Below are 136,718 nucleotides of genomic sequence, written 5' to 3' on the forward strand. Positions count from 1 at the left end.
GTCCCCTAAATTATTACCCCATAAGGTCATCAGTAATTGTAGCACTGTATTGACTGAGAATTTATCCACGTTGATACAGCATTTTTAAAAACTCAATATTAGTTGGTCAATGATAGATAAAATACGAAAAACTAATGACAAATCCTAACCCCTTCTAGCTCAGCTGCTGGCCGAGTGTTGTCAGAGAGAATGGTTGATTTGACTAGTGACCAAGGAGACTCATTCCTAACTCATAACGAAGGCTTCTCAAATTTCATGCAAACACGACTTGGTCTTTTAGTAGCAGGAGCGACCCGGTTCCCTCACATGAAAACAAACTGACTAATGGAGTCTTGAATATCGCCTACATTCACTCGGATCTTTTAAGAATTCGGTTCTACAACATTTCCTGCGGTGGCTGACCAACCATGCTTAGCGTCTTGCAAAGTAAGATGGGCCACACCTCACCGTGAATATACTGTGTTAGAAAGTTGACAAACCACACAGCAATAAAGGAAGAAAAATGCCTGAATGAGCAGAGGAGCTTACAAATGTTAACAAAAATAGAGGAGACATTTGCATAAAGAAACCATGAGCAGAATGTCTAGCTGGCTTCACCTGGCGAATCCACATTGTTCAGTGTGTGTGTATTATATAAATAAATAAATAAATATATATAAATATTTATTTATTTATTTATATAACGAGAGAGAGACAGATACAGACAGACAGATAGGAAGATAGAGAAATAAACAGATAGACAGACAGAGACAGGAATAAATTGAGATATAAATAAACAAACAGATACACAGATGTCTGGCGATGAAGAGAGTGCATTTTTGCTGATCACATATAAACCAGCGTCATCCACTGATATCCACTGAGATATGAGTCCCGTGACTGACGACAAAGGCGACTATTATACCTCTCCTGTAGCGGGACTTTGTGGTTGGTGGCCAGTGTGCTTCCGTGTACACCACCGCTACGTGATACACACTGCGTGAGTGACAAGGCTCAGTGCTAGCCTTGTCACTCACGCTACCTATATCACCTGGCCATGGCGTACTCGGAAACATATTTGACCCGCAACCGAGAAGTCCTGAGTTCGATTTGTGAGCTGACCACCAGACCTCTCACCAAGATCTTCATTACCCAACATGTTCGTACCCAGAGCCAGTGCTTTCACCTGACGGAACTGAGCCACTTCACTAGCTTTACTAAGTCTTACTGCTTGAAATTCAATAAGCCTTCTTTATGAAATAAGAATGGACGAGTCTCCTTGGTTACTACAAAATCAACCCTCCAATCCCACTACACCTAGCCACCACCTGGAAAATAGTAAGGGATAATTGTCATGTGGAAACAGACCGACCACTGTGTGTGTGTGTGTGTGTGTGTGTGTGTGTGTGTGTGTGTGTGTGTGTGTGTGTGTGTGTGTGTGTGTCTATCCTGCATCGCTTATTCACTCCCTACTCCCACCGCAACATCCACGCCCACACCAGCATACTGAGCCGTCCCCGCGACACAAAAGATACCACCAGGCGGGTTTCTAGAGCAGCGGTTTTTATGTACTACCCCGTATGCTAGAAAACCCCATCCCGGTCCCAGAATCGAGACAGGACATCCATCTTACCGCGTCCGCTCGCCTGTCAACACCAGCTCAAGGCCCCCACTTCCCTTCACTCTCCGCGGTTGAGTGAGAGAGAGAGAGGGAGAGAGAGAGAGAGAGGATGGGGGGGTGGAGAAAGAAAAACAAAGAGGCAGAAATGTATACAGGAAGAAAGTTGGCTGACACACACACACACACAAGGAACACCTGCAACACAATATCCCTTTCTTGGCCTTCAGTCTGCCCTGACCACACGCCATCACCCCGCCCATTCCCCTGTATAATTTTCTCTTTCTCTCTCTCTCTCTCTCTCTCTGCAATCCGGTACCTATACTCCTTTCACTCTAACCAGGCCTAAAACTGCCATCTTCTCCTCTTGAATGCTGACATGTAACGGCAGACTATAGTTTTTTCAACTTAACTTGGCTCAGAATTTCGTCCTCTGTAGGCTTATCACGTAGCGCAAAGGCAGGAAGAGGCAATGCTATGGTTCTATATCCTTGTCATAGCACTTATTCGTGACTAGCAACGTATTCTAACGTTAATTTCTTGCTAACGCTCAATATTCAAGATGGAGAGATGGTAGTTTTAGGCTAGTTTGATGCAAAAGGTTTAAGCACTAGAACACACCAAGAGTCATGAAAAAGCACACTATGAAATGGATGCCGAGTTGTTGTCTTATCTTAATCTGCCTCTGAGCCACGGAAAATAAACTGCAATACAGTAAGAAAAAATCTGGGCCAGGTTAGGATGAAAAGAGTATAGTGTTTATTTTTTCCCTCCTGCCTTTACAACATTATATTCAGCTTAGGAGAGACTTTTGGAACTGGAATTAAAATCGTCCAGTATTCCTTGTTAATTCTAATCGTGGTGGTGGAGAGGGACGCCTCCACGTGGTGGCACCAATATAACCAGGTCCCATCACGACCCTTCGTTTCCCGAGCCAAGGATAGGGCGAGGTAAGGTCCAGAGAGGAAGAAAAACCTGATTGACGGAGAAGCATGAACGACATGGCCAGTTATATGGGTCACACTCTCATTCACTTACCATTCAAGACACTGGAATCCTGACTCCATTATACTGAAATACCCACTCATATTCATATCCGTCTACAGCCAGACGCCCCAGTCTTATAAGGGGTGGCCATAAACGAATCACCTCCATGTCACCCTGTCCTCTGCCATTACGAACGTAGACTGCTTTTCCTCAAACGTACACCCCTCTCTCTCATACATCTTTCCTCACCATCCCTTCCTCTCATCCTCGGCCTCCTCTCCCCCTCCCCCTCTCCACCTCACACACAAACACTCTTCTAGTCAGTCCCTCATCCTCCATCCTTTCCACACTGCCAAAGCATCTCAGTGTTTTTCCCCACATACACTCTCCTTGTTAGTCTTCCATTCTCCATTCTCTCCACATGGCCAAACCATCTCAAGAGCGTTTCTCGTAACCCTTTCAATCACAACCACAACACACTCACAGGCTCATAAAATCCTTTCAGGTATATACGTAATGGCATGATAGTGTCGTTCAAGCGAGGAAAGTAAGCTGTTGAGTTTATTTATAGTTAGAATTTACACTGGAGGACAGGTAAGTGCCGTAAGGAAAAGTTGGTTGCACACAGTTATTGATACTATACTCTGTTCACCGCAACTTGGCCCAGAAATCCCACAGTTCGGAGTGCTAAGTCACGGATGTGTTGAATTTGAAGAGCCTTAGGTATGAGGTAGAAAATATAGTCTTCTTGGTTAATGTATCTCATTGATTTTAACCTGGTGGAGATTTTCGTCCTTTTGCAGCTTATTTCCCGTACCTCAGTGGCGGAAGAAGACAATACTACGGGTCTGCATCATTTCCATAGCACTTCTTCGTGACTAGCGCCATATTCTAGTGCTAACCTATTGCTACAACTAAGCACTCAAGATGGAGGGATGGAGTATACAATAGAGTCACTGGGATGCATTAACAGTCTCAGTCTCCTATGACTCACTTTCAGCAGAGTAAAATCGTCTGACGTTAGCTAGAAGAGAAAGCCAGAGTTATTCCGATTGTAAGATGGTTAATGGTGACAATATTAACTCCCTCAGGCTCCTATGACTCACTCTCAACTGAATAAAATCGTCTGGCATTTGCTGGCAGAGAATACTACAGTTGCTTCGACCCGGCCATATCGATGCCACCACACGAAGGCTCCAGCACCAGTGAATATGGCACAAGGGATAGATTAATTTTTCTTAAGCAAATGATGCAGTTTGGAACACAAGTTAGCCTATTATTTCGTCTCCTCTACTTCTCGCTTTTCTCTGTTGGATAGTATTCCTAACCTGAGAGGCTTGGTATGTTTTTTCTAGCGATAGCAGATGCTCTTTAATAAAATACGTCAAAAAAGAAGTTGACGGACATGACCTAAAGTGTATAAGTCTCGCTGTCTATTTTAGGAAATCACTTACTATGTGACCTAAAATCAGGGATGTGCTATACTTCAGTGCACAGGTGAAGCATTTGGTTATTCATTTTTCCTGTTTTCTGGCGGTTTCATTCAGCTTAGGGAGACACGTGTGGTTGGGAACGGGTCAGTGGGGATTTTCTAACATCGTCTCTCCAAAATATATCTTTGAAACTGAATGAATGCGTCTGGAGTTAGCAAGGATGAATTGAGGACTAAACTCTCTCTCTCTCTCTCTCTCTCTCTCTCTCTCTCTCTACTTCCTGTCTGTAGCCACTGTAACTTGTTTTTTACCAGCACCCAGCAACAACCTAACGATCCTGACCCAGTTCCTTCAATACTATTCTCGCGCCGCCTAAGGGTGTAAGTAAAACCTGAAGATGCGCCTCGCCACGTACAATTGATGAAAAAGTACGGGTACAGTGATCACGCGAGGCATTCTGATGGCACACTCGATGGCTATTGCAAAGTTCCTGATGACTCGGGTAGCAGTTGCAACCCCAGGATCGTCTGAATGTGAACCGCGTGGACTGCAGGCTAAAACTGTCCTCCTTCTGCAGTCCGCCACCCTCCTTTCAGGGATAGGGAGGGAGTTAAGGGACGTTTGTATAACCGGGCAGGTCCACAACCCAGTGTCATCAGTGTCACCACATGCAGGCGTCCCTCTCCAACACTATAACTAGAGGCAGGAAAGGAGAAGGGCTTTATACTATATTTTTACTCCTTTTGCAGCTTATTTATGAATCCCAACGACAAAAAAAAAAAAAAAAAGTAGGACTACATTCTTTCCAAAGCACTTTTTCGTGGTCAGGAACGTATGGTTTGGCCATGTGGAGAATATGGAGAATGAGAGACTGACTATAAGAGTGTATGTGAATGTAGTACAAAAGGAAGAGAAGAAAAAGACTGAGATGGAAGGATGGAGTGGTGATACATATGAGAGGGGGATGAGTTGAAGGGAGGACAGCCAAATGGCAGAGGACAGGGATAAGTAGAGACGACTTGCTTGTGTACTCTCCTTACGGAATTGACACACCTAGCAAGAGATAGATAGGTAGATAGATAGACGGTACATGTGAAGGAGGTCATTCTATCTCGTAGCGCCAGCCACCACCTCCCTTTCCCTTTCCATTCGCAGGTCCGGTTTTTATACGAGGGAACGCGGCGCCGTAAACACTGTGTACTCCTGATAAAAGCCACGTCCAAGGCTGAGACACACGCCCGTAGTCTTAATCGCCTGGGAGATCCCGTAGCACAGCTTCCTGAAGATTTATTTTGTCATTTACGTCCTCTTTACTCTTCAGCGGATGCTAGAATGGAACGCCTTGGCACCGATATAACCGTCGGTTCACTTCCCGGTTATATAAACTTCCATTACCTGGTTCCCTAGCCCTAGAACTGAATGATGATGGATCGCAAGAGGAAGGCAACTTGTGGCTGCAGTCCACTGGGTCCACATTAAAATCAATCTGGGGTTACCACCACCGCCACCACCACTACTGCCATTACTACTACTATTACTATTTAAATACGACTACCACTACTGGTGCTCCTACTGCTACTGTTACTACTACTTCTACTAACACCACCATCACCATCATTTCAACAACAACAATTACTACTACTACTACTACTTCTACTATTACTGCTACTACTACTACTACTACTACAACTACTATTACTACTACTACTACTAATTCTACGACTATTGACAACATAAGCCTACTCATTAATTCAACATTGCCTTTGTGTATCGTCCTTAATTCAACGCTGTGGCATCACCTTCATCCTGACTAATTACCTCACTCACAATGACACGGCTGAAGCAAGTAAGCGTTGTGATGATGACTGTGTGTGTGTGTGTGTGTGTGTGTGTGTGTGTGTGTGTGTGTGTGTGTGTGTGTGTGTGTGTGTGTGTGTGTGTGTGTGTGTGTGTGTGTGTGTGTGTGTGTGTGTGTGTGTGTGTGTGTGTGTGTGTGTGTGTGTGTGTGTGTGTGTGTGTGTGAGGGAGAGAGAGGTTGGGGAGCAGACAATTTCCTTTCTTATGCTTCCATCTTTAACTCCCTGTCACCTAAAATTTCCATCATAATAATTCATCACACGGCAAAGATTTGGACGACAAGCAAAATACGAATGAAAAAAGAGGGTCGGGGTTGAATATATGCCGAAAATTACGTTGTGGTGGAATGAATGACTAGATCAGAGTATCGTTTTGTCCAAGTTTTTGCCTGAGAGCCATCGTACACACACACACACACACACACACACACACACACACACACACACACACACACACACACACACGATATCTTATTACGCAACATACAGACAAATAACTGACTGACTAAAAGATCGATGTCTAAGGTCCTGTTAACTCCTTGAATCTGATGAATCTCTCTCTCTCTCTCTCTCTCTCTCTCTCTCTCTCTCTCTCTCTCTCTCTCTCTCTCTCTCGTTTATTCTTGATTCTCAGCTTTGACAAAAAATTTCTCAGCACAGTACAGTCGTTATTGATACCTTCACGATAAAAAGACCTTTGTAAAGTGTATAATAATAACAATAATAATAATAATAATAATAATAATAATAATAACAACACCATGTTCACTTTAACTAGGCGAAAAGTTTACCTCTCTCCGCTTCGAATGCTGAGCTATAAAAAAAGATTAACACTAGAATATGGTGCTAGTCACGAAGAAGTGCTTTGGGAAGGATGAAGAGCCGTAGTTTTGTCTTTTTCTGTCACCGAGCTCTTTGAAATAAGATGTAATGGGTGGAAAATCTAGGTCATGTTAAGTTAAAAGGGTACCGGCTTAAATCTGCCCTCTCTCCGCCTTGAATACTGAGCTATAACACTAGAATATGGTGCAAGTCACGAAGAAGTGCTATGTGATGGATACAGAGCGGTACCATTGCCTTCACTGGGCTACGAGATTTAAGCTGCAAAAGGACGAACTCTCCCGCCATCTTAAAATAAAATATACAAGGCAATTTTTTTTTCGTGATAGAAGTGGTACGAGAAAGTGTTAGGTCCATGTTGGCGCGGGCGGGTCGGTGTATAACTTCTTCGTGCAGGAATGTAGCACTTTTTATTTTCTTTACGGTTCAGCGCTAACGACTTGTATGAAAGACTTTTGCAATACCCTGTCTTTCTTCCCGTCTAAGCAGTTTCACACCATCTCAAGCTTGCATCCCTCCTCCACTACGGCGGGCGCATAACATCCATCTATAGTAGCACACTCGCACCTCTTTTCTGCCCAACTTCTTATGCGAGAGTTTCATTTATGTAAACAACAGGTCAACTCTGCAACTTCTTCCTCAGTATGTTTCCTTCGCCTATCACCTCCAGTCTTTTAAGCGCAATGTGTCCAGGCATCTCGAAATGAACGGACCTTGATTTTAGCTCTCTTTCGTTTATTTTTTTCTTGTAAGGGACAACTTTGCAGACTTTAAGCCTCTGGTTCCTTCTTCTCTGCATGAAAACAAAGCTTCTTCCTCCACGGAGTACTTTCACAATATTCTATGTACCCTATATCGTCTTTATCCAATAAGTGGCGACAGACAATTCCCCTCCATGTCACCCTGTCCACTGTCATTTGGCTGCCCTACCTCCAACTCACACTCCCCTCTCGCATAACTCTCTCCACCCTACCCCTATATTTCATCCTCGATCTCCCCCTCTCCCTTCCTCCCTCCGCCTCAGTCCCACACACTCTTCTAGTCACCGTCACATTCTTCACCCTCCACATCTGAGAGTATTTCTCGACATTCATTTAATAATAATTCGGTGCCCACAAATAGCTCTTCGCTGATCATATAAAACCGGCTATAGATAATTGACAAAACTGGTGATGGGACTGCAATCAATAATCGTACAGGACTGGCTGAAACAGTGGATGCATAACCAGGTAATGCTAAACAGGGAAACACAGAAGAAAAACATGAGGAAACGAGTTGCTAAATATACGCGCGTTCTGCTCCTTCAAACAGGGAAAAAGACAAATATGTTCAACTTATCAACCCCGCCATAACACGTGTTGGCATAAAAACACTTACACGTATGTCATGATAAGAAACAGGAGGACCCTGACACATTATGCTCTCTCTCTCTCTCTCTCTCTCTCTCTCTCTCTCTCTCTCTCTCTCACACACACACACACACACACACACACACACACACACACACACACACACACACACACATTCTAGGTAACTCCACCGCCCAGTTATTCAGGCGTCCCTTAATTCCCTCCCTATCCCCCATAAGGAGAATGGTGGATCACAGGAGAGGGGTAACATAAGCCTGTAGTGCACCGGGTTCACGTTTCAAATGAACCCGGGGCCACAACAACAACAACACGTGGGTACTGGGATAGAAGGGATGAGCGTAGTATAGAAACCCGAATGGCTAGTTTTTTCGTTTTTTCTTTTTTGTTTTTCGCTGCGCCAAACTAGAACCAAAAGATCAAAGGTTCAGAGGAAGACACTGAGGGAAAGGGAGTGAAAAACTTGCTGGATTATCGCGTAAGCTGGACACTCATGGGGAAATATCCTTTAGTCTTTTTTGTTTCTAATCTAGGTTTCTTGTCGAGTGTGGGGGACGGCATAATGAAAGTGAGAGGAGGGTGTGAATATGTACGAGAGAGAGAGAGAGAGAGAGAGAGAGAATACATTAAGCAAGACCGTCTTTCTCATCAGATACGCAATTACCTTTTTTGTTGGTCCGCCTTCCTACTGTAATCTTTAATTAAACAATTCCTTTATCCGAATAATAAATGTATGCCTGACACTGTAATTACTGCGGTGCAAATATTATCTCCCAATACACTACAAATCCAACTAATAATAATAACAATAGTAGTAGTAGTAGTAGCAGTAATGATCATCACAATAATAATAATAATAATAATAATAATTGATTCGTAACCCAGAGACCGATTCGTAACTATGGAGACATTTCGTAACTACGGGGATAACTCGTAACAAAGAAGCCAACTCGTGACCAAGGGCATGACTCGTAACTAAGGGGCGATTCGTGACCAAGAGAGCCATTCGTAGCCAAGGAGGTGATTTATCGTTAAAGTACAGCAAATCGTGAGGGTAATTTACTACTGTATTACAAACTGGATTTTTCGCTATTTTGGGTGAGGCATGTCTGCTCAGTGCCTCATTATTCTCATATTTTTATCAATAAATGATTTCAGGTTTAGTTTCAACAAATTACTTTCGTATAGTTTAACTGCCGTAGGAATTTCAATTAACTTGGCCCAGATTTTCGTCCGTTTGCAATTATACCTAGCTCAGCGGCAGAAACAGACCATGCTATGGGTGTACATCCTCTGCATATCACTTCCTCGTGACTAGCATCATAGTCTGGTGTCAATCTTTAGCTACAACTCAGCATTCGAGACGGACAGATGGCAATTTTAGGTCAAGTTAGAGTAAAACAGAGTACATCATTTAAACTGCTTACCGTCCTACCCTTATCTGGCACGAACTGCACAATCACGCCTCGCATATCTCCCGCCTGCCACTGGAATGGTAATTACGAGAACAAAAGAAGGCGACAGAGCGGTGAGGGGAGAGGCGGAGAGAGGATAAACGAGAAGGAAAGGCGCAGCGCAAAAACCCGGCCGATGAACTAGACTGGTTCTTGCCGCGACAGTACTGCCAAGGACGGGCGTGGACCTCTGCCCTTTGGAACGGCGATAGGGAGGGAAAGGCGGGAAGACGCTGTGGAGAGGGAGGAAACGGGAAGGAAGATAGGAGGAAGATGGGAGGAAAACGGATGGAGGGAGGAAGATGCGGTGGAATGAGGAGAAAAATGAAGGGAGAAAGACGCAGGTGAGAGGGAGGAAAATGGAATGTGGGAGGCTGGATGATGAAGGAAGAAAGGGAGGGAGGGAGGAAGAAAGAAGCCGCAAAGACGGAGGAAAAAAAGGGACGAAGGAAGGGGAGAGGAAATGCTGTGGACAGGAAGGAAAAAGTCGTGAGGAGAGGGGAAAAGGGAGGAAGGAGAGAAAGGGAGGAAGATGGAGGGTTGAAGAAGAGAAAGGGATGATGCAGCCACACGATAAAAACACCGTCCAGAGCACACCTGATCGGGAACCTGTACCAAGGGCCAGGTACCTTTTTCAGTACCAATGGACCTTCTTCACCCCAAGGACGTATTTCTGTGTCAATTTTTTCCTATATCCGGGGACTTTTTTTTTCCATTTTCTTATTCTTCCAGATTTATTTTCTTATATTTCATTTTTACTACTTCTATGTGTTATTAATTATTTTCCTGTTCAGATTATTTTTCTTTCATTCGTCCTACCTCCAGACTATTATATTTCGTTTTGAGTACTTCCAGGTGTTCTTATATCATTATTTCCTGTCTGTAGATTCTTTTTTTACTACCCCACTCTTCCTTCCTTCAGCATTTCTTTTTGTTTCCTACTTCTAGGTGTTTATATTTCATTTTTCTACCGCTATACGTTTTTTTCCTTCTTCCTCATTCCAGACTTTTGTATTCCAGTTTTCCTACAAGTAGATGTTTTTTCTCTTTCTCCAGACTTCTGTTTTTGGTTAGTCTTTCAACCTGCAGACAAATTTATCCAGCTCAGAGGAGATATCTTGTAGTGAAAGGCTTAATGGCGGCCGTGTCAAATCCCTTCAGTTCCAAAAGTCACTCCTAAGCTGAATAACCTGGTCTCTTGGTAGGCAGAATAATATTTAAAATGATATTACTCAAGAGGTTAAACTGACAATAATCGCTTGACAATAATACGAACATATTATAACTCATTACACTGAAGGGGTAAACAGTGAATTCAGTACTAGAGGTATTATTTTTTAAAATTAAATCGTCTGGATATAGCAACAGCAAAATCAAATGAAGGACTAAAAGGCTGCAATACCCGCGTCGCGACCTGATCTTTGAGTTGTATTTTTGACTTTGCCGTGTGACCCTGATCTTCTACTGATTGCTCTCAGTGTCGTGTTACTTCATTCTTGGCTAACCCTTAACCCTTCCACCTTCAAATAAGACCTGCTTTGAGTTGATTCCGCCTGGTGACCTTGACCTTTGGCCCTTCTCTGTGACCCTCACCTTTGATTGTTTTGAGCGACGCGTGTGACGTTACCCCTGCTCTCCCTTTGCGCGCGCGGGTGTAAAAAATAAGATACCGTACTGAAAGGGGTAAAGAATACAACAGGAGTGGGAGACAGATAATAATAAGGATCACAGAGGAAGCAGAGCAATGTGAGATACGGGAGGTGGATGGGATGCCGGGTTGAATAAAGCGCTCGTGAAAGAAAGATATAAACAAAGAGATAAATTTATGCACCAAAGGAGAAGGGAAGCGTAACCTGGATAAATGAAGACTAATAAATATGCAAATACCGTACAAATAAATCTCAAGGGAAAGGTTTTATCAGGACACAGGCACAGAGTGAAGCATTCTCGTCAGATCTTAATATGTCATCAGGATAATATTCAACGTGCCGAAAGCAAAGGAAAATTATTTAACAGGGAGATGACAAACTTACACACACACACACACACACACACACACACACACACACACACACACACGTAGGATGGATAGACAGGAGTGAGACGTGCTGGGACATGGGTGATATGGCATGATAAAGGTAGGATACACTGTGAAGATGGGCATTGCAGCTTGTACCATATGGACTTAATGGAGGCCCAAATCAAACATCTTTCCACGAACAAGAACGAAAAAAACAGTAATCTAAGGGAGCATCTATCTATCTATCTATAGCCCGACGCCCTAATCCCGCAAAGGGTGGCCGCAGACAAAACGCCTCCAAGTCGCCCTGTCATCTATCTACGCACATAAAATCTGATGACATCTAAAATGCCACAAGATATGATACGAGAGATGGAAGGAATGTCGTAACCTCCACCCCCCCCCACCAAAAAAAAAAAAGAGACCCCAAGGGAAAAAGTAACCTGTCCACGCGAGATCAAAAAGGAAGAAAAATTGAGAATAAAAACCATTAAACCGCGCGTAAAACGAGATGCGCTGCGAGGTTGTGGATCAAAAGGTACATTTTCGCGCGCAGAATGACGGCAGGTGGGGAGGTCAGTGGGTCGTGTCATTGTCCAGCCGCGTCCAGTGTCACAGGAACACGTAATACAAGCCGGAGAAAGCGCACACACTCAATGTCACCCCGACTGCCTGTCACTTCCCCCTGTTTGACTTTTTCATCACGATCCTCTTCTTCTGGCGGCTTCTGTTGCGTCACTGAATCGCCGTTGTGCTACCTGTGGCCTCATTTCCTCTAATTGTTTATGGGGTTTTTGTGTACTGTTAGAAACCAGTGTCTTTTACCAACCTCTGCCTCTCACTCATTACTGGGTTCGTTGATGCTTAAATGGGATAGTGGACAATGGTGTATATTATCATCCACGGCGTACTGGTGGTAGTAGTAGTAGTAGTAGTAGTAGTACTTGTTGTTGTTGTTGTAGCCCCAGGTTCATCTGAAACGTGCACTCAGTGGACCGCAGAATGAAGCTATCACCCTTCTGCCTTCCACCATCCTCCTTTTGGGTGGCAGGGGGCGGGATGAAGGGACGCTTGCATCACCAGGCAGCTCCACCGCCCAGTCATATCAGTGCCACACATGAAGGCGTCCCTCAAACGGTACCATCACCAACAGAAAAAAAAAATGCACCAGTTCACTACGTCACATTCAACTGTCAATGAAAAGGAGAGGAGACGAGACTGCATTATAACTGTGCTTGTACCTTAAAAAAACGAAAACAGAATACAAGTACTCATTTTCCCCCCAGTGCCTCACGACGCTAGATTATCTGTGTCCTCACAAATCTGGGACGGAATTATTTGCTTTAATTTAGTATAACTCTTACTATAAAAGAAGAACCATAACTATTACCGCATGTTTGGCGTTTGAGGTGCAAATTAAAAGGTGAAAATGTCATTCAGTCAGCGCTAAATCAATAACTGTTTCATTAAGTAATGGTTGCGGCCGCTGAGCTTTTAAATTCCATTTCCTGATTTCCGATACATAAAATTACCGTGACTGAAAATACCCAGAGTTATCTATAAGTCTGTTATCTGCGGTGCAAGAAAGGGTAACACGTACTATTGTGATTTAAAAAAAAAAATTACAGACCTTCCCCTGCTGGCATGGCGTTCTACGAAATGTATTTACGTCATTGTAATACGACGTTCAAAACAAAGAGCGTGAGGAGGAAGGATGTTCTCCGATGTTTGGGTTGGACTGAGAAATATGGATGGCAGGACACAAAGCTGCCACGGGACTGCCAGCAAACGTTGGCTCCCAATAATACACTTGATACACACCACAACGCCGGATCCGAAAGCAGTAAAATGTCTCACTTGTTTACTTCCTCACCCAGAATGTAATGGAAATACCACCGTCAACAGGATGGACATAAAACTGATGTAATCTACCAGAAAATCATAATGTAAACTAAACCAAAAGCCCAGGGGTATTTATCGAACGTCCCACAACGCGCCCTTTTGGTATATTACATTCTGGCTTATAAATGACCCTATATGATTAATAAAACAGCTGAGGCTTATAAGTGACCCTATGTGGTTAATAATAATTCCCGGGCTTGCAGATGACCCTATGTGGTTGGAAAGAATACCCAGACTAAAAAGAAAAAATGCGAATTTGTGGCTTGATACCCAAGAGGATGAAATACCATTTTCAATTTTTTTTAGGCCGACTTATGGGGGTCAAAATAAAGTGTTTCTCAAAAAGGTACTTTTTACATTCCCGGATAAGAATGAAGCCACGAGATTTAATTTACACTAAAATTAAAATGGAGCTAAAACTATGGCCATAAAATACGAAATGACTCGATCACTAAAGCAGGGTAAAGAGTTACAGATTTACTAAAGAGCCAGCACTGAAAAACCTCAAGTGCATATTCTTCAACGCCACCAAGTGCAAAAACTGGATAATTGAGGCGGCTTCACGATTTTAAACACCAGATTCCAGCACACGGAGGCAGGAGAATTTACTTTCCCACCCTCCCAACACTCTCATGTACACGCAATCTTGCACACATTTTCAGTCCCTCACATATGTACACAGACACTCACCTGGCCACTCTTACGCACTCACAGCCCTTACCTCACACACACACACACACACACACACACACACACACACACACACACACACACACACACACACACACACAGTTTTAATATGTCATCTTTAACCTAGATGAACGCACACATGCACAAACACTTAACATATTCACCAACGCATTAATACATTATGACGTATGTTTATGGACACACACACACACACACACACACACACACACACACACACACACACACTAGATTTCCACAGTAGTTACACAAAATCTCCCTCTTTCTGTCTATCTGTCTGTCTGACTGTCTAATATTTATCTATATGTCTGTCTGTCTGTATTTCTCACGATTACAGACTGGAGGAAATAATTAAAAAAGAAAGAGATGAATTTTGATGTAATTAAGACACAAAAAAGGAGTTTCATTTCTCCCTATCACGTGTCCTCTCTCTCTCTCTCTCTCTCTCTCTCTCTCTCTCTCTCTCTCTCACCCAGCTCTGCCCTCCTCTCCTTGTTAATCAAGTTTTTAATGCAATTGACCTAAAAGCAACACAAACACGCAAATGACTACAGTGTTGACAAAAAAGATGATGATCAGGGTTCTGAGTGGAGGAGGATGACTGAGAGGCTGACTGCAATCTTTTGATAACTGGGTCACGGTTAGAACACAACAGAGAGAGAGAGAGAGAGAGAGAGAATGTAACACCAGTGTAGATAGTCAGCAAAGGCTAATGGACGGGGCAGTGTAACTTGATGCAATGATTCTAAAGATACCTGTGTGTGTGTGTGTGTGTGTGTGTGTGTGTGTGTGTCCAGGGCAGTCTCCTCCCCATCTCTCTCTCTCTCTCTCTTTCTATCTCGCCCACTACTTTCCTTTCCTACCTTTGCCTCCCTCCATCTTCCCCCTCCCCTCCCCTCCACTCACGTCCCTTTCCCCTGATGCATCAGCCTAGACTCTACGTCCTTTCTCTCCCTTTCCCCTCCTCCTCCTTCCTTTCCCTCTCCCTCCCCTTCCCCTTCCTCTTCCTCCTTTCCTTCCCTCCACTTCCTCTTCCTCCTTTCCTTTCCCCTTCCCCTTCCGTTTCGTCTTTTCCTTTCCCCTCCCCTCTCCTCTTCTTTTCCTCTCCCTTCCCTCTTCCCCTTTCTCTTCCTCCTTTCCCCATCCCTCACTTCCCGACTTAGTCATACAGATCTCTCTCTCTCTCTCTCTCTCTCTCTCTCCAACTAGCTCTTCTCATTCTCCTTTCCCTTTCTCCATTTCATATCACTTTCCCTTTTTCTTTTTTTGTACACAACTTTCCAGACCTCCCTCTGTTCCTCCCTTCTCCTTCCCCTTCCCTCCTGCCCTTTTCTCACGCTTTCCCTCTTTTAACCCCTCCCTTCCTTGCCCTTTCCATTCCAAACTATCCCTTCCTGTTCTCTCTCTCTCTCCTTCTTCCCCTCCCCATCTTCCCCCACCGTCTCTTTTTTTTCCTTCTCATCCCTCTCGCGTCCTCCTCAAACTCTCTCCTTTCCACCCTACTCCTTCCGCTTTCCCTTCCCACCCTTCCTCCACTTCCTTTCCTCTCCATCCCCACCTCTCTCTCTCCTTTCCCTTCCAACCCTTCTTTCGCACCCCCTCCCTTTCTTTTATTATTTTATACTGGGTGGCACAATGGGTACTTAAAGTTTGTCAACACTGCCAAGGAAATGCAAGAAGGTCTCCACATAGCTGTAGTACACACACATACGTCTGTTCTAATTATTTTGATGACTACTGAGCATATAGAACACGAAATCCCAAAATGTGTGTTTGTGTGGTTTAACCTTTGCCTTCATAAATCCCTTTAAAAATCCCCCCACCCCCAAAAAATGAAAAAGGTGTCTGGGAGAACTGGTTGACGAAAGCACTGTCCTAAGTCTGAAGTGAAGTAGTGAAAAAATAAAGGAACTGCATCAAGTTGAAATGTGTGTGGAAGAAAGAGATAAGCAAGAAGAAACTGAGAGACTATAGTACGTTTCCACACAATGGTATGGAGACCTCTGTAGTGTTGCACTGTGTAGGTTACGTGATATTAGTGGCTACATTATGGGGTTAAGGCTGACGAACTATGGAAAGACTGGAAATTAAAAAAAGAAAGTTGAAAGTTGACAGAGGAACTTAGCAGATTTAAACTCCCCGCCCCTTCCAGCCTGTCTTTCCCCCCTTTCCCCTGCCGTCTTCCCCTTCCCTTTCCCTCCTCACCACCACACCATCATGTGACTTCTCGCCACCCCTGTTCTTTCTGCCCCTGCCTTCACCACAGACCTACGACCCTTCCCTTGCTATTCTCATTTATTTTCCTTCCATTTTAACTTTGCTATTATTCTCTTTCCTTCTTTCATTGTCACTGAGAATATTTATCCTCTTCCCATATTTATATACTTCTCTGTTTCTCCCTTACCCCATACATTCCTTACATTATTCGTCTTTCCCTCAGCCATACATTTTCTGTTGTAATATAGTCCTCGCTCCCGTTTTCTCTCTCCTCTCTCTCTCTTTCTCTCTCTCTCTCTCTCTCTCTCTCTCTCTCTCCTTAAAAAGTGCCTCCCTTCCTCCCCTTCCCTTTCCCTCCCTCCGTCCCCCTCACGTTTTCAAACCTCTGTTCTTCCCCCCCACCATTCCTTCCACCCTTTCAATTACCTTTCTTTCACCCCTCTCTCCACCTCTCCATTTCTTTCCTTTCTACCCTTCCATTTCATCCCATTTTTTTTTCCCCTTTCCCCCCCCTTCCTTTCTCCTTCTCCCTTCCCCTTTCTACCCATCCCTTTCCCTTTCTACCCATCCCTTTCCCTTTCTTCCCTCCCTTTCACTTTCTTCCCTTTCCTTTCTAGTCATCTCTCTCCCTTTCTCCATCCCTTTCGCTTCCTCCCTTTCTTCCCCTCCCTTTCATTTTTCTTCCCCCTCCCTTTACCCACCATACTTCTCCCCTACACTTCCCCCTCCTTTCTCCCCCATCTCTCCTCCCCCTCTCTGTTCATATGATTCCCGTGACTCTTCCCCTCCTCATAAACATTTCTAAAGAGATGTTGCGTGAGAGACAGAGATGCATATTGTGTACGTCAAGACATAGCCGTGTGTGTGTGTGTGTGTGTGTGTGTGTGTGTGTGTGTGTGTGTGTGTGTGTGTGTGTGTGTGTGTGTGTGTGTGTGTGTGTGTGTGTGTGTGTGTGACTGCATATGAGTATGTATATATATGTGTGCGTATTGGTGGGTGTGTGCATATTTGTGTGCTGATAAGTGTGTGCGTATGGGTGTGTGGGTGAGCGTGTGCATATGGTAGTGTAAGTGGTAGTGTGTGCGTAAGGGTGTGTAGGTGAGTGTGTGCGTATGAACCAGCAGGCCTCTCCCTAACGTGACGCTCCCGTCACATTCCTTCAAGCCATTGTGTGTGTGTGTGTGTGTGTGTGTGTGTGTGTGTGTGTGTGTGTGTGTGTGTGTGTGTGTGTGTGTGTGTGTGTATCCGGTGGTGGCATCCTGTGTGTCATGTGTTGGTCTTTACTATCAGTGGTGGGTGTTGTCATATCCACATCCCCTACATCACTCTTTGCGCCATAATATAACTGTCCTAGCAGGCTTCGAGGCACCTCTTCCTAGATGACTTACTTTTTCACAGGCTGCTACTACTACTACTACTACTACTACTAATAATAATAATAATAATAATAATAATAATCCACCGACGAGCATTTTGAATCTGGATCTTTGGTCTTGACGGAGCACTTTGGACTGCCTGCCAGAGAGGAAGTTGTCCCTCCAATTATAATAAGGTTAATATTTAGCTTCCTCGAATGTGATATACTCTACACTGCTTGCGTGACCTGTGTGGGGGAATTAGGGGGAATTAGAGAGGAACTGTTCATGATGTAATGGTGCCGCTGTGCCAACACGGGTGGTGTGTGCAAATGGTCCCAAGCCGTCGTTCCTGCAAACACCAACGCTCACACACACACGCTACTGAACTGAACACTGCATGCCACCTCACACACACACACACACACACACACACACACACACACACACACACTACTGAACTGAACATACTGCATGCCACCGTACAAGCACACACACACACACACACACACACACACACACACACACACACACACACACACACACACATTTTCTCTCTCTCTCTCTCTCTCTCTCTCTCTCTCTCTCTGTCTACCCCACCGACCAGTACTTATGATATAGGAGCCTCATGTCTGCTCTTACACATCACATTATTTCTCCTCAGCTTCCTGGCCCCAAAATCATTAACGAGATTTGAGGAGAAAAAGCGTTTGAGCGAAGGTATGAAGGAATCACGTAATTCCTTCACTTCGTCCTCTTTTCTTCCCCACGGCGCTTATGAACTGGCTAAGAGAGGAGGGTATGGGATGCTGGGAGAAGTAAAATGAGTGTGAAAGATGTATGTGATTAAGACGAGGAGACAATGTGAGAGAGAGAGAGAGAGAGAGAGAGAGAGAGAGAGAGAGAGAGAGAGAGAGAGAGAGAGAGAGAGAGAGAGAGAGAGAGAGAGAGAGAGAGAGAGAGAGATGGGGTTGGGGTAGAGTAATGTAAGGGAGAAAACCCTCTTCCCCTCACACAAGGCGATTCGGTGGCTCGGTCGGTCTGGTACTGGCCACATATATGAGGGACGCTCCTGGCATGAATTCGAGCCCCACTGACTGTCACTGAGTTTGTGGTGTGGACGCTCACAAGTTACCGTCAATACGCAACAATCCAGTCCCCAGTCCCGCACCACTTCACTGCCTATTTTAACTATCTTCTTTGGCCTACCGAGAAGCCTTAACGTGCTGGCGATGTGCACCCTGGGTGGAGCAGCTGTGGGAGCTAAACCTCAAACATCCCTGCACATCACCGTGGGAAGGACCCTGGTTCAATCTTGACGAGACGCAGTCTACCATAAGAGAGCACTGGATCCCTAAATGGTGCATATACTGTACTGTACCTGTAGGACGGACCTACAGAAGCAGTTGCTTACCTGTGGTCGGTGGCTTTGCTCGGACAGACAGACCTGGGTTAATTTAACATAACAACATCAACAACAACCATCTTTCGTGTCACCGTCTATGCCTTGTATCCACCTAACCCTCCTGCTAACCCCCTTGGACTCACAAACAGAGACCAACTGTGCGGCGCAGCGTGAAGCCTAATAAGCAACCCTTCACACAGATCTCTTTCTCCTGTCTGTTACCGCCTAGTCCTTAGTTAGGGTCAGGTTTTCTTTAAGTTTCACCATAACTCAGTAAGAGGACAATGGAACAGTTTGAAAGCGACTATTTATGATTAGTTTTGTAATTTGGAATAAGCGAGAAGGCGACTGCGTGATTGAGAGGGGGAAGGTAGAATGTTACTCAGTGACTGGGATAGTCATCATCATCATCATCATTTTCATCTCAAAATCTCTCTTCAGCTGAATTAAATCGTCAGGTGGTAGCAGGATATATAACAGTAAATACGTCATTGGATTGAAGGGGTTAAGAGTAATTTTACCAACTTTGAACTGACCTGATTAGAGTGGGTGAATGTGAAATGCCTGACCTGACCACTACACAAATTTGTTCCTAATGAGATTAATCAACAAAAATACTGGGCCCATTAAGGTGGATTTCAACAAACATCTTCGCATTCCTCAAACCTCATCCATACCCAGCCATCTGCTTCATCAAATACTTTCATAGCTTTGGCCACTGCTCTTTTCTTCCTTTACACATTAACCTCTCTTTTCAGTCAACGCATTAAGGTATCTAAGGCCTCCACAGATCCAAGTCTCTCCATTCACCAGTACATCCCATTATGAGCTAATTTGGTTATCAACATCCAACACTTAACATTTATCTGCATTTCCATTTAGACGGCATCGTTCACGCACGCTCAAAAAAACTCGGAATCAGGCTTCGTACACACCACTGGCAGCTCCATCCACCCAGCCTCGTCGGTATATTGTCACTAAGCAATGGACTCCACTCCCTCCACAACGTTTTACCATTTTCTTATTATATTGGTATTTCATCAGCACCCGTCGCCATCCCTTCCTTCACTGTTTTCACATCATCATTCACTTCGTTGATAATTAGATTTTCGGGCACTATATACTTTCTTCGTGCACACATCATTTTAATATACAAAATGAAACACACGCTTTGCAAATACTAATTATATAGTAATATTAAGTTTAAAATTCTTCAGTATAAGCAAACCACACCGATCCTGTCATACGCTGTACGTTTTCAGTAAGTCACGTGACAAACACACAAGTACACGAAAAGTTTACACACACACACACACACACACACACACACACACAAACACTTAACGCGAGAAAAACACACACCTATCTCGACTTTCCCTGAGAAACTACTATTTACTGTTCCGTCTCACTGATTGACGTCTGAGTACTCATTGTCCCTATTTTTTCTCTTCGCCTTGATCCCTTCACAAAGATGACGTAATGTGTGTTAGATTCTTGCTACCCTCTGTTGAATTTATTTGCGTTAGGAGAGACCTCGAAATAGAGGAGCTTGATACACGCATTCCCTTTTAAAAATATATCTGATAGTAATGGGGATAAAATGTTAAGTATTTCATCTGAATTTATATATATTTTCACACACACACACACACACACACACACACACACACACACACACACACACACACACACACGATGTTCACCTGGGGTTCGGACAATGCCAAACACTTCGTTACGGGAATGATGGATTGGCTGTGAAAGTGGCCTCTAAAACTAAGCCTCTCTATGAGGTTTTCAATCTTGCACAAACTGTAAACTATGCATCAATTTTTTTCACGTCTACATGAGCCTGAAGCAACAACATCACCACCAACAACAACAACAGTATCACCATCAACAACAACAAGAAGCCTAGAAAATGGAATTGCATAAGTTAGTTTGTGTTATAATGTAGTTCGTATGTTACTACTTAATTTTTCCACGCAAGTTATGTTAGTGTGATTTTTTGTCTGTTCGATGAACAATTGTCCAAACTATTATGGGATTACAATCAATACTATATTATTTCCTCCTTAACTTGGCCTAAAACTGTCATCTGTCTATCAGGAATCATCAGCTGTAACTAGAGATGGACACTGGGATACTGTGCTAGTCATCAGTGGCACAACCAGAGGGATGCTGGACACCCCTGCAATAACTCTGACAACACCAGTGCTCCTCTCAAATTTCCAGGAGGGATATCCATAATCCCCTTTAAAGATTTCTCTTTAGGTCATCCCATAATTAGGCTTGGCCACCCCAGTTTCTAAGATCTTAGCAACACCCCTGCTAGTCATAAAAACTGCTATGGAAAGAATAAGGAGCCTTATTATTATTATCGGACCTTTCCAGGGGCCGATCTAGAAACGCCAGTGCCATTAAGTTACTCAAGCAATTACTGAACGAGCAAGCACTCAGAGAGCGCATACCTCCGCCAATGCCGGATCCGGATCCGGATCCGCTCCCAAATTTAATCAATTCTTTCTTGGCCCATGGCCCATTCCTTCCACAAAATTTCGTTGAAATTCATTGAGAATTTTTGGAAATATCGTGACGGAAAACAAACAAATATACAAACATAGGTGAATACATAACCTCCTCCAACTTCGTTGGCGGGAGTAATAAATAATTTGCACATGGCCCTATACAGTCCCCGTATACCCTCCACAACAGTTACTGGAGTCTTCCCAGGACACCTGCAGGATCCCCAAAGGAATCCTCGTTTAGGGTCTTTTGAGGAAATTTTTAGGCTTTTTTCTGCCTATTTTTTTTTGGGGGGAGGAGGGAAGGGGCAGGGGAGAGAGCGCCAGGAGTCTCGTAAAATGGGAGTAGACTTTATTGAATTTTATTTTACTTGTCTGTGTTTAGCATTTTCAGCTAATACAGGTTTAAGTTAACCCTTTGACGGAGGGCTTGACAGCTAACAAATGTTTTAGTTTTATTTGTCAATGAGTTAAGAGAAATACGGTGCAAAAGGTTGAATATCTTCGCCAAGTTAAGACGGACAAAGTATAACTGTTGTTCCCACTCCAGAGTGTGGTACATGAAGACATCCTTTCAAAAAAATTGTAATACTGCCTTGCTATGAACTTGGTGGTGAGGATGTGATTCAGTAACAGTATAGCACTGTGTGTACGTTATATCAATACGCATTATCTCAATAACATTTCCGGAGGTTACTCTCTCCCCTCTGCCGCAGCCACCGCTATCTTAATCCAATCCTACAGCCTCTCCGTCATCCCATTTGTGGCCCTTCCCTGCCACCGCCATATATTACCTACTCCTGCAAACGACGCACCATCACACCACACCATACCACACCACACCACACCACACCACACCACACCACTCCACACCGCCTTCTTCTACATGCTCATTCCCGCCGCCACATTTACGAATTATGGATGAATTGGACACTCTTTATTCTCCTGGAAAGTCTACAGCAGGTTAGGTTAGTCTATTAAGTTAGAATGATTTAGTCTGTTAGATAAGGTCAGTTTGTTAGGTTAGGTTAGTCTGAGCTTTTGAGTAGGTTAGACCAATATTTCAGGGTAAAGTTAGGATTACAGGTAAGTAAAGTGATCATACTGGGAGAGGAAACAAGGTGCAATGGTACAGTGAGTTGTCGCTGTTGTAGTTATCGTTGACCAAAGCTCATTTGAACGTAAGGCTAATGGGCCGCAACATTAAATCTCCTTTTTTTCCTATTGTCTACCATCTTCCTTCGGGGGTACAGGAAAGGAGTCAAGGGGGAGGGGTTGTATAACTGGATAACAGAGCCACGTGAAAGTGTTCCTATCCAGCACCAATGGATGTCATACAAGACGGGAATATGCCACCACACCACACCACGCCACAACATCGCCACGCCCCTTTCACCTACATAACCACCCTTCACCTGCCTTATTTGTCTTTTGTTTACTTTCTCTGTCACCCTTCTCACTCTTTGCTGTCTCTCCCTTTGGCTTTTAGGGACCTGCCCCGTTAAAAGATGAAAAAAAGAAACATATCCAACACGTTCTGAAAACCTAGTGGCTTTGTGATGTTCCCTCATTTACAGATTTTATTCGACAGTTAATTTATTTTAATTACGCGGGGATTTTCGTCCTTTTGCAGCTGTTTCCCGCAGTCAAGTGACAGAAGAAGATGTTACTACGGCTCAACATTCTATCCACGTAACTTCTTCGTGACTAGTAACATACCTTTTACCGTATTTATCTCTTGTTATGCTTGTAGATCAATGTTTAAAAAGTCCAGATGGCAGTTTAACGCCTATAGTCCTTTCACCTTAATTTGGTTCAAATTTTCTTTCTTTCGCAGCCCTGTCCTCCGCCATTTGGCCGGCTCACCCCCAGTCCAACTCACACCCGCCTCCCTCATATATCTCTGCACTCCATCCCTCCATCTCATCCTTGGTCTATCCCTCCTACTCAGTCCCTCCGCCTCGCTCACATACTGTACATTCTTCTGGTCAGTCTCCCTTTCTCGTAATTCGAACAAAGCCTTACATTTCATCGCTCTCCACTGCACCTACATCAGTTTTTGGCTCCTGATGCATTTTTTAAAAGACAGATCATAACTGCAAAACAGCATGTAACTGTACTTGGTGGCTTCTTGCTCATTAAAAAAAAAAAAACAACAACATCAACCGCAATCACCGCAATACGAGTAACTCAGGCTTCTTCCTCTTCCACCTTCTCACGTTACAACAGCTGTTCTCCTTTCACCTTAACTTGGACAAGAGTTTCATCGCGTTGCGGCTTATTTCACGTGGCCTAATTGCAACACCTGACAATAATACGACTCCACATCCTTTCCAAAGCACTCCTTTGTGACTATACCTTTTTCACTTTAACCTGGCCTAAAATTATCCTCTCTCCATTTTGAACTCTGAATTGTAGGAAGTGAGTAAACTCCAGAATCAGATGCTAGTCACGAGAAAATGCCACGGGAGGGACGCAAAGCTGCAATTTTGTCTTTCCGCCGCTCAGCTACGTGAAATAAGCTTCAAAGGTGAGAAAATCTGAGCCACGTTGAGGTGAAAATGTTGTAGCATCATATTCCAGTGCTTATCTGTTCTCATAATTCAGCATTCATGATGGAGGGATGGCAAAAAGAGCATAACACATTTCTCACCACCATTAATTAATCTCCTTATTGCATCTCTCCTCCTAAGGCATTATCACCAGCCTTGACACTACGCCTTCAGCTGTGTCCACACCACTGGCTTCCTCCTCCTGCCCTCACCTTCGCAATAGGAGGACGTCACTGTGTAGCTTATTTTTACTACTTCCTTATTTCATTCACCTTACGAAACATCTCCCGTACTGATGGGGTTAAGGAAAGCTGCACCAAACAACTTTAGTCTGAGAGAGAGAGAGAGAGAGAGAGAGAGAGAGAGAGAGAGAGAGAGAGAGAGAGAGAGAGAGAGAGAGAGAGAGAGAGAGAGAGAGAGAGAGAGAGAGAGAGAGAGAGAGGATCGTTGCTAAGTGGTAATAATTTAGTGTAGGCCTTCATTCTATCAGTAAATATAATATCATGTTATAACTGCCACCACACACGAACATTAAAGTCTTAGGATTTCCAGGCAGGTTTATGCCATGTTTGTGTAAGATTTCTTCCCCTGTGGCACTCTGTTTGACTCCTGTTTTTCTTTGTCTGTTTAAGGCTTTTTGCTGCCTGCCTAGTAAACGCGTGTATGTCCAAGAACTTTGTATTTCTTACTGCTTTCTGGGATAGATTTATTTTACATTTAGGCAGAGTGGACGTGAGGACAGATTGGCCTACATCATTCCTCTTGCCTACATCATTCCTCTGCAGTGTAGGGACGACAGAAAAGTATTATATTTTAGATGCGTCAGGCGATTTCATTTGACTGAAGGAAACCGTCTTTCACAACGGTTGACTGACTAGTGTAGAAGGGGTTAGTGGAAGCTATATCTAGTCCCTCTAAAAGTCTCTTAGTGGTAGTAGTCAGCAGCAGTTGCAACACTAGACTCATCTAGAAGTGAACATGGTGAACTGCATACCGAGGCTGCCCTTCTTCCGCAGTCCACCATCACCTTCCGCGTGATAGGGGAAGACCTAAGGAACGTTCGTATAACCAGGTAGCTCCACCAGCCGGTCATACTAGTGCCACCAAATGAAGGCGTCCCTTTCCATCACCTTGATAAGTCTTTCTTCAACTGAATGGCGCCAACTTACCCTAACGTACCACAATGTCAAATGGTTTCTTCTCATCCTCTTTCCAAGAATTTTTAGATGTTTCTTCAGTGACCTTTATTCAACATATGTGGGATCGGGTCAAGATGGATGGGATCAGGGCAACATGGGTGGGATTGGGTCAACATGGGTGAGATCAGGGCAACATAGGTCTTATTGTGTCTTTATTTGTCACTAATAGTAATTGAGTTTTTAAAAATCTTTAAATATCCTCTCTCCCTCCCTCCCTCTCTTCCTCTCTCTCTCTCTCTCTCTCTCTCTTTCAAGTGAACAGTATATGCATGTGGTAACAGATAAACAAATACTGCTGGATGTCTTACTGAAGGGTATTTTTCATCATGAGTCAGTATACGTTTGTGTGTGTGTGTGTGTGTGTGTGTGTGTGTGTGTGTGTGTGTGTGTGTGTGTGTGTGTGTGTGTGTGTGTGTGTGTGTGTGTGTGTGTGTGTGTGTCGGAGGGTATATACTGTACACCTTAACTGTGTATGCATGTATGTCAGATTGTGTGGCCTTATGGTGCGTGCATACCAGAGGATATTTTCATGTAAAATTTCTAACGTTGTTTTATGAAGTTGCAAGTTTCTATATGCATCAGTATATGGAAGAACTTTCTAAAATAATTATTCTTATATATCTTGCATTTTAATCGAGATGGAACCTGACCTAAACAACCAAGGCTAAATTAATGTAACGAGGAAAGATGATGATGATGATGATGATGATGATGATGATGGTGATGATGATGATGGTGATGATGATGATGATGATGATGATGATGATGATGATGATGATGATGATGATGATGATGGTGATGACGATGATGATGATGATGATGATGATGATGATGATGATGGTGATGATGATGATGATGATGATGATGATGATGATGATGATGATGGTGATGATGATGATGATGGTGATGATGATGATGATGATGATGATGATGATGATGGTGATGATGATGATGATGATGATGATGATGGTGATGATGATGATGATGATGATGATGATGATGATGATGATGATGATGGTGATGATGATGATGATGATGATGATGATGATGATGGTGATGATGATGATGATGATGATGATGGTGATGATGATGATGATGATGATGATGATGATGATGGTGATGACGATGATGATGATGATGATGATGATGGTTTTGATGTCCACATCCCACCTCACTACTCATCACACATACGCCCTTTGGTCACTCCTCTATTACAACAGTGACTCGGCAAACCATGATCCTTCCTTTGATAATTGGACCAGAATTTCGTAGCTAATAAATATTTTGTAGTGTTCACCTGGTTCTTTTTATGCAATGAAAATAGAGCTAAAGGCTTATAGTGAGTAAAGTTATTCCCTCCAAGTAAAAAAAAAAAAAAAAAAAAACACAAGGTCCATTCGTTTCGAGATGCCTGGACACATTGCGTTTCAAGGAGTGGAGGTCATAAGCAGAGGGCAATACAATCTGAGGAGGAAGGTTCCAGAGTACATCAACGCTGGATTCACCCCTTCAGCCCGAGGACATCCCATATACAAAGTGGTCCATAATTAACGCTCCATTCGACACTCGCCTGTTGGTTGGTACCTTATATGTGGCCGGGACGACCCAGTCTGCTGGTGTGGGCGTGGGTTTGGCAGTGGAAGTACGGTAGATGATGGATCAGTGATGCAGGGTAGACACAGACAACACCACTGAGCCGTTCCCGCAATCCACAAGAAATCACTGAACAGAGTGGAAGGGGAGCGTCATATATGAACCGCCCTGTATATTTAACTCTTGCGTGGCCAGACGATTTATTCATCTCCGGAGGCATCCTGGGCGTAAAGTGCTGAACACCAAATTAAACTTGTCTGGTTAAAAAGATCCTCTCCCAACCTGAAGAATGTCGCTTGCGTTATCGAGAAAATTATAACATAAACGACATCGTTGTGAAAAGACGTTCAGACTTAGGGTCGTATTATATGTGGCTTTGGACGCTGCGTGACACCGCTTCCTTAGCTACTGATTCCACATATTGTACACACTGCAATCGTAATGGCCTCTTGTTTATTTCTACCCGCGACGGAAGCCGACAGGTCTTTAAGTGGTACACCTGGGGATTCTTTTTCCCCTCAAGAAAATGTCGAATATCTGCTCGTGTAGAGGTCTAAACGATTTGCTTAAGAAATACAAAGTTGCTCAGTTTGAAATTTTGAGCTGATTTAACATGTAAGCCGTTGCGTCAGCTGACGCATCAGCTGACTATTGGGCGAGTTTCAATTTCGGCTACAGGGAGGCATTTCAGCGACTTTCTTATGAAACACAAATTTGCTCAGCTTAAAATTTTTAGCAGATATGACATGCCAGCTGTTGCATCAGCTGATGCATAGTTCTGCCGCAGGTCTATGAAGACAATATCTTCTTGTTAATTTAAATAACGTCCGTATTAATGTGGTATAAGATGCACACAAGGGAATGCTGAAGTGTAATATGTCATATGAATGGCTAAGGGTGAGGTGCTATACAGCCTCTTATACCACCTGGAATCCGCACCTTAGTGTACACCGTAGGAAATACACACACTGTGAACCTTAAATGTATGTGAACCTTGTAATGATTTTGATAATAAGGGCCACATCCTGAAAAGCGGCAATATCATATTCCATTTACACTGTGCCATAAACTGCCATGCCTTCATTATAAAGGTTGAGTTGTAAGACTGCATTAGCACCAGAATATGATGTCTGTCACGAAGAAGAGCTGAGGAAAGGACGCAGAGCCGTAGTATTGCCTTTGTGTCGGTGAGGTATGTGAAATAATCTACAAAGGGGACGGTAATCTGGAGCCAGTTAGAATAAAAAGAGTACAGTAGGTTATCCTAGTAAACAGCTGTGCACTCAATGATGTGACTGATAGGTGAAAGCCCAAGTCAACACTGAGTGAAGCAATAACATTGTCTGAGGCAACAAAGACACTTAAAAACGACCATTACGGATAATCGAGAGAGAGAGAGAGAGAGAGAGAGAGAGAGTGTGCCAATGCCCCCCCAGTGACATCATGGTGATTCTCATATATCCTAAGCAGTACAAGGAGGTCGAGTTTTTTCTTACCCATATGATGATGAGGGATGGTCAACCTCCCCCCCCCCATGGCACTTCTAGTCCTACACGTATTCAACAGGTCTACGAAGAACTGTTTCCCTTTATCTGTCCTTCCCACTGCCTATGACCTCCAATCTTTAAACAAAATTTGACCAAGCATCTCGAAATGAAAAAGATCATGAGTCTGGCTTTCTTTTGTTTATTTTTTTCTTCAAGGGAACAACCTGGGACACTATCAGTCTTTGGTTCCTTCTTTCCTGCATAAAAAGAATAACATAATCTAGCGGTAACATAAATTAAAAGAGTACAGTATAAGTCACTGCTGAAAGGGCTAATGAAGAGTTGCAACTTTTACTGTCCTTGGCCATACCGGAACGAGTGCCAGTCATGGGGGAGTAGGTAAGAGGGTAGGTAAGTAGGCAAGTAAGCAGGTAGATGACTAAAAAGGAAGATAACTAGGGGGAGGTGGTAGGTAAGTACGTAGATAGGTTAGGTAGGTAAGTAGGAAGCTAACTGTGTTGGTTGGTAGACAAGAAGGTAAGCGGGGGAACGGTGGTAGGTTTGTAGGTAGGTAAAAAGGTAAGTAACAAGGTAAGTTGGTTAGTGGGTAGCCTGCCTCATAAAACCTTTCATTTCTGCTAAATTCCCTACCTTCCTAACCAGCCGTCAACCTCCCTCCCTCTCTGTTTACTTACCTACCTGCTGATCTGTCTTTCTCCCTCCTACTCAGTGTTTACCTCTCTCTCTCTCTCTCTCTCTCTCTCTCTCTCTCTCTCTCTCTCTCTCCCTATCGATCCCTCCTTCCCATATCTCCTATCGACCCACCTACCAACCTACCTACCTACAAACTACTAACTTATCCACCTACCTACCAACCAATCATCGTCTCCCTACCTTCCAACAAACCTGTTTTCAGATGCTTACCTGCCTGCCCGTAAGTATGACCTTCCATACTCTCTCTCTCTCTCTCTCTCTCTCTCTCTTGCATCAGTCCATTTATATATCTATCTATCCACCCACCTATCAATCAATGTCTATCTATCTGTCTATCTGTATATTAGTGCGTATATCTGTCCATCATTCTACCTATCTATCTATCTATCTATCTATCTATCTATCCGTATCACATGCACACATATCCTCAATCTCATAAACGCCCCAATTAATCTCTTCACCACGATGACGCCTTCTTCCACTGCGTCCTGTGCATGGCCAAGCAAGTCTATCCAGCCTGGCAAACACCTTTCATATATCTACTTTGTTTTCATTTGATGGAACTGGACCACTTTCAAAATTCAAATACCAAGTCGAGGGTTCACGCAATTCAATGATACTCCTTGGTTACTAGTCAAATCACCCCCCCCCCAATCTGACTATACTCTGTTCACATTAGGCGTAGAATTCCCCTCTTTGTATATTGAATGTTGTGCTGCAGAAATAGACCAACACTAGAATATGATGCTAGTCACGAAGAAGTGCTACGGGAAGGATGTTGAGCCATAGTAATGTCTTGTTCTACCAGTGGGTTAGGGGAAATGAGCTGCGAAAGGACGGAAATCTACGTATAGTTAAAATGCCAACCACTACCCTTGGCCAGAAACGGAGCTGAAAGGGGTTACGGATCTCTGCCAGGTTAGAGTGGACGTAGTATAGTGAAGGGGCCAAAATAAATGCTGCCAATGTCCTCATAATTCCATGGGGAACAAACAAACAAACAAACAAAAAGTCTAAGAGAAGCAAAATCCCTTGAAAAAAGAAAAAATAGCAGGGTAACTAAAATGGCCGATCAGAGATAAGAAAAAAAATGTCAGAGGAAGTCAGGAAATCCCAGGCAAAGTAAAGAGAAAAAGAAAGGAATCTTAGAACCATTCAGATATCACAGCAAATTTAAAAAAAAAAGGTAGACGAAGTAAAAAGACAAATAAGGAAACGTCGAAGCAAGTGAAAAAATGGTAGGTATAAAAAGTTAGAGGAAGTAAAAAAAAATATTAAGCCAAGAAAAAATATCAAGCAGGTAAATAGACAAGATAGAACGTAAAATGTTAGTGGAAGAAAAAAAAAAATCAAGGCAGCTTACTATATGCGTACGTCAGGCAATGAAGAAAAAGGGAAGTGCATGAAAGAAGAAAGTAAAAAGATAAGAAATGTTATGGTGAGCCAGGATTAGATATTACAACACCAGGAATGTAACTATACTGTAGTCCTTTCACCATAACCTGGCCCACATTTTCGTCCTTCTGCAGTTTGTTTCACGTAGCTCAATGGCAGATGAAGATAATACTAATGCTTTGTCCTTCCTATTGCTCTTCCTCTTGACTAGTATCAGAGGAGGAAGTGTAGGGAGGGAAGGAAGAGAAAAAGGGGATAGGAGGGGCAGGGAGTTAAGAGGAGGTGAAGGGAGAGAAGAGGAGGAGAAGGGAGAGAAGAGGAGGGGTGGAGAGGGGACAGGAGGGATGGAGAAGGGACAGGAGATGGAAGGAGAGAAGAGGAAGGGGAGAGAGGGGAAGGAAGGAGGGGACAGGAGGGGGAGTGAGAGAAGAGGAGGGGAAGGAAGGGGACAGGAAGGGGAGGGAGGGAAGTTAAAATGAATGACCCACAGGCAGGTAATTAAGTAACGAGGCAGGTGAGTAGGTGCGTAGTAAGACAGATAAAACTTTCAATCCTTTCTGCAGGAGAGGGTTGAAGTAGCCAGAACAAAGATGGATGAAGTGGTAGGGAGAAAGGGAGTGGAGGGAGAAGGGAAGGATGGAAGGGGCGGGCGAGGAAGAGAAAGGGAGGGGAAGATGACGAAGCAGAGGTGAAAGAGGAAAGGGAGAGGGAGGGAGGGAAGATGACGAAGCAGACAGGAGGGAGTATGAGGAAGCAGAAAGAGAGAGAGGGAGGGGGGGAGTGAAGATAACAAAGCAAAGACAGAGAACGAAAGGGATAGGGAAGGATGATGGCAAATCGGAATGAGAGATGGAGAGATGGAGGGAGAGGAGGAGTGAGGGAAGATGATCAAGCAGAGAGAGAGGGAGAGATGGAGAGACGGTGGAGAGATGACAAAGCATCGAAAAGGAGGAGAAAAATATAAGAATAATATGATTACGGAGAAGAAAACACGAGAGAGAGAGAGAGAGAGAGAGAGAGAGAGAGAGAGAGAGAGAGAGAGAGAGAGAGAGAGAGAGATGAGGGTGCTAAAGTTGAGAATGTGCTCCTTTCTTCTTGCATCTCTCTCTCTCTCTCTCTCTCTCTCACACACACACACACACACACACACACACACACACACACACACACACACACACACACACACACACACACACACACTGCTACTACTACTACTACTACCACTATTACCACAACAACAACTACTACTACTATTACTTCCCCGGTGGTGTGTCATTTAATGCTCCTCATTTTCACGAGTTTACAATAAAGAACCAGAAATTAAACGTAAAAACACCCCAACAAATTAAAAGTAAGAGAAGCAAGGAAAGATAATAATAATAATAATAATAATAATAATATTAATAATAATAATAATAATAATAATAATAATCGAAGTTTACCTACGCGTTAAACACTGAATATTTGAATGGACTGAAAAGGAATTCTAACTTTCTGTATATTTATAGTTATTTTCATTTGACCAAAAAACTAGTTGGGCGAGAGTGGAGGGAAAGAATGAGGGGGAAAGAGGGAGGAAGGAAATGCAAATGGAAATAGAAGAGGAGAAAGTATGCTGGGAGGAATGTGAAATTTAGAGAGAGAGAGAGAGAGAGAGAGAGAGAGAGAGAGAGAGAGAGAGAGAGAGAGAGAGTTGGAAGACATAGATACCGGTACGCCAGATATAATAAAAGTTAATGGCAGAGAAAGCAGGAAAGAGAAAGTACGAGAGTTGGTATGTGAGTAAACGATAAAGTAAGGAAAAGAAAATGAGAGTTGGTAGGGCAGGAAATGAGCCCGTGAGTGGAGACAAGAAAATGACTATTGGTAAGGTAGGAAATGAGACAGCGAGTACGGAAGAAGGTGTGAGAATTGCTAGGGTAGGAAAATGAGCTGGTAAGTATGGAAAAAGAAAAGTGAGAGAACTGACAGGGTAGGAAATGAACCAGCGAGGAAAATACTTGCTGGGGGAGTGAAGGTGGGAGTGGTTAGGGAGAGGCAGGAAGGGACTGGATAAGCTTTGAGGTGACTGAGGAGTTGACACAGAGATGGTCGAGTGGTCTGGTGATGCAGGAGAGGTTTGCTGATCACACGGGGTAAAGTTAAGCCTTGGGGGAGAACAGTATAGTTGATGATTATGGTACATGTCTGGCATTTATAAATCACTGCTGACTGCACTCTATAATGCGGGATGCAGGCTAATATTAAAAAGTGTTCCGTAAATATTCGTAAGGTAAAAAAAAGAATAAAGGGTCTTGTCTCGCCTACGCTTACTCAGTTTTAATAATCTGACCATAGGTGTGGAAAGGAATGGCAGAGGCGTGGAATGGAATGAAAGGGAAGGATTAATGGAGGTAAGCGAACCGTGGTAAGAGGAATGACTAGAAAGGTTTGGGATGAAAGGGTGTGGTGTGTGGAGGGACCGGCACCCTTCCTTCACCCCTCTTCTCTCTCCCCTCTCCCTCCCCTACCATCCTTCAGCCCGTCTCCCCTCACTCCTCATCCCTCACCACCCATCCTTTGGCCCATCTACCCTCACCCCTATCCCGTCACCTCCCACCCCTCACCCCTCTAGCACAAACACTCACCACCTCACTCATATTTTTACACAACCTGCCAAGACTCGGCCCCAGTATTGCCCAACTTCTCTTTAGCATATCCTGACATTATCCTGGTTTTAATATAATTTCTCAAGGGGAATATATAATGGAGTTCACAGCCTCCACACACAACATGGCGTTCAATGTGGCAAGAGTTAAATTTACTGATTCAAATAATGGGGCCCGCGAGGCTTTTAAGAAATTTTGAGGTTACTCCAGGCCTATTATAGAGTAAAAAATGCCATATCGAAGTAATTCCAATTCCCAGCCCATTACGGAACTATGAATACTGACAAGCTTGTAGGTTAATTATAAGAGAGATCATTTTCACCCATAAGGTCTTCAGTAATCGCAGCTCTGTAACGGGTAAGAATTGAGCCCACATTGATATAGCATTTTCCACTAAAAATCTGACCTAAAATAACCTCCTCAAGTATTAAAAAAATCTCTCCGGACTCCCTGTATAAAGTATGATGCAAGTGAAAGTCCTCAAGCAAAACATGGTCTTTCACTCCTTCGGCAGAGTGGCCTTTTTATGGTTTATTTCTGATGCTGCCACATGATTCTACTCAACTAAGGGTAAACGTTTCGAACTGGGGGGAGTTAGATAGATAGTTAAGTAGATATAGACAGATAGATAGATAAAGACAAACAGACAGACAGATACAGATATATGTAGAAAAACGGACACATAAATAAATAAATACATAAATGAAGATAAACAGGTATAGACAGACAGACAATTGGACAGACAGATTGACAGATACACAAATAGTGATAAAGACTGACAAACAGACAGACAGACAGAGACAGAGGTACAGACAGATCAATAATTTGTTCACCGCAAGTTAAAAAATACATTACTTGAAATGTGTGTAGCTACAGTGAAATGATCCACAAAGCACATAACAGAGGGGGAGCTGACGAGGAGCCTTTACGCGTTGTGTACCCTGGGAGGAGCAGCTGCAACGTCCACCCGGGAACCAAACGCCATAAATATTTCCCTGCACCTCGCCGTGGGTCCGACCCTGGTTTGACACTGTCTACTACAAGGGGGTGTCTGATCTCCACATGGAGAATGCACTGTATGTACTGTGACCTGTAGGACGGCTCCACATAAGCAGATGCTTGCCTGTGGTCGACGGGTCTGATCGGCCAGACACACAGGGATGAAGCGAGAGGAAGAGCAACAACTAACAGTTTCTATTCGAACCCGAAAGCAATAGCTTGGGGATATTTTGAATATTACGAAAAATACAGAGCTAAAAGCGACAGTGTACGGCTGATTTACAGACAAGGCACAAAATCCTCCTTTATTTTTTCAGGCCTGAGAGGCGTGTAGTGTAACTCTGCGATCCAGTTCCTGTGCCGTCACTCCCTCAGCCCTCCATTCACTCAATATTTGCTCCTGTGTCCTACTTTTACCTGCCGAAAATACAACGAAAGTCAATACAATCTACATTAACCCTTACGGTACCATTAGTGTGCACCTTTAGCCCTACCTAACATGTCTGTCTGTCTGTCTGTCTGTCCTCGACTCGTGCCGCTCAGACTTTTGGACAAGGCTTGTTTCCCCCGTGTCTCTGATCACCAAAAGGCTGAGGACCTGCATGTAGTTGTGGTAGCAGCTATGCCCAGGTTCATCTGAAACGTGAACCCAGTGGACTGCAGGCTGAAGTTGCCCGCCCCCCTCTCGTCCTCCTTGTAGTGTCATCCTTCTTTCCGGGGAATACGGAGGAGATCTGAGGGACGTTTGTATAGCCGGGCAGAGGAGCCGTTCGGTTATATCGGTCCCACAAACACTTGGCCCTACAAATAAGTGTAATATCGACTACTGTGAACCGTATTCTGTGGGATAACTTAGAAACAAATACTTTCTGCTTTAATGACCATCGTGTAGTCAGCAGGCATTACACTTGGCCTTCTTCTTTAGTTGGTCATGTGCAGGGTGGTCCGTATGTGTCGCTCCACTAGGAACTTCCCTGCCGGTACCTTATGTGTTGTTGGGGACGGCTCAGTCTGCGGGTGTGGGAGTGGGTGTGGCAGTGAGTAATAAGTGAGTAAATTATACAGGACAAACAATAATACTCACTGAGGAATCCTTGCTGCACACGGGAAATTGCCATGCGGAGTGGGAGAGGAATGTTATATGTACACCACGCGTACTGGTCTCTTCGTTTATCATTTATTTACTCGCTCCAGCATCTCTCACTCCATTTGCATACGGAAAAACCGACAGATAATTTGAATAATAAAAACATAACTAGAAAGCGTTTGAATCTAACCCTACGAAGATCCCTCACCCTCTCAGCTCGGTTGATGTCCATGTGTAGTCAGACTAAGGGATCGATCTGATTAGTAACCAAGGACGCTCATTTCTACGTCATTAACTAAAGCTTGGCAAACTTCACGCAACCACAGCTTAGTTGGTATTTGAGTTTTGGTAGTGGTTCAGTTCCTACAGATGAAAACATACCTGAACCTTCTTTCACGGGCCTTCCTTTCAAAACCTCTCATGGTCGCCAGATTGATAACCCCAGTATTTTATTCCAACAAACGCCAGATGATTTTATTCAGCTAAGATTGGGCTATGGGGGTCTGAGTGTTAATACTGTCACTGCCAACCCTCTCACAATCGGGGCAACCCTAGTACATAATTCTAGCTAAAGTCACACAAGTTGCAAGAGATTCCTTGAGCCTTAGATATGTGGCAGTATTGAGCCTCGTTGGTTACTAGTCAAGCCAGCCCTTCAGTCTGACTACACTTGGCCAACAGCGTCTGCGTAAGATCATTCAACACCACCAACCACAGGAATATCGAACCATTTCAAACACGCACAAGCAGAAACAGTAGAGTTATCACTGCATTTCGCCGGTTATAAATTTTCTTCAGGTGGAACTGGGACGAAAATTGTTTGGCTATATAAGGAGCGAAGAAAGGAGTGTCATTACAGTGGCCCCAACACTCTACGGTCCGCCATTATCCCCCGCACCATCACTGCTCAGGGCGGATCCTGGCCTTCATTATACGTTGACCTATACCGGTAGGTAAAGTTATTAACATACTAATGATCAGCTTCCTGTCATATGCAAGACTGTGCCTGTAGGAAGGACATGACATACGAGTACAAAGGAAAGCAAACAGCAACAGCCCTTGTGATCCTTTTCGAGGTTATTCTATCAGCTGACGCAAGGCATATAATGACTAAGATATTCAATTCTATCAGGTGACGATAAGGACTGAAAAGCAGGAAGGCTCCCCACACTCACCTAGCCCACATTAAGAAACTAGTAGGAAAAAGTTGTTGCCACTGAACATTCAAGATCAAGAGATGGCAATTTGAAGCCAAGTTAAAATATAAAAAGGGTACTGGTTAGTTCTATATCAGGTATGTCAACCCATGAGAAGGGTAAGCAGGTCTCTATGTAAAATAATAATGATACGGTAATAATAATAACAATAATAATAATAATAATAATAATAATAGTAGTAGTAGTAGTAGTAGTAGTAGTAGTACTAGTATTAGTTGTAGTAGTAGTAGTAACAGTAGTAGTAGCAGTAACCACAACAAAAACAACAGCAACAATAACAAAATTCTAGGCAATTAACCAATGGGTTTTAACAGCGTAGGGTAATGAGCGGCAAAGACAAGTTTCAATGGCTGCAGAGTTGCCATGTCATTGCCACGGCTACCAGTAAGAGACAGACAACCTTCCTTCCCTCTCATCTCGCCCATATTCACCGCAGTTCTTGAAATTATGGAAGGTTTATTTTCATCTGACAAAAACCCGTAACTCTTTTTTGCTCAGTTGATGGCCAGGTGTAATCGGACTTAACTAATTTGGCTGTATCCATTTTGCTCTAACTTGGCCTAACACTGCCGTCTCTCTCTCTTGGATGCTGATCTGTAGCAAGAAATTATATAACGCTAGATTATGATGAAAGTCATGAAGAAGTGCAATCGAAAGGACAGAGCCATAGTGTTGTCTTTTTCTGCCGCTGAGCTACGTGAGATAAGCTGCAAACGGGTGAAAATTTGGGTCAAGTTTGTGTAAAAACAGTATAGTAATCAAAGACATTAATTTCCACCTCATAACCTGGGCTCACTGAAATATATATGCAACCACGACCTAGTATTCCGGCTGTGAAAGTGGCCCAGTCCCGTCAGATGAAGGCAAACCGACTATAACTCTCTGAATAGTATATATATTTTTTTTTTTGGCTAAACTCCAGACGACTGTTTTAAACTTAGGTCTCCACAGTTCCTTCACCTTAACTTGGCCCAAACCGTCATCCTTTGTGGTGTATTTCAAGTAGTTTAACATCAGAAAATGCTACGGCCCTATATCCTTTCCATAACACTTCTTCGTGACTAGCTTCTTATTCTGGTGTTAATCAGTTGTTACACTTCAGAATTCAGGGTGAAGTTATACGTCTTAAAGTCTTTCCAAACCACTTCTTCGTGACTAGCATCATATTCTGGTGTTAATCAGTTGCTACATCGCATATCGCAGAACTGAAGCTGGAAATCTGGCAAGTTTAGACCAAGTTAGATCAAAAGACATAACTATAGTGGCCAAGATGTTAATATCTGTATCTGTCCCCTACAGTTTGAAAAGTCTCTCTCGTAAGTTGAATAAAAATCGTCCTAGAGTAGCAAGATCGTCACCGGAGCGAAGGGGTTAAGGGAACCGTGGGGGTCGGGAAGGGTGTGGGACGTCTCCACTTTCCTTAATCGGGTTTCCAGTTCACGCCACATAAATCACGTGTGCAGTGCTGGAAAAGGCGTAACTTGTAGTCACACCAGGACTCTGATTAATGCTTAGTTGTAAAATGGTCCTGGTATGGGTGGAACTGGTGTTAGTGGTATTGGGAATGTGGTACTGGTGTTTGTAGCATTGGCGTGATGTGGCAACCTTGTGTCCCGGGCTTGTGTGTGTGACCCTGGCGTGAAAGTGAAGGTATATATAACCCCGGGCCGGGAGGAAGATGCATCCACAACCTCTGCCACCTTCCCGTTCCCTTCCCAGCCAACTACCATGGCGCCAGCACAGGTGAGAAACACACACACACACACACACACACACACACACACACACACACACACACACACACACACACACACACACCACCAGAAGACCAACAAGGAGTGATAAGTGTTTCATCAATATTCTGATGAAAATAAACCAGTGCTTCAAGTGCAGTGCCGAAGTATACTTTCGTCGTCGACATTACTTAGATTCTGTTTACTACATATTCAGTATAATCAATTAATCTACGACTGATTCCTTGCGGGACGAACCTCTCCACTTCGGAAGCACAGTAACGAAACTTTCCTCCTGGCTGTGACAGTGGAAGTTGTTACATAAATATTCTTTATGTGATGGTAATTTGAAACACACAAAGAAGAGTATAAGAAGGCAGGATACTCTCCGTCGTCTGACGTGAAATGAGACATTGGAAGGCAGGACACAGCGCTGGCGGAGGATTACCGGCACTGCTCCTGGTTGTAGGGTACATGCCATACATCACCACGCTTAGGACAAATTGACAAAGGAGATGGCATTTACAGGAAAGGACCCAACTCCATTATCCCGCAGGGGTTTAAGCCCGGATCTCGTCATTACGTAGCTACTGTGATCTTTTTTACTCTAACTTATAGCCTAATATTGACATTTCTCCATCATGAATGCTGAGTCGTATCGATGAATTAACACTAGAATACGGTGTTAGTGATGATGATGCGCTATGCAAATGATGGTGGGTCACAGCACTGTCTTTCTCTGCCACTGAACAGCGTGAAATAAGCTATAAAAGGATGAAAATCTAAGCTGTTATTGAAATCTATTCTCCTCAACCCATACGGTAAATTTTCGTATTTAAAACTGTATTCCTATTGGCTCCAGACGATTGTATTTAGCCGCAATAGTGAGGGGATTAACTACAGCTGTATCTTAATCCTCCCATGCCAATATCTCACTGAAGATGAGTGAAATTATGTGGAGATAACTAAAAATATAGCTTGTGAAAGACGCCACCGTACTGAAGCAGTTATAAGACACGTTGAATCATTTATCACACTCAACAGCAATATAAATACATTGATTAAATAATTAGTTACTTAAATAATGTTTTTACTTAATGTTTCTTCGACACAGAACGTTCTTCCGTCTACCGCGGTGCCTTGAAAAACAATTAACGTACGCAGGCGTGTTGGTTTACAGCGTCGTTTGCGCACTGAAGGGAAGGTGGTAAGAGGGGGAGATGGTGGCCAGGTTGCTGGAGAGGACGTTTGTTGTCTGAAGAGACGCGAGTCCCATTCCCGGTTGAGACAACCCTGGCATGTATTCAATATGGACGGAGGGTATTAGTGCCCAAGTGGTAACATGTTAAAGTGTAAATGCGTAGAAGGCTGCTGGGCCACAGGGACGGGCTGGGAAGCCTGTCACCACAATCGGATTTTTAAAAAAATCTTCCAAAGTAAAGACACCAACAATTATTCAAAACTGTGCATAAGTATGAAGTAAGAGTAAAGTATACCAAAGCTCCTGATGAAAGAGACGAGGCTGCATCAGAGGGAGAGAGAGAGAAAAACAAAAAAAAAGCTGAGAATACTCGTATGGAAAGTCGAGATGTAAGAGACATTCTTACATCAGAAAAAAGGCTGAATAAATATAGTGACCGGACAAGTCTAAAATATGAAGTAGCTGAGTCACCAGATCCAACAGCTAGCGCGTCAGGGGACGTCGATTGAACATCCTAAAGTAAAAGCGAAAACGAATGACTCAGCAGGTTGGAGGAAAGTATAGGGCAGGGTGCGGGGGGGGAAGCAAGACTTCATAATTTACAAGGAAACACTCAACACATCCCTCAGCAGTCAGCACGCAACTGTCAATTTACATGTACAGGTCCTTCTGTTATTTCCAAGTGTGAACAGACTCGGGTAAAGAGACACTGTCCAAAGATCTCGTGACAGATCGCCACTTTCATATTATCACAAGTTATCAAGGTCGATGACTATGGAAGGTGTCTCTGACGCCTATTAAAGTGAAGCCTAATCAGACGTTGCTTCCATGGACTCTTTTTACCTCTGCCTTGGCCTAAATTGCCATCTCTCTGGTTTGCATGATGAGCTACAGGAGAAGACTAACATTATAATATTATGGTCTGATCTACATGACATAATAACACTCCCGCACCGCTGAAACTATCACATAAGATCTGAATGTGAAGCCCTTGCAGTTAATGCGGGTAGTTTTGACAGCTCAGGTTAGCTATGGTGGTTCTTTAAGGAATTAGTCATCGTTCGTGTGTCACACGTGGACTACTGGCTTCAAGAAATGTGGTCTTTAGTCCATGTCCAGAATCGGATTCAAAAGCTAATAAGGAAAAAAAAAAAACTTTCTTGTGTGTGTGTGTGTGTGTGTGTGTGTGTGTGTGTGTGTGTGTGTGTGTGTGTGTGTGTGTGTGTGTGTGTGTGTGTGTGTGTGTGTGTGTGTGTTCAATGGCGGGTCACAAGAAAATAATGTGTACCATTATTACCTTACTATGCTTATTCCTTCACACACTAGTATTCTATTTGATATCTTTTTACCCTCTCAACTTCGGGGCAACTCTAGTATTATATTCCAGCTTATGATGAAAGATATTAATCAGTCGAGAGTGTGTACTGGAACCTGAAAGTTTAATATTTTATCTTCTCAAATTCGGGACAATTCTACTATTACTGTAGCCTATATTTCAGCTAATGATAAACGATATTTTTCAACTGAGGGTGAGTATAGGACCTAACAATATTAACACTTATACAACGAACCCTCTCATGGCCGGGACATCTCTAGCACTCTTCAAGCTACCGTCAGACGATTTTATTCATCCGTGTGAGTCATAGGAGCCTGGGAGTTAGAACTATTACCGGTACTACAACAGTCAGAAATGCTGGTAAGAATCGCGATTAACCACCACTGAACGATTTTGTCTAGATTCATGTTAATTTACCGGTACCCTTTATACTGTACAGTATATACCCTTATAGAATATGTATTTAATCCTGATATTTCATCTATCTCTCTGTCTACCCATAATTCAAGCCTGTTTTCCACCATCATAAGCGTAGGATCCCGGGGCTAGGTTAGTCTGGACACTTAAGATGAGCATGGGTTGCAGCCATACTCTTTTCATATTAACTTGCTTCAGATATTCGTCCTCTTTGCAGCTTATTCCATGTAGCTCAGTGGTAGAAAAAGACAGTACCGGTACTAAGCTCTACATCCTTGTCACAGCACTCTTTTGTGACTAGTATCAAATTCTCATGTAAATCTACTGCTACAATTCATCATTCTACATAAAGTGATAGTAATTTTTAGGTCATCATTCAAGATAAAGAGATAGTAAGTTTAGGTCATCATTCAAGAGATAGCAATTTTAGGTCAATTTTAGGTCATCATTCAAGATAAAGAGATACTAATTTTAGGTCATCATTCAAGAGATAGCAATTTTAGGTCATCATTCAAGATAAAGAGATACTAATTTTAAGTCATCATTCAAGAGATAGTAATTTTAGGTCATCATTCAAGAGATAACAATTTTAGGTCATCATTCAAGATAAAGGGATAGTAATTTTAGGCCAAGTTAGAGTAAAAGGAGTATACTACTACTACTACTACTACTATACTACTACTACTGCTGCTGCTGCTACTAATACTACCTCCACCACTACCACAACTACTGCTGCTTGCGTGAATAATGACTACAAAATGCGAATAACAAAACCATCCTCGACAAGTTAGTTGGTTAACTCTTATGGAGACTTATTTATCTTACTTATTTATCTTGTAACTTGGTGAGGCTCCTTCATATTACAGGCATCGGCGTGGGTGTGGCAGGGAGGCTTGTACAGGGGGAGCCAAAAGTACTGTTAAGGATTTCAGCACACGTGTTGGGGACCTAATAACATATCAGTCAGCCTTAAATCAGTTTCAAACGCGATTTTGGAATATCTGCATCACTATTATTATTATTATTATTATTATTATTATTATTATTATTACTATCATCATCATCATCATCATCATCATCATCATCATCATCACTCTAGGATGGGGTGAAGTGGGGTCCAGAGAACTAGAAATAACCTGATAAACTGTGAACTATCCACAAGTCTGACTAATTATTTGGGCCACACCCTCATTTACTCACCATTCAAGCCCCCGGAACCATGACTCCACAGGCATAGACTTGAACACTTCTGCGATTCATACCATCTAGTAGCTAAAGTAAATCGGTCTAAATATCCCAGACTCGTGGTCATATCGATCTGAGAGAGAGAGAGAGAGAGAGAGAGAGAGAGAGAGAGAGAGAGAGAGAGAGAGAGAGAGAGAGAGAGAGGGAGAATGTAGAAGAGGAGAGACTGGACTTTCTGGCGACTGCTGCTACCCGGGGCAGGTTTGGAAGAGGCCTAATCTTGCAGGGGCATAAATGGTCACCCTCTTTGTCCTTAGCAGGTTTTACGGCTCGTGGGTCAGCCAGTAGGCCTACATAACTCCCATCAATTCTGGGATTTATCTTGGTATGGACGTTTCTTATCATTTTATTATTATGGACATTTTTTGCTCCCACAACCTGAATATTTATCTATCTGTCTATCGATCTATCTATCTATCTATTGCCAGACGTCTTAATGCCGTAAGGGATGGCCAGAAATAAATCACCTCCACGGCGCCCTGTCCGCTGCCATTTTCCTGCCCTCCCTTCAACTCACACACCCCTCTCTCATATACCGTATCTCTCCACTCCATTCCTCCATCTCATTCTTGGTCTCCCTCTCCTCCCCTACAACCTCACTCATATACACTCTTCCAGGTAGTGTCTCATTCTCCTTCCTCTCAAAATGGCCACAAGTTATGGTTGCACGAAATTTGACAAGTTTTAGTTACAAAGCAGGAATGAGTCTCCTTGGTTGCTGGTCAAATTTACCCTCCAGTTTAACTACACCTGGCCATATGCTGAACTGAAAAGGGATGTGAGATATGTATCATGCGAAAATAACCCGACTATAGTTCTTTTCGCACTGCTTAAGGACCACTTGATTCCGCTTATGAAGAGCATCCTGAACTGAAGAAATTAACAAAGGCTATATCTTGCTCTTCTCAGGCACGGATTTGGGGGGGGGGGCCTGAGGGAGGGGGAGCGTGGGGGAGTGTATGCCCCCTCCCCCAATCTTCGGCAGATCACTGGTACCTAATGATAAAATAACAATGTTTCTTCTCTCAAAATATATACAATAAATACCATCCTTAATTAGTATCACAAAATCATTTCAATGAAAAAGACGGATTTGGTAACAATTTCTGAGGAACTGGTAATGAGGGCATGGGAAATATTGAAAGCGCGAAATGAAAGACAGTATGAGAAAGCACACTATGAAAGGCTTTAATAATGACTCTCTCCCAGTTCTGTCTGAAGAAAATTTACAACTGGCAAAGGAGAACGAAAACCCTACCTAGTGCATGGTTCAGATGGTCCAGAAAAACAACGAAAACCCTACCTAGTGCATGGTTCAGATGGTCCAATTTTTCTGCTTTGTATTCATCAGACTTTGGGAAGATACTTGTCTCAGTACAGTTCATATATATGTCACAAACTCCACTAAATCAACGGACTTTGTGACATCACTTCCGACCACGATTGTACTTAGGTTTTTACTCTAAATTGGCCTGAAACAGCCATTCTTCCATCTTGAAAGCCAAGTCGTAACAGGAAAATCACACAAGAATTCAGTGTTGGTCACGAAGATCCATACTGGTCTTTTTTTTTTTTTTTTAACCACTAAACTACGTGCAATAAGCTGGGAAAGGGTAAAAATCTGGGCAAAGTTAGAGTAAAAGGAGTATTGTGTAATCTAGATGGTAGGTATGGAGATTCACTGCCGTACGTAATCCCCCCAGTTTCAAAATCTCTTTCCCTCATGGAATAAAATCGTCTGACGGTACCCAGAGCAAAATGAACATTCATCTGCTAAGGACAGAGCGGCGTTGTTCAGCGGGGAGTGAGTCATAGCAGGCTGAAAGTGTTAATATCTACTGTATGTGACGCCTTGTTTACAGGTTCTCGTCTTCGGCTTGGTGGCAGTGATGTCGGCCACTGCTGCGCCTCAGTTCCAGTCAGGCAGCAGCGAGGTAAGTGACTCTCTCTCTCTCTCTCTCTCTCTCTCTCAACCCCTCCTCTCCTTCACCTTCCCTCCATCTTCCCTACCTCCATCACACGTCCTTCTGTCCCTACCGTCTCCTTTCACCCGCCATAAAACCTGCTAATCATTTCCTCCTCTTTCCCAACACCCCTTCTCCCTTTCTCCACCTTAAACGCTTCCTCCATCCTCTTCACTGATCTCTCTCTCTCTCTCTCTCTCCTCACGATTTCCCCATTATCATGTACCCCATTAATCATCCGTACACATTTTTTTTTATAAGGTTATAACCCCACGTCCTTGAGGCAACCGGGATCCTCTGAAGTACAGGGTGGTCCGTAAAACAGCGCTCCACTAGAAACTTACTTGGCGGTATCTTATGTGTTGCGGGAACGGTTCGGTTTGCCGGTGTGGGTGTGGCAGTGGGAACAGGAAATGACTAAATGATAAAAGGTTTGACACTGATAAGGCTGATCGAACCTTCTTGGGTCCGAAAACCCTTAGAGAGTGACTGACTGATCAGACCGGTCCAAGAGATACTCCCGGATCTAAAACACATCCCTGGAGTGGACGCGTTAAATCTGAGATCGCGAAGGTGTCGGCAAAATCCCAATTAATTACAGAAAATTTGAAGTACAGGATGAAAAAGAAAAAAAAAAATGTTTGCCCTTCTACCTCGCTCCTCTATGGTGTCGTGTAAAGTAGAACGTAGTCTAACCATTTCCTATCCTCACATGTGTTTTCCCATACTAATCATTATTTACTGCGGGTCGGCATACACCTTCGCGTACTCACTTTTAATGATACGGTACGTCCTGTAGACTCTTTTCATGGAAGGTGGGCCCATCAAGGCATTTCTCTCTCTCCTCCCCTCCTTTCCTTCTCCCTTTTCCTAAACCTAATTCCTGCTTCCCTATCTCCCTTCATTCTCCTCTTCCCTCCCCGATCACTCCCCCTACTCTCTTGGCCCATTCATACTCGTACTTATGATAAGCTGCATCCCTACCGCTCCTCATTTCATCCCTCCCAACCACCTTTTTCCTCCCTCTCCTGCTCGCCCCTCAACTTAAACAAGCATCTCTTCTGTCCCTGTTCAGTGAAGAGCCAACAAATGTTAAAATGCAATAGGTACACTCGAGCATTACAGGTTCAACAGCCTATGTTATCTTTTTTATCTAATACTTTACATCCGTTTCCTTTATTTTCTTGCACTCTGAGCATAGCCTGATTGTCAGAGCCCTCCCACTTATTAACATGTCAACCGTTATCCTAGGTTAGTTCCTTCAGTTCAATAAACAAGCTCTTTCTATCTTTACTCCAAGCATCGTATCGTATCGTACAGTGTCTGTTTATGCCTGAAAAGAGTCCAAGTTGGGGAAAAAATGCTGCTGTACCTTCCCAATCTTTTTACAACTCAGCATTCAAAATAGAGACAGGAAAATTTTTGGCCAAGTTACGAGTGAACAGAGTATAGACAGCCTCCTAGACCTCCCCTATCCCGTCTCCCCTCCCTTCCAGGAAGTGCTGCCCTATGACTTCGGTTACGGCGTGAACGTGGTGGAGACTGGTGACGCCAAGGAACACAAGGAGACCGTCTCGCCCACTGGTAGGACAGAGGGCGAATACCGATGGCTGCAGCCAAATGGACTCTTTAGGTGAGTGTAGGGACTGTGGGAGTGATTGTTGGGGGTTGTGAGTGTAATTTTGGTGGTTGTAGGATTGTGGGTGTGGCTGTGATGGTTGTGAGAGACTGTTGTGGTCGCTGTGAGGGTTGTGTGTATGGGGTGGTTGTGGGAATGGTGGGGGGTGGTTACTGTGGTTGCTATTGGGGTGGTTGTGGGGGCTACGAGTGAAGTTGTGGTGGGTTGTGGAGCTGTGGTTGTAGTGAAAACCGGTGACGCCAAGGAGCACAAGGAAACCATCTCATGCACCCAGAAGCAGAACAGAGGGCGAATATCGCAGACTCCCACCGAATGATCTCTTTAGGTAACAGGCGTGGTTTGGGGATGTCTGAACTGTTTAATACATAAATAAAAAACTCAAAGGTAAGAGCCTGCAAACTTGTCCTTCCCCGTCCCCGCCCCCCCCCAAAAAAAAAAAAAAAAAAAAAAACAGGTTCATAATCAATCAAGGTCTGTTTATTTCGAGATGCCTGGCAGTGGGAAAGACCTATTGAGAAGGACAGTTTCAGAGCTGACCAGATGCACATGCAAAAGACTAGGTTAACTCTTGCTTTAGACAGATGGACAGAAAAGGGGTGACTGTGTGTAACCAGGGAGTGTACGTGCTCGCGGTAATGGGTGAAGAGATGTTAGGAGCGAGTTTGTTGACTGTGGGTTCTCTTAATGGCTAAGTTTACAGGATGCTTGTGGTTATTGAAACAATCCGTCAGACAAGGCTGTTCTGACTAACGCCGGACTTTTCTAATCTGCTGAGGGCGAGCTTTTGAGGTCACAGATTTTAAATCATTTGTTTTCGTCATCCATCACCAGATCCACCCCTTAACCAAAATATTACCACCAGGGTATGCTTTCTTTAGTGTTTCCACTGAGTTACAGTTAACATAAAACCAGTTATTACTCTGAATAATATCTGTGCTGGAGAACGTGCCTGGGATCGTCTAAGAAAAGTCAAGAGCCACGACTTCCCGACCCTTCAGTGTTCATGCACCAACATATCATCCTTGAAGATTCTGAATTTAAGGCCCAGTAATTACCAGACATGACCATTACTGCATGCCATGAGGTGAATTATAAACACTAGGGGGTTTGAGGGGTTTTGTCCCCACAGTTAGGGTTTTACGCCCCCCTCCCCTCCATTTCATCTGCCGCGCATACGCTGTCATATACGGAGTTTGTTGCTAAAGTCGTCCGTATAAACCGCGACCATCAGACCAGTGGGACGGGCTCCAAACCCACCGCCTCTAGTGCACCAGTTATAATACGGCCGCAGCTGTACATACGAGTATCTGTGAGGCTGAGTACACCTTTATTGGCTGCATACAGATTTCAGTATACAGTAAGACACCTGATGTTGACATTTAAATGATCAGTGGTTACCTTTAAACCCTCCAATTTAAACACACACACACACACACACACACACACACACACACCACTCGCAGCCTCAGTGGTAACGTTCTCGCTTGCCATCTGGTAGACGGGAGTTCGCGCCTCGCTCTGGTTGCGAAAAGTTTCACTGACGAAGTGGGTGGTTACTGTCCCCCTTGAGCAAGGGTGTGTGTGTGTGCGTGTGTGAAGGTCACAGCCTTGCCCTTAGATCGGACTACATGAGCTCTAAGCTTCCTTCCGGGAGGGTAAAGCTGACGATCACGACCATCAAGTGATCCTGACCGACCCGGTGAATTACACATACACACACACGGCATTACCAATAACACGAAACTTTGAGTCGCAGCGGACATTTTGCCTGTAATCAAGCAACGAATTTCATGCCGCTGACGTCCGATTCGGATCTCGAACAGCAAACTAAACTCAGCCCGAAGACCCCTATCCCCGTCACCCTAAAGTCTAAACCCACATCCACCTCAGCGCTACCTATATCGTAGTAAACACTGATTATAGACATTGACGTTATCACCCTCAGGTACTCGTATATAGAACGTACCACTGTTAACCCCTTTACTTAGATGATGCATTCTACTACGAACAAGACCGTTTGGTTTATCTTCCGATACACTTTTCCAAATGGATAAGTTAGATAATACCTTCAATTATTCCTTCACTACAAGAGGTCTCCTAAAAGATGAAGAAAATCGCCTGAAGGTAGCGAAGATGATTCACTATATCGTCCACGGACGAAAGGGATTAACAGATAAGATTCATAATGGACAAACCATTGTAAAGGAGCTGCCCCAGTTAAACATACGTGCGACGTAAACAAATGCAATTGGTACCACATCGATATATACTACAACACCAACTACAGTATTCTGAAGGTAATTGTACGTACATGTATGATCTAACGCTAAATATAAAGACACATCATTCATCATCAGGCATAATAAAATGGAATAAGTGGCAGAGGCGGGATTTGTCACTTACTCTGATGGAAGATAGGAGGCACCTGACTTCGGGGAATCCGAGGTTGAAGTTCTAGAAGAGGAGGAAGTGCGGTGTTGTTGCCACCATCAGCCTCATCAGCGACGGAAGTGTGGCGCAGCTTATTTCAATCACAGATCTTTCTATCTTCAATCAGCCCTTGCTAGTTGAAAAGGGGCACAGGGTTCTTGATTTTCAGTCTTTTCTACTTAGGCGAACACTTCCCCAGGTTTACAGCAAATGGCAGAACTCTCCACCGTCACATTGCCTTTCCGTTGAGCACTAATGGACCACAATCTTATGTTTAAAGCAAGACGTCATTCACTACAGAACTCCGACTACTACTGTCACTAAGTCGCACTGTCCTCACTGTAACTCGTTCAAGTTTAGGAACTTTAGGCTACGAGAAAGGTCCATCATCGTCTTTTTAATCACGCCTTTGCTCTACTGTAGGCATGAACATTCTATTACCTCTACTGGTAAAGGTGGGAAGCTGATTTCCGCTCACAGATTCACTGATACCGCTAACAGATAATACAGCTCAGAAACTCACTGATAATCCTTCGCAGTGGACGAGTCACACAAGCTGCAAACGCCTGCCCTGTCACGGTCACAAAGCACCAAAACAAACGACCACCATGTGAACGAGAGAGACGCACGCGGACTGAGATGCGCTTTAACCAGGATGTAAACATTACGTCACTGCGTGGGTGTTTTAAACTTCGGAACTATACTCCATTTCACCAAGTTTGGCACTATCAGCTATGTCGTCATAGACTGTAGTGTTGATGTAAATCCTCTGCATTAGGTAAACTTCTATTTATTACCTTGAAAACCATTATAAATGCAATACAAAAAGGTATATAAAATACTGAGGACCTTTATCAATGCTACAGGTGTTGACGACAGCACTGATATGGTGCCAAACTTGGTGAAACGGAGTATAGTTTTCCGCCTCCGGCGCCACACAAACGGTGTTCATAACAGTGTAGGGGACTACCAGGCTACAGTTTTGCCTGATCATAATGGGAACTGAAATGGTGCAGACTGGTTTCACACAAAACGAGAGCCTGGCTGCAGGATGAGCCAACCAGCCTTTCCCAGTTACCCACTTTTCATACGGGGGGCGCGGTAGCACAGTGGTAGCGCGCTGGACTCGTAATCGGGGGATTGCGAGTTCGAGCCTCGCCCGGACTGCCGTGCCGGGAGTGGTAGCTCGCTCCTGTAACCCTAGCGGGGCTATATAGTCCAATACAGGGCTTAACTCGGGGGAACTCCATTTCTCCCACTTTTCATACGTTCTTACATTTCTGATGTAAAGACATTTCACCCATTCAGCTTGACGAAACTTTTTCAAGTATATGCTGACAAACTCTAGACCATTTCCTTCAGCCTAGGAAAAAACTTTCAAACTGAAGGAGTTAATGAAGGCATTAATTAACGCCCAGACTGAATAGGCCTATGGTCGTCTAAAACACAGTCTAGGTAATAGATTGTGGTCTACTAATAGCCCCAGTGACCTATGACATGCTTATTCACAGTGAAGGGACTCATTATGAACTGGTTTCTACATGGCTTAAGGAGGTACTATTTACGCCTACAACCCGAGGACGTCCTTTATATATATTTTTTTTTCTTGTCTGCACACGATCTATAGCTCATTCACTTTAACCTGGCGGATATTTTCGTCCATTTTGCAGCTTTTCCACGTAGCCCAATGACAAAATAAGACAATTCTACTGCTTAGCCTCTTCTATGTGCAACTATTTCATGATTAGCAGCATATTATAGTGTCTAACCCTTGCCATAGCTCAATATTCACGATGAGGTGATAGCAATTTTGCACCTAGTCAAAGTGAACAGAGCATGGATCAGCTCAGGTGAGAGATTTTCGAGCTAGAAGTGTTAAATACAACATTAATCTAGCTTACCACAAGACACCGCCTCCTAGTTTAAATGGAATACCTAGACCATGTCTACTCCAACCTGGCCACAAACTGTAATCACTCCATCTTACTGCTTGACTTGTAGCAAAAGATGAACACCGCAATATGATGTTAGTCACGAAGAAGTGCTCTAGAAAGGGTGTTGGGCCTTAGCATTATCTTTTTCAGCAATTGAGCTATGTGAAATTAGCTATTAAAAAAAAAAAAATCCAGGCCAATTTAAGGTGAAAGGAGTATAGCAGTCACCGTAATGAAGGCGTTAAAAACATGTTACTAACGAAGACACAATGGAGGATTATGTTGTAACTGTTATTGTTGCCTCAGTTCATCTGAAATATGAAACCGGTGGACTGTAGGCTTAAGTTGTTTCTTCTACAGTTCACCATCCTGAGGGACCTTTGTATAACCAGGCACTTGAGCCGTCCAGTTATATCGGTGCCACCGCGAGAAGGCGCCCTTCTCCAGCACCCGGTTTATGTCACATGCATATAATAATGTACTCTGAATGATGATGATAATTTTACTGCTAATTCTTGACTTTTTCAGAGTTGTTCGTTACTACGTGGAAGGTGACTCTGGTTTCCAAGCCGAGGTGAGTGAGGAGCCGGGCCCTGACGTGTCCAACTATTACAGCAACTCGATGACCCAGGAAAACTCAGCTGGAGTGCCCCTGCCCGCGGCGTCCATCGGCCTGGCTAAGAGCATCAACACCAACGCTGCAGTCAACACCATCGCCCCCACTCAGAGCTTCAGAACGCAGAAACAGCAGAGCAGAACCGGGTCACAGCAGAGACAAAGCTTCGGTGTCCCCCTTCCCAGGCAGCAGAGTTTTGGCTCCCAGCAGACACAGAGCTTCGGTAGGCAGGAGTCCTCGTTTGGCAATGTCATAGATGGAGGATTTATCGACGGTGGCATCATTGATGGCGGCATTATCGATGGTGGCATCATTGACGGCGGCATTATCGACGGAGGCATCATCAACGACAGTTTTGAAGACGACTCAACCACGCTCTTTGGATAAACGACACAACCTCCCCCCTTTCTGTCTGTCTATCCATCCATCTATCTATTTATGTCTCTCCTGCAGTTTAATTATTATAAGAGGATGTGTTGCGCTTTCTGGTTATTTGTTTTACACTTGAGATAACCAACACATAAAGATCGGCTGGAATCAACAACAGCTGCTAACCGTTAACATATTTCGTGCTATTTGCTATATCTCCAGACTGCTTAGCACATCTTAGGAGACACTTCCTGAACTTGGAGAGCTATTAGATATAGCCTTTACTAGCGCTTTTACTACTCTGGCGCCCTCCTGAGCTGAAGAAAACAGCCTGGAAATACCAAATATAAAAAATAACACCATAGTATTAAAAGAGTGATAAGTAAACAAGGTGTAGAACAAGTATAACTAATGCGACGCATCTGCAGTCACACGTGGAACACAATGACTAGTTGTTTTATAAATGTTTACCCGTGAACTACAATTGCCTCCAACGTGTAAGCTTAGACAAATATTTCATCAAATATTTGGTTACTCAGCTCAATAAAAAGACATTAGTTGTTACAGCTGCTTCATATATACTGCAAGAATAACTGAAGCACTGACTTGTTACAAAATTTTGCGAAACTGTGTTGATATTGCAAAATAGCTTTGTTAGGCTTCCCCTAGATTTATTTAGCTTTTGCGTAGAGAGATGGAGGCATTGTATTTCACCTGTATGCTTTTAGTGCCAATCATGTATATACAGTGTATATCTAAATAATGCATTTATTAGCACACACCCTGCATTCACACTACATATCTATCACAACTGTTCATTGTATTTCATATTTTACAAAAAACACACAGCCAGTGGGAATATATTTTTGTTATACGACGAATAAATTTTCTAATCTTTATTGCAAAATTTATTTATTATTAAATTTTCCCAGTGTAGCCTACTGTTGGATCTGAAATAGAGCCACCCTAACCCAATACTTGCATCTTTCGAGCCTACGTGGCCTTCATGCATTTTTAGCTGGTTTTTTTTCGTATGACAAAGACCCTTGACTTATTCCATCCCAGTTGACTGGAGGGTGGAACCTGACGAGAGACCAAGGAGACCCATCCCTACCTCAACTAGGGTTCACTGAATTTCATACAGCCACGACCTAGTCTTTGACTTGTGAGAGTAGCGTGATACCGTCAGATGATACCAAACCGTCCATTAGTAGACAGCAGACCTGAGAGCACCGAAGATTTATGAAGCTTTTTTTGTGAGAGAACAGGTACTATGCGTTATAGCAGTGCATGTTTGTCTTTCTTTTATTATTATTGTTCTACTTAAGGAAAACTGAATAAAAACTTCGCCACTCTCTTACAGGTCAATCTACAACGTACTCTTTGTTGGGGTTTCTTTGGCCCTGATAATCTACCCATCACCATCCCAGAGCATTCGGACAATTTCCCCACCACCACCCCAACGCTTTCCTCTCCGTACCGAACTTGTAGGAGGTAAATGCGGCTTATGTATTCCAGCAGCCAACACTGTCCTTCATACAATGGCCATCTTCACAGGGCTGGCAGGTGATGGCGGAGAGGTAGGGAGGGGACGTAATACAGACTGCAGAATACAGGTGCGAGGCAAGGTGCTGGAGGAGGCTGATGGTTTTGAGTGCATTATGTGAAACTCTGTGCCGTGTTTCCTTCGGCGATCACATGTTGCGGGGAATCGTGTGCACGTTCTTGGAGAGATATGTGAAGACAGAATAACCTTGCCTAGAGGATGTTCCTTTATGAACGTCCGCTGTCTAGAGGTTGCAGAGAGGTTGCATGGCGTTGGAGGTAGATAGATAGATAGACATACAGAGAGGGGATAAAGATAGGGATGGAGAGAGAGAAAGAGAGACAGACAGACAGACAGACAGACAGACAGAGAGGCAGACAGACAGACGGACAGACAGACAGAAGAAAAACAAAAGAAAAAACGAGTGAAATCAAAAGGTAGACCTTTGAATTACTATAACCTACAACCCATCAGCCCTTATAGGAAAAAGCTGGAAATACGGTATTACTTTAACAGAATATTTACACGATATTTCCTTCGCTCATAGTCTGCCATACAAGGAAAGAGTTGTTTGCAAGTAGATAATAATGATAAACTGCATTACTAGTAACTAATTTAATTGCAAATATAAGCTCACACACTGCAAGACCAATAAATTTACAACAGTTTTTCCTTTGGTCAGCAGTATAAATACCAGTGTAGTATATTATGCGTGAACAAAGTAAGGTAATCATTGCCTTATCACAAGTACAACATCGTTAAATATAATCACCACATTTACAACATAGGCCTACTTAGATTAATGTCATCATCTTAGTAAGTCTGTGTAAAGAATACGAAGCCACTTTAAGAAATGGTGTGAGTATAAGAAGGTATCAATATAAGACTAAATCACAAAGTCTCCTGTTTATGAAAGCAATAATTTCAAAAACCATTAAATTTTATCATCTAATTAGGAACACGCCACCACCACTTAAAACATTACCATAAACCTGTACACATTCGAGTGCCCTATATCTGTCATGAACCAGCTATGGATACAATACACAGCATTGCCCTTCACCGATGTAAGCTATATGGGGCTGTCCGTATATAGCACTCCACTAAAACTCAACCAGCAGTAGGCTATAGTTTGTGTTTCTGGTGTGGACATAGGTGTGGCAGTTGGAGTAAGAACTGAATAAATGATGTAGAAATTTATAACACTCAATTAGCCGCCCCCACAACACGAGAAATCACCAGGACAAGTGGAAGAGGAGCGTTATATATGAACCACCAAGTATACCCAAACACAGTTATTTATATACTGTATAAAAACGTGAAATGCCATCCGTAAATGCTCCAAGTTGGTTTACAAGAAAAAAAAAAGTGGAATAATACAAGCTCATTCAAGGGAAAACCTTCTTAAAACTAGGTAGATAACATACCATTAAATACTCACCTGGTGGTCTTGTGTTGCGGGGACGGCTCAGGCTGCTGGTGTGGGCGTGGTGTGGCCGAGGGAGTAGGAAATGAGTAAATGGTAAAGGATAAACATCGATAACGCTGACTGAACCGTTCCCGCAACACAAGAGAAATTCCCCAGCTGAGTGGAAGAGGAGCGTTACATATGGACCACCCTGTAGCTTAAGATACATTGCCTTGAAAAGCTTTACAGAGGGTGGGACTGTGTTGCCTTCTAATGCATACAAAGCCAAATTTCAGTTCTCCTTAGCATGACGGTCTGCTGGAGTTACCGAAGATGGCTCAAACAATAACCATTCATTATAGCACCAGATACACACACACACACACACACACACACACACACACACACACACATTGAATCATATCGGATTTACCCAAAAACCATTATTAACATATATTTTCTTCTTCTCAGTTTTACTCGTACACTACCAAATCCCGTTGGTCATAATCCTCCCATCCACATTTCTTCCAATTTGCCATTTACAATAGTTTTCCTCCATCTTCACCTAACAATAGTCCCGTCTCTTCTTAAGTATTGTAACACCAATACCAAACACCCACGCCCTTTAGTATACATCCCCCTATTGTTTCAGCTTAAACATTTCAATCCGCTGACGAATATTCAGCTTATTCTTGCTACTTTCAGACAGCTTCATTCAGCTTAGGAGGGACAGCATGTTGTTGTTCTTGTTGTTGTTTAAGCCTGGTTTGTCTGGCCAAGCAAACCCGTTCATCAAAAGTAAACAACTGCTTCAGTGGGGGCGTCCTACAGGTATAAGACAGTACATACACCGTGTAGGGATAACTGATTACAAAAAGACATCATCAGAGTGAAATGATTAACGTGGCCGGTGATATACGGGATGATCCCTTAGCAGCACCCCACTAGAAACCTACGCGTTGCGAGATGGCTCAGTCGGCTGGAGTGGGCGTGGTTGTGACAGTAGGAGTAGGAAATGAATAATGCTGCAGGGTGGATGCAGATACACAATGAGCCGTTCCCACAACACTCGAGATATCGCGCTGCCGAGTGGAAGTGGGGTGTTATAAAGGATCATCCCGTTTTTCTTAATCTTGTTACCATCAAGAAGTTTTAATCAAGTTGGAAGTGCTTTTTTAAACTTGCAGGTTAGATAAAAGCGTCAATATAGAGCATATTTTGTTCTAGAATGACAGAGATCCCGAACCACTTCCAGCTCAGTCGATGGCCAGGTGTAGTCAAAATGGAGGGTTGATTTGGCTAATAACCAAGGAGACTCATTCCTGTCTCATAGCCAAGGCTCATTGAATTTTATGCAAACGAGAATTATCCTCTTTTTACTCTAACTTAACCTATAAATCTGCCATATCTTCATCTTGAAAGCTGATTTTTAACGGTATATTAACACCAAGATATGATGCTAGTTACGAAGAAGTGCTACTGATATGATGTAGAACCATAATACTCTCTTTTTCATCTTTCTGGCTACGTGAAATAAGCTTAAGAACGAAAATCTAGACCACGTAAAGTTGTGAGAGTGAGCCAGTTCTTTCAGATGAAAAAAAAGCAGCTGTGACCCCTTTACTGCTAGAACCTTTACGAAGTTGAATACCATCGTCTGGAGGTAGCGAGAATAAACGAGAGAGAGAGAGAGAGAGAGAGAGAGAGAGAGAGAGTACGTCATTGGACTGAAGTGTTTAGGAACAGAGGGCTGCTGAGCCTTGCCTAAAGTTTAACAAAGTTGTCCATAACAGCGCGCGCCACCCTTTCTGGTGCTGCTGCATTTGCCTCTGAAGATGGCGTTGTCTCACCACCACCACCACCGCCACCACCACTGCCACCACCACCACTACCACCGCCACTGTCCGTAGACGATACAACAGCAACAACTATGATGACGATAACGATAACCACGATGAGACCCAGTATAAGCATCATTTTGAGGTTCTTCCACCAGTACTTGCGTTTGAGCTTCTTGGATGTGGTCTGGAACTCGGAAGCTGATGCCTGTGTGGAACCAGGGCGTTTGTATTAAATTTAGTTCATTTATTTTTAGTCAGTTAGTCAGGAAGGTTATGTACTAATATTGCATAGAAAGAAGCACTGTATTGCACTGCTGTACGCTTTTGTATAGGCGTTACTTAACGTTCAGTCAGTCAGGGATTATTCTGCACTAATATTACATTGATACAAGGATTATATTACACTACTGTACAGTACGAATTTTCAAGTTCGAGCCGTGTGTGTCGGTGGGGGGAGAGGAGAGAATGTGGGTGTAGGGGTGTGTTAACAACATAACTCAGATAGAATTTATCCAATTTCAGCCAAACTTGGCGGAAGTGTTGAGGGTCAGTCAAGGAGTTAACATGTTTTTGAGAACAACAGATTAAAGGTAGGGCTAAAAGTAGGGAAATAAAGTTAAATATTTCTCCAGGCTTTAAAGGTCTAATATACTAACACTGAAGTCTGCGTAATGGCCCAGTACCGTGAACAGCTTTCCTCTCTCTGCATGATATACTAGACAAATTTCCCGTAAACTAAACAGAATCATTTAAAGGTAGGAAACTAATACAAAATATTGGTCCCCGGGGTGAAGGAATCAAGATATCGTACTAACACTGAGGTCTGACGCACGCTGGTCCAGTTCGGTCAGCCTCTCCTCTCTCTCTATGATGCGCTCCACGTTGGTCTTCATGATGCCCACCACATCGTTCACCTGCTGCTGGGTCTCCTCCAGCCTCGTCTTGGCAGCAGTCTGAGGGGAATCATATCACAGTTATTAAACGTATTTGTACAGTAGGGTTTCCATATTACCCCCAGCAAGCTATAAGCACCCCAAGACTAAGCGACCGCAGTCAGGTAAATTTAAGAGTAGACGACCTAATTAGTAAACGAATACATTTTCTTGTTCTATACTGTATTTAAGTACCGAGCACTAGAGGTGGTACCCTTTACAAAATTTATTTCGTAAACTGTCTCTATCGTTAGTTTATTAACTGCTTTACTCACTGTATCCGATGACGAACATTTAGTTTCGGGTACGCGACCGAAGCATGTACCCAGCTCGGACAAGATGGACGTCCTTGCCCCTCATAATCTCGGGTCACCCTTGGGCACGGTGTAACACCCGTTAACCCACCCAAAAGGTAGCAGGTGGATGGTTACCATCGTACCGGGAGGTGGAAGGACCCAGTTCTGATCCTGGCGAGGTGTTGTCTGCCACAGGAAGGCGGCTGCATGCTTGTGGTCAATGAGTCTGCTCGGTCATACAAACCGAGGTAATGCAACAACACAAACTTTAGTTTATTCTTGCTACCTTCAGATGATTTTGTTAACTCTGGCGAAACTATTTGCAGTGACAGGGTTAGAAACAGTTTCCCTTAATACCTTCACTGCCTAATTTCCCTCCCCAAGCTGAATGAATACACGTGAAGGTAGCAAGCATAAAATGCAAAAAATAAGTCATCGGCTTACGTGAGATAACACACCACATCCATTCCTGAGCTCGCGGCGAACACTTCTGTTGGGTTACAATGACGCTCCTACCCCCACCCCCTCGCCAATGCCAGCAAGTATTTGGTGTGGCCGTGTAAGACGACAGTTGCTGCCTTTATCATTAATGACGCTGTATACAATCCTGCCTGAGAATGTGTGTATGTATGTTTATGATTGCCTTGGTGTGTATGTCATTATGTACGCACTGCATCCTTGTGTATATTTGTGTTTACATCACTGTATATCAGTTAATATATGTATGTATGAATGAATGAATGTATGTATGTATGTAAGACTGGGGGTGTAATTGTACATTGTGTGTGTGTGTGTGTGTGTGTGTGTGTGTGTGTGTGTGTGTGTGTGTGTGTGTGTGTGTGTGTGTGTGTGTGTGTGTGTGTGTGTCATAGCACCATGGTAATCACACATACCTGAGCTGGGTCCTTAGATGTAGGGTTCTCCGGGGTCATCATTGTGCCTGAGGGAAGCAAAAGAATATCCTTAGTCAAGCCACACCAACCAAAGGCGCCCCCTCTCCCCCCTACTACACCATATTATATTGTTTAACTCAGAAGACACTTTTCGAAGAGGAGTTACGCACACCGTGGATGGAGCTCTAGTCCCTTCAGTCTAGTTTCGCATTTTTTTTTAATTCTTGCTCCAACGTGATGACTTAATTCAGCTTATAATAGACCTCTAAAATTGAAGAAGTTATTCCAGGAATCTCTAACTCTCCCACTACTAAAAGTAAATCTAACCCCTTCATTTTGAAAAGCAAGTCCTCAACTGCATAAAATCCTCTGAAACAATCGGTGTGTTTGCATCTGAGGGAACTGGGTCACTTTCACAACCTGAATACTGAAACTGCAGTTGCCTGAAGTTCAATGAGCCTTAATTATGAGGTAGGAATGAGTCTCCTTGGTTGGTAGTTGGGCTTATCCTCCAGTCAGATTACACTGGGCCATCACGTGTCCAGGAGAGTGTTAGGGACCCTTGCCAAGTAAAAACAAACTGACTATAACAGGAACCGAATACGACTTTACGTCATAGAGGTGAAGGAATTGCTGTTTTGTCATTATACTCTCTTCACTGTAATTTGATCCAAAATTTCCCTCTCCATCTTGAATGCCCAGTTTTATTACCTGCCGTTAGAATATGATGCTATACACTTTGGGCTTTCCATTATTTTTCTTACAGATTTTGAACAGAGGATGGAAAAACAAATAAAAAATAATCATAAATATGTCTATCTACCTATCTATCAATCTATCTATCTATATGAGAGAGAGAGAGAGAGAGAGAGAGAGAGAGAGAGAGAGAGAGAGAGAGAGAACGGTAATGGCCAGTCCATTATAACCCTCTTGGAGATGTGAGAGCCACAGACTGCTGACATGGTCCAAAACATGTGAGGTTCGACGAGCAGCCTAAATTACCTCCCTTTGTAGTGTTACATGATCAAAAATCCTCCAGTCACCTCACGGAGATGGAGCCTAAACATGCCTTTATTCTGACAGGCGGTGTAGCCACTAGCCAACCACATATGTAAAAGCAAAAATATATACACCAAAGGATGTTTCACTATCAAAGTCCACAAACACTGCGCAAATAGACATCAGCAAAGGAGTTTAACCTTTACCAATTCTCAAAATGGCGTCAGCAACATTTCGTAAGCAACTACACTCAGACCCCACTAATATATATACTGTATTTGATAAGGCGATAAGATGTTCTCTAGACCTAGTTCAGTATTCCATGGAAATCAATAAATATTTTAGTAACCAGCTGCTGTTCATTTAAGTTAGTTTCATTTCCATTATTAGGCAGCTACAACAACGTATATATTAAAAGAAAAAAAAAAAGTATACTACACACGCACAATGGGGAGCATATCTGTCCAAACACCCAAACTCACTAAACTGTTGGACTGTAATAACTTTAACAGTAAATGTAACAGAAGTGCTTTAAGTACCTGATGTAGCGTTGTTGGTACAAAGAAAAAGGTCGTTATTGCAGAACACAATGTCACATCTGTGTGTTCGCTGCGTCACCAAGCCTTGTACCAGAACAACTAACAGGTATTTCCAGCTGGGTGATCGCTTATCTCATGATTACGCCAATATTTTATCATATCACGGGCGTCTACTGATTACAGCATTAATTCGAACACGAATAATAATATAAGAAATACAATATCATACTTGCTTTGATTCCAAAATATAGTTGAATTAATCAGAAAACTGTCTAGTACAATAAATTACCAACACTTTGGCTAATGGCGCGAATGATTTTGTACTGTGACTGACTGCAAGATATAAGAAGCCAACATACTGAATGGGATTTTCGTCTCAGCTGCTGCCCATACCACAGCGGTCCTGATACGAGGTTAGAAGGGTTGGTGATAGAGACAAGTGAGATAGTGTGTTGGTGATAAGATAACACGTGATAGCGCCACTAGGTAAAGTTCTCTCTCTCTCTCTGTCTCTCGTCACAATAGGGGTGAAATGGCAGTGATAACTGATCCGACCGTGCAATTAGATCCAACCGTGAAATTAGTTCCGACCGTACGATTATTTTCGATAGCGAGATTAGTTCCATCATCATCATCATCCAGTCCTGTGTTGCCCCACGCGGAGCGTAGGAGCCCGGGGCTAGGCAAATTGGTCCTGACTTAAGATGAGTGACCAGCCTCACTCATCCCTGAGTGGCATTACGTGAGCAATAAACCCCAGCCATCCTTTCGATATAAACCTGCACAGTCTCAATCCGATTGAAGCACCTTATTTACCCACTAAACCACCCAGGCGCCATGATTTGGTTATATGGTTGCCACCCAGCATAGTAAATGGTTTCCTGGTGCACAGGAAACCACTTGGCTTGTCATTCAGTGTAGAGTCACCCATAGGCATAAGGAAGAGGAAAGAATGAAGGAAAAAACTGATAGTGGGATTACTTCCAGTAGTGAGGTTAGTTCCAATAATGAGATAAGTTCCGATAGTGAAATTAATTCCGATAGTGAGATTAGTTCTGACCATGAGATTAATTCCGACCGTGAGATAAGTTTCCGCCACGGCAAAGAGTGGAACGATTGTAGGTGACAGACTTGGCAGCGCCTCTTCCTCGGACATTTATTTTGTATATTTGAGCTTGTTATTCTCCTGTGCGAAACTGAAATATATATATATATATATATATATATATATATATATATATATATATATATATATATATATATATATATATATATATATATATACACTATATATATATATTGCTGCTACTAAGCATTCAGCAAGAAGCAGCACTTCAAGGGCAAGTTAAAATGAAAAGGGGGTCATACAAACCCAATTGTCTTAAGACTTATACAGCAGTCCCAGAAATATCACGCGACAAATGGACGTATTTTGGGTGGCATAGGAGACCTCGTACTGCCTATTTCTTCCCATGTCACACCTTATTTTCTCTTGTATGTTATGTGTACAGTATCAGAACAGTTTTGAGCAGCATCATAATAAGACAATTACTCAGGTCTGTTGTACAAAATAAAATTGTCGTGGGGAAGACGACGTCACGAAATCTCCAAAGCCAACAAGAAATAACAACCTTGTCATAAACAAATACTCACAGCAATTGATTACTCAAGCCCTTAAGAACGAATGTAAAAACGTTTGGTTAGAAAGGGACGGTGACAGCTGTTGATTTCGTAGATTAATTGCTTGAACTTTCACGTATTTTGTATCTGCATTCACACCACTTCTACCATTGATTGTTATCCGAACAATTTTGATCCTCTCTTGCTTCACCATTGTTTGACATTAGTTTCTCTGAGGCTTCGAAATGTTGAAAAAATGCCCCAAACATCAGTTAATATTCCAAAACAATTTTTCACAGAGACGGATCCAGGATTAACCCTTTCTGCCCAAAGACCTTTGCATATTGCAGTATTGCTACCAACATACGATCTTATTCAGCTTTGGAGAGACTATTTGAACTGGACGAGTTAAATGTAGTATTCAGTAACTCATTGACTACCAACGGTCACTCCTAAACCTAATGAAATCTAACTTCAGAATGAGAGGCTAACATGCCAAGCTTAACCTGCTAGAGCAACTGCAGATAAATACCGCTGAAGAAATGTGTTTTGTTATTGTTATTAGTATTGCTCTTGAATAACCCTGGTCTGTCCAGCCGAGCAGACCCATCAACCACAGCCAAGCAACCTCATCTGCAGGACCGTCCCATGCAGAGAATCGATGTTCCCTTAAGGAAAACATTGCCTCACCACAGCGAGGCACCGGGAGGAATGTGAAGATTTGGTTCCTGGATGGACGCCGTATTTGCTTTTTCCACCTTATTAACATGAGCACCATAACAGGCTCCACATCATCCTCTCATTTTGTTTTATGGTTCCCACCCACCATAATAAATAGTTTCCTGCGTCACAGAAAACCATTTGACTTGTCACTCAGTGTGGAGCCACCTGAAGTGGAAAGGAGAGTAATAAAAAGTGACAGGAAGGATGGTGCAAATACGAAGAGAGAAGAGGAAACACAGAAAAAGAATGATAAAGGTGAAGGATAAAGAAGACAGCACAACATCAAGTGAGTGGATGATGATCGCAACCACCTACCACCAAGAAATGTAGGTAAAAATCACAATATACAGTAATACACACACACACACACACACACACACACGCACACACACACACACACACACACACACACACACACACACACACACACACACACACAGAAAAATACCGGGCAAGGTAACTGTATAATTAAACTTAGTTCAAATATTTCATTTCCACCCCAAACCTTTCACACTGATATGTTCCACATGATGGGGTAAATCGCAGTTTAGGCGACTGCGCAGTTTAAAACCAAAATCATCAAAATGTAGCTCTTGACATGTGTATTGCCATAATTACTTAATTCAGGAAATTTTCCATGGTTATTTTTTTCTTCCTCCTTGTACTGCACATAAAATACTTCGCTTTCTCACACATTCAGTTGTTAGCACCGCCGAAAACTTAGGTAATGTAATCGAGTCCGTTTGTATGTATTTATTTACATACATATGTACTGTACGAGTACAACAGTGTTCGACGTAGGAGGGGTCATCACGCTCGACACTCGATAGTGTTGGCCTTCTATGCAGGGGTGGGGGAGGAATCAAGTCATTACAGATGAGTACTGTAAGCATCCTGAAGGACAGTTTGTTTTTTCTTTTTTTAGATTTGATCAGTATGAGGCCATATTCACTGGACAATGGATACCTGAATACAGTGATGCGCATCGACAATTTAGGGGGCAGGGGATCCACCTAAAAAAAAGAGGGGGGGGGGGAGTGAACCACGCCTCTTGCTGGTTACTACTCAACTTACATAATGCTGGATACTACTCAGCTTACTACTCAGCTGACATGACGGCAATGTTTAAGAACACTTCTTAACCAGCAGGGCGAAGGGAAGGGGTCCTAACCCCTTCATGCCTGACTTATGTACGCCCCTCTTCGAACATACGTTGAGGTTATAGATGCAGAATTCCCAATATCATGGACATTCTTTTTATCAACCATGTAAGCTACTGTGTGTGTCGTCTTCAAACACTCTCCTGAATCGTGACTTATAGGGAAGTAAATTATTATTATTATTTTTTTTTTTACGAATGAGATAAGAAATTAATGTATAAAATCGACATATTTTAGAAATTATCGTAACGTCAAACCACACCTCAGAAGGAAGCTTAGATGATCAAGAATTATCCTGCGATTGGCTGGGAGACAATATAACGAACTTACTAACTTGATTCTTGTTCACAGTGTGATGAATCTTGTTAGTATATTGAGGGCGAATTATTTCTGTCATCCCTTTTCTGTCCAGCTCTCTACTGCAAGAGTTAACCGTTACTCCCAGTCCTTCATGTATGCAACAGGCCAACTCTAGAACTGTCTTCCTCTGTGTGTATTTCCTAATGCCTATGACCTCCAGTCTTTCAAATGCAGTGTGTCCTGGCATCTCGAGATAAACGAATCTTAAATCCGCTCTCAGTTATCTTGTTTTTAACTTTTTCTTGGAGGAAACAATCTTGCTGGCTTCTGGCATTTGGTTCCATCTTTCTTGCATTCAAACAGAAAATAAAAAAATAGTTACCTCCCCCCAAAATCACTTTGTGAATAATGACAAATATTTTCCTCGTACTTTTTTCTGAGGGAGTGTTATCAGGACGCACAGTGAGTCCTGATAGTCTCTTCCACATGGGTCTTTAGTGTAATCTGTTGGGGTGGGGTGGAGGGAGGGCAGACTTCCTCCCCTCCCCCCTGATACTGAACGTTAATAGTACAATATGTATGTATGGATGTATGTCTTCTAAGCAGTGTCAGATCCAATTAGAATAAATAAGGGCACATACATGGTTTGTCGGTCTGAGAAGTTATATGATTTTGGTGCAGATGTATCAAAAGGTCCAGGTCAAATTTGGGACCCCATTGTGGCTGTGCTGTCCGTGCGCCGTTCCTAGTTATGGCCAAGTCTAATTATAGTCTTTAGATCTTGATTATAGCAAGCCAGCTTCTTGTCCCTCCACACCTCCTGCCTTCCAACTCTTACCCAGTTAACCTCTTCACCATCTTAGTAACATTCATATTGTCTGTGTGATCACGAAGGCCATTTTACTATCTCTAAAATGTTTATATTTTGTTCTTGCTCTCTCCAGACGATCAGTGTTGCACCAATCTCTCGAGAGACCTTTCGATATGAAAGCGCGAAATTGCCGACAGTCTAAGCCCCTTCTCCAGGTGTTTTTCTAAGCTGAATGAGGCTGTGTTATGTTAGCTAGAACAAAATGCAAAGGATGTCCTTTGGTATATATGTTCGGAGTTAACAAAAACGAGTTCATCCGCTTTACTGTTTACGTCAACGTCGGAGGTGAAATAAGGGAAGAGGAAAGCCAGCAAAAGTAGAATTTAGGAAGGCATGAAGAAAGGCTAGGTAAACGGGCAGCACAGTTATATGGGAAGATACCTAGGTCATTTGAGAAAGAAGTAGCAAGTTTCTGGCAGGAGAGAGAGAGAGAGAGAGAGAGAGAGAGAGAGAGAGAGAGAGAGAGAGAGAGAGAGAGATGGCTAATAAGTAAGGAAATAAAAGATTGTCATGCAGAGAAGAAAGATAAGTGTGATTTGCAACATGACAGATGGAGGGTAGATTAGGGAGACGAGTATAGGCTAAACCGCTAAAGAGACGAAGCAGGGGCTGCTGGGGATAAGGAAGAAGGATATTCTATCTACCTATCTACGAGCATAGCCAGACACCATTAACCCATAAGGAGTGGCCATTTGTCTTTGAGTTCGTTGTTTTACGGGGAGGGGCACTAACCCTCCGCCAATCCACTTGTTAACACGTAGAGAACACGTATGATTGGTTATATGATTACCATCCAGCGTTGTAAAGGGTTTCCTAGCTTACAGAAAACAATTAGGCTTATTGCTCAATGTACAGCCACCTGAAAAGGAAATAAGCGTAATAAAAAGTGACAGGAAAGATGGGAGAAATAGGAAGAGAGGAGGGCAGACACAGAAGAATGATAATGGCGAAGGAAGATTAGTAGGCAACACTACATCAAGTGAGTGGATGATGGTTGCCACTACCTAGCATCACAAGAAGGATCATTAGCTCAATATTATTAGACCTGGGAACGTTGCACCACGGAAGGTTATATACCCCTTGACCAATTACAATCCTGCCTCTTTCTGTGGCTAGTTCGCTCTTATCTAACGGAACTCTGAACCATACCTCAAATGCAAAGATGAGGCTGCAAGAAATTTAAGGCGCCTTAATCACTTTTGAGGTAGGAACAGGGGCGCACCCAGGGGGGTTTCCTGGTTGCCTGGAAACCCCCCTCAGTCTGACCAGGCCTATTACGACAGTCAGATTTTACCCCACGCCATGATAACTTTCATACACCTGAATAATCTGAATGCAACTCAGCACTGCCATACAATGTCAAATATTGACGATGTCTGTTTAATAAGTTATGATACGATGTACTTTGTTATGATGTGCGATTAATAAAATTGCAAGAGCGTTAAAGCAAAACAGTTAATACACTGATTGAATTATTTTAGTGCAGTGATCTATTCATCATTTATTGGTTAGATTTAAAAAATTTCCTGAGGGGCCTACAGTAGCCTACCCCTCCCACATCTTTATGGGTTTGCTTTGCTCTGGAAACCTCCCCGACTCAGTTTCTGGGTGAGCCCCTGAGGAATGAGTTTCTTTGGTTACTAGTCATCTTTACCCTATAGTAACAGTCTGACTAAACTTGGCCATGAACTGATCTAGGAATTGTCAGCTGAATAAACGCACTATAGCCTACATTTCTTCAGGTTATACATAGCACGTGACAGGATGTGCGTGATAATTTGATAACCTACGAGTGTCCATAATTTTCATTTGATGGTGGCTTTCATTAGTCATTTTATTCACTGACTTATACTGTTCTATGGGAACAATAAAAGTGGAAGAGTAAAACGTTGATAAGAGTGAAGTTAGATATGCTTCACATTTTTCACATGGAACGTAACAATCTCTTAGTCCGCATGAACCGTCAGTGAAAAAATCGTGACATTTAAACATACATAATATGACTGTAATGTAATATGAATTTAACTAATATAAAAACTAAAAGAATCGTGAACGGAAACGAACTCCACGGCAATGATGACAGACCGTCAGACGGCACGTCGCCAGGCTTCACAAGTGTCAACAAAGCCATTGCTAAGAGTGATATCTTTATAATTCTTTACAGCCTCAGCGTTCTGTCATGCTGCTTCGACTGGGAATATTTATCTCTTTGCTATGCTTAGCTTCGTGCACATTATCCGTGAGTGACAAAAAGAAAAAGAACGAGAATAGCAAGGTAAGTTTATTGTTTAGCCTCGTCCCTTAATAATGCACAGTGCCACACCGGACTCATGGTTGCAAACCTATTACTGTAGTCGATTTGCTTTCATCTGCCAGAGATCCGTAACCTCTTACAACTTAGTTGATGATAAGGCATACTGCGTCTGTAGGGTAAATTTGACAAGTAACCAAGGAAACCCATTCCTACCTCACCAGAAGCTCATCAAATTCCATGCGACCACAATGGGGTGCTTCTGAAAAGCCGGTAAAGCCTAGTATTCCGGTAGATGTTACCACCATTGGGACAAACACAGTCCCCGTGCTGTTTTAAAAGCATATTTTTCCTTGTTAAATACCAACACTGTTGTGTGAAACTGTGAATCATGGTAATGTCACATACCATAAGTAATACAAATAGAACACGTATATATAACGTAGCGTGAATTGTTTGTATTTATCATAAACGGAAATTGAAATATCATTGATGGCATGTGATGGCAACCTGTCATTCAGTGGTCCTATGTTATTTAATTTCTGCTACATTTAGTGGAGGTTAAGTTCTTAATACATAGTTTGTTCAGACTATAAATAACGCCTAGTGGGTATCTTGACTCATTCAGTCTCTATGTGGGCAGAAATTTAATGTTGAGTAAATACTGGGACTCAACATTTTGTGAATAAACTGCAATACCTCGCCACTAGACCACACGGGAATTTATAGTGTTGTGCAGTGATAAGAAATTAGAATTTAGAGTGCAAAGGATTAACTGTGGAGTGCAAATTGGTGGTTGAAACTGGCCTGGTGCAGTAACACTGTGCAGTGTTAAACAATTATAACTCACAGTGCAAAGAATTAAGTGCAGCACAACACTATGTGCTTCAAGAGCCTTTTCACTACTGCCAAAACCTTAGAGAAGGCAGGCATAGACGTGCTGTAATTACCCTGGCTGAGGTACAGTCACTTCTAATTCCTCATTCTTTGGTTCTTTTCATTTATATCATGCTTTATGTCCATTATTGGTGTGAATAGGGTCTTAAATAGGTGCTGTGCATGTCTGGTAGGGAGTTATTTAGGTGGCTTTCGAAATTAGGCTGGGTTAGGGACCTTAAGTACCAGTCCAGGAGCCAGGGGCCCACTTTCCGGACGGGACTACTTTCCGGACATGCCTTTGGCTCTATTACATCGGATAGTAGTGGGATTAGTGTATATATATATATATATATATATATATATATCTATCTATCTATCTATTGCTAGACGCCTCAATCCCGTTTGGGATGGCCACAAATAAATCACCTCCACGTCGCCCTGTCCCCCGCCATTGCTTTGGTCTGGCTGTTCAAAACCATTATTCATACATTTTTCCATTTTATCTGGACAAAATGCTTGTATCCGGGTGGAAATTATGGCCGAGTGAATATTTTTGCCTATCAGGGCCCCCCCCCCTTTTTTTTTTTTTTTTTTTTTTTTTTTCCCCCCACCTTGCAGTGGTGATTGCTTTTCTGTGGTTGATGGGTCTGCTTGACCATGGTAATTGCTTGGCTGTGGTTTATAGACCTGCTTGACCAGACAGAGTAGTATAAAACACCAGGAATTAGTGTTGCACAATGTACTGTAGTGGCCTTTACAATGGCTTTCAAGGTTGGGGTATGTACGAAGGGGGCCAGGGGAGAAGTCCATTATCCAGTTTGATCCGCTGTCCAGACATGCCTTTGGCTCTGTTATATTGGATCATCGAGGGATTACTGTATAGACCTGGGAAGAGGTTATAGAGCATGACCTCGTGGAAAAGGGCTGAATAGGGAGGCTGCCAGAGATTGAGCAGAATGGAGAGCTGCCATTAGGTGACCAACGCCAACACATGCAAGCATGTTGAAGCCTTTCTAAACATTAAACGAAACAAAACAGAAATTTGGTTCCCACTTGGCACATCCATTTTCATGTAAATTATGTTCTCTAACTTCTGTTTGGTTGGTATGATTCCCCCAAATATTGGTACCCCTTATTGTGGTAGGGCCACCCAACACAACTTGGCACATAAAACCATCACAAAACAACCATTATTCAGCATACCAGACCCTTTTTGACAATGTTCCATCTCCAGACACTCCAACACTATCAGTGAAGAAATTATACACACAGGGCAATACAGCACCTTGATCAGAACACTGTCCTACCAGTATAAGTTCTTGCTGTCAGTATTTTCTCATCAAGGGTATCGTGGCTAGGCTTAAATCAGAACATCACCCAGCCCACCATCAGCTACCAAGCCTAGATTAGGGTTGGCTGGAATCACAGATGACTGCCCACACAACCTAGCACACATAATGGAGCACTGCACAGCACATGCGATACTGAGACACAACGTCAACAGTGTAGGGAACCTATAGGTTGTCCCTACTGGGTCAGTGGCTTGATTTCCTGCAGTTCACGGGTCTGCAGGACTAGGCGTGACCTGATTAGAACACCAACAACAATGACCCTTTATCATTATACCATGGTTTGGACTGAAGGATGCCAAGAAAACTCAAAAATATTTGTTGAAAAAATGTCAGCAGTCTGTGAATGCCTTCTGTAGGCTAGGTACTGTATTGAATGAGAAAAGTACAGTAAACTACAAGATCCTTTACTTTTTCTGCAAAAGTCAAATGTGAAAGAAATATAAAAAAAACAAGAACTTCAGCTGCGTATTTTGCATATTCACTACAATAAATACACTGTATATCTCAGTTTATATGGAACATAAATCACCAGTAGAATAGTGGTGTATATGAAGAGGCACCAAAACCATGCATTATATTTTCAGTATGACCACATACAAGGTTTTAACCGTATTGCACCAGTCCTGTGGAGCCCTTTCTTTCTTGGCATCCTGTCTCTCCCCACCATGCCAGGAAGCCTCACTGTCACCCCACTTCACTCCCCACCCAGCCACTGTTACCACACTGACTGACAGAGGATGTTGTGTAGGGTGCCACCTAGTTGGTTTAAAGCTTTATGCTGAATGATCTCCCTTGAGGTGGAGCCAGGATCCTGAGGACTTGAATTGTGAAAGAGCATGGTGCTGATAGGTTCCCCCATTATATATCTTATTTTTTCCATTTCCTTTCTTCCTGGACCCTGCCTCACCCCACCATTACTAGTAGGAAAAGAGGTGGGATGATGATGATAAATTAGATACAGTGCTGCAGTATCCCATTCTGCCTCCAGTGATTCTGTTTATATGCTTTTCTGGTGACAAGTCTTCCTGAATAATCACTCCCAAGTCCTTCTCATCTTTTCTTTTACTAATTATCTCATTGCCCATTTTATATGTCCAGTGCAGTCTTTTTTCAATCATTCCCATTTCTAATACATGACACTTCTTGGCTTTAAAATCTATTTTCCAAGTCTGGCTCCAGCTTTGGAGTTTATTCAAGTCCTCCTGCAGTTTTTTTTACAACTGTCAATACATTTAATATGTTTCATGATTTTAACATCATCTGCAAACATATTCATGTAATTATTCAAACCTTCTGGCAAATCATTTCTTTATATCAGAAACATTACTGGAGCTAAGACAGAGCCCTGGGGTACTCCACTAGTCACATTTCTCCATTGTGAAAACTCGTCTCTTATAACTGTTCTCATCTGCCTTCCTATCAGATATTCTCTCATCCACTTCAATAGGTTCCCATGCACCCCTCCAAAGGTCTTCAATTTCCACAATAGTCTCTTATAGGGCACCCTGTCAAATGCTTTCTTGAGATCAAGATAGACACAATCTGCACATCCCTCTCTCTTTTGTTTGACTTCTATTACCCCACTATAGAAACTTTATTGGTTGATAATGCAAGATCTTCCTTCTCTAATACCAAACTGTCTTGGTGTTATCATTTCATTTTCGTCTGAATACTTTGTCCATCTTTTTCTAATAATTTTCTCACAAATTTTGCTTACAACACTAGTAAATGGTACAGATCTATAATTAAGTGGATCACTCCTATCTCCTTCTTTGAAGATTGGCACAATATTTGCATTTTTCCAGTCTTTAGGTAACTCCATTTTCTAGAGAGCTCTTGATGATCACATACACCGGCCACCCTAATTGGTCAGCACATTCCTTCAGGATCCATCGAGCCACCCCATCTGGTCCCATTGTTTTCCTCACATCCAAGTCCCTCATCAGTTGTAGCCAGACATGGGGTAATAGTAATAGGTAATAGTAATAGACAGACATGGGGTAATAGTAATAGGTAATAGTAATAGACCCTCACAAGGTTTTCAAAGTAATAGTAATAGTAATAGATTAAAAATCATGGCTGTAAGGTGTTGGCAATAGCCAACACCTACTTTCAGCACAAGATGATCCACCGGTATACATGGAGTAATGAGGAGGATGGATGGTGAGCTTGTTGAACGAAAGGCAATGATAGACTATGTGTGTGTGGATGAGCGAATGAGAAGACAAGTGTTGGATGCAAGAGTGTGGAGAGGGTGGGGGAATGGAGTCTCAGACCATCACTTAGTGATGGCCAAGGTAAAGCTGCAAAGAAAATGGTTGAGGAGACGAAGGAGAAGACAGGAGGAAACAGCTCCTGTGAGAAGAGTGGAGAATTTGCAAGATAGTGAGAAAATGGCAGAATATGAGGTCATATTGGAAGAAAGATTGGGAAGGTATGAGCTAGATCAGATGGAACGGGTGGAAGACCTATGTAAGATATTCACGGAAGAGATAGGCGCTGCGTGTGAGGTGGTTTGTGGAGTGAGGAGGAGATGCAAGGGTGTGCAAGGGACAGCATGGTGGAATGATGAGGTGAAACGAGCTGTGGAACAAAAGAAGAAGGCATATAGTGAATGGTTGGCGAGTAGAGGTAGGGGAGAAGATGAGTGGGAGAAGAGAGAGGTATGTGTGAGTAGGAGAAGGGAGGTGAAGAGACTGGTGAAGGAGAATAAGAAGAAAGTGGATGAAGAGTTTGGGAGGAATCTGAGTGTGAAATGGAGGGAGAGTAAGAAATTGTTTTGGAAGGAGGTAAAGAAAGTAAGGCAGTGTGAAAGGGGATATAGTAGGGGAGTGAAAGATAGGAATAGTAGATTGTTGGTGGAGAAGAGAGAGAAATTGAGGAGATGGAAGGAGCACTTTGAGGATTTGTTGAATGTAGAGAGTGAGAGCAGTGCGAGTATAAGTGGTTGGGGAATGGCTGGGAGAAGAAGAGATGAGAGGAGGGAGGAAGAGATCAGTAGGGCGGAAGTAGTGGAAGCAATGAAGAAGATCAAGTTGGGAAAGGCCCCAGGAATTGATGGAGTGTGTGGTGAAATGCTGAGGTATGGGGGTGAGATTGTTGTGGAGTGGATATGGAAGTTGTGTAGATTGGCTTGGGAAGAGGGAAGGGTTCCAGAGGACTGGAAATCAGGTATAATTATTCCTTTATACAAAGGAAAAGGGGAGGGAGAAGTATGTGGTAACCATAGGGGTATTTGCCTTCTTAGTGTGACTGGTAAAATATATGGTAGAATACTTATTGATAGGGTTAGGCATATGACAGAGGAGCTAGTTGGAGAAGAACAAGGGGGATTTAGGAAGGAAAAAGAGTGTGTAGATCAGATAATTGTTCTAAGATGTTTAGTGGAGAAGTATCTAGAGAAGGGAAAGACAGTGTTTGCTGCCTTCATGGACTTGGAGAAAGCTTATGACAGAATAGATAGGCAAGGTGTGTGGAAGGTATTAAGAATATATGGGGTGGAGAGGAAATTGTTGAGTGCTGTGAAGAGTATGTACGAAGGAGCTAGGGCTACGGTGAGAGTGGATGGTGAGCTGAGTGAGTTCTTTGATCTCAATGTAGGACTGAAACAGGGTTGTGTGATGTCTCCATGGCTGTTTAATATATACATGGATGGGGTTGTAAAGGAGGTGCAAGGTAGGGCAGTGGATGTGGGGGTGGCTCTGATGAATGAGGGTGAGAATTGGAAGATTCCGGTGTTGCTGTTAGCTGATGATACAGTATTGTTGAGTGAAGATGAATGGGAGTTGCAAGGTTTGGTGAATGAATTTGGGACAGTGTGTAGGAGGAGGAAGCTGAAAGTTAATGTAAACAAAAGTAAGGTTATGGTGTTTGAGAGGAATGAAGTCACAGAATGTACAGTGAGGTTGGATGGTGAGGATTTGGAGAATGTGAGTGCATTCAAGTACTTGGGTAGTGTGATGAGTAAGGATGGAACTTTGGGGGATGAAGTGCGTGAAAGGGTACAGCAGGGAAGGAAGGTTGTTGGTTCACTGAAAGCAGTGATGAGAAATAGGGAGGTGTGTATGGAAGTTAAGAAGTCACTGCATGATAGTATTGTGATCCCTACCCTGACGTATGGAAGCGAGGCGTGGACCTTGCAAGAGGGGAACAAGTCAAGAGTGAGAGCAGTAGAAATGAGTTACTTGAGAGGAGCATGTGGAGTGACATGGAGGGACAGATTGACGAATGAAGAAGTGAAGGAACGTTGTGGGGTGGATGTGGATATGGTTGAGAAGATTAGGAGAAATACACAGAGGTAGGTTGGACATGTGGAGAGAATGGAGAATGAACGACTGACTAAGAGGGTGTATGTAAGTGAGATCGAGGGAGGGAGAGGGAGGGGTAGACGAAGGATGAGGTGGAGGGATGGAGTTGAGAGGTATATGAGGGAGGGGGAGGTGAGTTAGGGGGAGGGTAGTCAAATGGTGGGTGACTGAGTGACTTGGAGGCGTTTTGTCTGCGGCCACCCTTTGCGGGATTAGGGCGTCGGGCTATAGATAGATAGATAGATAGATTCTTCCATTTTTTTCTTGTTCATTTCCCTTTCTTCACTTCCCTTTCTTGTGTGTGTGTGTGTGTGTGTGTGTGTGTGTGTGTGTGTGTGTGTGTGTGTGTGTGTGTGTTTGCAAAGCAGTGCACCCAACACATCCCAACACATGAGGCCTGAAGTGGCCGTTGTTAACGTTTTTGTTTTATTGTCAACGTCATACGTCATTAATTTCTTGCTGCAATGTGTTGATAGTTATATTATATACTTTTAACATATCCTAGTGTTCTGTGTTTGTATTAGTAGTGGAACCAAGAGTGTTAAGCATGAAATCAGCTTGAGATGTAACTGCCAGTTTAGAATAACGGGTAGGGTGGGGGGGTTGGGTAAGGATGTGGGGGAGGATAGGGAGCTGGGGTAGTGGCAGGTGGAGCTCGTTTCGTCCCCCCTCCCCTCATCCCTGGGTGTACAGGGGTTGGAAGGGGCCACCCCTGGACAGAAATTAGTGATCGTGAGTGTACATGTACTGTACACTGTGTAGGGATATGGCATCCCCTTGTGGTAGACAGTGGCTCACCAGTGTTGGATCAGAGTCCTTCTCATGGTGAGGTGCAGGGAGATATGAAGAGGCTTAGCTGTGGGGTGGATGCCACAGCTGCTCCACCCAGGGTGTGCAGCACCACCATGTGCTGGCTCCTCATCAGCACCACTGTTGGGAAGTAAATACTGTAGCTGGTTTGGCACTTGGTTTAGCATCCAATCCATAGAATACAGTACATCAGCGGCAGCATGATCAGCCCCAGTATGGGGATTTCTTAAAGATTAAACATGACATTTGATTGACTGAAAAGTGTGACAGAGTGCATTGCCCTTGTTTGACAGTCAGAGTCAGGAGCAGTGGACAAGACAGTGCATGAACGTGGCCTGGTGACTGAGCGACCAAAGTGGAAGGAGGTGGTGGAGAATCATGCAGCTTACAGTCGTGACACATCACACCGCAACGTGCACCACATGACCCTGGCTTATGTCACACCAGTGAGTTTAGACCATTCTTGTTATGTACAGCAGTGTATAAAAATGTAAGAGATAGCTGGCTACATTGCATCCTACCATTATCATTTACCTCTTCACTTAGAGACTGTATTATTTTTAAATATTATTATTATTCTTACAACCACTGGACAGCACTATTCAGCTTAGGTCCCAATGAAACTTCTTGCATTGAAGGACAGTAGTCGTGGCAATAGAAGATGTAGCCCCGCGCTTATCTGAAATGTGAACCCAGTAGATTTGCAAGCTGAAGATGCCTTTCTCTTGCAGTCCACCATCCTCCTTTTGGGGGACAGGCAGTTGGGCTGCCCATTTATATTGAAGCCACCCCATGAAGTCATCCCTCTCCATCACCTTGAAGGGGAGTGATCGGATTAAAGATGATGATGGTACTGTATCAGAACATGGAAAGGTAAGAGGAAAGTATGAAAGCTATCTGCTGGTGAAAGATACTTAAAGTCAAAAATAGATTATAAAGATTGTGAAAATGTTTCAGTTGAATTTTTAAATTGTTCAGGTGAGCATAAGCTAATGGGGATGGGCTTTGGCAGGTGTTAATCCATGTGTATTGCAGTTAGAGTGAAGTTAGCTCCTGTAGTTGTAAATCACAGTAAATTTAGCTTTGGTACAAATATAAATGAAACTATTTATGGGTTAATGAAGGTTACATCTAGTGGTTACTCCTCATGTTTGGCATCTCTCCCAAGCAGAGTGATATAGTCTGGAGACAGCAGGAACAAAGTATAATTTTGTATACAGCATTGTAGTGAGAGTGTTAAATGGGATAGCATTTTGTTTCTGAGTGTTGATGAGTAACTATGAAGGATAAGCAACTGTTTCCATGTCAGGAGAGACCACCTTTCTGTTTGTATGTCATGGGTGCATTGTTACAAGTTGGAAACAGATTCTCTTACATGTGTCTGGGGTCAGATGTATGAAAAAAAAAAAAAAAAAGTGCACTGCAGCTGTTGGTCATTGTTGGCACTTCACTTATACCTCAGTTGTCTCACTTCAGCTGTTGTTTTCCAACCCCCTTACTACTGCAAATGACTAGTCATGCGTGCAGTGCAATAAAGTGTTTGATCAAACACATCCTTACTAAATTTAGCCTCAGCTTATGTCCCTCTTTCAACAGTGGAACAACCATGGATATGATGTGGTCAAAATGCTTGGTGGGAAGTTCACACACGTATCACCAGTGTGGCTGCAGGTGCGGAGGGAGTTGGGGGGTGGCTTCACCATGCATGGGGAACATGATGTTGACCAGGGCTGGCTGAGGGAGGTCAGGAAGGCTGGAGTTAGTTCTGATGTAAAAAGTGAGTATTAGCCTATGGTATTTGTAGCACTAACAATGTACAGTACTATATGTAGCAGAGTATGACCAAGCTTTTACCTACTGTACTTATATACAGTACAAGACATACCATATATTGTTTCTGAAAGGTAATATTGGTGTTCAAGAAGGGCAATTCACTGAGTGGCACTTATATAACTGGATGGATGTGCTGCCTGTTTGTACAAACATCCCGCATCTCCCTTCCTATCTCATAAGGTGGATGGTGGACCATGGAAAAAGGGCAGGCTCACATGCAGATGAATCTAGGGGCGCAACTACGACAATAAGGATTGTTTCATTCATACATGGATCAGACTTTTTCACATGACAGTTACACAGCAAGCTGCATGGGGTCCTGCAGCATTTTAGTCATCATCCTAACACCAAGGTCCCATGTCAGGACCCCATCCCCACATTCTTTGTCTGCCCACAGGGGCTTTCTCCCAGTGTAGATGTATACAGTGCTCTGCTTAGTTGCTCCCACACATTCTTTTCAAGTGTTTAAACCCCCTCAGTCTTGGGGTATCGTTTGTAAGATTCTAGTGTTTGTGTGGGTAAAAAATGCACAGATTCCTCCATCTCTATTTAGCATGACAGAAGACACTGTGATAAAAAAACATTGCTCACTTCATCCAGAGAACCTTCAGTGATAAGCTTTTCAAAGTAAATTAGATATATTTTTCTAAGAACTATCTTAAAACCTAGAAAAGCATGACATTTTTAGTATGTGTGTAAGAGGAGTCTCTACAGTACACTATAAATATTACCTGTGTATAAGTATGGCTTACACTGGACTTAGCCATTCATGCTTTATTTAATAAAATCTATCCATTGCCGGACACTTTAATCCCTTAAGGGGTGGCCACAAACAAATTACCCCCATGTCGCCCTGTCCCCTGCCATTTCACTGCCCTGCTCCCAGCACACACTCCCCTTTCTGATATACCTCTCCACTCCATTGCTCCATCTCATTCTTGGCCTCCCCCTCCCTCTCCCCTCCTCCACCTCACTCACATACACTCTCCTCATCAGTTTTTTCGCTCTCCATCCTCTCCTCAAGGCCAAACCACCTCAATGTGAAACATTGAAGGGTTGACAATGACAGCGTGGTGACAGCTGCTAATTTATACGCTATGAAATGATTGGCAGGAAATCTAGACAATACATAATAAATTAGGTAGTTCCAGGTGAATGTAAATATCACTTAGGCTTCTCCCTTCCTTTCTTATATATATTTTTATTATGAGAACAGGTCATACGGCATATTTCAAGGGGAAATTAACATGGAAAATTAGCGAATGAGTGCACGTGGGGTGTTGCCTGGTGATAATTAGCCCATTCCAGATGTATGGCAGTATCAGTTACCTTTTCTCTTTCTTTTATATATTATTTTGTATAGGAATAAGGCATAGGGCACATTTCAATGGATAAAATGAGTGGAAAAATCTGTCCAGAATTTGTGTAGTGCAGCGCAGCTGGGCAGGCGGGAGGAGAGGGTAGTGGAGGGGAGATTAGGAGGGGAGTCAAGGACAGGGGAAAAATTGCTAAATTGTCAACAGTGGATGGGAGTACAGATGACATTAGCAGAACTGAGTATAGCTGGACACTGGTAGTACTGATAGATGATACAAGACACCACTTGAGAGCTCGGTCGAATTCAAAATAACACAGAATCACAAAAGTGACGCCCCATGGTATGATCCCTTGCTCCCGAGCATCACAGAAGTGACGCCCTGCGGTTAAGGGGTTAAAACTCATTGACATGTATTCAATAGTTCTATTTAATCCAAAAAACTTGTTTCCTCTGTATTTATTTGTCTGAATAAAGCAGTACTGCTTCAAGTATTGTTATCACCAGTGTCTGTAGATGTATGTTTTAATATTTTTATGAGGTGGGGGTGCTCACCATCCACGTACTCGATGTAGTGCTGCTCTCAGGTGTCTGCCCTTTTCTCTTCTTCATCCATGTTTCCTTCCATCCGCATCTGTTTTTCTTTCCTTCATTCTTTCCTCGTCCTTCTACCTACTGGTGACTTTACACTCCCTCTTCTGTCTTTCTTTCCTTCATTCTTTCCTCTTCCCTCTACCTGTGGGTGACTTTACACTGAGTGACAAGCCTACTGGTTTCCTGTACACCAGGGAGCCATTTACTATGCAGGGTGGTAACCATGTAACCAAATTTTGGCGCCTGGTGGTTTAGGGGGCAGTTACGGCCCTCCAATCTGAGTGAGCCGGTGAAGGTTTATATCCAAGGGATGGTTGGGGTTTATTGCTCATGTAATGCCACTCAAGGATGAGTAAGACTGGTCACTCTCATCTTAAATGTCAGGACCAACTTGCCTATCCCCGGGCTTCTACACTCTTCGTAGGGCAATGTGGGACTGGATGATGAATGAGTGAATGAATGTTCTCAAGGAGTTGGTGCATTTACACCTACTCTTTTCAGTTGTACCTCGCCTTCTGTTTGATGGATGGCAGCCAACAGATTTTAGGGAACTGTTTCAGTCACCAGGGGAACGGACTCAGTTGGCAAATGACATTGTCAGCTTAATTAAGGTATGTCTAAAGACAGTACAGTACAGGTGGCCCTCCACATTTGGGAAGGTTAGGGGGCACAGACCCCTGTGAATGTGGAATTTCTGCAAATGTTTGGTGCACTCTCCTGTAAATGCCTCTACAGCCACAAATAACCCCCAGTGAGCAAGTGTACACATTCATTCATTCATTGCCAGATGCCATGTATCCCAGACAGGGTGGCCAAGGGCTTAGAGTTAATTGTTTTACAGGGAGGGGCACTAATCCTCCACCAACCCCACTACTGTACCTAATAAAACATATGTGGGATCTGAAAGCAGCATAAAATATCTCAAATAGTAACAGACAAGCTGTATAAAAAAGTTATCACAAATAAATTGCACAGTCGGGCACTAATTCACTCTCCTAATAGCACAGCAGTACACTTGTTACCTTTGAACACGTGAGAGCACAATTATTGGGCACAAAAACAAAATTATGGGAAGTTTGGCATGACACTGTAGTGGAAGCGAAGTGGCCGCGACAGTGGCAGGACACAGACTGAAAGAGAGACAGAGGAACGTGGGAGTACTGTGGTTTGCTGCTGGCCTGGTTTGGCACGAAATGACCTGTGAACGTCCACGCTGCTACGCTTTGCGGCCGCAAACGGAATCTTGGCTCTGCAGAAGGGGGCATTCTGTGAATCTGCGAGACCCATGAAAGTTGAATTAGCGATTGTGGAGGGCTGCCTGTATATTTTCTCTCTTATATGTGCAGTAGGATGACCACTTGAAGTAGTTATGGGGACTGAGGAAGACCACACACCAAAATTGTGGATGTTATTATATGTGATAATCTTGTTCGTTAATTCATACAGAAGCATGGTGTTGATGGTGTAGTGGTAGAAGTGTGGAGCCAGGTACCATCTGCTAGCCTGCTTCAACGTACTCCAGGATTGATCAGAGAGATAGCTGCAGCAGTTAGAGCAGCCGGATACATCTTCATTCTTGTCATACCTCCACCAGTGTATCAGAGGTTAGTCTAGCAAAGGTTTTTGTATTATAGGATGGGTAGGAATAAAACAGGAAAGAGTAAGGTAGATTTATTCCCTTCCTTTTGATGTCATTAGTTTAATTGTGCTACCTGTAAACACATTTATACAACTTAGAGAAGACCTCATTTATGAAGAGATATTTAAGGCTATATCCAGTCCTGCCACTTCAAAAGATCCCTCCTGCAGATTGAAATTGTGTGGTGATAGCAAGAATATAACATGTAAGACAAGATTTGTTTTTGAAATATAATGATAGAATTATATGGAGAAAAGTGGAATGGTACCTGCCTTGACTATGCAGTACATGCCAGTATGTCTAATATGTTGGTCATATGCTTTGTGGTTGTTTTAGCTTTTTTTTCTTTTTTTTTTTATATCATACGTGTATACTGTACTATATACAGTATAAATGAAGTTACACTGTTTTCAGTCCTTATCTTGACTTACCGAATCCCCTTGCCAGAAACTCGCCTGGTTCATTTTCACGGCAACATTTTGAGGAGTTGGTGGCTGAGGTTGATGCCTTCTCTCTTATGACATATGACTTCTCATCATTCCAAAACCCAGGTATATATATATATATATTACCTTGTGTCCATGCACCGGCAGGCTTGTTCAGTTACTGGTAATATATTGTGATCTGTATACAGCATACTCTACAAGCATTTTCTTTAAATGAATGATGATTATGAAATCATTAACTCATGGTGTGTACATGTCAGTCTTTTGCTTGAGATGTCCGAAGTGGGTCTGATTATTGCATTTGCACTTTGTGATGACAGAGGTGTGGGAAAACAAGGATAGGTTTAGGTGTTATGAATGGTGTAAGGTACTGGGTTGTTTTGATGTGCCAAAGCAGTATGTTAACAACTATCAAACCTAAGAGCCACTTATATCCTTCACTCAAGATCACATTCATTGAGAAATGCCTTGGATGCAAGCTCTAAGAAAGAAAAGACCTAGATCTGCCCAGAGAGGTACTTCATAATGACAGACAGCAACAGCTGTAATTTATGAGCAGCATCCATCATCGTAGCACTCCCTTTCATGGATTCGTATTTGTATTCATATTAGTTTTTAAAGGCTCCAACATGCTTGCATGCGTCGGCTTTGGTCACCTAATGGTGGCTCTCCATGCTGCACGATCCATTGCAGCCTCCCTGTTCAGTCCCTTAACCCTGAGGTCACACTTAATGACCTCGTCCCATGTCTTTCTCGGTCTACCCCTCATAACACCACCCCCAATATGAACACTTCTCACCTTCCTGACCCAATTATCATCCCCCATCCTCTCCACATGTCCAAACCATCTCAGTCTACCTTTCCTCATCACAACACCAATACACTCCAGTCCCATCCTACCTCTCAACTCTTCCATCGTAAACCCAGCCCCCCCAGACCTTGGACACAGGGATGCACTACACATCCGCCTAATCTTTGTCATTTCTGTACGTCTGAGCTGGTGAATATCCTCCTCCTTCACTGCTCAGGTCTCACTACCATACAGCATTACACTCCTAACACATGCTGCATACAAAGACCCCTTAGCATGTAGGGAGAGTCCTCTCAGTGTCAGGAGGGGCAAGAGCTCCCTGAACTTCTTCCAACCACTTCTCGCCCTAGCCACAGAGCTAGCTCCAGCCCCACCTTCAGCACACAACATGTCTCCCAAATAACAAAACTCTTCCACACACTCAAGAGATTCACCAGCAAGTTCAATCCTTTCATGCCTGACAATCTCCACCTGCTCTCCCCAACACACCGTACACATAAAATCAGCATTATCTCGCAGTCTACCTCTGATACCACTACATCTCTTATGCACCCATTTATCACAAACACCGCACAAGATTGAATTACTTTCCACGCCCTTGTGGCAAACTGCACATGGCCACTCTCCCTCCTCTTTGACAGTACCACCACCAACCCTAGATATCATCACTTTTGTTTTATCTGCATTTACCCTTAAGCCCTTGTGCCCCATACCATCTCTCCACTTCCTAAACCATTCCTCCGCCTCCCTTTCGTTCTCTGCAATCAACACCAAATCATCAGCATACAACAACTCCCACGGGAGTCCATTTCTAAAGTCACGTGAAAGGGCTTCAAGCACCGTGATAAACAACATGGGACTCAAAACTGACCCCTGATGCGCTCCAACATTCACAGAAAACTCATCACTCAAATCTCCATTCACTCTTACCTGGGTGTGAGCACCCACACACATAGCCATAACTACCTTAACCAGCTACTCCTCCAAGCCAAGCTTTCTCATTGCCCACTTCACCACCTCCCGAGGGACTATGTCAAAGGCCTTTTCCAAATCAACAAAACAAAATAAAGATCCCTTCTCCTACCAACATATTTTTCCTGAAGCTGTCGAACAATGAATATGGCATCAGTGGTCCCCCTACCTGGCATAAACCCAAACTGCATCTCATCAGTATTCACTCTTTCTCTAATCATACCTTTTAAAAATCTCTCCATTACCTTCATTATCTGATCTAAAAGCTTTATACCTCTATAATTTCCTCCTTCCAGGGCATCACCCTTCCCTTTATACACATCTACAATTACACTCTTCAGCCAATCATCTGGGACAACACACTCATAAATAATCCTATTTATTAGATCAATGACTAACCTCACCTGTATATCGCCTGAGGCCTTCAACATTTCGGCAGTCAACCCAAACACACCTGCTGCCTTCCCCACCTTCATCCTGCCTATTGCCTCACTCACAGTAGCAGCATCAATCAAAGGCCATGGGCCAGACACTGGATCTGCTGGTTCCAAAGCTTCCCTGTCCCAGTCAAACTCCTCATTCAACAACCGGTTATAATGCTCTCTCCATGCATCTTTAATATCCTCACTTTTCACCACTATCCTTCCTTCATCATGCTTCACACACTGCTCACCTATAATATCTCAATTATCCCTCTTCACCTGACCTGCCACCCTGAATATCATATTTTTCCTTTCCTCATGATTTAAGTTATCAAGTAAAAGTCTCTGTGACTCAGACTTTGCCCTGTATACCTCTCTTCTAGCCCTGCACTTGGCAGCCAAATATTCCTCTTTGAATGTCAGGACCAACTGCCTAGCCCTGGGCTCCTACGCTCCTCATGGGGCAACGTAGGATTGGATGAGTGATGATAGGGGAATGTAAGAAGAGGAAGATGGCACAGTATGTAGTGAGTAGAATTGGGAGAAGGAAGGAAGAGTAGGAGGGATGATTGAGAGAAATACTGTATACTGTGTAAGGACACAATAGTCTGGAATGCCTCCATCCTTCTTTCCTTCCATCTTCTTCTATCTTTCTTTCCTTCATTTTTTCCTCGTCCTTCTGCCTACGGGTGACTTTACACTTCCTCTTCTATCTTTCGTTCCTTCATTCTTTCCTCATCCTTCCGCCTATGGGTGACTCTACACTGAGTGACAAGCCAAATGGTTTCCTGTACACCATGAAACTATTTACTATGCTGGGTGGTAACCATATAACCAAATTTTGGCACCTGGTGGTTTAGTGGGTAATTATTGTGCTCCAGTCGGATTGAGCCGGTGAAGGTTTATATCCAAGAGGTGGTTGGGGTTTATTGCTCACGTAATGCCACTCAGGGATGAGTGAGGTTGGTCACTCTCATCTTAAATGTCAGGACCAACTGCCTAGCCTCGGGCTCCTGTGCTCCTCATGGGGCAACGTAGGATTGGATGATGGATGGATGGTCACCATCCCTTATCATGGGGCTCCCAGGAAGGTGCAAACCATTAAAGTTAACAATGATGGCAATGATGATGATGTACTGTATACATGTAAAGCATTTACTTCTCTTTCCGTTTACTAATACTTTGTGATCATTAGGTCCCAATAGTCCTCTGTGGTGGATGAAGGATTGTGTGGAGCGCCTGATTCCAGATGCTAATTCCCCAGATCGTGCCAAGGTGGGTATAACAGAACAAGGGTTATCCTTTATATCTTCATATCGTATCATTTATAAAGGCTTCAACATACTTGTATGCATCAGCCTTGGTGACCTAACAGCGGCTTTCCATGCTGCTCGATCTCTGGCAGCCTCCTTGTTCTGTTTATTACCTGAACTTATGACTTCAGTCCCATGTCCTTGGCCAGAAATTTATTTTCCTTATGTTAGGTGATTGTGGAGGTACTTTTTCAGGAAAGAGGCATGAGACTGTGCACTCATTGCTACACATGAGCACAGGGTGGGTGAGGGATTTATTCAGTCCCAACAAAAAATTTGGAATGAGAAATCCTGCAGCTCATTTGTGCTGGTAAAATTACTGTACTGTAATTTGAGACTCTCCTTAAAGTTCCCAGATCACAGAATTGTAGTAACATGAGTTTGGGTTAGCTGAAGCCATACATGTCAGGCCTGTAATTTTCAACAGATTGTTTGGGAGGCTGGACCAAATGTATATACCTCGTACTACAAACTTAAAATTAAATTGGAACGCTTAAGTTTGTGCATGCAATATTTTTCAGTTTGATTCCACTTAAAAGTTGATGCTTCATGAGGTGCATATGTTTAGTGATGGAGTTGGGTGTTTAAATAAAAGGCTTCACTTTCTGCCAGTATGAACTTTCAGCTCGAACTGTGACTAAGTTTAATAATTTGGCCATTTTACGTATATGTTGCACTATGCTACACGCTTTCCAGGATTGTTCCTTCATGCCTGTGGTAGGATTCAGGTTGAAATATACCACCTTGCTTTTATTCTTTTGGAAATAATAAAATAATCCATATATAAGCACTATTATGATTTATTTTATGATAAATTTGGATCAAATTTAGAAATATATGATCAAACACATGTGGACTTGTTTAAATTTTCAACAAAACTACTCCAAGTTTTTCTTCCTTTTTATTTTCAAGTTCAGCGTTATAAGCCCTCAGTTTTAGTTGAAGCTTTGAGAAATTAATATACAGAAACATTGGGGGCACTATAACCCCCTTAACCCCCCCCCAAGAATTTATGGCCCTACATGTGTCATAGTTCTTGCATTGTGCTAATCTTTTGGCATCACATGCTTCTTCCTTTTTTGTAATGATTACCATAGTGTGTTTACTTGTACTTTGGAGGTGAGCCATGGGAGAATGAGTGGATTTTGACTGTTTGGGTAGGACATAAAGTAAGATGTCCCCATAGTATCCTGACAGAGGAAAACTGGGTTTCTAAAAAGTTACTGTGTACAGCACCTGGTAACTAAAATCTAAATTTACCTCTTTATGAGAGGGGTAGAGGCATCCACTGTTGGTTTGAAGGGAGAATCTTAGAACGACCAGTGTTTGACACAAAAAGCACAGGGTGATCAAGAACTCGAATGTGCACTACAGAATCCATAACCTTCGAAGATTTTACCAAAAGTGGGGGCAACATAGGATTGGATGATGGATGGAGTTCTTGTTTCCAGCTATTCAAGGGAATCTTCTCCCAACCTTTTCTGGCACAATCTGATTGTCAGTAAATTTTTCATTTTAAATCGGCCTTGAAATTTTTTGTGCTGCCCTCAGATAAGCAACTCACATGAGCAGTGAGCAGTTATTATATACCAACAGTACCAGAGTTTGTAGTGTATTGTACATAGTTATGTTTGTTGTAACACCTGTGTATGGTCATGTCTCTTGTCAGTTATTGTAGGTTGTTCTGGATTGGCTTATTAAAGAGGATTCAGTCTGTGTTGGATAGTGCAGCAGGGTTTATCTTTGGCCTCCCATCATGAACCCTGATCACCTCATCTCTTATTGAGTTGCACTGGTTGCTAGAAAATGCTAAAGTTGAATTGAGCTGTATTGTATTACCTTCAAAATCCTTAAGTTTAGCAAAGCACAGTATCTTGGTGAATTCTTAAAGCTTTCAGTCAACATGCCTAGGTGCCTTGCACTGATTCCGTACGCCTCAGTGAGCCTGCAAGTTTTCGATAGTTGTCTTTTCTGATAGGTCTTTTTCCTATACAGCCCCTGGGTTATATAATAAATTGCCATTATTTATGATGTAATTGACTTCTGTTGAATATTTCAAAAGGCAGCTCAAAGCTTTTCTCTTTTCAAAAAGCTACAATTTGGGGAGAGGCGTTGTGATGGACAGTTCTAAGGTTTAATTGCACCCACTTTTTTTTTTCCCTGAAGTTTGTAATTATGAGTGATATGACAGTTCATGTCATTGCAGACAGAGAGGGATTGTGGAAAGTTTTGCGCATGTATGGTGTAGATGGTTAGCTGCTAGGTGCTGTCAAGAGTTTTTATGATGGTAGCGATGCATTTGTAAGGGTTAATGGGCATCTAAGTGAATGGTTCACGATTGGTGTGGGTGTGCGACAAGGTTGTGTGATGTCCCCATGGTTGTTCAATATATATATGGATGGGGTGATGAGAGAAGTAAAGACACGAGTAATGGAGAGAGGTATGGCGTTGGTAATGCATGGTGATAGATAGAATATCTCAAATTTGTTGTATGCTGATGATGCAGTACTGCTTGCAAGTACTGGACAAGAACTTGGTAGGCTAGTGCAGAGTTTTGCTGATGTCTGTGAGCGTCGTGCCCTGAGAGTAAATGTAGAGAAGAGTAAAGTGATGGTTATTGAGAGAGAAGGTGACTGCCAGTGTGATGTTACAGTGAATGGAGAGAGCCTGGAATTGGTGAGAGATTTCAAATACTTGGGTACAGTGGTAGAAAAGAGAGGAAAATGTGCAAAAGAAGTTGAAAGTAAAGTGACACAAGGAAGTAGCTGGTGCAATGAAGGCCTTGATAAGAAACAGAGGCTTCAGTATTGCAGCTGCACGAGGCTTACATGAGGGAGTGTTAGTGCCAACTCTAACATATGGGTGTGAGACTATGGTTTGGCATGAAAATGAAAAGTCAAGAGTAAGAGCAGTGGAGATGGGACTGCTGAGGAATGTATGTAAAGTACAGAGGGTGGATGGGATACGAAATAATGTGATTCATGAGAGCTGTGGAGTGAGGAAGTCTGTGGACACCAGAATCAAAGAGAGTGTACTGAGATGGTGTGGGCATGTGGAGAGAATGGATAACAACAGAGTGGTGAAAAAGGTATATCTGAGCGAATTTGAAGGAGGAAGGAGGCGAGGTAGGTCATGGAGAAGGTGGAGAGATATGGTGGATGAGTGTGTGAGCAAGAGAGGTTTGGCAGTCGGTGAGGCTAGGGAACTGACAAGAAATCGAGCTGGCTGGATGAATGTTGTGAGGAGAAGTGCATGACCAGGGATTTGGCACCCCTTCTTAATGTGGCAGCTTCCGGATTGACTCTGTCAGATACTTTTGTTTGAAGCTACAGAACATGGTGAATGTTTTTGGCGTATCCCATAGAGCCAGGATTCTGAGGGCTTGAATGATGAGTGAATAGAAGCGTGGCCCATTGGAGTGGGCAAATTTGGGCTGTCTGGACATTGCTACTCCTTACCGTGCCCTAGGGTGGGAAAGAGGGTTCGGATGATGATGATGATGATAAACCTACACAGGCACAATCAGACTGGAGTGCCATAATAACCCACTAAACCATCAGGCACCAATGTTAGGTTATATGGTTACCACCCAGCATACACCAGGAAACCATTTACTATGCTGGCTGGTAACCATATAACTGAATTATGGTACCTGGTTGTTTAGTGGGTAATTAAAGCTCTCCAATCCGATTGAGCATGTGTATGTTTATATCCAAGGGATGGTTGAGGTGCTACACTCCCGTCATAGAGGTGGAGGGATGCAAGCAGACAGTTCAGAGTAGCAGCGAACATTGAAGTAGCGATAGAAAAGAGATTAAAATGCAACAGTGCGGCGAAGAGACAGAGGTTGAAGGGAGCCAATAAGAGAAGGAGAGTTGATGAGACGAAAAGCCTTTGACTCCACCCTATTGAGAAGAGCTGTATGTGGGGAGCCTCCCCGCACATGAGAGTTGTACTCTACACAGGGGTGAATAAAACCAGTGTATAAAGTCAACTACTGTGCAGGGGTAAAGAAGGTACGGAGTGGGCTTAGCACACCTAATCTCGTGGAAGCAGATTTTACAAGATATGCAATATAATCTTTCCAAGATAAGTCCTGGGTGAATGAAACCCCAAGCATATTCAAGGATGATGCAGGATTGAGCTGGATATTATTAAACATTAGTGGGTATTCCTGTGGAAGATTGTGTCAGGTTGATAGATGTAAAAACTGAGTTTTTGATGCATTAAAAACAACAAGATTATTTTTACCCCAGTCAGGGATATGAGCCAAGTCAGACATTAGGTTTGCCATAGCCTCATCCCTTGTTTGTTGAAGTAACTGCTGAGATGGACATTGCAGGAACTGAATGGAAAGGTGAAGGGTGGAATCATCAGCGTATGAATGGTTAGGGTTAGATGTACAGCTTAGAAGGTCATTGATGAATAAAAGGAAGAGGGCCGGTGATAGGACAGAGTCCTGAGGAGAACCACTGTTGATAGATCTAGGAGAAGGACGATGGCTGTCTACAACAGCGACTATAGAACGACCAGAGAGGAAGCTATAGATGAAAGCACAAGAAGGATAGAAACTGTAAGAGGGCAGTTTGGAAATTAAAGATTTATACCAGACTCGATCGAAAGCCTTTGAGATGTCAAGTGCGATGACAAAGCTTTCGCCAAAGTCTCAAAAGGGACTGCAGAAGGGCAGTTTAAGCCTGTAGTCCATTGGGTTCACATTTAGATGAATCTGGGGCTACAGCTACGACTATTAAGACTGAGATGGAGTGAAGAATTTTGAAAGTTTGAAATGTGTACATGGGTGTTTCTGTTTGTGGTTGTACACTTTTATGCACTCCCTCCCTCTTCTCCTCCAGTAGCCCATGCATTACATGGAAGTGAGTTTGACATGGTAATTATGATGGTAATAATGTAATGATGATGATGATGGTAATGTGATGATGAGGATGATGGTGGAGGTGGTGGTTTAATTGGTTGAGAGGCAGTCTGCAGTCCTCATGGACCCAGGCTCGTATCCCGGCTGGGGCAGGAAACAGTTTGAGGATTTGAATTTCATTAAAGCAGACTTTACTGATCCACCAAAAGACCTGCTGACATGTTGTAAAAATACCCCTAGTAATACCAGCACACCAGTCCTGTATAAGACAGCCCTAGCATGTATTCAGTATGGACGGTTGGTGTTAGTGCTGAAATGGTGACATGTGGAGGTGTAGGAGGACTACTGGGCCTTGGGATAGGCCACTGCCCCCAAGAAATAGGCCCTGAAGCCTTTGCCCAGAGTCAGACACACTAGGGGGGGAGGGAAGAAGAAAAAAAAAAAAGGGGGTGATGATGATGATGATAGTGATGATAATGTGATCTGCAGATTCTGCTGGGCATAAACCTGTATGGGCTGGACCACAGTGTAACAGGAGGGTCACACATATTGGGACCACAGTTTGTTCAGACCCTCAGCACATACAAACCCAAGATCTTATTTGACTCCACTGCACAGGAACACTACATTGAATACAAGTAAGTAACAGCCAGTATTAGGAGTAGCAGCATTACAAGTAGTGTTGCTACATAGTGGAGTTATGTTTTTTTAGTAGCAAGTACAGTAGCTGTATTGCAGAACTTTTTATCAAGAGTAGTGAAACAGTACCGATGCTACATTTCTGAGGTGTTCCAAAGCCTTCATTCTACATGCTGCTCATAGTCATGTTTGTCTTGGACATAAATCGGACAAATCTGAGTCTGGTACACGCCAGATACCAATGGACCATCAGTAGGGTTTCCATCTGTTATTAATCATAACCAAATTTTGGTATATTTGGTAGTGAAAAATCTTTGTGGTAATGAAGCAGTATGATTTGGTATTAGCCTTAAATTTGTTAATGGATATGTAAGTAAAGTATTTGAATTGTTCAAAATCTCTTAATTCAAGGTACTGCAGTTTAATACTTGAGGATATTGTTAACAGTTATGGTAAGCAATAGTTTGTCTGCTGATAATGTGTCAGATATCAGAGTTCAGACATTCAAGGATGCAGATGCAGTTGTGGATGTAAAACATTTACATTTTGCAAATGCTGATGCGGATATTTTGGTTTCACATTCTTGTTGTTTGGATGCAGATACTGTACAAAGTTTGTGAATTTTTTTTTTGAAAAATAGAGATATTCATTAACACAGTCATAGCAAGATGATGCATGTATATATATTAAAATAGTTTACTGCCCAGTACTTACAACACTTTTCCACATATAATCGTACTAATTACGTTCTTACAATTGAAACTGTTTGTTCTGTGTGAACAAAGTTTTGCAGGGTTAAAAAAATGTCGATTTTTTTACCATTTGATTCACAAATTTTTTTCACCCACACATATTCAAGCTAGTTTAATAGGACTTATACATAATAATCTTTAAAGATTACCCTACCTACCCATATCAATTTTTTTTTGCAAATATCGCACTCTCTTTCAATAAACTTTAATTATTACATTTTTTCGCAAAACGTCCGAAGTTTGGGCGCTGTCCGAAGTTACGGTGTTTTACGGTACTGTATATATATATATATATATATACAGTGTATATATATATATATATATATATATATATATATATATATATATGTATATATATATATATATATCATCATCCAGTCCTGCACTGCCTCATGAGGAGCATAGGATCCCGGGGCTAGATATCCTTCTTTCCTTCCATCCTCTTCTGTCTTTCTTTCCTTCATTCTTTCCTCGTCCTTCTGCCTACGGGTGACTTTACACTCCCTCTTCTGTCTTTTCTTCCTTCATTCTTTCCTCTTCCTTCTGCCTGTGGGTGACTGTACACTGAGTGACAAGCCAAATGGTTTTCTTTACACCAGGAAACCATTTACTATGCTGGGTGGTAGTCATATAACCAAATTTTGGCACCTGGTGGTTTAGTGGGTAATTATAGCACTCCAATCAGATTGAGCCAGTGAAGGTTTATATCCAAGAGGTGGTTGGGGTTTACTGCTTACATAATGCCACTCAGGGATGAGTGAGACTGGTCACTCTCATCTTAAATGTCAGGATCAACTTGCCTAGCCTCGGGCTTCTTTGCTCCTCATGGGGCAATGCTGGAATAGATGATGAGTGAATGAAAAAAACTGTCTTATTCCCTACCCTATAGGTGTTTTATCCAACTAAGGGTAAGTGGACTGGATGGGTTGTATTTAGTGTTCAGTGAGGCTTTCACCACAAAAAATGTCCCCTGAGCAAAATCATTGGTTGACATTAAGAATAAACACCCAGAACTGCTGCAGTAAATTGACTGATCAGCATTGTTTGTAGAGCTTCTCTCAGAATTCTTTGATCATTTGTGAAGGTTGCTATTCTTGATTTGTCAGTTATTTTTATTGAAAATGATGCAGTTTTTCCCATTATCTTGGTGATCGGGTTAGATAAGTCTAGAATCAGAGAAGACCATGCTTAAATGTGCCGTGACTCTAATCCAAGAGGTGACAAGAAGCCTTTATCTGTTATGTAAATGCTGCCAGGGATGTAGGGTGGTCTTGTGCAGCTTAAATAATCTGGATTGCAGTAGCATAACTTCGGGCTTTCCTAAGCCCCTCACGCGCGTGTCCAAAAGTGGTCATGTAGGATTGGCTGTATTTGCTTTCGGTGTGTACTAATTCTTCATTCACATCATAGATATCCCAGAGTTGTTAGCTTTGTCTGTAGCTGTATATTCAGACTCTATGGGGTACTAATTCTTCCCTGTAACACCAATTTTTGTTGCTAATATATCCACAGCCGAGGTATGGTTTGAGTGAAGGTTGAAATATGAACAGTCTTGTTTACTCTCCCTCTTTCTCTTTCTCATCTTCCATACTCTCACACTCTCCTCCCAGCTCTTGTGCCTTTCATATTCTCCCATACTTTCCCACACTTTGCATCACTCCATGTCTTGTCTCCACCCTCTCTCTCTCTCTCCCACTTTTTTTTTTTTTTTGCATATACAGTACTCCCTACTTTCCCCCCATCTTACCTTCCCACTCACCTCTTTCTCATATATTCATGTTTACCTCATTTGGGGTGGTTCTTTGGGGGCTGTATATAAAGTCAGGTACTACTACTGAGAATTCAGCATGTGTATTATTGTACCTCAGTTGAGTAATACTACTGTAGGTATTCTTTCCCAAAATAGTAAGTTGGTCTGTGTTTCATCAGGGATGCTCCACTGCCAAGCTTCTCATATTCTTCTGAGATTTTTGATCATTCACTTTATTGAATTTCAGTGAAACTTTTGCCATTTTGCTTATGACTCAAAGAACTGCTAAGCCTGACAAATCTTAATCTCCAAGCTGCCCTCCTATTGCTTTTATCTCTCTTTCTGTACCTTCATCTCAAATTTCCTTTCCAGTTGTTTTATAGCCAGAGTTTAAGACAGCCACAGCTCTTTTAAATCTATCATTGATGGTGTTCCTCAGGATTGTGTCTTTTTACCAATTCTCTTCGGTTTATGAGTGACCTTCTGAACTATACATCTACAGTAGTCCTGTCCACTCATACACTGATGGTTCCACATTTCTGATTTACACCTGCTTATGACACCTCGCATTGTAACAGTTGCAGGATGAGGCTTTGTTACACTTGACTAATGATTTGTCTCCTATTTTTGATGCAGAAAAGAAAACTTGTTGCCAGTAATGCCTGCTGAAACTCGGTTCCTCCATTTTTCTCCATGAAATAATCATCCACATGTGTGTTCCCTTACCTTCAGCAGTGCTCAACTCAGTCAACTGTACATCCTATTGTGTCAGGGTCCTTTGATATATGTGCACTAAATTGTAATCACTTTATCATTGGATCAGTATAAACAATCCTGTTAACTACTGTATCATCATGATTGCATGAGGTGTGGTATTTTGTAATCCTGTTCATAAGCAGACAGTCATGAAGTACTGTAGTGATTTATATGTTCTATCTTTGTTTACAGAACTAAAACAGGTCGCCATGTGTGCTTCTACCCAACACTGTACTCGCTCAGTGCTCGAGTCAGCCTGGCCAATGAGCTGGGCACGGGTGTGTCTCTGTGGGAAGTTGGCCAAGGTCTTGATTATTTTTATGACCTCTTTTGATGACCCAGATTAGTATGGGTACCCTGTGGTTTGACAAATCTTTAACAACACTGTAATGGGTATCATAGTACAGTACCAGATTTTTTTTTTTTTTATTTAGCTTTTTCTTCCTCAAACTATAACTTTTTTCACAGTAAGCACTATTTATCTTACCAAAAATCCAGATACCATTTGAAGTGATACGTTTAGAATGCTGGGTAGAGCAGAATATGAAAGATGGGCAATCTACTTAGAGAGAAATAAAATTTGTTCTATCAAAGCACAACCTCCATGTGAAGTGGGAGTTAGGGATTTATTTCAGCTCTGCCAGGGCTAAGGTGAGAAGTGCTTTGTATCCCTTGTCATCATTATTATTACCATCGTCTCTAATGCCATGCTTCCTCGTGGAAACCTCTGAACAGGAGATGGCTACTGCAGAAACACCTCCATGCTACCTTACCCTTAATTATTGCTCTTAGTCTGTCAAACATTCTTCTTCCTTTGCCATCTCTTTCACTAATACACTGCTTCATGCTCTTCGTCTCTACTACGTAAGGTCTGCCAAGCAACATTACACTCAGTCAGTTTCACAAACTTTCTTTGGCACTCCATCTGGTGCATTCTTTGTATTTCTCCATGTCATTTCAGTGAATTCCCTGGTGATTGAAGAATTAATATTTTGTCATCCTCCTCCTCTAAACTTGTGTTGCCCTATGAGGAGTGTAGGTGCCCAGGGCTAGGCAGGTTGGTCCTGATATGTAAGATGAGAGTGACCATGCTCACACATCCCTGAGTTGCATTACATGAGCAATAAACCCCAACCACTCCCTGGATATAAACCTGCACTGGCTTGATCTGACTGGAGCACCTTAATTACCCACTAAACCACCAGGCACCATAATTTGGTTATATGGCTACCACCCAGCACAGTAAATGGTTTCCTGGTGTACAGGAAACCATATAGCTTGTCACTCAGTGTAGAGTCACCTGTAGACAGAAGGAAGGGGAATGAATGAAGGAAAGAAAGACAGAAGGGGAAGGAAGGAAGAGAGGAAAGGGCGGTCACCTGAGAGCTGCACTACATTGAATGAGTGCATAGTGAGCACCCCCACCTACCACAGTTTAACTCTCCTTTAATTTTTGTTAGCAGTCCCATTAAGTGGAGTGTAGTCAGCAAGCCAAAATTAAAGCTTATACATCTGAGTGTTTCATTGCTTACCAGTCAGCCTTTCACTGAACTTCATAAATTGACACCAACATGGTAATGCACTTTTTTTTTTTTTTTTGTACAATTATTTCTACAGTGTGGCTTTTTGTGTAGTTCATCTGTTTTTTGGTAAACTTCTCACTTTCAGGCAGTTGGTTTGGTTGTATGTGCTTATTTTTCATTAGTTAATTTTTGTCCTTTTATCAGGTTTAAAATGTCTCACACCAGTGCCATGTTAGCCTTGTTTGGCCTCTAACTTCTTGCTACTCACCATAGGGCCACATTTGGTGCTTGTCTAATGGTGTTTCCATTATTGCTACCGTTACTGTGCTTGTCCTGGTAAATTTTGTGGCTCTTGTGTGGCCCTGTCATCTCCTGTTCAAGGCCCCAAATAGGTTTTATCACAATATTTGTGACATTTTTGTTTATGTACAAGGATTCATTCTTTTCTCCCAATCTGGGTGTGCTGAAAATTCGTACATGATTAGCATCCACCCACTCTTCCTTAGTCCTGGAATGCCATGAGTCAGGCCAGTAAGGATGCAGCAGCTAGGGTTACTGACCTAGCTTTCTCCTGACTGCTCTGTTCCCTTGCCTTACCCTTCAGTGCCATGCCCTAAGTTCCCAGACATATTCTTGCTGCACCTACAGGTTACAGCACACACTTAACAGGGGGCATGGCATGGGAGGCAAGGGAACTGTGAGTATTCGCTGTGGTAATGGGTACTGTAGGAATTATGGTTTAATTGCTGTGGCAGTTTATTTCAGTTTCTCCAACAAGTACAAAATAAACACACACTCCATATATTTAAATGGTATCTTTCAGTGCAAAAAAAATATATAGTATGGATCTTATAAAACAAGATACAGTACCCTCGCGTCTAGTACAGTATCTTGTCAGACATTGCTACTGTACTGGACAAATCCGTACTGGACAAACAACAGACCTTATGGGAAAAATAAATAACGTCAGACAAGCCTTGAAAAAGTCCCTTCAAAATTCAGCTTAACTACATTTTGACATAACTAAGATTTTACCAACCTTTAAGATTAGTAGTGATGGGCTTGGGGGGGAAGGGGAAGGGGTTTCCGAGGCTGTAGGAGGTCCTACTGACCCTCTGGAGGAGAGTCTTGAGGATCCTGAGGAGGCCTCTCTGTCTCGACCTCCCTTATAAATCTCTCGCAGTCACAGACGAACACGTCGTCGTCTTCGTCACCAGGGGGAAGTGCAATACTGCAATTTGACTGGCACACGTCACGAGTCACGAGGAAGGCGTACCGGACTGGCACGGCAGTACTTGAGAAACGTTCCTTGGTGTTGGCCATCTCTCGGTGCGCGCATGGGTAGTAGTACTGGACGCAGCACGTCAGTACTAGAGGGGAACCCCTTGAATTTGGCCCGCTTTATATGGCCGATCCGTATTAGCCCAACAAATCTGTACTACAGTAATAAATTATTTAATTTTTTTGCCGATCGTACTGGACAAGAATAGTACTGGACAAATGCGTACTGGACGCAAGGGTAGTGTAATATCAAATGTATTAAAAATTTCTAAAAGATATGTCAGTGATTATATATCTATATCTACAGTATATATATATATATATATATATATATATATATATATATATATATAGTAAAAGTCCTCTAATCCGGCCACCAATAATCCTAAAATCCCAAGTCTCTGAATTTGTCAAGGTGAAATTTTTTGAATTTTTCTGGCCGTTACCTAAGGATTTATCAGGCTTGGACTTGCTCTTGGACTTTAATGTACCTGCCTGCAACTATTCATCTACACTGCTATGCATTTCCGGTGAATAAAACAATAACCCATATCATTTTAAGTGTTTATTTAATGATCATGTACACTTATGATCACTAATTTCTGCACACTGGAGTCCCCTTCCTACCCCTGTATACCCAGGGAAGATGGGAAGTGGGGTGATGAAATGAGCTCTACCCACCTCTACCCCAGCTCCCAACCCTCCCCAATACCCCTACTCCACCCAACCCCTGACTCGTCATTCTTAACTGGCAGTTATATCTCACGCGAACCTCATACTTTACATTCATAGTCACATTACTAATACACAAAAATAAAATGCAGGGATATGTAAAAAGTATTTAATATAACTATGAACATACTGCAGCAAGAAATTAATGCATTATAACATTGACAGTAAAACAGAAACTTTAAAAACGGCCATCCCAGGCTTCATGCATTGGGTGCTTGCATGCGTGCGTGTCTGTGTTTGCGAGTTTGTGTGTGTGTGTGCGTGTGTGTGTGTGTGTGTGTGTGTGTGTGTGTGTGTGTGTGTGTGTGTGTGTGTGTTTGCAAAGCAGTGCTGCACCCAAAATGTGAGGCCTGAGGCGGCCGTTGTTAACGTTTTTGTTTTACTGTCAACGTCATAATGCATTTTCTTGCTGCAGCATGTTGATAGTTATATTATACACTTTTAACACATCCTAGTATTTTATGTTTGTATTAGCAGTGGAGCCGAGAATGTTAAGAATGAAATCAGCTTGAGATGTAACTGCCAGTTAAGAATGACGGGTGGAGTGGGTAGGTGTATGGGGTAGGGTTGGGAGAAGGGGTAGATCAGCATGAGATGTAACTGCCAGTTAAGAATGACGGGTGGGGTGGGTAGGGGTATGGGGAAGGGTTAGGAGAAGGGGTTGAGGAGAGTGGAGCTCGTTTTGTCCCCCTCACTCCCCTCTTCCCTGGGTATACAGGGGTAGGAAGGGGGCACCTCTGGCCAGAAATTAGTGATCGTGAGTGTACATATTTCTGATGTTTCCAGAGGTCCCTCCCAATAGTCTGAAAAAAACAACGGTCTGAAAGACCCTCGGTCCCTTCCATTCGGATTAGAGGACTTTTAATGTATATATTTTTTTTGCTGCAGAGTTTTATGTAGATTATCATAGCATGGATGGGTCCGGTTGCATTGTAACTGTAGTTGCCCTAAATGATCCATTTATTGCATAAATTTGTTACCATTGCCACATGCCCAGCATGGGCAGTATTGTGTACTAGGGCCTTAAAGTTCAGATGTGACTCACCTTTGTGCTGTGCCTGCTAGCTTGGTGCTCCTTTACTTACGTTTAAGAAATACGACAATGATGATGGTGAAATATGCTGCATGTTACCGACATGAGGATGAAAAGAGAAGAGGAGAGTCTCAGAAATGAGGGAATGTTTATGTGTGTATGAAGTATATTCTTGTAGGGGAAACTGCCTTTAATTCATTTACAACTTAAGCTTAACATGATCTGTTTTGTATGGCAGCTACAATGTGTCCAGTTAAAATGAACTTTTGGTACTTTATATGTTACACTTCTTCATAGATTTCTCATCTGTGAAAGTTTAGTCAGAGGGCCATTACTTCCATGATAGGTGTTTGTGTTGGGTGTTATTTTTGAGAAGTGATATTATATTGTGTGTAGAATGTTTTGGGATACAGAGATGACTGAGTTTAGTAGTACAGTATACAATACCATCTAGTAAAGAAATCACATGATGAACTGATATGTGGTTAGTGAAGTGTCTGTGTTACTGTCTGTACAGGCAGTTCCCGCTGTTCACTGAGGTTTACCAGAACACGCTGCGAATATTGAATTACACAAATAGCCCAGACCTACCACAGAAGTCACTGTTTTCGGTGTTTTAGCTATTGGTATTACCTACAGACCCACTATAACACCTGTAGATGCATTTTATGTCAACTTTGTACTTCCTAAAATGACAGTACAGTGTGATAAACAAGCCTTTCTGGGTACAATGTACTGTACTCACCATGTGATAGTGACGATGAGGGTTGGCTGTGTGCTGAACAGCACATACCAGTACAGGGTAACTACACAGTTTAACTGTATAGGATGGTATTTCTCACAGAAAACATGCAAAAAAAAAAAAATCTCTTATGAACCACTAGGAACAGCTGGTGGTGTGGGAAAAGCAGGAAATACCTTGAAATAATTTCCCAGAAAAATCCACAAATGGCGAACCCACGAATAACGGAGGTTGACTGTATGTTACATTGAGAGACAGGATAAATTTGTTGTGCATATTTGGGTTGATTGGTCATAAGGTCCAATATATTTTGTATCAGTGGTACTCCTGTGATATAAGTACCATAGATACATAGGTTCTTTGATATTGCTCCACCTCCATGGTATGCATACATATAAGGTTGCTTTAGTTTACACAAATACATTAGTTTGTACTTTGAATTAAAATCAACTTAAAATTTATTATGAAATGGTTATTGTACTTTTTAACAAAAAATAGATAGTACAGTACAAGTATGGTTATGATTCCCTTAATATTTGGACATTATAGCCTTTAAGTTGTTAGAAATAATAGTATCACAAAGCACATTTATTGTGATGTACTTTTAATTTTAGGAGTCTGCTTTCTTCATTGGTAAATGAGTACAGTATGGGCTGTGTTCATTATCTCCATCATCGTCAGACATCTACCAGACCCCACCCTTTAGTTCTTCACATCCAGGAATTGCTTTTTTTATACGTCTGTTCACCATAAATTAGCATTGTTTTGTTGGTTACCCAGCCATGTTGGTATCCCGGATAATGAGCAAGTTTATCGAGCTCACTCTGCTGTTACACATGGTGTCTCTACTTGGCATCTCCCCATCACTGCAGTAGGAGGTAAGAGATTGTGTTGTTCTGTCTTTGGACTGGTCATTCTTGACTCATCCACTCCTATATGATGTCAGGTGGGCTGCTTTCTCTCAGTTCCCAGTCCAACACTAGCCTGTACACCAGTCATCTTTTGCTTGAATATCCATTTTTTCCCATTCATTGGTATCATATGTTTTCTTTCTTGTCATTCCTTACCTGTCCTCCTCATCTTAGTTAATTTCCTTGCAAATCCTCTCATTTTTCACTGGTCTGTCTTATGTCTTCTCTTGCTTCCATCCATCATCTTCAAAATTATATAAATATTGGAGAAATAATGATGAAAAATATGGTTTTGAAGCAATATCACTGTCCACCACCAACCTAGTTTTATTTGCCAATGCATCAGAACAAGACGATGTAAGATATGGACACACAGGATTATGAGCATCCAGCTCTAACCTATGTAAGTAACTTTTAGCCACATAGAAATTTAACTTTCAAGCCTTGTAATTTTCTGACTGTGCTTGCCACCAACTGTTCCTTTTAAAAACCATGTGAAAGATGTACCTTACTCTCTTAAATCTCTTGTAGGGGAAATAATTTTGAAATACCTGTACTAAAAAAAACACTGACAAAGACCAGGGCATCAATACTTATCCTGGATATAAGCATGTTCGGATGCAATACAGTAAACTATATTATTCAGTACAGTGTATCATATCATCACAGAGTTGTTCCACTCACTTCCCCAAAAAATTATTTTCCAAAACCACTCAATGTATTGTCATTTCTGAGCAAATCTGAAGGAGAGAGGAGCCAAGGTAGGCCAAGAAGAAGGTGAAGGGATATGTTGGATGAGTATGTGGGGAACAGAGGTATGGAAGTTGGTGAGACTAAGGGACTGACATGAGATTGGGCTAGCTGGATGAATTTTGTGCTGAGAAGTGCATGACAAGGGACTTGGCACCCTTTTAACGTGACAGTGTTCAGATTGGCTCTAACAGACAGGTATATCTGAAGCAACAGAACATGGTGAAATTTTGGGGGCCTGTCAGATGGCACCAGGATTTCGAGGGCTTGAATGGTGAGTGAATGGAAGCATGGCCCATTGAACCGGACAAACTTTGGTTGTCTGGATGTTGCCACTCCTCACCCTGCCCTAGGGTGAGAAAGGAGGACCAGATGATGATGATGATGACCTATAATTGTCATGTGCATATACCCAGTAGAATGATGATGATGATGACCTATAATTGTCATGTGCATATACCCAGTAGAATGATGATGATGATTATGATGGTGCTCAACTGTTGTTATAAGTGCTGGCTTTCTATTTTTGGCAGTCATGTGGTGGTGACCATCTTCATCTCACTTGATGTAGTGCTACCTACTTCTTCCTTCACCTTCATCATTCTTTTTTCTGTGTCTGCCCTCCTCTCGTCTTATTTCTCTCACCCTTCCTGTCACTTTTTATTACTCTCCTTTTCAGGTAGCTTTACACTGAGTGACAAGCCTAGTGGTTTCCGGTAGGCCAGGAAAATGCTGGGAAGTAACAATATAAACAACCCATACGTGTTCCTACATGTCAACAAGTGGGTTGGCGAAGGGTTAGTGCTCCTCCCCGTAAAACAGGTAACTCAGGGTCAAATGGCCACCCCTTACAGGATTATGGTGTTTGGCTACAGATGGAGATAGATAGATGGAAGTTCAAGTCGGGTGGAGTAACAGAACAAAGCTTTTCTTGTTTTGTGGGGGTCCATGACTCAGAAGAGAGGGAGCACCAGTTACCCGGTACCATTTTTAACATAGTAATCAGAGTTGGGATGATGATTATGATAATAGGAGAGAACCCTGGTATTGAACGAGATATGGTATGTGCAACTCAAAATTATATTCAACCGTTTGATTCTGACATTACCCATTTCTACGTATTGATATATATATATTGACATTACAAGTCTCAGTGCCTCCTAAGAATAAAGTAAGTCTCTCCTCTATCAGAATTATTTTAGCTTATCTGGGTAATTTTTATGCATACAAAAATATGTAAAAGTGCTAAGGGCTAAAAGATAAGGAAATGCTAAGAACACTATAATACTGAATGGTAATGCACAGTAATGATTATAACACACCGGCACTGTTTTAAAATTCGTGTAATTTTCTTCAAGTAGTGCTTCCACCAGGTCCATTTTTACAGAAATTATCCACCCAACATATACTTACTATATATATATACCTGTATATATATATGCTTTTTTTTACAGTTTATAAATGACCCATCAAAGTTCTTATCAATTCTCAGACCATCCAATCAATATTCAAATTACATGAACTTCCAGTAAAAAGTATAGTAAATATTCTACATAAGAGTACAATAAACCCTTGATACTCACAGGGGTTAGGGAACACAGACCCCTGTGAGAATGAAAAATCCACAAGCATCAAATTAGTTTTCCGGTCCACACTGAAAATATGCCTACATAATAAAGAAAATGGTTTCTGATGCGTTAATGATAATGATAAATGATTATACATGAACATAATTCAAAATACAATAAATTGTAAAATAAAAGATTTTAAAAATACCATACAGTACAGTAATATACTGTATGGTTATTTTTAAAACCATACAGTACATTTATTATTCTCATCAGTTCTCATCAATGTACAATACATTGTCCTCAATTCACCTTTCAGTAGGAAGATTAATTATTGAAAATGCAGGTTAAGTATGATGAGTTATGATCGATGTGTGATGTTTATTGTGCGTTGTCTGCATCCTCATTGCCACCAGGGGGGAGGGGGGGAGGGTTATCAAGTCCATCAGCTGTGGTCGGTGTGTTTGGTTGAGGTAACCCCGAGACTGATGGTTGAGGGCTTGCAGAGTGACGCTGAGCAACTGGGCTAGTCCATCTATCAAAACTCCAAATTTTTTTCATTTTATTTCATTATTCATTACTATTTATTACCAGAGTAAAAAATCCTCAAGTAATCAAATCTGCGAGCATCAAGGGTTTACTGTATAACATTCACCAAAAGTACCAGTACCAAAAACGATGGTTTAAATAGTATAGCTGCCCTGTAACCAAATCTAACACAATGCCCATTCACTTTCATTCATTCTCATACAGACATATCATGCTCAGTAACTTATCATCAGCTCAAAAAATATTCACTAAGTTCATCTATTCACATAGCAGTCTAACATCTGTATCAGTGTTCATATTACAGGAACTGCTTTCATCCTTCATCCATTCACTTGTTACCATCAGAATTTCCACAATCCACCCCCAAATCAGCCTCCAATCAGGTAGGTCGTCCATTAATACCAAAATAATCCCTAAAAACATAGCCACAGCCATGCTCATCCAAATACCGGAACACATCTCCCATGTTGACATGAGTACCACCACTCTTAACTCGGATGCTGGTTTCTGTTCCAAGCTCCTGGAAGGTTGGAAATCGACGGAATGCTGTCATGTCTCCCTGGTTCCCTGGATAGTTCTCTTCCTCACGTTTCTTGACAAGTATTTTCTGCCAATTCCAAGAACGAACCTGAAAGAAGTCCCTGATCAGAATATAGGTCAACACAAAACAGAGTATGAGTGCATGCATACAGCTGTTAGTTTTTATCAGTTATGATTTTCTGCTTCTAGACATGTCTAATTCCACAGGAACTACAAGGCTGAAAACATAATTCATATAATTTTTTTTCTTTATTCACAGTGCAGAAGTGAAGTCATACCTTCACTGTTTCATTTTTTAAAACTTTAGACACTGAGCAAACAATCAGGACGTAAGCTAAACATGTTAATATTATATACTGTAACAGTACAGTATTATTATCAGTTTATGGGATGAGAATTCTGGCCCAAAATTTAAAATATCAGTGCTTTTCTAACAAGGCCTGGCAGGCAGGCAGCCATGAAAATTAAAACTTACACACTCATGCCATATATGAAAGTGTTGCATAAGTTTATCAGTCATAAGTTTATCAGTCATGAGTTTCAGTAGGAAACAATCTTGTGTTGGAAGTTACAGTAGGTAATACCACATGCAGCAAGTGTGCTTGACGCTCTTGCTCTGTCTCTTAACACCCACACAGATGAATCACCATACAAAAATGGATTCACATCTCATACATGATTCAATTCTAGGGTGATGAAAATGTCAGCTTTAATCCTTTGGAACTTTTTTTTTTTTTTTCTTTTTCTTGTTGCCCTTATATAAATTTGTTAACTTTGGAGAAACCATTTGTAGTGACAGGGTTAGAAACAGTCTCCATTAACTCTTCACAATCTGACTTCACTCCCTAAGATTAAACAAATACAGTAATCTTAACCCGTGGATTGCAAGCCACAGCTCAGGCTGGGAAGCGCCGTGTTGCGAGCCACAGCTCAGGCTGTGCTAACCTTCCAGTGGCTGAGCATCACTGTTCACTACTCCACCCCTATGCAAACTTACGCAAGGCACTACGCAATGACGGAAAGAGAGTTTTTTTTATTTTTTCACCAGATGTTTATCTTCAAGTTTACAATAAACAAAAACTTATTTATTTATTTATTTTTTTGGCGCACCACGGGGTGAGATAAAAAAAAAAAGGTAATTGCACAATCCATGGGTTAAGGGGAGGAAAAATGAAGGAGCAAAAGTTTGTTCTACAGGCAATAACACTGCACTGAGTTACCAACTTCTCGTACAGAAGCCATTTTCTTACCTTATGCCACCAGTCATCAGTGTTGTGTGCCAAACCCTCAACACAAATGATGCCAGGTTTGCCAGGGAGACAGAAACCGGTCAGGTCGAACTCACGTGACAGGTCTAAGATGTCTTTTCTTTTCACCTAGGAATGATTTTAAAAATTCACTCAGATATTTCTACATATAAGTTCACTCATTAGTTTACAACTACATTTAAACTCAGATAAAGTATAACATATGGAGAGGACACTTGTGGCCTACTAAGGCACTTTTTCAGTTCCCTCCAACCACAATCTAACATATTATTGGCCTATACAAACAGCATTTACTAATCTTAACATAGTAACACTGACCAGAGCTGCCAATGAAGACCACCATTTCTACTGATGTAGTAGTAGGTGAAAGAAGCATAGCAGTTGACTCAGCTCAGCAATTATTTTTATGTCTGTATATTTAAAATGTGGCTACAGGCTTGGTAACTAGTCACGCAATCACCACTCTTAGACAAGAAACATTCAGCCACTCAGTGATCTTTCTTCTGAGTGACTGTACACACAGTCAAAGAGTAAGATGATACTCACATTCTTACATATGACACATTTAAAATTCTTTCTTAACAGTCTCCAGCACCTGTTGGGAAGCAGGCCACCTCTCTACCGACTGGGCTACCGCCTCCCCCATTTGGAGTGGGCATATGACAGGGTGGATTGACAAGGACTGTGGAAAGGTTTAGGAATATATGAAGTAAATGGGAAGCTGGTGAATGCTGTGAAGAGTATGCATGAGGGTGCTAAGGCTGCAGTGCATGTGGATAGTGAACTGAGTTATTTTTCTATTTGAAGGTTGGACTGAACCAGGGATGTGTCATGTCTCCATGGATGTTCAATCTGTTTATGGATGGAGTTATAAACGATATACAAAGTCGGGCAGTGAATGTTGGAGCAGCCCTAGTGAGAGAGGGCAGTGTTGAAACTCCCTGAACTATTGTTTGCAGATGATACTGTGTTGTTAAGTGAAGACGAAGGGGAGCTGCAAGGCTTGGTGAATGAGTCTGGGACAGTGTGTAAGAAACAGAATCTAAAGGTGAATGTAAGGAAGAGTAAAGTTATGGTCTTCGAGAGAACTGAAGTCACTGAATGTACAGTGAGGTTGGATGAGGAGGAAGTGGAAAATGTGAGTGCAATTAAGTACTTGGGTGGTGTGATGAGTAGGGATGGAAGTTTAGAGGGTGAAGAACTTGAAAGGGTACAACAAGGAAGAAAGGTTGCTGGTTCTTGAAAGCAGTGATAAGAAACAGGGAAGTGAGCATGGAAGTTACTGCATGACAGTACTGTGATACTAACTGTAAGGTATGGAACCATGTTGGAGGGACACAAGTCAAGAGTGAGAGCATTGGAAACGAGTTATTTGAGAGGAGCATGTGGAGTCACATAGAGAGACAGACTGACAAATAAGGAAGTGAAGGAGCATTGTGGTGTGGCAGTGGCTGTGATAGGAAGTGTTAGGAGAAATACATTAAAGTGGCATGACCATGTGGAGAGGATGGAAGGCGAGAGACTGATGAGGAGAGTTTACGTGAGTGAGGTGGAAGGGGGGAGAGGGAGGGGGAGGCCAAGGTTGAGATGGAGGGATGGAGTGGAGAGGTATATAAGAGAGGGGTGTGTGTGAGCTGGGAGCAGGGCAGTGAAATGGTGAGCGACAGAGCGACATGGAGGCGATTTGCATGTGGCCACTCCTTGCAGGATTAAGATATCTGGCTATGGATAGATGGAATAAGACCTGTACTATATGGACCTGATCTACCAATCCCCACTCCGCCTGGTAGTCTTGATTACGTAGAAACTCACTCAGAGGAAGAAAGTGCTGCAGTAAATGATAAGGAATTTGTCTCAAAGTGTTCAAGCGATGAGCAACACCATTCTCTCAGGATGAACTTATGATTTAGTAAGAGACCTTGGTCTCCCCAAAGACGTCGCAGAGTTCTTGGGGTTCCGATAAATGATAAAATCCAGACACAACTTTCTCTTGGTACCGAAACAGATAGAGTTTGCACCATATTTCAAGAAAGATGGATTTATGTTTTACTGCACTGATGTAGGTGGAGTAGTGCAGAAGCATGGCAGAAATTATAATGCAGAAGATTGGAGACTATTTATAGATTCATGTAAAAGTAGCCTAAAAGGGGCACTTCTTTATGGTAGTAATAAACATGCATCAATACCTGTTGCTCATTCTGTGCATTTAAAAGAAACATACCAGACTCTGGCAACTCTTCTTGGGAAAATAAACTACAATGAATACTGCTGGTTCATATGTGTGGACCTGAAGGTTCTGTGTATCTTACTGGATCAGCAGTCAGGGTAGAAAAGATGCCCATGTTTTCTCTGTGAGTGGAACGGCAGAGTCAAGGATTTACATTGGATTTAGAAGGAATGGCCATATAGATAAAAATCGACAGCTTGGTGCCAAAAACATCATCAGACCTAGCATGGTGAATCCAGATAAAGTGCTGCTACCATCGATTCATATTAAACTTGGATTATTGATGCAGTTTGTCAAAGCCCTATCAAAAGATGAAGCCTGTTTTATGTACTTGTGCCGAAAGTTTCCCGGTTTGTCTGACGCTAAATTGAAAGGGGATGTATTTACTGGACCTGATATTAGAAAACTGCTTTCTGATGCAGAATCTGATGATGCGATGAATGACCTGGAACGAGAGGCTTGGGTATCATTCAAAGAAGTAATTTCTAAGTTTTTAAGTAACAATAAGGATCCAAATCACAAAGAAATTGTGAGAAATTTGTTGGTCAAGTTTAAGGAGTTAGGTTGCAACATGAGTCTCAAAGTTCACTTTTTGAATTCACATTTGGAATTTCCCCCCCAAAATCGTGGAACGGTGAATGAAAAAAAGGGTGAAATATTCCATCAGGATATCAAGGACATGGAAAGAAAGTACCAGGAATGTTGGGATGTCAGTATGATGGTGGACTAATCCTGGATGAATCACAGGGACACACCAGGAAAGGTGAACAAACGATTGGCCACCAAATGAAGTTTTGGAGCAAAAAAACTGAGAAGTTACAAAGACTCGAGAAGTTAAATGTGAGTCACGGAATATATAGTGTTGTTTCCTTTCTGTAACATGGTAGGTGAGGGTGCTCACCATCCACTCACTAAATGTAGTGCTGCTTTGGGTGTCTGCCCTTTCCTCTCATCCTTCCTTCCTCCTCTGTCTTTCTTTCCTTCATTCTTTCCTCTTCCTTCTGCCTATGGGTGACTTTACACTTCCTCTTTTGTTTTTCTTTCCTTCACTCCTTCCTCTTCCTTCTGCCTATAGGTGACTCTACACTGAGTGACAAGCCAAAGGGTTTCCTGTACATTCCTGTACACCAGGAAACCATTTACTACATTGGGTGGTAACCATATAACCAAATTCTGGCCCTGGTGGTTTAGTGGGTAATTAAGGCACTCCTATCGGACTAAGCCAATGAAGGTTTATATCCGAGGGGTAGTTGGGATTTACTGCTCATTAATGCCACTCAGGGATGAGTGAGGCTGGTCATTCTCATCTTAAATCTCAGGACCAATTTGCCTTGGCTTGGGCTACTATGTTCCTCGTGGGGCAACATAAGATTGGATGATGGATGAATGGATAGCTTCCTTTATGTATATGTTTTAAAAAATTACACTGACTAAATATTTTCATTTTCAGTTAATTTAGCATAATACTGTATAGATCAATTGAAATTTATAATTTGCTATATAGTATTGTAATTTAATTTCTTTTTAATTTTTAAAAATGTGATGTGATGGAAGATTCTACATGTACTTTTTGCTGTGTTTATGAGTGCGATAAAAAACAAATATTCAGAATTAAAAAAAAAAATGACTTTAATATTGCAGACCCATGTTATCTGAGATTATTAAGTTATAAGGATGCTATTCAATAATACACCAAAAAGAAAGTTAAGAAGGTTTATAATGCATGAAAAAAGCAGAGATCCAATAAATGTATAGTTAAATTTGAAATGTCTGTCTTACCATTAGGAAATAAATACCAAACCACAACATATTTTACAAATAAAGTTCATATTGCAATCATTATTCACTATTCTCCAATATTCTAGGTTCTAAACAAGCTAAGGTCAGGTCGTAACTGCTACAGCCTTTATATTAATTAATAAAGCCAACTCCCACCACTGACCCTTACCTTACTGTATATGTGGTGGGAGTAAATCCACAGACGAGCAAATCTGTTGTTTTTGGCTTCTGTTTGGGTTACTTCAACATCCTGTGTGTCTGTACTCTCATCAAAATATGACCCTCCATTCTCCTGCAGCCATGTTACTGCTGGCCCAACACAGAGGTCCCCTTTCTGTAATGACTCAATGTATCTGTGGGAAGAATACCTACTGTTAATGACCATCCCAAAGGGGCACCAAATGAAGACATTTCTGCACATCCCGTCAAACTTAACTGGCAGTTACACCTCGACCTGATTTCATGCTTAACACTCTTGATCCCACTACTAATACAAACATAAACACTAGGATATGTAAATAGTATATAATATAACTATCAACACATTGCAGCACTAAATTAATGCAGTATGATGGTGACAGTAAAACAAAAATGTTAACAATGGCCACCTCAGGCCTCATGTGTTGGGTGCACTGCTTTGCAAACTCTCACACACACCACACACACACACCACACACACACACACACACACACACACCACACACACACACACCACACACACACACACACACACACACACACACCCACACCCACACCCACACACACACACACACACACACACACAAGCACCGATGCATGAAGCCTGGGATGGCCGTTTTTAAAGTTTTTGTTTTACTGTCAATGTTATAATGCATTAATTTCTTGCTGCAGTATGTTCATAGTTATATTAAATACTTTTTACATATCCCTGTATTTTATTTTTGCATATTAGTAATGTGACTATGAGTGTAAAGTATGAGGTTCGCGTGAGATATAACTGCCAATTAAGAATGACGAGTCAGGGGTTGGGTGGAGTAGGGGTACTGGGGGTTAAAAATCTCTCAGTGTTCTTGTCTATTAATCCATGGATTGAGAGCCACAGCTCAGGCTGGGTAGCGTCGCGTTGCAAGCCGCAGCTCAGGCTGTACTGGCCATGCGTCACCATAAACAACTCAACCCCCATGCAAACCTAAGCATGGCACTTCGCAAAGATGGAGAGAGAGAGAATTGTTCTTTTCACCAGTTGATGCCCTGGATGTTAATCTTCAAGTTTATATTTAAAACACACACACACACACACACACACTTTTTTCCTTCATTTTTTGCACACCACGGGGTGAGATAAAAAAAGGCAATTGCGTAATCCACAGGTTAATACATTAGCAGGGCCTAACATGGCACTCTGATACTGTTATGCTTCAATCTGAATTGAAACTGTTACTATCTATGTACAGTATCTATCTATATTACTGCCAGATGCCATAATCCTGTAAGGGGTGGCTGTTTGACTTTGGATTAGTTGTTTTACAGGGAGGCATACTAACCTTCCATCAACCCACTTGTTGACATGCAGGGAACATGTATGGTTAGTTATATGGTTAACACTCAGCACTGTAAATGTTTCACATAACTTAAATATCACTTACCAGACAGACTTTAATGATTTCCAAAAATCTGTTTGCACTGAACCTATGTCACTGAGTGATAAACAATTAATCGCAAAACATATTTTTCAACAATTCACCTGAACTCTCAAGTATAGCAAACCTGTAAAGCACAACACAGTGCAACATTAAGTCAGCTCCAGAATCCTAACCTGCTTGCCAAGTATGAAAGAAAAACTGGCAAATAAAATTTGTAAGGAAATCTGAGGGCAAACGATAACCTACGTTAACAGATCCTGATTGAGTCTGTGCTGGGCCTGGCGTGAGAGTGTCTGAGAACGTACAAAGATACTGGGCTGGATGGCTGGATACTGATGAGGCAGGTTTACGCTCATGCTCACACAACCCTAAAATTCAAAATAACAAATTACAGTAAAGGCTTATAGATTAAAACCAAAAAACTCTACACAGTACAGTACAGTATTTAGAAACTGATATACTGTATTGCTTTGCTCTCTGGGGCCTGAAGAGAAACAATACCGTACTGTAAAGGTGACTAAAAGGGGCAGGGGCAAGGGGCTGAAACATTCCCTTTATATCTTTACTGGCATTAGGAGAAGGTGACCTCACCATCCAGCACTGGTCCTGCACGTATTCTTGTACAGTATTTCCAATTATATCAAAAAGGAGGTAGCTACTGTGTCTGGGGGTATCTTTCCTCCTCTGACCCACTTCTCTTAGATTTATATATTTATTTAAATGTCAGGACCAACTTGCCTAGCCCCGGGCTCCTACGCTCCTCATGGGGCAACATAAGATGGGGGGGGGGGAACTCTAGAATAATTCCCTACCTCATGCTGAATATTGAAAATTTTATTACACTATTATATTGTGTACAATACGCCGCCAATAATACAATTAACAGCTTTTTTTTCAATCTAACCTTCCAGTATTTCATGAGTGCTATTTTAACAATGACTCACTCATGTTTACAATTCTTTAGTCTGATGTTATGTATCTTTTTGTTTTAATACAGATGTGCATTTTTAATCGCTTCAGCCCGTTGTTTCCTCCTAAAGTTAAATAAAATCATCTGATGTGTCTGCCAGAATAAAATAAAAATGACACTCTCTGGCTAAATAATTTAATGGATACTGTAATTCACTCCTCCAGACTTGGGGAGTCTCCTAAGTTGAATAAAACTACCTAGTGTTGGCCAAGTTAATATAATCATATGGTACATCACTGGGCCAAAGAGGATGAAAAGTAATACCAGTAACTTACAAAATGCTTTAAAGCTTAAGAATATGTACAAAAATGCAAGCCTGAAACACAAATGGTCTTACAAATGGCTTTTTTCATTAGTACTGCATAAGCAGTACAAGCATTGCTTTATAAACATACAGTACCTTCTTCCTCATATGCTGAGTACTAATACAGTATTGTTTTTACAGTATGGGGAATATGCAACAGTTTGGCTTAAGCAAAAAATTGCAATATACTGTATATACTAATACCTGTAGCTACTGTACTGAGGTTTACTGATTACCTTTCTTTTACCAAAATGCATGTCTCAACTAAGTTTTTTATAACTAGGTTTTGTCCTCACGACAGTTGGAACTCAGTAAATAACGCTGCCACCAGAGTGGCTCGGAAATCAAGGGAAAGTCCAGCAAAGTACAAGCTCCTTAAGTTCTATAAAAGTAGATGTATGCAGTAAAATGCATTGTAATTACTTGAAAGAATGACTGCTAAAAACACACAAACACACCCTTTGAACATCCAAGTTAATCGTGAGGTCAGGGCGAGGTGGCAGCAGCAATGTGCGTCCTTCAGCAAAGTCTCGTAAGTCACACAGCACTGATGGATCATCCAACACCAGTTCTCTTGGACCAGGAAACATGGACTGACACACACACCAAAAAAAAAAACTTGTATTATCATCATCATCATCATGACAACCTTTGACACTTAAGGACAGGGTGACGTATAGCCCAGTAAACAAGGAGAGAGAAAGCATAATAGAGGGAGAACTACTGCTGTACATCCTCGGAAATATGGTACTACTGTATATACTGGAGGTGATCCTCATTTTATGCTGGGGACTGATTCCATATACTCTAACTCTCTGTGTACCTTTGGTGCTGTAAACTGAAGAAACTGGCAATCAGCTTCACAGGTATCAATTACACACACACACACACACACACACACACACACACACACACACACACACACACACACAAAATGGGAATTTACTGCATCTATTGCTGATGCAGTTTGTTTATGGAAAACTGTACACAGAGGAATGGGAATACTGTATATATGTAAAGAATGACACAATGAAAAAATTTACATAGCTACTGTTTATCTTATACACTGACAGTTTTCTGTACAGAGCTTGCCTATGTAAATTATGTACTGTATTGTACTTAAGCCATTAACCCGTGGATTGTGCAGTTACCTTTTTTATCCCACCCCGTGGTGTACAAAAAATGTTTTTTTTTTTTTTCTTTTTGTTTATTATAAACTTTAAGATAAACATCCAGGGCATCATCAGGTGAAAAGAAAAAAAATCTCCGTCTTTGCATAGAGCCATGCGTAAGTTTGCGTAGGGGAGTAGTGAAAAAATGAAAAAAAAAAATATATATATATGTTCTTGTTTATTATAAACTTGAAGATAAACATCCAGGGTATCATCTGGTGGAGAAAAAAAAAAATCTCTCTCTCTCTCTCCGTCTTTGCGTAGCACCATGTGTAAGTTTGCATAGGGGCGAAGTACTGTAGTTAGTGGTGATGCACGGCCAGCACAGCCTGAGCTGTGGCTCGCAATCCACGGGTTAAGTACAGTGCCAAAACTAAACCTAATTCTTGCAACCACCTGAAGATTATCTTCAGCTTCTGTGAAACCTCTCACTGTAAATGAAATAAAAACAACTTACAGAAACCCAATCAGCAGTATGATGTCTGTTTCATTTCACTAAATAATTTTGTTTGGCTGAAGAAGGATCTCTCGTAAAGGAGTCAAGTACTAAGGTATACGGTATACCACAACAACAACAACAATTTTCTTCATGCATTCATGCTCTCCCTTTCTGTGTGTGTGTGTGTATATACAGTAATACCTCGATATATGATACTCCTAGATGCGATACCCTGGCTTAACGATGGGGGTAGAAATACCACCATACCCCCCCCTAATGATGGCCAAACCCCAATTTAACGCTAGGTTTTGATTTTTTTACTGTTTTTGATTAAATTTTAGACTAAAATTGTGTGTCTGGGTTGATTTATAAACTATTTTTAGACATGTGTTTTAGCCATAGGTGGGGTGAATATTGTCATTTTGGGGTACAGTTTACTAAGCTTGATTTTTTCCAGATGTATCTGATAATTTCCAGATTTTATTTGTTGGTTTTAGTGAGTTATTTACAGGTGTTAGGCTTAGGTTAGCTTCTTTTACAGCTGTTAGGCCATTTTGATTGGCTTTAAACTTGTTTTTGGGCTCATTTGGGTAGGTATTGGACTTGGTTTGGGGGGAAACCCAAGGCTGGTAAATGCTCCCCATTACTTTACAAGTTAAAACTACCCCGATATATGATACCCTGCCTAACGATGGGGTTTTACCTGACCAATTACATTACTGAACCTGGGCATGCCTGTATATATCTATATCTACATATATCTATCTATCTATAGAGAGAGAGAGAGAGAGAAAGATAGATGAACAAATTATATCAATTTGCAATATCTAAAGATAATCAGTGGAATGATGTTTGCAATTATATCAGCATATGCTCCACAATTATATCGGCATATGCTCCACAGGCAGGATTGAATGAGGTAGAGAAGGACAGACTTGGGGATGATTTAATATGTGTAGTGGGTGGTATGGGGGATGATGAGATAGTGGTTTTGGGAGGAGACTTAAATGGTCATGTTGGTGAAGCAGCTCAAGGATATGAAGGAGTGCAAGGGGGATCTGCATATGGTATACGAAATGAGGAAGAGGAAAAGATACTTGAGTCTGGGGAGGCAATGAACATGATTGTGTGCAACACATGTTTTAGCAAAAGAGAAAGTAGGTTAGGAAAAGAGACAGCAGAGGGAAATAGCAGTCAGACAGATTATTTCCTGGTCAGGAGGGCTGTTTGGAAAGGAAGTTTATATTTCAGGTGGCAAATCAGGTGAAGAGGGAGAATTGGGATTTTATAGGTGAGCAGTATATGAAGAATGATGAAGGAAGGGTAGTGGTGAAGTGGGGATATTAAAGACGCCTGGAGAGAGCATTACAGCCAGGTGTTGAATGAGGAGTTTGACTGGGACATGGAAGGTTTGGAGCCAGCAGATCCAGTGTTTGGCCCTTTGCCGTTGATTGACGCTACTACTGCGAGTGAGGCAATAGGAAGGATGCATGTGAGGAAGGCAGCAGGTGTGTCTGGGTTGACTGCTGAAATGCTGAAGGCCTCAGGAGATATAGGAATGAGGTTAGTCACTGACCTGATAAATATGATTATATATGAGTGTGTTGTTCCAGATGATTGGCTGAAGAGTGTAATTGTAAATGTGTACAAGAGAAAGGTGATGCCCTAGAAAGAGGAAATTATAAGGGTATAAAAACTTACATCAGATAATGAAGGTAGTGGAGAGAGTTCTAGATGGTGTAGTTAGAGAAGGAGTGAATATTGATGAGATGCAGTTGGGTTTATGCCAGGCAGGGTGACCAATGATGCCATATTCACTGTTTGACAGCTTCAGGAAAAATGTATAGAAAAGAAAAAGGAACTGTACAGTACTTTGTTTTTGTTGATTTGGAGAAGGCCTCTGACAAAGTCCCAAGAGATGTGGTGAAGTGGGCAATAAGAAAGCTTGGGTTGGAAGAGTGGCTGGTTAGGGTGATTGTGACCATGTAGGCTATATGGGTGCTCGCCCGCAGGTAAGAGTGAATGGAGATTTGAGTGATGAGTTTTCCGTGAATGTTGGTGTGCATCGGGGGTCAGTTTTGAGTCCCATGTTGTTATCATGGTACCTGAAGCCCTCTCACATGACTTCAGAACTCGACTCCCTTAGATGTTGTACGTTGATGATTTGGTGTTGATTGCAGAGAATGAAAGGGAGGTGGAGGAAAGATTTATGAAGTGGAGAGATGGTTTGGGGTGCAAGGGCTTAAGAGTAAATGCTGGTAAAACAAAAGTGATGATATCTAGGATTGGTGGCAGTACTGTCAAAGATGAGGGAAAGTGGTCATATGCAATTTGCCACATAGTGTGGGAAGCGATTCTATCTTATGCAGTGTTTCTGATAAGTGGGTTCATAAGAGATGTGGTAGTATTTGAGGCAGACAGTGAGATAATGCTGATTTTATGTGTGTGGTGTGTCTGGGAGAGCAGGTGGAGATTGTCAAGTGTGAAAGGATTGAACATGCTGGTGAGTCTCTTGAGTGTGTGTAAAAGCTTTGTTACTTGCGAGACATGTTATGTGCTGGAGGTAAGGCTGGACTAGGATGAGAAGTGGTTGGAAGAAGTTCAGGGAGCTCTTGCCTCTCCTGACATTGGGAGGACTCTCCCTCCATGCTAAAGGATCGTTATATGCAGCATGTGTTAGAAGTGTAATGCAGTATAGTAGTGAGACCTGGGCAGTTAAGGAGGAGGATATTCGCAGGCTCATACGTATAGAAATGACAATGATTAGGTGGATGTGCAGTGCGTCCCATGTGCAAGGCCTGGGGGGGCTAGGTTTATGATGAGAGGTAGGATGGGACTGGAGTGTACTGGTGTTGTTATGAGGAGAGGTAGATTGAGGTGGTTTGGGCATGTGGTAAGGATGGGAGAGGATAATTGGGTGCAGAAAGTGGGAAGCATTAATACTGGAGGAGGAGTTACAAAAGGCAGACTGTAAATGACATGGGACGAGGTCATTCAGTAATTTAAGTGTGATCTCAGGATTAAGGGACTGAACAAGGAGGCTGCCAGAGATCGAGGACCATCAAGAGCCCCCATTAGGTGATTAAGGCTGACGAATGCAAGCATGTTGGAGCCTTCAAAAACCAAAAAAAAAGAAAGGAAATGTTAAGTTAGGCTGTCTAAGGTATGACTTGGTAATGAACTCAAAAACAGATGTTCTTACCTGAAGCATATCAACCTCTGAGAGCTGAAGTTCTATCATGGCCATCAACTCTGCCTGGTCTTGGGGTTCACCAGCTATCTCTGCCTTGCTATCATCATCTTGGCTCATCTTTCTTTGTGTGCACTGTAAATAATCATCCATTATAATCTGTTTTCTATTATTTTACATCAATGCGATTTCATAGATAACAAAAAATTACAGTACAGGTTATCCCACCGCTACAACTAAGTCATTACCCTACAGAGTGCTAGAGAAGTCAAGCTACCTGGTCATAGCAGAGGTCCACCTTAGCTGCATCCAGTGAGGAAAAATTCAACAAAGTAAGCTATGGTAAGTAAACAGTACTGTAGCTACATTCTACATTCTCTCATGATAAACTATATGACTACAGAGGTACTATAGTCACTGAAAGCAAAAATACCATATTAAATTGACTCACTTCATACCAAACTGACATGCTATCCTATTCAGTATATCACACCCTGCTGAAGCACCAGATGTTCTCTTTACAAACTTCAACACAACACTGACCTAAAGGTTGGCAGCCACCCACTAATATACTTCCTGTGGTTCCTTTCTCCCCTCTCCTCCTCACTCTCCAACCCCTCTCTCTGAAGAGGTTTGTGCATGTGTATATTTGTATGCATTGCTCTGTGCATGTAGTTATTTCTGATATCACCCTGGATATACTTAGAATGTATTAATTATAATAATCAATGCTACTATATTTATTCACAAGTCTACTGTGCCTGAAAACCTAATTATTCCCCCACTTATAGCCTACATAATACATGACAGTTTTATTCAGTGAAGCGTAGTTGATATTACATGCTGTAACATATACACTGCAACTTTAATTTACTCCAGTACCAATTTTAATCTAAACAAATGAAGTATGCAATCACTTTCTGGCATAAAAGATATATATTTAATATAGCTTACAATATTCATCTCATACTTCTATTGCATTTTGTACATCTAACTATACGGTATGACTACATTAACAAGTTATGTGGTGTGATATCACTTATGTAACCACTGGTATTCCAAAATTTCACAAGTCCCGTTTAAGAACTGGTTTTACCGTGGAAACACCTTGAACTTGTCAGCTCTGACCTTCACAACATACTCAACACTTTCTAACCCTGTATCTTGCCACATCCCAAATAATACGGTGCTTCATATTTTACAAGTTCTTGTTACTACGCTCACTTACCTCAATATTATTACTACCATGCCCCAGCAATATCAATACGTCCATAGAGGTTCACCGATAGTGAAACTGGCTATTGTAATGGGGTTCACGTCGCAAACCACGCCCCCTTTCGCCCTTAGAAACAGCAGGGGAGAACGACATACCATTGCATCTCATACACTACACAATTTCTACTGAATCAAATCACACCATACTCAACATGCAAGCTTTAAGGGATCATGTAAACCATCAGATATAATTATTCTTACCTGCAATGAAGTAAATATGTAATAAATATTTGGAACAGCTGGCGCCACATCAATAGTAAACAAAAGCCACGTGAGCGCAGCAAAACAAACTAACATTCACAAATAATGAAAAAGAAATTGTGACCTTCACTGCATAAGATATAATTTATTTACTTGCTAAAGCAACAACATCATATTTATTTTTCACCAACAGTAAAATAAAATATGAGAAATACGAATAAATAAATTATAAAGTTATTAGACTTCCGAAAACTGCCACTCGTATGAATATTGGATAGGATATATCCCGTTACCCTGAACACATGCAAATTGCTCAGCCTCTTTGGATTGCGGATGGTCGAATGGAAGAGAAAGGCTGGAAGATGCGTAGTTGTAAGATGAGAATGTGCGCTGTAAGTGAGGGTAGTACTCCGCCTGAGTAGTGGATGAGAAGAAGTAACATAATATATTTTACGCAATGTGTGATGCATTTTATACTAGCAAGAGCAGTCAGTATTGCATACAAGCATACCGTACATAAAGATGCAATAAATGAGGAGGATGTAAATTAACACGAAGCTCAAAATCTAAGCAGCCTCCTGGGATACCTGGTTTACTCTCACCTGACGTGGGGTATGCAGACGAAACATGTGTCCGACTCAGTGAAGATGGATGCCCATGCCCTGCATTGTCCCGGGTCCCCTATGGGCGAGGTGTAGTACCCGGTACTACCAAAAAGACAGTAGGTAACTCATGGAAGTGCCGTACAAGTGTCAGTTGCTGTCCTTGTGCAGTACTCCCAGGTGGAGAACACAACCACATTTACCAAGCAGTCAAAGTCTGGACTAAGACTACTACTTATACATATCCTATAGACAGCTGGCCTTGCGCAACACTCTCAGGCAGGGAATTCAACCACAGTTACCAAGTGGTCAAAGTTCGAGTTGAGACTACTGTTCATACATATCTCCTATACACAGCTCATTCTCTCTGGGGTTATGCCTCGTCCATTTCCCCTCCATCTTGCTATGTGGAAGGACCCTGTTCCAGATCTGGCGAGGAGTTGTCTGCCACAGGATGGAAGGTACTGACTTGTGCTCGGTGGGTCTGCTCGGTCAGACAGACCAGGGTGGAGCAACAACTACAACAACAACCCTAACCTGAGAGAAAATTATTACCTCTCCGCGTCAAATGCTGAGCTGTTTTAGAAGTCTGATAGTAAACTATGTTGCAAGCAATGATGCAATGTTAAGGAAATGACGTATGGATGTTGTATTATCCTGTTGTCATTAAATATCAGGTAATCGGTCAAAAGGTACGCAAATACCTGTCAGGAACGATCAGATTTACTATAGGCCATTCCCACAACCATTCATGCTGTGGATAATAAAGCCTGTCTTTTTCTTTATGTCTCGCTCACACTGGCGGCTGGCCAATCTTGCTTTACTTGCCGCACCTCTAACTTTCCATAGGACATTTTGCCTTAATTATCTTCTCTCGATCCTGACCCAAGAGAATACTAAAGGAGGTAGGCAGGGGCAAGGCTGGGTTGTGTATGGTCTGGCACACAGAATGGCAGAGAGGCTGCAGGTTGGGAAGGCAGGATGGTGTGGAGAACAGTGTGTTGATTGAGGGAGTGGACGGGATGGTGTAGGACAGGTAACACAGGTATAAGGGGGTTTGGGAAGGCAGTCTGGTGTGGGATAGGTAGGATGTAATATGGCAAGGTTGATGAGGTTAGAGCGTGGAAGAGAGACTAGAAAGTTTCCACAAGGTGAAGAGAAGCCAGATTCCTCTGGACAGTCCGCATGGAGCCGTCTACATTCCCCTCCTGGAAGTCTGTTAGTGCTGTTTGATGGCAGCCTCATGAGTTGAACCTGAGACTTTTAGAAGGCAAATACCTGTACACAGCTGCCGGAGTCAGTTGTGTACAAGCCTGTCCACTTGTGTTTAGTGAGTGTGCAGTAAGTGTGTGGTGGATCTGAACTCTGTTCTGGCCAGCGGTGAAAACAGGAAGCACCTGTGTGCATGTGAAGCGTCCCTGCCCATACATGTTTCATGTGGGTGTGTCTGCATGCACAGTGTAGAGTTCAAACAGTGTGCTCATCTCTGGACCAAAATAAGGTCGGTTTCGCGCAGGTCATCTATGATTGGTGGCCTTGACCCGTGACGTCAGCTGGGAGGCTGGCTCGCTCACAGGAGCAGGAGGACAACAGTGTGTTTTTCCCAGCCATTTGTGACGCATAGCCTGCTTTATTTTATACATTTCATCAACTTCAAAAACTTCTCACGATGTGCAGTGTGTTTGGGTGTTCAGGGAAGACATCTGATGGCAAGTTTCTGAGACGCTTTCGCATGCCAAATGATAAAATCAACAAGCAAAAGTGGATACATTTGTGTGGACGGAAGGTCAAGGTTTCTCCCACTGGCCGTGTCTGTGAAAGGCATTTCAGCTCGCAACAGTATGCAAAAGATCTGCAAAGCAAGTTGCTGGTGACATCTCCACCAATCAGAAAAAGACTGCTAAAGTCTGAAGTAGTCCCTGATCAAAATCTGCCTAATAAACAAGGTATGCAGTGAGTGAATAGTTTTATGGTGAAAAATAATTGACTGCAGTACGATTAATAATTGTTAGGGGATTTATGTTCAAGTATGAGCATCAAATGTTCTTGTAAGATGCTTAAAGGATTTTCTTGTCCCTACGCAATGCATTATCACCAAGAACCCAAGGGTTGTGTGTAACAAGCTAAATAAATGAATGTGGACCCAGTCATGACAAACGTACCTCTAGGGCTTTATCAGTGCACCATAACTATATTTTCATTTAACATACAATTATACAATTTCCATGATGAAATGGTGATAAGTTCATTGTAATATGAGTAAGCGGTTAGGTATAACGAAACAGTTTGTGAATGCAACGAAATATTAATGCTACAGACCTACATATTTGACAATAATTCTTGTAATAACTTTAAATTAATTGACACCCGTGTAAATACCGACGAAAAAAAAAGGAATGTTAGAAAATTAGAGAGAGAGAGAGAGAGAGAGAGAGAGAGAGAGAGAGAGAGAGAGAGGGAGGGAGGGAGGGAGGGAGGGAGGGAGAGAGAGAGAGAGAGAGAGAGAGAGAGAGAGAGAGAGAGAGAGAGAGAGAGAGAGAGAGAGTATTCCCCTGAGACAAGCATGGTAAATACCCGGAGGTAAAACAGATGCAGCCTCTCTCTCTCTCTATCTCTCACACGCATGCATGCAAACATAGCTTTACACACACACACACACACACACACACACACACACACACACACACACACACACACACACACACACATACACACACACACGCACGCATTCTGCTTGACAGCGTTGGCTGACCATCATAAGACAAAGAAACTGGAGGCGGTGTTACTTGAGGAGGTGATAAGCCTACTGGTGGAGAGGTAGGAAATTGAGGGGTAGGAAACTGATAGGGGAATGGAGTTGTGACCTGAGTGGATAGGAGGTGAAAACGTGGGGTCATCAGGAGAGTTAGGCAGCATAAATTAGGGGGGCGGTGATTAAATGGTGCCTATAGTGTTGGTAGGTTGAGGATATTCTGTGCTGTTTGTGGAGGGTTAGGTTTACTAATCTTTGTGACAAATGAATGAGTCAGAACGCCGTGCGTACTTGTCTGGTATGGAACGTGAGATTGTCTACTGGTGAGGCGTGACTTGACAATCAGAAGACTGTTATGCACGTGGATGATGTGATAGGGCCCCATGTAACGTGAAGTAGGTTTGGTTTTGGTCTGCAGCGGGTTATCCAGCATGAAAACATAGTGTCCTAGGGTTTGAGGCTGCTGCTGAGGATGTAATCTCCTAAGGTGTGAGGTTGCTGTTGAGGACGAGCAGTGGGACAAGCTTCTCTGCTGTGGTTGAGTATTGACTGGGATTCCAGGGATAGAGGAAAAGCAACAATGTGATACAGTCTTGGACGTTAGCAGTGATAGCTCTAATGACATATTATAACACAGTGTCTAAAATGATTTTTTCATGTGAACTGTAGCCAGTGCAAACACAGGGCACCTTGTCCAAGATTTGGTGCTAGTCTTGGCGGATCAGGGAAATCATCGTAACTGGAAGGATGTTATTCGTTTTCTGATGTGATCTACGATAGATCCCTTTGCCTTGAGGCAACGAAAAGGCTATAAGAGATGGAATCACTCAATACACCACCGAGACCTGTCCAGAGATGGTGGAATCATGAAGATGCAAATCAAGTTTTTGTAAAGGGCATCAGCTCTCGGTATGACGCTGAGCACCTTAGATGTGGCGCACCAAGACTATCGAGGTGTTTAGATATGGTGGAGTTCTTGTCTGCTTTATCTGAATTAACTGAGAAATGACAATAAAGTAACAATTTTGATTGCCGTGGAAGGATCACGTCGAGCATTACTGTTAGTTTCTCCCACAACGTTTCCCCATTCTTGGACCAATCATCCAACGTAAAATATTCGGGAAGGGAACTGAGGATCCCAATGTTCATGGTCTCGGGAACTGAACTCCACCCTGTGGATCACGAATCACCCTGAACGGGAACTCTTCAGCACACTTCAGCCTAAGGAGGGATACCCTCTTGACTGATCTTCTCTGCTTCTTTGTTGCCTGGTATTTCTGAAGTGCGAAGGTGCTTGTTGCAGTAACTGCAACCTTCGGGACCAAAGATCGTATAGGCTACAGTAAGCTAAAAAAAAGGTGACTCTGGTAGAACTAAGACAGGACTCCATGATCCTGAGGGAGCAACAGTGTATAAGAATGTAAATCCACTCTTTGAAGAATATAGCTTTATAGTATGACCAGTTTTTATTCATACAGGTAGAGTATGATTTGAAGGAATATAATAATTTGCTATCCTTGCACTAGACGCAAGGCTAGATACAGATGGTTACATTGCGGTTAAGAAGGGAAAGGACATGAAACAGTGCTGAAAATATGGAACTTGTTTTTGGGGTAGGACAGGGTGCCTATGGCCGAACATCACATATCAGACAGTAGGTATATGAACAAAACCTTTTATCTGTGAACCGTAATAATGTTCTCTTCCCGAAATGCTGCATCCCTCATTCACCAACCGACAGACATTGGACTGAATTTGAAAGTTCGTGGATGCCAGGCATACGCTGGATAAGGATTGAAAACGGGGCTAACAAAAAGTTTTCGGTCTAAGTGGGACCATAATTACATACATAGTCGTGAACTGACCCACTTCAGTGACTGCCAGGTCTCTCCAGGTCATCGTGTGAAATAAAAGACTGATAAAGTCCGAAACACAGTTCAAGTCTGTTGGCTTGAGACAGGTGACAGCAGATGTGAGAGAGGGTCCTGAAAACAGTACAGTACACGGTTACTCCCTAGCAGGAGCCTGTCATTTGGTCTCTTGGTTTAAAATAAACTTCGTAGAAAGCATTTAATCTAAGAAGAGAAGCAAACAGATGAAAAGGCCGTGGAGCTTTAGCGTCGGTTTTGCTACAAGGAGCCGAAATTATTCGCAAGCCCTACGACCTGCAAAGTATAGTGAATAACTGCCGGAATTAAAACTATGAGATTCCAAATGGCTTAGTGTTCCCTTTTGCTTTCCTTGGAAAGAGAATGGAATTCGATGAGTGTCTCAGCTAAGGAAGGCAAGCCACCACCAAGGAAAATTCAGCAGGTACTGCATGTATACCTCCGTTAGCGCATATGTGCATATGTGTGTGCGTGTATATATATATATATATATATATATATATATATATATATATATATATATATATATAAAGCCGGATTCACCACAAAATCTAATTAACTTTTTGTTAACCTTATGCCCAGCTATACACCATAATATTTCATTGAAATCTCGTAAGATCTTTTTGAGATATCTTGTACGCTGACAGACTGACAGACAGGGGCGAAGTCAACCTCTCTAACTTGCTTGACTGTGGTACTAAAGAAATTAATAAATAAATAAGAGGCACTGCATCCTTTGCCGATTAGAGAGAGAGAGAGAGAGAGAGAGAGAGAGAGAGAGAGAGAGAGAGCCCTTCGTCAGAATACAGTTGAAGGGTCTTGGCCTGTACTGGCAATGGAAACGTGGTAGCACTTTAGCGATTTATTTTGCCCACCATTTCACCATTTCACCACTTGTGCGTTACTGAGGCAAACTGTTTAGGCACTAAAGATAGATAAATAATATAAAAGATAATATCAAGGTGTATAATAGTCATTAGGTGCAGCGACCATCATCCATTCACTTGATGGAGTACCGCCTACTTCCTTCACCTTCCTTATTCCTTTTTGTTTGTTTGTTTCTGCCCTCCTCTCTTCATATTTCTCCCATCTTTTCTGTCACTTTTTTTTTTTTTTTTACTCTTCTTTCCTTCTTAAGTGGCTTTACATTGAATGGCAAGCCTAATGGTTTCCTGTAAGCCAGCAAACCATTTACAACGCTGGGTGGTAACCATATAACCAACCCATACGTGTTTCCTATGTGTCAAAGTGGGTTGGCGGAGGGTTAGTGCCCTCTCCGGAAAGCAACTCAAAGACAAAATGCCACCACTTAAGGGATTATGGTGTCTGGCTATAGACAGACTGATGGATAGATAATAGGCATAATATCTCACCAAGAAAAATGTGCTAGGTTCTACTAAGCCCACACTGACCACCTAGAATACATCTGCTTAGGAGGTTTCGTTACATTCTCATTATTATTTTTTTTTTTTTTCAGCATTCTCTTACTTTATTTTCATCTGGCAACACTGAGCCACTTTTACCATGGAATACTAAGACGTGGTTGCATGACATTCGAAGAGGCATAGTTATTGGGCAAAAATGCTTTTCCTCGATTACTATACTGGTTAAAGTTATTCTCCAGTCTGACCATACACCTGACCATCAACTAGGCTGAAAGGGTTACAGATCTTTGTTAGGTATTGTATGTTATGTCTTTTTTATTATCAACAAAAGCGTCATATGTACATATAAGTAGAGTATATATTAACTTACCGAATACAGAGAAATGAATGAATAAGGAAGTGTGTGTGTGTGTGTGTGTGTGTGTGTGTGTGTGTGTGTGTGTGTGTGTGTGTGTGTGTGTGTAATGAAGGAGTTAATGAAGGCTACATTAAACCCTCGTAATTCGAAAAATAACCTGAAATCTAATGTAATCGTCTGGAGGTAGCAAGAATGACATCAAAGTCAAGGTCTAATGCTTGATCAAAATGACGTCCTGGGTCAGTACATTGTGGTTCCGTCTTTGTCTTCCACCATTTTTTCTTCTCAGTAGTAGCAGTAGTAGTAGTCGTAGCTGCATCACACCTACCAGCGTCACCGTGTCAAACATTGTTATGACACACTAAGCTGTACCTTCGCTGGTACTCATAGTACTCACAGTACGTCGTCTTCAGCGAAATATTATTGAATTATCATACCTAAATATTCTCTTGTGTGTTATCCATATACGCTTAATTTCTACATCACTTGCATCAGTAAAATATACGAAAAATTTACGTATACTAACCAACATCTTGCTTTACTATCCTTACCTTCAACTTGTAGAATTATATAGGCTATCACAGTGATAGTCTTCTCTGTAACAAGCAGCCTCGAAAGGACCATTAAGTCTGTTGTTTGCTTTCCTTTGTACTCTAATACTCCTTTGTAACAAAAATATATAAAGAAAAAGTGTTGCGAAATCTCCTAAACGAGCTTAAATACTGCCCATTGCCATTTCACAATATTACCGTCCATAAACGCTACAATTTAGCCCATAAGCCCACCACTAGTCACACTTAGCTCAGTCTCACCAATTACCTGACTCACTAGATCCTCACCTTACCCTTTCATGCTGACTTGCTCTTTTTTATTTCCAGTTGCCACGAGATAAGGAGACTTGAGGTTTTATGGCAAGGGTGATAACATTGTCCCGTTGTGTAACTGTCATGATATAATGCTATGCCGAAGAGTATGAACGTATTCCATGCATTATGTAAGCTAACATTTTCCAGCACTGTTCTGACACGAAATAGTTGTTATATGACAATATCTCATTCTATAAAGTTTTTTCTCTGCCTTTTTTGACCCTACCTCATTCCACCCAAGGGTGGGAAAGGTGATCTGAATGATGATGATGATGATGATGATGATATATATCTGTAATATCGTTGTATTTCATAAATGCAGGATGACAAATTGCAAAATATCACGAGTCCGTTAAACACCTCTATAGTGAAGGTCTCGAAGCCACCTCCTACAACCGGTTTTCAAAATGTAAGACCACCGCATATTGTGATGTTACCTTTCGGATTTTCACATCCCAGCTCGGTGAATATCTGACAAGTCTGTATGGCAGGACACAGAATGGACTGTAGAAACCCATTACAGGAAATATCAGGCTTGAGTAAATGAAAAATATAAATTTAATGTGAAAAATGCAAAATATTAAAAATCATGAAACTTTAATGACCGGTAATAAATAATGCGATAAAAGAGATTTAAGACTGGATGGAGGATGGTGGTGATGATGATGATGATGATGATGTGAATGAGGAGGAGGAAGAGGAAAAGAAGACGAAGGGGTTGCTATAACTCAATCTCCACAAACAGTCTGGCATTAGCTGGAATGGTATACTGGAGTTGCTTGGTCCTAAGAGGGTTAACGCCTGTCGACTGCACGAGTGGTAACTGGAGACCAGACTGTAAGGATGAATAGAAACATGCCAACAGTAGGAACAGTAGTAGCTGTAGCCTCAGTTTTATCTCAAACGTGAACTCAGTGGCCTGCAGGCTGATGTTGCTCCTCCCCTGCAGCCAACCATCTTACTATATATCTGGGAGACACAGAGGAAGCAGAGACACGTTTCCATAACCCGACGCTTCCACCGTTCAGTTATATCGGTGCCACCACGTGAAGGCGAATGTGGTATTGTGAGATGAGGTTTTGGTATGGGAGGAACAGAAGAGAAGGTATGGGGGTGAGAGTCGTGAAAGTTGTGTGTTGAGGTGAATATCAGATGCGGTGGGAGACATTACTAGCCTGCATTAATGGTGTGTGTGTGTGTGTGTGTGTGTGTGTGTGTGTGTGTGTGTGTGTGTGTGTGTGTGTGTGTGTGTGTGTGTGTGTGTGTGTGTGTGTGTGTGTGTGTGTGTGTGTATGAGAGAGAGAGAGAGAGAGAGAGAGAGAGAGAGAGAGAGAGAGAGAGAGAGAGAGAGAGAGAGTGAGAGAGAGAGAGAGGAGAAGTGGTAAAAAAGACATTAAATAAGATCGTCACATACTGTTGTAATGCAGAAGTACACACACACACACACACACACACACACACACACACAGACACACACACACACACACACACTGACATATGTATCCTGATGCCAAGATGTCAGCCAATATTTACAACAAACTTGTACACGCCACCACATCAGTCAGTTTTTAAGGACTGGTTGCACTGGGCCGTATACTTTCCATTCAACCCCTTCAGTTTGGTGACGGTTCTGGAGAGGGACGCCTTCCCGTGATGACACCGATATAACTTGGGAGAATTTACCGAACCCTTATACAAACGCCCTTCATCTTTCTCCCTATCCTCAAAATGAGCATGATGGATCAGTGGCGGATCCAGGGGGGGCGGGAGGGGGCTGGCGCCCCCCCTTCAGCTATGAATGGCCCCCCTAAGGGCTGATTATTATCAAATATCAATGTCAGTAAAAATAAAAAGCTATAATAATAATAATAATAATAATAATAATAATAAATATAATAAATATAATAATAATAATAATAATAATAATAATGATTATTATTATTAGTAGTATTAGTATTAGTATTAGTATTATGATTATCATTATTATTTTATCATTAATATTGTAAAGAATATATTTAGATCAACTGGTAGAGAATTGTTTGAATCTACAATATAATACATTCCAATTTCAATCAATCGGTAGAGACTGTAACTGGTTTCCATCACACACGAATTATTGGTTACAGGTTTTAAATATTAACCACCATAAAAGTACCACAACTTGCCCCAAAATGCTTTCAAAATACTTGTGAAATGCGAAAAAGCGTTTTGCGGCCGGTGCTCCGTCCCGGACCCCGCTGGGGGAGCTACCGCTCACCCAGACCCTCTAGCTTATTGCCTCGCGCCTTCGGCGCTCGACGCCCCATACATTGACAAACAGCATCCCCCTTTCCTAAATCCTGGATCCGCCACTGTGATGGATTGACGGTGAAAGGCAACTTCAGCCTGCTGTCCACGTGTTTACATGACTGATGAATTGGAGGCTACTGCTGCTGCTGCTGCTGCTGGTACCAATTCGATGTTGTAGTTTCTATACCTGTACCCCGTTCACTTACCTTAACTTGGCTTTGTTCATCTGTAGCTTATTCAACGTAACTCTGAAAGAAAACAATTCTGCGGTTCTACAGCATTTCCATAACGCTGCCTCTTGACTCTACTCTTTTTATTTTACCTGGCCTAACAATGCCATATTTCCTACTTGAATGCTAAGTTGTAACGATAGATTAACACTAGAATATGATACTAGTCATAAAGAAGTGCCAGGGAAGGGATGCGGAGCCATAATACTGCCTTTTTCTGCCACTAAGCTGCGTGAAATAAGCAGAGGGACGAAAATATGGGCCAGGGTAAAGTGAAACAACTATAAAACCGTATTCAGCCCTAGTGTTAATCTTTCGTAATAGCTCCGCTGTGATGATGAAGAGATGTCAATTTTGCGCCTAGTTAACATGTATGGAGTATAGGCGTTAAACTGCCATTTCTCCGTCTTGAATGCTGATCTGTTGAGAAATTACCGCAGGGGTTCTTAACCGGGGATATTCATACCCCTTAAAGGTATGGGAACCCAATATATATATATATATATATGGTATATGTTTATCTATCTATCTGTTTATCTGTCTATACGATATGTCAATCTACCTGTTTATCTATGTATATAATGTAGTCGAGATCGGCATACATAAAAATTGCATGGTTTAGTTAGCTTTTTTCTATAAAACTCGTCACCCGTGAGTAGTACATTTACTGCTTTATAATGTGAAACAAGTGATTTAAAGTAGGATGTAGAATAGGTGCAGCTAACCTGTATAATTATTGGCCGTTTTTCCATAAGCAAATAGATAATGTAAAATTCTAATGATTCTCTTTGTTGTTGTGTTTCTAGTTATCCATTTGTAAAGTAAAATTCAGTTTTTGTCACCTGAAGTCATACTGGCACCCAATGGGACTTGATGATTTCGACAGAGGCGAAGGGGGTATGGGGACGTCGTGGGCAATCCACTGGGGGTCTGAACAGAAAAAAAAGAAAAGAAAAAAGCTTACGAACCCTGTGAACAGCGTACTGTGTAGTGGTAGTCCCGACGAAGCCCTGTGGAAAGAATGCACCGTAGTACTGTCTTGTGTCACTAAGCCGCAGGAACGAGGCTGCCAAAGGACGAAAGTCTCCGCCAAGTTGAAGTGAATGATATATAGTTTATTCCAGACGGTTTTTGGAGTGATTAAATGAAGGTTGAATTTAGTCCTCCAATTAAAAACATAAAAAAAAAAAAATGGATTGAAAGTTGAAATGTTCGTTCTCGTACTCCTTTCACTTCAACCTAGTCCTTTTGCAGCTTAATACATGCAGCTCAGTGGCAGAAAAAGACAATTCTAATGCTCTAAGTATTATCTACAGTACTTCGTGACTAGCATCATATTCTAGTGTTAATCTGGCATTGAACATGGAGAGATGACATTTTAGGCCAATTTAAAGTGAAAAGAGTATAATAGCTATTTGTGTGACGATAAGAATCTAGGCTATGGCGGACAAGCTAACATCTATCTATCTATCTATCTATTGCCAGACACCATAATCCCTTAAGGGGTGGCCATTTGACTTTGAGTTATTTGTTTTAAGGGGAGGGGCACTAACCCTCCACCAACCCACTTGTTCACACGTAGGGAGCACGTATGGTTTGGTTATATGGTTACGCCCCAGGTTCATTTGAAACGTGAACCAAGTGGACAATCGGAATAAGTTGATCTGTAATTCACCATCCTCCTTTCGGGGGATAAGGGAAATAGTTCAGAGACGTTTGTAGAAACAAGCGGTTGAGGGACCCGGTTATATCAGTGCCACCAAATGTACAGACTGTCAATGCTGCTCATTCTCTCCCCCCCCCCCTCAACATATGACGGTGTAGTGGTTAGCCCCAGCTAGAGAAACCAGAGTTCGATTCCTGGGCCAGTCAGATTCTGGACAATAAAGTTTATGACGATTTTCTGACTTTGCCGAGCTAGTTTTTTTCGAAGGCTGATTAAAACTGCAGTAACTAAAATGAAATACGTCCTAGGACTTGAGGTTGAGGACTCACATAGACGGGTACACGAAGGAAAAGGCGCTCCGTGTATTACGGAGCACAAAAGGTCTCGTTTTTGATGTGGAAAAATCATCACATATTCGTACGCTTAAATCTGAACCAAAGACATCCTCTTACTCCTGATATTTTTCAAAATTCTTCCTGAATCGACGAACTCCTTATACAGTTCACTGGCAAACACGATCGTGGCACACGTGATGCAAGATTGGGGTCAAATATCGTGGTCAAGGTATAGTGCTTCTGAATGTCATCCTCATTCTCTGCCTGACGCAAATCATATTTTGGCCAGTATGTCAACAGTGTTCTTTGGATATTAACTTCTTTAATTTGATGGTCTTTTTCATTTTTTAGTCTCTTCACCTTCAGACGAGTGTGTTCATGCAGCTATTGAGAGATCTTTGAAACTGGAGAGGTTAGAGCCCATATTAATCCTTTCACTACGTTTCCCTTAAAACTGAACAAAATCGCCTGAGATCAGCAAGAATAAAATGAATGTACATCGGAGTAAAGGAGTTAAATGCGTAAAAATTAAAAAATCTTTCACCTTACATGATCGTTCAGAGGGTGCGACCAATAGAGTGTCTCACTGTAATGATGAATTGTGGAAAGTCGGACGATGTGACAACTGTCCGTCAGAGGCCAAGTCTTATCTCAGTAACACACGGGGCCTGGGAGGGTGTGGACGTTACCCGCCGCATAGTTCCTCGCACACTCCAGGCTGTCGTTTGGAGGGGTTCTTTGTCATCTTGCAAAAGTAAGTTAAATATATGAAATTTAATTACTATTTTATATGTATAGTGCATAGAGAACGTTTGTCTTCCGAAACTAAATAGTTGAGTACTACGGGCGGTAGTTAGGCCGCTTGGTGAAATCCGAAATGTTTTGTTATGATGCTGGTAAACTTTCTTCAGCGGTAATGAATATCCAGCACTGAAGGATGACATAAGAGCTGAGGCGTTTTTACACAGGTTATGGTATAAATACTACGTTAGAAGGTGGACTGAAGAGCACAAACTTCATGACGGAAAGTTATCCAGATGTACACCATGTGCTACGTGACTTGCGGTGTGCACCAGTGTGGCTGTGTACCGTTTTGACCACCATATGTGGGTTACGGGTGTATGTGTGTGTGTGTATTCTGTATTGGCGTGTGCACTTCAGGAATGATGACTTGTGACCATTGAGCCTCTCCTCGTTAATGCTGGAAAGTGAAATCCACTCCCTTGTTACTCGCAATGTTGTATGGGAAGTATAGCCGTGGTAAAGCGTCCGCAATTTCGCTTGAAACTTCGAAACAAAATGATGGAGTACCTTTGCTGATGCATATGAAGTTAGAAAATATTCCCCGTTTGTTTTTTCCAGTATATAATTAGCAATCCTGACCATTGCCTACGAAAGTTCTGGTTCTTTGCTGAGCACAGCCTCCAAAAACGAAGTTTTCTTGTATGTACTAGTACCGATGTTTTACTGAAAGAAGAGTGTTCTTTCGTTAGCAATAAGTGTTCCTCTGTCGTATCGTGTATACCTTATTCACGTAACTCCTTCAATCCGATGATATTGTTTACCCGTGGGTGTCAGGATGATTTTATCTACCTTATGAGTTAGGACAAACTTTTCAAACTGGAAGGATTAGCTAAAGCTGCCAATAAATCCTGTGCTGACAGTCTCTTCAAAAATAAAGTACAGTAGGTGTGCAGTTTCTTCCTGTCCATTCAGAGAAAGCATGGAAATGCAAACCCAGTCCTGCGATATGCATGCCAGTTCGAAAGTTTCATAATATTACTGTCTGAAAAAAAAAAAAAAAAAAACTAATATTCCAATATAAAAGCCACATGATGGCAGTGGTGGCATTTGTGAAGAGGTGATATCCCAAGATAAACTACCCTCAGTGAGTCGTCGTCGTCGTAGTAGTAGCAGTAGCTAACGATCTACAATCTGTCGTACAGTCATGGACAAAGAAACACTCAGGGGCTGAGCTGATAGTTTCTTTTTCCTTTTCGATTTCTCCAGTAAATCTTCGTCCATATGAGCCGTACCCCCCCATCCCCTTCCTTCCCTCACCTCCTCTCCGTCCTACCCATATGACCCGGGAAGGCTGGCCATTCCCAGGGGACAAGTGGACACTCCTCACCTCTCTCTCTCTCTCTCTCTCTCTCTCTCTCTCTCTCTCTCAATCCCTGATATATATATATATATGGTCTTTCTTCTCTCCCTCCTCCCTCCCCCATCTACCATCTCTCTCTCTCTCTCTCTCTCTCTCTCTCTCTCTCTCTCTCTCTCTCTCTCTCTCTCTCTCTCTCAATCTAAACACTTGCTTCCATCCTTTCTTCTCCCTCTCCTCCCTCCCCCATCTACCATCTCTCTGTCTGTCTGTCTTATATATATATATATATATATATATATATATATATATATGTGTGTGTGTGTGTGTGTGTGTGTGTGTGTGCAATTATTATCATAACGAATGGCATGCTGTGAATTGGAAAGTAAAGATGAGGAGAATTGGCGAAAATGGTGGCAGAAGGGAGTAGGCAAGTATGAAGGTGGACGTTAATTGGCCCGTAGGGAAATAATGACAGTTCCATATGCTGACGTCTCGAGAGGATTTCCTGCAGTTGTTCCCTCTAAATATGTTCCAGTGTTTTAATTTGTAATGCTTATATCACAGTAAAGGCATACTTTGCACTGACATTATTATTCACTGCTACAGATTATTGAGAGAGAGAGAGAGAGAGAGAGAGAGAGAGAGAGAGAGAGAGAGAGATGGGGGGATAAGTGGTCACTCCTCACCTCTCTCTCTCTCGTATGCAGATCCGAAATCTGGAGGAGTCGCCTCGCATGGGCCAACCAGCCTACTGCAGTTGTTTTCTTTAAATATATTCCTAAGTTTTATTTTGCAATACTTATATCACAGTAATAAAGGCATACTTTGCACTGACATTACTATTCATTCCTAAAGAATCTTGAAAAACAGAGAGAGAGAGAGAGAGAGAGAGAGAGAGAGAGAGAGAGCAGCTGCGTATACGAAGAATGAAGACGAGCTTCTCATTGTGCGTGTGTGTGTGTGATAGCAGAGTAGCCGTAGGGAAGAGGTAGGGATGGGTTGTGATAAAAAAATGTAGGGAGTTGCTTGTGTCAAGGATGCACACACACACACACACACACACACACACACACACACACACACACACACACACACACACACACACACACACACACACACACACACACACACACGGTTCAAGGTCGGCGGATTAGCGAACTGGTGTGTATGGGGGCAGGGAAGGGGGTATGGGGAGTTCAGCCTGGCAGGTGCTATGAAGAGAGGATAGACGGGATGGGAGGTGGGGGGATGGGGGAAAGGAGTCGTGAACGAGAGTGACGGACATGCAGGGGGAAAAGAGAAAATATGACATTTGCCTCGCCTCACCTGTCCAGGTTTCTCTGTCTATGACTACTAAGGTATCAGAATGGTAACTGCCATTCTATTTTGTATCCTTTATAAGTTTTGGAGAAGGGGCTGACCTCTTATAAATAATGATACAATATCTTATATAGTGGAAGACATTATCAAGGAACCAGACGAACTGACCGAAGACCTCCTCAATTTCTGACCGTTTTTAATTTGAGCAGATGATCCCGTCAAGAATCATTGGGGGTCACGTTGCCTAAAGATCGGTTTACGGATGAGATTCCAGTTTACAGCATGGACTACGATATGATAGCCATGTCTTCCTGTCTTTGGCTCTGTTTGACAATTTTTAATTTGGTGATGTGGGCTCCCCCCCCCCTAAAAAAAATCATTGTTGGAAATTTGTACGAGTATATTGTGGAAGACCTTCGGAGTAACCAGACGAACTCACCGGGAAAGTGTGATTAAATCCATCAAATAGCCTAGGAGTTCACACACACACACACACACACACACACACACACACACACACACACACACACACACACACACACACACACAGAGCAATTGATCAATGGAATGCACTACCGAATGATATAGTGTGTACCAAAACAATTCACAAATTTAAGGATATGTACGATAAATATGGTTTAAGACACGGGACAGTACGAGCTTGACTCATTCCTGTAAAGATACAATTAGGTAAGAACACACACACACACACAAAAGCTGAATCTCGCGCATCGGAATAGGGCTAGTTGCCGAAAATTATACCATCCTGCCACCCAGGATTAATAAACCAGTACAGCAAAACTAGACTATAGAAGAGTGGCAGATGGCTAGAGCTATTTGCTCTCCATACAGGAGACGGCAGTTGGGCAGTAAACAAAATCGAAAATAACAATAGGGTGATGCCTTTAACTTAGTGCTGCCAATAATATGATGAAGATTACATGTAAAATTTCTTAATAATCGGCTGTTGATCGGTATCGGCCGATTATTGACTACCGATGAATCGGTAATCGGCAAAATTGCTAATCGGCCCAACCCTACCCACAACCCCTCTGAATCAATATTAATGACACAGCGTATCGTACCTATCCACATGCCATATCTGTTCTCTGTATTAAGGCAGAATTCCAGCTAGCCGAGGGCCCGTATTCTCCGTGGGTAAGGACATTCCCTAACACCTGTTCCCAAGCTTTTTAGTTTGCCTGTTACTCCGTACCGTACTGTTGAGTTTTTTTTTGTGTGTGTGTCTGACTCTGGGCATAGGCTTCATAGCCTGCTCCCAAGGCCCAGCAGCCCTCCTTCATACCACACACCTCCACATGTCGCCACCATGCTTAGCTTAAATAGTACCGTATATAAATTGATATGAACCACCCACATTCAAAAATAAATCGCTAAGGAAGAGGTGCAACCAAGTCCCCTTTGCCACTTGCAGTGTGGCTCTTGGTTGGGAATCCATTACGTTTATCCTTTTACAGCCAGCCGTCATTTCTAGTCCATTTCCGGTCTTATGAGCCATAAAAATGTCACTGAAAAATATATACATCATAAAATGAATAAATGAATGAATAAATATATATGGCTTCAACCTCTTCACTCCGGCGACATTTTTATGTTAATCTTGGTGGGCACAGCCAGATGCAAAAGCCTGTCGCTGCCCTTTGCCCCTTTCTCACAACTAGATTCAGACAGGCTTTCTTGTCGGGTACGAAAGCTCCCTAACACCGTTCTCTAAGCGATTTATTTTTTGATATGGCAGGTTAATGTCCTTTTGTACGTTGTTTTTGCAATGTATGGCAATATCGAAAGGATGCATGCAACACAACAGAGGAAAATAAGGTGTAATAAACAAAATAATCGCTTAGGAAAAGGTGTTAGGCAACTTCTTAGCCGACGAGAATACGGGCCATGGATGCTTGACTGAGGCGTAGTGAAGAGGATGTACATCTTATCACGGCAGGATAAACTATGATAGCAGCTCAGTCCACTACGTCACATTCAAGCGTTTGTGAATCCTGCGGCGAAGAAAGGGCAGGAAAAGCGAATGGACTTCAGTATATATTTGTCTGCACAGTTGGCTTCAGGATGAGTGTTACTCCCTGCCGTCCCGCTCTTGCTTTTGTCTCCATTCCCCACCTCTCCACCTCACCTCTGCCCTGTCTTTACCACTAACATTAACTGCCTCCCCTCTTACAACGTTGACCCTACACTGAGCGTAGTAGCCATAATTCATGATCTTAAATATTTCATTCATGGAATTGCTCAATGCTCAGGCACACAGGGTGAAAGTGAAAATCAGTTACAAATTACAAGCTGGGATATCAGGCCGAAATGAGAATGAAGCGGCAAAACAACTTGTGAACTGCAAGGATTTGAACAACTTGTGAACTGCAAGGATTTGAACACTATAGTTTATGACTACCATGGCTTTTTGAGATTTTAGGGCCTGGATGTCCCCATAAGCTCCCGCTCTTCTCCCTCTAGAGCAGTGGTTCTTAAGCTTTCTCGTGCAGTGGACCCCTTTCATTAAGACTAATCTTATGTCAGACATTATGAGTAGATTTCCCTCCTACCCTACCTCGTGAGTTTAAAAGTGTTTGTAGGCTATAATATACTAAAATTGGTACTGATTTATTTATTAATGGCTTAACTTAAACATAGCTGTTTAAATTTTACTTCACATAACTGCCATAACATTATTATTTTTACAATTTACACTTTACAGTTTGTTTCCTATTATATATTTTATCTGATACTCAAATTAGCCTGCGGACCACACTTTAAGAAACACTGTTCTAGAGGCATGTGTAAGACAATGACCGAAGCGAGATGGGATACTGTCACTATTGCCCTTAGTAACCCAGTTGAAACGTTGAACACCTTCATTCTCTTTCCCTTCTCCCCCTTCGTGTGCATTCACGCTTCTTCGGTGCTTCACCACCTCCGGTCACTTTCCCTTTCTCCTGACACTCCCCCCCTCCCCTCTCTCCCTCCCCTTACTCCACCCTACCTCTTCCACCCCGCCATCACTTTCTTCTTCAAAGGCAGTATCGTATATACTGCGAGTAACACCACATATCCTTATAAAGATTCCATATTGTATCCTCTGTGATCATTCAACAGCGTGTTAATAAGTCGATTTACTGTACCGGTATCGAACTCCTAAGTAAGAAAATTCTCTGCTGTCTGCCTCCTACCCACAAGAGTAGTGCATAATTGTCACATGATCGAGAGACAGATGGCAGGGAGGTTCCTGGATCCGGCTGTACCTTCAAACTATTTTATTCAGCTTGGGGAGGGGGGGACTTTCAGACCGACAGGGTTAGACACAACCTTCATTAACCAGTTCAGTGCAAGAGGTCTTTTCCAAGCTGAATAATATCGTCAGGAGATAGCAAGAGCGCAACTAAATTGGCGTCCCTTGGCTGGAGGAGTTATATAAATTTTCTGACCAAATGCAGGGTGGTGTGTAAACATCACTCCACTAGAAGCTCACCTGGCAGTACTGTATGTCGTGAGTACGGCTGCTGGAGGGTGTGTGGGAAGGCAGTGACAGTAGCAAATGAATTAATTATGCAGGCACTGATAACACTGAATAAGCCGTCCCCGCAACACATCAGAAGCCACCCGGCTGAGTGGAAGAGCAGCATTATATAGGCATATACCACCCTGTGTTATATAACCGTCTGTTCTCCACTACCTTGTGGCACTCATAAACCTTTGCAGTTCGATTGCGTATTATTTTCACTTACATCAGTCCACCGGCGGACGATTTTATTCAACATAGGAAGGATCTCGGAGTAAAAGGGTTAATGAGGGCTATATAGAACGCATCCGTTAGCGAAATCTCTCCTGAGCTGAATAAAGCCATCTTGAGATAGCAAAGAGAGAAAGAGAGAAACCGTAATCTTTCAGTATATTGATGTCCTTTTTATTCTTGCCATTGTCAGACACTTATACGAAAATTGATCGTGGGAGAGCTTTTTAAATTTACTTATGTATTTATTTTTAATATGCCTCACTTCATAACTTGCCACTCAATAAGTTGAATATTAAATTGTGGTTACATGAAATTTAACGACTCTTCGTTTGAAGGTATGACAGAGTCTCTGGTTATCAGTCAGATCGACTCTCCAATCTTCATACACCTGGTCATCAGTTTAGCTGAAGAGGAGTAGGAAGGAAGGAATAATGAAGAACTAGCACCAAGCTTTAATATGGCTACATGGCACTAAGGCAAAACAGAGTGCGGGAAATAATTGTATTAAATGTATGATGTGAAGAGCAGTAAGGAAAGTAATAATATTGGAAACAGAAACAGTGGGAGAGTCACCTAGGAAATCAGTAAGCTGTGGGGGTTGACTTAGTGAGGAAAGGGAGAAGCTAAGAGACGGTGTTGGAATGTAGACGAGGAATCAAGAAAATAGAGACGGATAATCACAGAGTAGTTACAGTGTAAACAGACGGCTGAGGACCATGGCTCATTAGATGATCATGAGTGAGGTGGGTATGATTCAAGCGGGGACGAGCAAGGATGGTCTCCCGCTGACGATTGGTGTGGGG

General features: G+C 42.3%; 3 protein-coding genes across 4 annotated transcripts; 2 read left to right on the forward strand and 1 right to left on the reverse strand.

Annotated features, from left to right (window-relative positions):
• Positions 1 to 38,282: 38,282 nt before the first annotated feature.
• Positions 38,283 to 51,456, forward strand: LOC145409618 (uncharacterized). The gene is made up of 5 exons (XM_080279969.1): positions 38,283 to 38,297; positions 44,349 to 44,420; positions 45,947 to 46,083; positions 50,982 to 51,215; positions 51,255 to 51,456. Exons 1-5 carry the CDS (start codon positions 38,283 to 38,285, stop codon positions 51,454 to 51,456), a joined length of 660 nt encoding a protein of 219 aa, XP_080136095.1.
• Positions 51,457 to 66,669: 15,213 nt separating this feature from the next.
• LOC145409699 (chitinase domain-containing protein 1) lies at positions 66,670 to 92,702 on the forward strand. Of its 2 annotated transcripts, XM_080280054.1 has the most exons (9): positions 66,670 to 66,841; positions 74,459 to 74,611; positions 75,762 to 75,942; positions 78,409 to 78,518; positions 79,354 to 79,511; positions 79,994 to 80,097; positions 83,393 to 83,472; positions 88,876 to 89,024; positions 92,476 to 92,702. In XM_080280054.1, exons 1-9 carry the CDS (start codon positions 66,746 to 66,748, stop codon positions 92,615 to 92,617), a joined length of 1,173 nt encoding a protein of 390 aa, XP_080136180.1. In that variant the 5' UTR covers positions 66,670 to 66,745; the 3' UTR covers positions 92,618 to 92,702. The 2 variants fall into 2 exon arrangements, with proteins under 2 accessions (XP_080136180.1, XP_080136181.1); XM_080280055.1 differs by lacking the exon at positions 74,459 to 74,611.
• Positions 92,703 to 101,100: 8,398 nt separating this feature from the next.
• Positions 101,101 to 116,424, reverse strand: LOC145409624 (RWD domain-containing protein 2B). Its single transcript, XM_080279978.1, has 7 exons — positions 116,360 to 116,424; positions 114,896 to 115,018; positions 110,541 to 110,675; positions 109,055 to 109,176; positions 107,356 to 107,539; positions 103,163 to 103,288; positions 101,101 to 102,000 (listed from the first exon to the last, which is right to left on the reverse strand). The coding sequence occupies exons 2-7, from the start codon at positions 115,001 to 115,003 to the stop codon at positions 101,752 to 101,754; spliced, it is 924 nt and encodes a 307-aa protein (XP_080136104.1). The 5' UTR covers positions 115,004 to 115,018; positions 116,360 to 116,424; the 3' UTR covers positions 101,101 to 101,751.
• Between the last annotated feature and the right edge of the window lie 20,294 nt (positions 116,425 to 136,718).

Source organism: Coenobita brevimanus, chromosome 82 (genome assembly GCF_032717465.1).
Source record: "Coenobita brevimanus isolate Jiangsu-jjx chromosome 82, ASM3271746v2, whole genome shotgun sequence".
Taxonomy (NCBI): domain Eukaryota; kingdom Metazoa; phylum Arthropoda; class Malacostraca; order Decapoda; family Coenobitidae; genus Coenobita; species Coenobita brevimanus.

Bases quoted from the DNA above. Each gene is read 5' to 3' on its own strand.
- LOC145409699 (XM_080280054.1), top strand. From the start codon at position 66,746: ATGCTGCTTCGACTGGGAATATTTATCTCTTTGCTATGCTTAGCTTCG. The intron at 75,943-78,408 runs GTGAGTATTAGC...TACTCTTTTCAG, and splicing joins AGTTAGTTCTGATGTAAAAA to TTGTACCTCGCCTTCTGTTT. The intron at 78,519-79,353 runs GTATGTCTAAAG...TAATTCATACAG, and splicing joins ACATTGTCAGCTTAATTAAG to AAGCATGGTGTTGATGGTGT.
- LOC145409624 (XM_080279978.1), bottom strand. From the start codon at position 115,003: ATGAGCCAAGATGATGATAGCAAGGCAGAGATAGCTGGTGAACCCCAA. The intron at 109,177-110,540 runs GTGTGTTTGTGT...TTTGAATTTTAG, and splicing joins TTAACTTGGATGTTCAAAGG to GGTTGTGTGAGCATGAGCGT. The intron at 102,001-103,162 runs GTAAGAAAATGG...GACTTCTTTCAG, and splicing joins CTGATGACTGGTGGCATAAG to GTTCGTTCTTGGAATTGGCA.
- LOC145409618 (XM_080279969.1), top strand. The intron at 44,421-45,946 runs GTAAGTGACTCT...CCTCCCTTCCAG, and splicing joins TCCAGTCAGGCAGCAGCGAG to GAAGTGCTGCCCTATGACTT. The intron at 46,084-50,981 runs GTGAGTGTAGGG...TGACTTTTTCAG, and splicing joins CAGCCAAATGGACTCTTTAG to AGTTGTTCGTTACTACGTGG.